Source organism: Parambassis ranga, chromosome 18 (genome assembly GCF_900634625.1).
Source record: "Parambassis ranga chromosome 18, fParRan2.1, whole genome shotgun sequence".
Lineage (NCBI taxonomy): Eukaryota > Metazoa > Chordata > Actinopteri > Ambassidae > Parambassis > Parambassis ranga.
The window spans coordinates 9,364,572-9,471,895 of record NC_041038.1 but is presented as its reverse complement, the minus strand read 5'-3'; the positions used below and the strand labels follow the sequence as shown (position 1 = coordinate 9,471,895).

The window sequence follows — 107,324 nt, the reverse complement described above, 5'->3', positions numbered from 1 at the left end:
ATGGTCAAATCTTTCCTGATTGCAGTCTCGAACAGATTGAAAGTCAAGTGCTTGTACAGCAGTGACTCAGTTCATATCAACGTCCACAGGCATGTGTGTTGACTGACTGCTGAAGCCTAACGCTGAGTTTATATTGAGCAGTGTTCGACTGTTGGTATGAAAAGACTTCAAAAACGGACAAAAAGTGATTTGTAGGTAACAGAAAATCGGTTAAAAAGCACAAAGTGTAAAACGATTCCTGACCCAGAAAACAGCAGCACCACTGCATCCTCTACTTCTGTGAGCACAAAGTTAGCATAAAGACTGCGAAACTACAACTAGCGACTTCATAGTCGTTAGCCACACACACCTGGCCCAGTCAGCCAGATCATCACAGGTAATTGGATGAGCTTGGATGAGCAGCGAAATGTCTTCAAGAAAACTCTACAAGTCCAGACGCCTTGCTTCAATCTTCTCTACGTATGATGACCTGGATGACTGAGAATCTTCATCAACATACAACTAGCATGTCTATGTTTGGAAGCTACAAAGACTTTAAACCATTGACAGTAAAAACTATGGACAGAACTTCTGTGACGTCATCCGTTTGTTTCTGAAGAGCTGTTTCAAGGCTCGGAGGGATGCTCCGACCACCGCCATGTTGGCAGCGTCATGCCAAAACTCCAAATATGGACAAAGAGGGGGAGCACGAGCAGGGTTTAGGGGGGTGAACGATCGTGGAAGCAGGAAACTTGCACTGTGATACGGCAACCGTCTGTCACTCAAGTGGCAACGACCATAATTATGCATAATTTTAAGTCCAAATATGATTAAAATGAAACAAAAAATTCACCCCCTACAGTTGACACTAGAAGAAAACTAATCATCTGAGACCAGAGTGGTTTTTTGTACCAGGCTGTAAACATGTTCATTTCTGCTGTGAAGTCGGCCATTTTAACATGGAAGTCTATGGGAAATGACTCACTTCTGGAGCCAGCCCCCAGTGGTTGCGGCGTGAACTACAAGTTTCGACACTTCCACATGCGCTTCAAGTCTGAGCCCTGGAGGTTGCCGCTTGCTTTAAACATAACAAATCGCCAGATTCCTTATGAACTTTGGTTGGTAACTTAGCTTAGCATAAAGTCTGAAACATCATTTCACACTTTATGCTAAGCTAAGTTACCAACCAAAGGTATAAAACTACCTGACAGCAAGCCACATGTTAACACACCATTTTGTGCTTTGTTGCAAAAAAGGGAGAACAAAAAAAATAAATGGTGGAATCAGTGGAGTGAAAACAGATGGAAAGCGTCCGTGTGGCACCACTGGCCACATCTTTGAGAAAAATGTCTAAGAGGGCTGTTCCTCTGCATCAGACGTGTCACACTGGTGTCAAGTTTTATGTCTTCAACAGAATGTTAACCGCCATCCTGTCAACCATGGCGGCAGCAGAACAAAAATAAAAAACAACACATCTCCAGTGCAGCTTAAATCATATTCCCAGTATTTTCCTTTGCAAAAGCACCGTTTCTAGAAACTCTGTCACCTTCAAACTCACACACACCTCACACACACACACATTCTGAGAAACACACACACCTTTTTTTAACCAGAGAAACACAGCGGGTCTGTGTTTAGATTAAATAATAAGAATAAATTTCAACTGCAGGATATGATCAGGGATGAAGCGCGTCTGTAAACATTTAAAACCGGTTTGGTGTTATGATCGGGGGAAGTCATCTGTCTGTCTAGTCACAAAAAACTTTCCCTGTCTGCGCTGCAAAAAACTGATGCATTTGTTTTTTTAATAAATTATTCCTGGAAATCAAATAAATTTGACACTTCATCACTGCTGTAGATGATGTTGAACACAGGATAGGAGGTCAGGACTGGGATGAGATCATCAAAGAAAAAAAACCCTCAAATCCCTGTCGTGTATCTGTTTTGTTTGTGATCTTGTTTTTATTTTACTCATATTATAATTATAATATATCATTGTTTATTTATTCAAATTTAGCGATATGTAAATGACAGAAACCTAGATATTTTTTAGTTAGGCCTACTTACATTATAGTGATACAATATTTGATGGTTTATTAAAAAAAATAAAATAAAAACATGAATATATATTTAAAAAAACAAGCTAGATTAGAGTAAGTTATATGAAACATAACTCTTTTAATTGAAAATAATTATAAGTTGCAGCTGTATTATTCAGAAGAGTGGATCTTTTAGGATAGATAAAAACAGGTTTTGGTTATAAAAGAAAGATTAGTTATTATTAAAATCCTTAACGAAGAGCAAAACTCAATGTGTACATTATCATCATTATTATTATTATCATCATTAATAATTATGTATAATAATAATAATAACAATAATAATAATAATAATAATAATAATAATAATAATAATAATAATAATAATAATAATAATAATAATACACATTGAGTTTTGCTCTTTGTTAAGGTATTTTCGGGGCCAATAAATAAAATAAATATGAATAATTACTGACAGTACTAAATGACGTAGACCGAGTAGTAGAACAGGTGAGTTTTATTGTGAAAGGTCGTAAACAGGAAGTAGCTCCGTGCCTCTGAGCGCAGCAGCTCCGCTCCGCAGTTTAGTTTAACTAACTACCCATCAGCAGGCTGCCGTTCACACAGAAGACATGGGACCGTGGACTCACCGAGGGGGGGACACTCTTCTCATTCTTCACCGCGACAACTCGAACCAGAGGACAGGACGACACTTGTAGCTCAACATGTCCACCACTACTTTTTTCACCTGTATTTCTATTTTTCGCTCAGTGAGAGGACCGGAAGAGACACAAGGTTAAATGACATCCGTGTATTTTTGATACCTGCGGCTAAAGAGCCACACCTTCACCTAGCGCGACAGGTAGGCTGAAACAATATTTAATATTGATGAATATTACTATTATTGATACTTTTAAATGTTAAAGTGTCTCATCTCATGAAAAACTCCCCTCAAAGTGAAGTTAAGGTGTAGTTAAGGTGTAGTTAACAGTAACAGGTGGGTAGTGTCTGCCATATGGCGACTGTCCGTTTCACTACACAAAAGAAATGTTACAAAACATCAACATTAGCATGTTAATGTGAAACAAATACATTAAATGTAAGATAAAACCAGGCTAATAACGGTAAGCTAATATTTTGAGTAGCCTAGCTTAAATTTAAGCTAGTTTCACTGTGCACAAAAACACTCAACTTCAACACAAAATGTATATTTTGCGTAATAATAACATCATAATCTGCATTCACTTAAACTATAAAGTAGAAATCTTGTTTATAATTAGATATTGATTCACAATTACCGCACATTCGGCTGTTTTAAGTGTTTTTACACCAAACTAAAAAATGTCCATAAGACACTGAACCCACAGGTGAAGTTAATGAGTGAGTGGAGTTATCATTATTGGGGACGTTTGCTGTCTTTGAGGTGGAGGTGGAGGTGGAGGTGGAGCGGGCTCACATACACGGCCTTGGGCTGTGTTTGCACATCTAACATGAAGCCTGGCTGAACCCTCAGGTCCTGGGACAAACCTGTTATATGTGTGGTTCGTCACACACAGCCCTGTAATACATGATGTTGAAAGCATGATTCTTTTTTTTTTGTAGCTCAGGTGATTTACACTCCAAACCAGTCTGTGGTTTACTAAAATCCATTTTTCTCGCATTTAGTGAGGGAGGCTCTACCCATCGGCAGCTTATTAGACAAAACAAGTCATTATAAGTGTATGCAAATACTATTTGCCCGAGGTTTAGTTTGCTAAACGGCTGCTGCTGGAGGACTTCACCTGAAGCAGGATGTAAACATGGGAACAAAGCTCTGTGCTTGTGTTTGCTTTATGGCTGAGAACATTGATTGTATAGATAGTGTAAGTCTTTTAATAGTACAGTGGGATGTGTTGTTGTGTAACCAGTTACCACTGTATGTAAAATTTAGGTAGAACACAGCAGGAGTGTTGGAGTAAAGTGACACATACATGTTTTAAACCCTGTGTGTGGCTCCAAAGAGAAGAAATAATTAAAATCCAATTCAAAAGTAAAAAAGCAAAAGTTAGATTAACTAACGGACATTAAGGGATAATTAAGGGACAATTTATTGTCAGAATTGTCAAGGTCAACAATAGTTAAAAACACCAATTCATCCTTTGTTAAGGAAAAATACCAGCTTCAGCTTTTCAGATGTAAAAATGCCACCTTACATATAAGTGTGTAAATAAAAACTATTACACTGAAATCTGAATTTACTAAAGCTGAAACGATTTAATGTACCTAGCTAGTTACCGCGTTCTGTTTCTGTGCATTAGCGTCATATAATGTGAGTAAGAGAACCGTATTATCATAATACGTCTGCTTCTTTTAATGTGAATTCTAAATTCTCGTAATAATACGATCCGTGAAGATGCCAGCAAATGTATTTTCCACCTATTTTTATTCATCTCTGCATCACCAGCTCTGCATCATTTAAAGCTGCGCTCAATCCCGGCACTAGTGTTGGCTTGTTTACTCGCTAAAATACAATTCAGGGCTCGTGGGTCAGGAGGATCCACAGGAAGAAAACAGCAGCAGGTCTGTTTGCAGTGTGAGAGGGAGAGAGAGAGAGAGAGGCGAGGGCAGAGCTATTGATGAGTGTGGGCTGCTGGGTAATAGAGAGGAGACGGGACTTGTTTTTTATCAGACTGCTGCTCAAGGCCATGTAGGAGGGGGGTGTTTGGACACATCATATTACACACAGAAACACACTTCATGCTATCTGAACTCAGATGAGGTGTTTAAATATTTTATAAGATGACTGAATGATTGATAATATTTCATTTCATTGTGCGTCTGCTGACGAGGGATGACTTCAGCATAAAATGGTTGTTGTGACAACTCACCATGGATACCTAATCACACCTGGTTCATTCAAATCAGCCACCACAAGGTCAGCAGGTGTCAGACACTCCAATCAAAAGTCTGCACTTTGGAGGAGAGACGTATTGAACAGTTTTTCTGGGCTCTTCGAGCGCAGAAAGTCACACAGTGACGTCATGTAGCTGACTAGCCGGAGCTCTTTTGATGGGAAGCATTATCAGGTGTGGGAAGGTTATCTCATCTTCTGTATGTGCAAGTTATGAAAAGCAGTGTGAAGCCCGACAGCGTCATTATTTCCCTTGTCACTACACCAGACTTTTAAAATGGTGTATTGACATTTCAGCTGGATTTTAAAAGCTTCGGAGCTGATAAGAAGCCTAAATTGACCAGCTTATCGAACGCTGCAGTTCTCTCTCAGCAGAGGAACGCGGAGGGTCACACCGGTCGCTGGTGACGACAAGAAAGGTCTGTCAATAATTGCTTTGTTGTCATTATTACTTTTGGAGAGTTTGATATGGAACAGCTTGATAAAACTGGTTATAGATAAGGTTTCAATTAAGAGTAAAGGTAGATCACATATACTGAACTATTAGTATTATTTGTCCTCTGGATGATTTTTGATTCTTTAAAGTGGAGTGTTTAAAGGTTGTGTGGAGGCACAGTGAGGCCTTTAAGAGCTGGTGGCGATCACTGATTTAAAGCCTTTAGATATGATACCGATCATTGCATTAAAATATGTTTACAGTCAGGTCACAGAGAGGTCATTTTTCGTAGCTAGGCTTACATAAAAATGCCACATGTTTCTTGTATATGTTCCTCTGTGGCCTGAAAAGTCGAGGCGTTAAAACGGCCATTTTTATCTCACTTTCACACACCTGCCAACCCGGAGATGACACCGCAGTCACAGTTGTCACTACCAGTCCATCTTATGACAGTCAGGCAGCAACACTCTCCTCTCTCCAGTCTCCGCTGAGACCTCGCGCTTTCGTGTTTGGGGACAAGAAACTGTGCAACAACAAAAATGGCTGCTCATGTCGGTGGTTCTGACAGTGAAAGCAGCACGACAGCAGGGGAGCAGCCTCAGAGCTCCATCTGTGACAGCAAAAGATGCATTCAGGGACAGTTTTGACAGCACTCAGAGGCCTTAGTACATCTAAAAAAAAAACGCATTCAGCCAAGCTCTTAAAGCAAGTCAGTCCCCATAGACTTCCATGTTTTAATGTCCAACTCTACAGCATGGTGTAAGTCACGTTTATATACACATAATAAAGGACTTTGAATGACAGGTGGGTGTTAAACGTGATGCAAAACAGAGGGCATAACAGGGTTTTGTCCAAATTTAAAGTCAGACAAGTTTAGAATAGACAGTATATAATCACGGTGTACTGATTTTACATTTTTTATATTTATACTCCTCCTCTGGGATTAATACACTTTGTTCTTATTAGTAAAAACACCCTCGCTGGTTTCCCCGAGCACAAGATTACATCCTCAAATAGTTTTTTTTTGGTCTGAAATTGAATTTATGTTAATTAACAAGTAGAAAAATTGCAAATTTCTCACATTCGAGGAGCTGAAAAATGGAAGTAAAACAAACTAAGTAGTTGTAAAACACTAAAATTTGGGGCAGACTTCACAATGTGACGAAATCCACTGTAGACAGAGAAAAAAAGATAAAAAAAATAAAAACAACAGACGCTGAGCTGGATGTCAGACCAGTTAGCCCACTTTTCCATCACCACACCCACTTGAACATGATCTCCCTTCTCACTGTCCCCTTACACACACACACTTTGTCTAGCCTTAGTAGGTGTCAGGATATATACTTAATAATATGACACACACACACAGCTTACATAAGCCAGATTTATCCATCAGGTGACAGAGCTGTGGAGACACAGCTGCTTTGTTGGGATCCTTGTTAGAAATATTCACATCTACACCTTCAGGCAACAGCTCCACCAGTGTTTACTCAATTACTGCCGCAGTGAAAAAACCAGGGTCCTCAGTGATCTGTAAGCAGACCTCTTCTGTTATCTAAGCTTTCTGTTTTCGTGTCTCCAAACCTCACCTGCCTGTATTTTGTTGTATACTGCTGGCATGTGTAATGTTTAGAGCAGCAACTCAAACCCACAGGTATACAGAAAAAGGCCGTGGATGGATTTCAGTCTTGCAAGGGCACAACAAAAACAAGTGGTATCAGATACACAAGACTGAGGGAAGACTAGCTTCAGGAGGTGGAGTTTTTGAAGTGGTGTTAGAGGGTAGAAAATCTTTCTATTTAGGAGTGGACAGTACAAACACAAATACTATAGATGGTTTAAACGGCTAGCTGTTCATTAGTACTAAGACATAGGTATACCGTAAAACATCAAATAATAGCCTGGGCCTTTATTTGGCTAAATCCCAAAATTGTCCCTGCTTATATCTGGGACAGGCAGCTATTTGGGCCAGGCCCCTTACCTTATAAGAAAATCAAACCCGGCTTATAATTGAGGCCGGCCTTTTATGTCCAAATCCATAATCGGACCGGGCCTGTAAACGGGACAGCATCAGTTCGGCACTCGGCTGTTATTTGAAGTTTTACGGTAAGTAGCTTTCAAAAGTTTGGGGTCACTTAGAAATGACTACCGTAGCTCTGGTTATGTTCGCACTATTGAAAAAATCTTCTGCGAAAGCTGAGAAACGGCTCTTCTGATCGCTATTACATTCATTACGGTAATGACCACATTGCATGTGTGCCAGGGGCGGGAGTTCTGTGGAGCGTAGGAGAGTCAATGTAAAACAGTTTGAGTGTAATTTTTGTAATCTCTTGTTGTCTTGTCTAGTCTTGTTGCTGCACATTTATAGTTGTTCATAAAGAGAAATTTGATGAAAATTCAAATAAAAAAAAAATAATAGCAAATACGTGGCAGCTTTTGAAAGTTATATTTCATCTGTCAAGAAAAAACAGGTAAAATAATTCATACAAAGAACATTTTCTGACAGAATCATTAAAAAAAGAAGGCGAACTGTTCTAATTATAGTAGTGAAAGGGTTCAAGTAATCAGACACACGTGTAGATGTGCTAAATGACTATTCTAGCTGAAAACAGCTGTTTTTTAACACACCTTCTACATAGTTGTACAGAGGCCTATTTCTAGCAGCCATCACTTGTGTTCTAATGGTACATTGTGTTAGCTAATCACGTTAAAAGGCAAATTGATGATTAGAAAACCCCTGTGCAACTATGTTAGCACAGCTAATAACTGTGTGTAGCATTCACATGTTCTCATATTTCCCCAGAAGTAATACTTTGTAATTTTGTTGAGTAATTGCCTTGTACAACAAAATGTTAACCATAGCAACAGATTGTCATTATTTATTTAGAACTTTAAACATTGGACATTTAACAAGTACGTGATTGAGGTTTGAAAAAGCTTTTGATGCGACCAAACCACGTTCAGAATTCTTCAATCATGCAGAGATTTATCTCAAACTTTATGGCGTGATACTAAAATACGGGTTGTTACTGCTGCCATCATTTTAATGAATAGTCTCTCATTGTGTCTTCCATACTCATAATGAAATAACCACAACAATCACCACTCCACACACAATAAACAAAACCTGTAACAGGTAAAAGCTGGACTCTCTCTAGAAGGAGAATTATTTGAAGTCTCATCTTTCCGGATGAAATTTTCCAACCACAGCAATTGCTCAGGAATGACCCTGTTTGCCCGTTCTGCAGGTATCCCCTGGATTTCAATCCATTCCACATTTAGGGGGACACTCTACAGCAATCTCACTTTTATTGCACCTGTTTCTCCGAGATGAAATGTTTCAATTTCCTCTGGAGAAAACTCAGAAAGTGGAAAAATGGGAGCTGGGCCAAGCTGCCAGCAGTGAAATATCTCTCCCCTTCAGTAATCATCCTACAATCTTCCCTATCATAAAAAAACAGGAGCAATATATAATATATTGAATGGCAGAGGGAGCAGATAAAGCTCTATTATTGCCAGCCAACAATGCCCAGTATCTGAATGAATGATAGCCATTCGATGCACAGATTGAATCCTTGATCTCATTATGAGTTCGGAAAGCCTCCAGGGAAACAACATGATTGGTCATTTGGCTGTTCTGATGTGAGTCCCAGTCGGCTGCTGTTGGTTACTATAAAGCCTGTGGGTGGGCTTCAGAGTCTGACAGAAACTGCTCATCATCATCTCGCTTTTGACTTTTCCACCCTTTATTAACTTCAGGAATTTTTGTTACTCATATAAAAGCAGAAAAAAATCATTATTTTGCTTTTTACTTAAATAAAATACCACATACTTAAGCTATAATGCATGCACTCATGCAAAATATATAAATGCTGCAGAAGTATTTCTTTTTAAATGATTGTTAAAGAGATAGTAGCTTACATACATTAACATAACAGCAATATTAGCATTTATTCAACATGTAGATCTAGAGAAATTTCATATTTTAGAGCCTTTTTGGTCTCCACCAGAATAAAAAGAAATAAAAAAGAAACTTTTCTTTACTTTTACGGACATAATTAATCTTGAGGTTGTCTCGTTTTTCCACGTCTCCCTGTGTATCTATGACTATTTACTCTGCAAATACAACACGACAAGATGACAGCTGCAAGTAGACACACTGGAGCCAGGAGCATACATCAACGTTCCTTGTTAGTCGTGTTTGACTTCACTTCTTGGGAGTTGTCTTTGACTTTTAACACTAATGTCACCTAGTTATCAGAACTCTGACGTAATCAGCTGGTTACTCATCGACTCCTCCTGCTTGGAGGAGCATTGTTAGCTTCTTGGCCTAAGATGGCCGTGCGTCATTTTATCGCCAGCGGGACTAGTTCTGACTGCCAGTCTTTTTCCTGCTGACCAGCAGCAGAATAGTTAGCCCGAGGTAACACTACAATCACATTGTCAGCACTCAAACGACCCACAGACAGTTTTTTGCCTTGCAAATTTGCAACCTTACTCCATTCCAAGCCAAACCAGCTTTTTCCGATTCAGTCAGCCAGCCATTAATTAGCCTGTCTGTGTCCTCTGTGCACGTTAGATGTTAGAAATGATTGTGTGGCCTCCGAATAACAATACAGTCAATTTTCAAATTGATAAAAATGCATGTAATTATGGAAAAAGCAATGTTTACAGAATTATATCAGAGACTGAAAATGTCAGGTGATGCATTGCAGCCATTGTATATCTAGTTGTATCGAACACCAACTTGTTTTCCAGCTCTCGATAAACTCCCATGATTTGACACATGAGAGGGAAAAGTCATGAGACAGACTTCAGGGCACTGAAGGCCACTTTAGGCCATGTTCTCTTTGATGTACTCACATATCATTTCTTAGTAGCAGTGTAATGCTGTGATCTTTGTTTGCTTCTAAGTCCTCAAATGAAGTAGGCAAGGACTTGATTTCTGTCAGTGTAATGCTACCCAGTTAGCTCAAACTCCTTAGTGTGTGCGCAAACAACTATAGTAAGCAAGACGCATGACAGGCTGCAAACAGTACTGAAAAATTATATTAAGACACACAGTCCGCCACACCCACCACAGCACTTTATAGTCCGTGTAGAGAGAAGAAAACTAAATTGATTCAATTAAGTCAGTCGTGCATTTATTAAAACACATAGAACTGTGTTTGGCTCTGAGTTTGAGGATGCTCCCCAACAAATCCAAGCACATTAAAACACAGAACTGACACAGACACTGCCACAGACACATACATATCGTTGAAATATGGAATATAAAAGGAAAGACATGCCAGTGCACAACAAAGGAAACAAGGAGGAGAGAGGAGTGTGCAGCAGCAGCAGCAGTGATCTGAGGACTGAAAGCTTTTCAGACGATTATTGACCTGCTTGAACGTGACTCGTAATTGTAAAAGTCGTCTCACTGTGACTCCAGCTCTCATCCAGGACTAATACAACGCTCCATTAATGCGATAGTTCCTGAATTCTGCTGGGATATTACCTCCCCCCATGGAAGATAAGGGACACTTCAGCTTGGGTGGGTGCTCACCAGAGCAACGGTGTGTGAAACAGGGTCCTCTATTTCAACCGGTGGGTCCCTCTCTGCTTGAAGTGCACTTGGCATGGTGCACCCACTTGGCTTTTCCATAAGTATCTGTGAAAGTGTCAGGAGGTCCCTGTGAAAATGTAGACGGACGTGTTGTGAGGATTGGTCTCGGCCAGATTACAGCCGAGCCCAATCACATGAGGGTATTTCTGTGAAGAGAATGGAGAGCACTCAGAAACAAGAGGATGCTGCACTGAGATTATTGCTCTGTGCATGTGTGTGTGTGTACATGCTGATTTTTTTTCCCTGCATCCTCAGTGACGACGCCCACCTCTGGCTCTGGACTCTTTTTATGTCTCTGCACAGCAGCAGACCTGTAGGAGGATAATTAGCCGTCTTGGGAGAGCTAAGTCATGCTTTGCTGCTTTTTCCACAAATTCCAGCATTGATGGCCGTGTTCACAGAGCTAAACTGATGGCCTTGTTTGTACTATGATACAAATGGCCAGAACCTCTTTGATCTTTTTTAATCGATGCTAACATGAGGAACAGGACCCACATGCATTTTTCAAAACAAAATCCTCCAAGCAGAGCCCACCTGGACCTCTTTGCTTATTCCCTCCAGGACTCTGCACAAAGATGTATGGAGTCCTATGGCAACTAAAACCTCTTACATCACACCAGCCTGGTCTTAACAGCAGTTTGAAAACAGCAGTCACAGATACAAATGGCCAGAGCTGTGCCTCATTCTCACGTTCTATAAATCATCAGAGGGCTTTAACAGGTATGAGGCTGTATTTTTCTAATGGTCAACAATAAATTGATCCCACAGCACAACAGAGCTCCATTGCTCAAAAACACATCACAGGGCTGCTGCTCTGTTGCACTGGCTCCAGTGCAAAGGAGCACTTTTGTTACTATTACTATGTTGGTCCCGAAAGTAGGGTTTGAATACAGGGTTGCCTCAGAGACACACAACACATTTAAACTGCTATTACAGTATCAGAACTGGATCAAGCCCCTCCACTCAACACCCCCCGGCTACCAACCGTTGCCTCCTCATAAACCAAACAAGTGTTTAAAGCTACAGAATCACAGCAAGAGCCTTTGTTTTGTAGTCTGTTATTAATGTGCCTGATGTTTCATCGGGGTGGTGGGATGACTGACTTTTTCATACCCAGAGGACACAGTTGTATGTGTTGTTGTATGATTTTGATGCCTCTGCATCGTCAAAGGTCTTTAGACTTGGTCCAGATGTTTAGTGGTATGAACAGAAAACAATGGAGACCTGGACCTCACGTTTTTTTGCCTTTCAGTAATGAGCAGGACTACACTACTCTGTCAGGACTGTAGTTTATCATCTGTCCACATATTGGAATTTTTTAAAGCGTATCCCCTTCAGATCAAAGATTCAGCTGGAGTTACAATAAAGCAGTGTAGGTCAGAGAGTTAAGGTTCTGTTTTGTCTGGTGGGCACACATCCTTCCTTTTATTCCACAAAAGAGACACAGTGCCCTCTACCTCTGTCGATCCGTCTTTCTCCTCTGCTTTCAGACGAACCCATTCAAGACTCACTGATTAATTATTTACCCAGGCAATGAAATGCCAAAGCCTAGAGAAGCACACCACCAGGGGAGAAAAGGTCATCCTGCACATAGATAGATGCACACACACACACACACACACACTCGTACACACCGCAGTGATGGATGGCAATAACATCTTTATCGGCGCTACAGGCAGACAGAGTTTTCATCCTTATGTCCAAACACCGTTGGGACCAAGGGCAAAAGCAAAAAAACTTGACTGATGAGGTGAAATCTTCAGAAGAAGTGCAGAAAAAGTGCTCATTTAAAAACCGTTCACATGTCAGAGGTGCTGAACTATCCGATCGATAGCGGTCTGTGGACTCCTGGATGAGCAAGAGCGAAGCGTTCTTAAAAAAAAAAAAAGTGAATGTTTTGTGTCTGTGGATATTGTGTGTGGAAAAGGTTATTTTTGTGTGATTAAAGTTTAATTAGTTTGTGTTTTTGTCCCTCCACAGCTCCTCCACACAGACGGCCAAATGGGTTGCAGATGCTGCCGGATGATAAAAAGGTGAGAAGTGTGTCCATTCCCCCTGTTTGTTTGTTTGTTGTTTGTTTGATAAATGCCAATTTTCCCCTTTGTATATTGTCACAACACTAATACTCACTTTTCTGGTTCTGAAGACAGCTATAACAAAAACACTCCCTCAAAGTTATATATAGTCAGAGGAGTCGCCCCCTGCTGGCTTTAGTAACGACAGCCGTTTCAGATCGTCTGTTCTTGTTCTGCCTGTTTGAATCTTGAGTGTGTTACAGTGTTTGTTTACATTACGTCTGGGCATTGTGTCTTTATTAACAGCCTCTCTGTGTTGATTTCCTTATCTGCAGCTGCTCTGTGCTAATTCAAACGTCTCCTCAGCCAACATAATGATTTCTTGTCTTACTTCATGCAGATAGTAAGAGGCCCATTTATAATATGTCTGCACTGTGAGCCTCACGTGGACTCTCAGAACAGACTCTGAGTCAATATGCCAATAGCCATCACCCTTGGTTACTGTATTTCTTAGCTGGACTGTCGAGCCATTAAAGGCCTAAGAGGCATCGCTGTCAGGGACTCGAGCTCGATGAGGAGACGGGGAAGCGAGATTTTGATTGCGGATTAAAGAAAAGGGCACGCTGTGATTCACATACCAGGATCACAATCCCCCCATCGCACTCTGTGTGTGTGTGTGTGTGTGTGTGTTTTCTTCTTCCCATGTCAGAGGCACACACGTGTGAATGCTTGTGACACGTACACATACCTCCCTAATTGTCTGGAGTGTCACATTTCTGGGATTAGCGGCGGTTTGAGGTTCTCGCAGGGTGGGCCTTTAGGTTACTGGGTCACAACCGCATGGGCTCAGAATCACACACACACACACACTCCCGACAGATCCTGCGGGGAACTTATTACACTAGGTGTAGCGAGAGACAGATCCAGTGCCAAAATGGTCGCGATGTGTCCCTTTAATGAATATAAACAGATTTCCTCAGAAGGGGAATCCCTTCAGCACGTTTAAAGAATGAACTCCCTAGATTTGAGTTTTATGCAAAAATAGTCTTTTGCCATTAAAATCTAAGCTGCTGCTGCTGCTGCTCTATATGGTCACTGTGTTTGGTTTACCTTCTCCAGATTTGCGTTTACCACATAAACACAAACCGCACTGCAGTAAAACTCTTATGTCAAAAACATTGGAGCAACAAGTTGTTTATGTGGCTTTTTGAAAACAGCTTGGCGATGGAGCGAGTGGCCTCCTGTCGCTGATGAAAATACAGTTTCATCCTCATCCTCTCCCCAAAAGCGTCGGTCCCGCTGCTTTATGAATTATTGTCTTTTCTGGTAAAACACCTCGTGTGTCTCTCACTTTTCTCCGAGAGAAAGTGTGCCTCAGATTTCACCTTGGCAGCCGGGACACAGCAGCAGTGCTGCCCAGGAGCCAGAGAAACGGGAAAACATTCATTTTCTCAGCCTTCCACTGTGAAGGGAGACAGAAGGAGAGGATGCAGGGTGATAGAGAGGTGCCGGAGTTGTGTGTTGTGTGTGTGTAACTGTGTGGGCTGGAGACTTTTTGTGTGTCTGGAGGCGAGAAAAGAAAACTGTTCAATCAATACACTCTTAATTCTCAGGACTTGCGTTCTTGTTAAGTTCATGAATACTAGGGGAGGAGGCGGCAGACGGAAAACGCCCGGGGGAAGTGATAAAAATCAAGGAGAAGTCAAGTACAGAGGGACGGAAGACAAGCTGCATTACTGAGACTCTGAAGGAGACGCAAATAGAGGAGGTTTTTTTTAAAATTTTTTTTAGGGGGAGCACCTGGAGAGGTGCAAGATGGAGCGAGGGAGGGAGCACTGCTGGGGACGCCAGGCTGCAGAGGTGGAGGAGAAAACAAATGAAAGGAAGGAAAGATGGGCGTGAAAAACATGAGGCGCTCACAGCGGGAGACGTCTGACAGCCTGTTACACCTTCCACAAAAATAAAGCCCCCCCCCCCCCGCCAACACCTCAAATACCCATCCGGGTGCGAGACAAGACAGCGAGGCGGTGATTTTGTACTTATGTCCTTGTAAGAACATATCAGTCTTATTACAGCCAGCAAGGGGCTAACAGTTAGCATCATACACTGACACTGACTTTAGCCCTGCTAGGCTAGTTTGTTACCAAACATACAAACCTAAAAACCATCTATCATCTTTGCTAACGCTCAAACAACGTAAATATTCCGTCTCCATCTTTGACCTACATGTCTCTGTCTTGTTGTCAGCTCGTGCTTGTTGCCTTCTTACAGCCGTCTAAATAATATATCTGACGTTCACATGAGCGGAGCACGCTCCCCGTGTAAACACAAAGTACTCGCACACTTTTAAGCATCACAGTGGCATTTAGAGAGGCTGCACAGTCAAACATCCTTGTTGCTGTCAGCGTGTTGTTGTAGCTTCTGTAGAAATACAATAGAGAGGTGTATTGGAAGAAACACAGCACGAGTCTCTCTCTCTCTCTCTCTCTCTCGGCCTTCATTTGCTTGTGCTGACCACTACCTGCTCATCATTTGAATACCAGCATTTATTTAAGATTAATGACTTGTTTCTTTCACAGCTACATCTATGACCCCTCTGTGGCGGTGGAGGGGAGGAAGACGGACTCAGGCAGCTCCCTGTATCAACCCCACCTCCACCCAGGCGGGGTCCCCGGCAGCAACCCGCTCAGCAGTCACAACAAGCAGAAGGAGGGCTTCCACAACCTAGGCTACAGCAGGTCCAATGACAGCACGCTAAAACTAGAAGTCGACAACAACCACGTCAACCACAGGCTGCACGCCGCGCCGTCTACCACCAAAGAGTTGCACCAGCAAGGGAGCGCGCCGCTCGCAGAAGGGGGGCTGTACATAATCCAGCCTGAGGTGGTGGGGCCGCGATGGGTGGAAAGAGGGCCGAGCCAGGTGCCCGTTTACCCGAACATACAGGAGTACGACAGCCGGAGGAGCTACGGCGACCGGGGACAGAGGTGGGACAGCTCCTCCACAGGGTGCGAGAGCGGCAGCAAAAGCCTGCCAGCGGACGACATAGACGAGGGCGTGGGGGGGACGCCGGACTACCCGTGCGACACGGGGGACGAGGGTAGCGTCCTGTCGGTGGACATCCACACCAGCACCACTAGCTTGTCCTCAGCTGACACAAGGGACGAGCTCACACTGCCAAAGACTCCGGACGTTTCCACCATGGAGAGCGGGATCTGTGTGGCGAAGAGCGAGGACGAGGACGAGGAGGAGGAGGTGCAGAGCGTCACAGACTCCATGGTGGCAGAGGCTCTCGCTGCCTTGGAGGCCGCCACAGCCGGAGAGGACTGTGAATGACAAGACGTTTCTGTGTCTCCATAGATACATAAAAACTCTAAAGAGCGCCTTAAACTGCCATGAAGCCACAACACTGTTTTTATTTGGGAATGAAGGAAAACTTTGTTTACAAAAAAAAAAATATTTTTTGAACTCTTATTTTTGAAGGAGGCTACATTTCCATCGCTGCATGAAGCCGCAGCTGAAGAGACGTCAGACTGAAGCTCGCCTGCGGCGTGTCATACAGGATGGTTAACACTCCACAGTCTGTGTGGGCTCACTCTTCGCTTCGCCACGTCCGTACTGCCTGTGAAGTCATAACAAACCACTGTCAGAGCGTAGCGCCGCTAACTGTTAGCAGCAGTCGGTTAACTCGCAACAGCTTCCTGTGATATAAAGGTCAGCACATCACATTTTTATACACTACTCCTGTTATTGTTTTGTTATTTATGAAATCTTCACTCATGTTTTTGTTGATTTTGGAGAGCACACAGCCAATCCAGTTAATTTTATTATCTAAGAATTACACTAATAGCTACATCAGACACATGTACACTGTCGATTTTTATTACTGTGTGAATCAGTGCTGACTGAAGCCACAGAGAGGCCATCGCTTCGTCGCTTTGTTGCTTCTTGTCCGGCCGGTGACATTAGTTCAGCTCATGTGCCTAAAAATGAACTAACTCGAGGCTAGACGGTGAATTCACTTTAATGCTAAATAAGCTGTTTTCTCGATCTCTTTGCAGTCATTGTTTGCCTGCCAAATCATTTCTACTTATGCTACCTGTAATGTAAAAATAAAGAAAACTTTAAAAATGTGCGAGCAATGATTTATTCTACTCTGCAGGCTACAAAAGCTAAACCACAAGAGACATTTTAACTAAAAATGTGTTGACCCCTTTGCCCTCAGTTGGCAGCGTTGCTATGCTAGCAGAGTCAATTAGCAGTTAGCCAAATGCTAATCTTGATTTATCTCTACTATGATGATATGACAGCACCACAACCGTGTTTTCTGCGATGCTGTTTGTTTACGCTCCCCTCTTCATAAATAAGTGCGATCACTGTGGGACTTTGGTGTTTTAAACCACGCCACTGCAGCAGTTAGAGCCTCAGCGGGCTGCGTCACTGCCCCTAACCCCTGGGGTCTCAGCTAATGAACACCTCTGGGTTTTATTATTTTTTTTTGTTGCCTGATCCACAACACACAGCAGACACACACACAAACACACCTTGGAAACTTCCAGAACAGCTGACAGGCTCTTGGAGGAAGAGGCTGCGAGTGTGTGTGTGTGTCTCGGTGGAACAGATCCCTGATGATACTAAAATAGCCCTTTTCTTTGGACACGTATCTATTCATCTCACCCACCCTCTTCTATCTTCATCTCTCTTCGCTGGTAATTACTCTCCTCTCAATTACAGTGTGCTCCTTTTAAGCCTTTTCTTATTCTTTTCGGTGTCACAACTTTTATGTCTTTTTAGCTTTGTTTATCTGTAGCGTCTCCCTTCCTTCACGTGTACTGTTGAGTGTTTGCAACATCACAAACACAACCACATGAAACCAGAGGCGGTGTCAGGTTCGTCAAGCTGTCACACGGTGGGATGGACTACAGGCCTCAATGTGTGTGTGTGTGTGTGTGTCATGTCTCGGAGCGAGTGAACAAGTCCGTGTCTGTGTGTCTTTCTAAAGGAGCCGTTGTGTTTTTATGTTTATTTCTCCCACCCCCATGATGGACACACAACTTGTGGAGAACTTGTGGTTTAGTCAGCAGCTCTCAGGGCGGCAAAGTCACAAGCTGTGCACAAACCACAACCACTTAACAAGTAACTCATTCACATCAGTTGAGCATAGATGGATCTATGCAGTTCTGACTGTACGTCCTTACACCTGCAACTGTGTGTGTGTGTGATTATCTAATGAAATGAGAGAATTAGATTTCCATAAATCAACAGGATCTGCCTGATCAAACCTGTGACTCATCTTCTCATCAATGCACAGTTCAGCTGCCGAGCGCTCCGTGTGCGTCACCACATTACTTTGATCCTTTCAACACGTCCACAGAAAGGTGAGAGTGCACGGAAAGACAGACGCAACAGACGGAGCTTACATTTACAACAACAAACTCGAGTTTAAAGTTGAAATTATTGACTGTACAAAGGAACCAAAGTCAAAGTCACTACTAGAACTCTGAAGTCCCGCCCTTTTTTGGTGGACGCCCACGACAACATATTTTGGAGAAAGTGACATTCGGGCCGTATCTGGATATATCCGGATAGTTTTTTTTCTGAGTCTGAACAATGTGAATCTGGATATATCCGGATCTCTTAATGCAAAGGTGGAAAGTGAATCCGGTTAGCGACATGATGCTTCCGGTTCACAGGGACAGTGTCTGGGTCGCGTATAAAAGCCGTATGTAAACAACCGTCGAACTACGACAGCTTTGCCCCGAGTTTATTTTCCACAGGGCTACAAAGGAATAAACTGCTTTTTGAACCAACTTTCCCCAGTGTGAACGGGGCCTTAGTGATGTGAGGAACATGACATTCAGCGTTTGTTCAGCAGTTCAAACAGTAAAAGCCTGCAGGCATGCGTGTCCTTAAAAACAAAGCAAAATCAAGCCGTCAGTCGACCCTCATTCTGGCAAATGTTTGACAAAACGCTGAGTTTAAATAATGACACCAGATGGAGCACAGCTGTGAGGTTTACCTGCAAATAGACATGGGAAAGGTAGTTCAACCACAATCACAGCAGCTCCATACAAATGAATGCACAAAAGTAAGGGTTAATAAGGGATATAGAGCAGGTTTGTGCAGCTTTAAAAGCAGCAGGAAGGACTTCATCACACAGAATGCGCCTATGATCTTAGCATCTCAGTGTTTCTATAAGCGTCGCACAAACATGTTGGTTCGACGCAACCGTTTTCTATTTAAAAGCTGCATTAAGGGTCATTAATGAGTCACCCAAACCCACCTCCAGATAACAGTCATTTTCCAACGAGCTAATTTGTGTCGCGACCTGCTGTGTGTTGACGGAGCGCGTGCAGCCAAATAAAGAAGCTGCTGTGTCAGATTCCTTCACGTTGTTGTTTTCATTAGGTCCATTAGGCAGCTGCCTGTAAAAGAGTCCCCAAGGTGTGTGTGTGTGTGTGTGTGTGTGTGTGCACGGTTACCATGTTTGTTTTTCTCAAGGCTTTGTTGGGAGCTAATGATGTCGAGCTTAATTGTGGCACACAAGCACACTTCCTTGTCTCGGGAGGGAGAGACAGGACGGTATATTGAGAGGGAAAATATCCGCCTAGCACCTGACTGCTGTTTAACATGGAACCTGAAAGGGTTAAACACACACACACACACACACACACACACACACACACCAATGAACCCACAGGGATTGTCTCTGTTCTGCTTTTCAAGGCCAGCCACCTGTTTCTAGCTGTCCTAACAACAACAAATACAATCTTTTTAACCCTTTCAGCATCGGAGGACAGAGCTCCTTTTGTTGGAGTTCACCCGACCTGCTAATGTTTCACTCGGGTTAAATATTAAATCCTTATCCTGGGAACTGAGCGAAGGTCTTAGTGTGAATGTCAACACTGTGTTGATGTGTATGCTGCCAGAATATTAACACAATGACAATAAAACTGAATTACAGCTAGCTAGCTAATGTAACCCGTTGTTTAAATGGTCACATTTGTTTGTTTCATTACATCATTTGTTTATTGTTTGCATCTTGGTGTTAGCTTTGGAAGCTGACATGCTAGCCAGGTATCAGTTTTAGTGGTGTTTTGCTTCTCACATGATTAGCATGCGAGCTAACTAGCTGTAAATTAGCTCAATTTACTCAATTTACATGACTTTAGCATTAGCAAGAACAAAAGTCCTAGAACACAAAGTAAGGCAGTAGAGCTATTTAGTACAGTAATGCTTTTTTTTTTTTACTGATAATATTCTGAAGATAGCGTTGTTAGTTTAAGAAGCCATTTATCCTCGCTAATGGAGTTAAAGGAAGTTGGGCAGTGAGCCATTTCAGAAAAGCCAGGATTCAGTTCACAGGTGTTAAACATTGACTAGACTTCCCTCCCTGCGGTCCCAAATGATTCCCCAGGAAAAAAAGTCCCCCCGAGCCAGCGCTCCGTCCTCATGGCTGATAGCCAGAGACGAAGATAAGACGTAGGGCACTTAGCCTGGCGACGGCATGGGAACTCTGTCGCCTGGAGGCCTGAATAATTCAACGCTGGAGATAAATTTACTACTTATAAAGTCATGCAGGGGAGAGAGAGAGAGAGAGAGAGAGAGCAGAGCGGGATTATCATCTGCACTTTTATTTTTTAATGTTTTTTTTTTTTTTTGGTGGCGACACCCCAAACACAAACACACAACATCAGGAGTCAATATTTGCAGCTCGGCCTGCGCTCCATCTTGGTGACAGGCTAAAGCCTCCTCCTGTGTGTTTGTAGGGTGGGGTAGCATCACCCCGACCCACCCCCCTTTCCTCCCCTCCTCCATGTCTACATCAACACATTGAAAGTCGATCCTCCCGCCGGCGCTGTCAAGTGACACCGGCGGCGACGGCGTTGACGCGTCACTCAGAGGCCCCCTGCTTTAATCACATCCCGACTGTTGTTGGGAGCAGTTAGGCATCTGTTAATAATGGAGTGGAGTAATAACCTGAATTAACAGATTTTTATCTCCCCTCCCGCGGGCTCTTTAAGGTCACGCAGGCTTGTGTATCCAAAGTGTCTCTTGCACAAGTCAACCTGATAAGACTCAGAAGGTCAAGAGGAAACAAAAAAAGAGTCAAGATGTGTTAATCCTCAAAAACACCCCTCCATCTCCATCTCATCTCCATTATCTGGAAATAATATGATAGGAGACGAGGCGGGGGTCGTCGGACTCTACCTGCTCCAGATGAATATAACAAATCATCTTTTCATTACGGGGACGAGAGAGAGAGACCGAGGAAGAGGGGCGGAAATGAGGAAGAGTAGAATACGAAGACGGATGGTTTCAGAGGAGGCGAGGAGGCGTCCGGTCAGCGGTGTGTGGTTTTGATGTGTTAGATCTTTTTATTTGTTTCACCAATACAACAACAAAACTGTTTTCACACAATGACACAAAAACAAATACACAGAAACATGATACATTTGATCCCAGGGACACAGAACAAGGCTGGTTCGAGCTCTTAACGGCTGACGGTTCATATAAAGAGGGGGGTTTCCCTATGACATCACTGTTACATCATCTGGTCGTGATTGACCGCCACACCACTGTCACATGATGGCTGATCATAAAACAGCCAATCACAGCAGCGTCCTTTAAAGAGTGGGAATGGACTGATTAAAGTGTTTGTCTTCTCAATACTGTGACGTAACTGTGTGCTCAGGGTGGGGTTGGTACACTGTGACATAACAGTGATGACGAGTGGAAAGGTTTCGACAGAACACGGCCATTTCCTTGTAGCGTTTCACTTGTATTTTAGGCATGATTCTGTTTTTTTAAATTGTTCTGGTGGCGTCTTTGGTTCATGATAAATCCTCTGCCTCCGCTGTCCAGCAAAACAAGAACACAAGAAAAACAAGAAAACAACTTTCTGCGTATTATTTGAAATCTCAACAATGAAGTTTGTTTGACCCCACGATCCCTCTGAACCCCTGAACGCCCCCCCCCCCCACACTGTAAACACGTGACAGCCCCCCCTTTCCTCGATGATGATGATGAATAGAAAAGGCAGCTGGCATTAACAGATACATCCAGACTGAATGAGAAGAAGTAGCTTCATGTTGAAAAGGTGAACATTCATGTCACCCGTGCTGCTGTGGAAGGACACAAAAAGCCCCTCGTACAGTATTAGTAAAAACAAGTCCGGCCTTTGATTTCATATTTCCGAAAGACGCTGAACCCAAACAGTGTTTTCAGATGTCCTATGTCTAAGCTAACTTAACTAAACAGCGTATTAAAAAGTGTTCAGAGGTCTGAAGCTGACCCATGCAACAGTCTACAGTCAAAAAAAAAACAGTGAAGAATCACTTAACCTGTGTGTACGGCACTTTAAAACATCTATATGGCCTTTAATTCCTAAAGTCCTATTTAAGGCATTGCAAGTGGATTTATTTAAAAAAAAATGTTAAAAAAGCAGCTCTCCTCAGAGATTAAAACAAAGCTAAAAGGAGGATGAATACTGGTTTATCAGGAAGTCCTAATGAGTGCTAACATCGTCTTTCTTTGGTGATTGGAGAAACGTCTCTGCTGATTAAAAGGTGTTTCTCCACTGCAGGAACTAACAGGCTTGTTTTAAAAGCTGGAACTTGACTATAGGAGCTCTATCAGAGTCGAGGTGGTAGATACATGAACAGCCCAGTTCAACCAACAAGCTAAGAGAAGCAAAAACAAAAGGCACCTTATTAATTGAGTTCCTGCCCTGAGTTCCTGCAGTGGGAAAACACCTAATAATAAGTTCACAGCTCACTGTGCTGCCTCAAAGTGGCCCAGAACAATCTCTAAGTTAAAGTGCCAGTTTGAGCTGTGTTGTTAATGTGACCTTTACGCTGAGCGTCTGAGTATTCAGGCTGAGTTGTTTGTTCGAGCCAGAATACTGCACGTTCTTTATTAGAGGTCAAACTGTGAAAAAAAAAGATGATCAGATTAAAAAAAACAAGAGCTGTGAGGATTAATCATCCTGACAAAAAGGCACACTTTGACACCTTGTTCACACAATGACGGGATGTGATAGCCTTTTATCACATCTGAAAATGCTCCAGTCTACTTCCTGGTTGGTGTGAGTGACCGCTGTGTCAGCTAGTTCCTGCTTCCTGTTTGGAAATGACAACCTTGGGCAGCTTGTACCTGATGACAGCACTTCCACATGTATAAAAATTAGACGTACATACGTCATGGACGACGTTGGCGTGTGAGTTATAAGACCGTATTATTTGGGAAGGCGTTAGTTCCAGTTTGTAACCACAGAGCTGTGAATCTCCTACAGGAAGACACAGAGTGACACGTTTTACCATCTCCTACGTCATCAGCAGCGGCGGTGGCGGCGGCACGTCTCACTCCCATGTGGAGGTCGACTCCTGGATCTGATGGCTTAATGTTCTCATTTGGGTTTAATAAGTGTCCAGATGTCTCTCCTCTCTATGCTGGAAGAATCAGAGACAGTTTGATTTTTCCAGCAAAAAAAAAAAAAATGCCACGACAACCTGAGACGCACGTGCAACTGGTGAAAAGGTGTTACCTGGATTTCTATCGTTTCTCTTTGTCCACGTTGTCTCTCTGCTCCTGGCAAGAAGAAAATTCGGACTTTAATAAACAATCATTGATCAGCAGAGCCGTCAGATAATGAGCGCAATGTGATCGCTTTTCAATGCTGCGGGTTTGTTGATCGTCACAGTCGGTATGAGAAAGCTTAAAGTCAACACAGTGAGAAATGAGACAAACACAGATGTTATAAAGCCCCATTCTTCTGCACTGAAGCACAACTCTCTCTCCACCCTTAAACATATTTGGTTAGGACATGGATAAGGTCAAGGCGGATGAGTCTGAACAGACTGGTACTAACTCCTGAAACAAACAGAGTCCTGTTACCAAACCTTATGTTCAGGATCTGCAGTCTGGATCTGAACTTACTTGAGTCATTTAACATAATTCCATGAAACACAATTCTTAAAATGCTGATACTCTCATCCTTCAAATGTTTATTTATATGCTACAAAACTGGGATCTACAGAGAAAATGTCACAGAATACGTCATGAACATAAATGTGATTATCAGGCATGCACCGCTGATGACTAATATTTAGGCTGAATTAGCTCCTAGTCCCACAGGAGGCACATTAAAGCAGCACTGAGCCTTCTTTGAGCGTTTGCTCGGGTGCCGCTGGGAGTTTTTTTTTTGTTTGTGTGTTTTTTTGTTCAAAAAAAGATTTTAAAAAAATTATACTATAACGAAATGTCATCAAATGTCAACAGCAGCAAAAAGAGGACCGGTTGGCGGAGCTTATGTAATCGACACTGGAATGAACCGCCCGAAAAAAGCGAAGGACCATGTTTTACGAAGTGTACGTCGGTTGTATGTTAAAACATGCTACCAAAACTAATTTTAAAAAGTATCAAATCCCAAAGTTCAGAAAGTCAGGAGGCAAGAGCAGATGACAATGAAATGTGTCACTGCAGCACCGCCGTAACATCTTAATGCGTTGTGGAGTTTCCGCACACTGTACCATATTTCAGCGTAGTCGCACAACATTTTTAAAGTGGCCGTGTCTCTCCAAGGAGTCGATGGGATGACTGCAGTACTGCAGCGGGGAAGAGTCAAGGAGTGTTGATTATTGGATGGATGGTTGTTGCAGGTTAGACCAGTCCTTGAAGTCACAAGAGGACCGGGTTGTACTTTACCCAGGTCTGGTCTACAGGGATGTGACATGGACAACTGACAGGGAAACCGGGCTTTAGAAACTCTTTTGAAAGAAAAGGATTATATCGTCGACATATCATCAACCAGTCAGACTAGTTCTCACAGTTCTCACCTCTAAAACTACCTTTAGTTCCTCTCAGGATGCCGATTATGTGACATAACTCCTTGGTCACTTTTTATTATGCGCTATCACTTAGCTAAATTTTAGCCTTACAGAAAAGTCACTAGCATGAGAGCTAGTGATCCAAAAAGGAGGTCACATTCAAACAAGCTGCAAAAACAGAGCATGAACCATCTACGGAGTTTCACACAAATATTTTTACATATATAAAATAACACTAAAACATACACAGAGACGAGTGGGACAGAGACTGTTTCCCAACACACATACCTGCTGGGACTCGGACGTCGTTCGGCTCTTGGGTTCCACCTCTGTGGGTGATGTGGCGACGCTCCCGTTAGTGTCCGTTATTAACAGAGTGCGCCGCTCTCTGGTTGGTTTTTCAAACTTTGTCACACGGAATCTGAATAAATAAATAAATACATACATACATACATAAGAAAATGTCTGAGTTGGCTGATTAAAAACAAAGTCCTTTTCACTCCACTGGGTGAAAGTTTGGTTCCTTTAGAAGAAATATTTTTCTAGGTCAAAATAAATCCATGCTGTTGATTTTTCACTTTGTAAACAGCACATTTATATTAGAAAGCATTTAAATAAAAAAAGAAAAACAGCCCTTTAATGAATGATGCTCAGTAGGTATTAGCTATTCTTATTGGTGCTGCGGCTGGCATCTGCTGCTGCCTCATTCATAATAACACACACACACACACACTCCCTCTCACCTCAACATGACACCTCTCTCATCCACCAACACACACACACACACACCAAAGCTTTAATTAAATCAGCAAATGAATATTCGGATCCAGGTCATGCTGACCCTCTGAGTACACGGCCATTCATCTGGGAGTGCAAATGAAAAGCGAGCTCTCTGCATCCCAATCAGCTCTCAGCAGGACATTAGGGCCGAGGAGCGCGCTCAGTGTGTGACGGGGACGAGGCCGCACACTTTTCTAGCATGATACTAAACAGGCAGGGTTTATGTTAAGTTGGATTTGTTAAGTTTCCTGGAGCTTCTGTTTTGGCAGGCCTCGCCCTGACCCTCCGCCTTTTCCAGGTCACTGGTCTGGTGTCTGAGTGCACTCCTGTGTAAGTTATTAAGTGTGGATTCTTCATTGACGATTATGTGCAGGTAATGTTTGACTGTGTGCTAATTAAACCACCCTGTGTGGTATGGTTCTCAGAAATATAAAGCACACACACAGACACACACACACCTGCCCACAGCCAGGACTGTGATCTCTCCGTGCTGGCTGCGCCGATGCTCCGCCTTGCGAGCTGACGGCCTCCTCATCAGAGGCCACTTCTTCTGGCTGCAGCGGGTGCAGATGTTTTTGTGGCCGCCCAGGCCACTGATGGTGTGAAGGTGGTTGCAAGTGTGCTTGGCGGCTCCTGGGGGCGCCAACGGGGATAAGGGAGTCATGGGAGGACTGGGAGTACCAGGGGAGGTGGGTGTCTGTGGTAGACTGAAAGACAACAGAAATAACCCTTTAAAGGCTGGATGTTTTAACCCCCCCTCTGACACAATTATGATGAATTAATTGATACAAGTGTGTAATCAAGGTTGCTACTGAAGAGAAAATAATGCAAATGAACAATAATTATGCAACAAAGAGGGAAATTAACCAAGAAATCTTTTATAGGTCAAAGCACAAAGCAAACATTAAAGAGAAGGGAAGGACTCATTCGGTTGTGCAGTGCTGGCTTTATCACAGCCCACCGCTGCAGAAATGACACATAAATATTTCATACTTCAACAAGGCAAAAACAATTACCCATCTATCTTTAAAGCATTTTTCTGCAGGGAGCAGGTGAGGACTCAGACACCTACAGTATTACAAGAGATTATTAAGTGTATAAAACAATCTGACACAACACACACACAGTGTGTATCTCGGAGGTGTGTAAGAGGGAATAACTGAGTGTGTGTGAGGCGGTGTGTGTGCATACTCTATGACCCTGGAGAGCTGCTCCTGTTTACACTCAAAAGGTAGAACAAGCAGTGTCTCTATACACCAGCATAAGAATACATTATATATGTGTGTGTCCAGAGGAAAAAACATGGGAAAGAAGGAAATACTAGATCGAAAATTAAAGCTGTGTGGAATTGGTTGATAGTGACAAAGTGATGCATTATAGTAAAATGTCATCTTTTGACATCAATGTGGAGGAAGAAGAAAAATGTGAGCGTTTGAACTAAAATTGAAGAAATTCCATCAAAGCCAATGCTTTGATGGAATTTCTTCAAACTGCCAGGCACAGCCCTGGTTATTTAATATATCCAGCAATCAAAGCAATGTATTGATTTTATTTTTTAGCCCTTTGCAATCATCTGAAAAAATCTTGTTGATATGAAATCACTAGCAATCATTGGGCAAGGTGGCATCATCTGACAGACAACCAGTGGGGTTAGAAGAAAATCACCGGTGTAACAACATGTATCCATGAGAAAGGTGAGATTCCTTCTTTTTTTATGGCAGTTATGTATTATGCATGTGTACATTTTGGACCCCTGATGAGCAGAGGAAAGAAACATGGTCCACAGGAGGAGGCACAGACCTGATGTAGGGAAGATAAGCCTGTTGGAAAGGGGCTGAGGGATGGGTGGTGGAGAGGTGGAGGGGAAGGTAAAGTACAGAATCTGGAGAGGCTGATAGCGAAGCCTGGCTACACTACAGTCCCTCTCTCTTCCTCTTCATCCCTCTATTCCTGCTTGCTTGTCTGTCTGAATCCCCCCCTAAGTATACCATAAATTACCCCCACCGATACCCCTCTCCCCCCCCCCATTCCACCAACTCTAAGTGATCCACTGGCAGCCTGCCCATGCTGGCTGAGAGAGAGAAAGGATATGGAATGTAACAAAGAGGAAGCAATACAGAGAGAAATTTGAACAAAAGGAAAATATGTGTAGAAAGAAAACTGAAGGAGCGGGACACATGAAAGTGACGCTGGAGAAATGTGTATGATTGCAGATTTCTACTGATTTTCCTCCAGCGCAACAAAAGTGACTAAGCAGAATACCTCAGCACAGAATCCCTGGCAGAGGCAGCGCACCAACCATTTATCCACACTGTTCTCTCCCAACAAAAGAGAGCATCTCTCCTCTCTTTATCTCCTTTCCTCCCAGAACAATATGTGATGTGGAGAAAGAAAGATGACAGGAGGAGAGAGAGGGGGGAAAACATACTCCACTAACTCGATTGACTCCTCTGCTGTCACAGGCATCTCCTCCACCGATCTGTCTATCGGCCAAACTCCCCTTCTTCTCTTATCTCACAGGCAACAGCGCTACACTTGCACATTTACTCTGCTGTAAAGACGACGAACAGCCCGATGACGAGTGCAGACGTGTAATCTGAGTTGGCTTGCAGCTTCTGCTCTTGTGATGCAGGGTCGTTTTAAAAGTGACAAGCCTTAATGGCCCACTGAAGTCCAAATCAGGGCCTTCAGCTATATGATGTAAGCTAAAGAACTGGCGTTCTGCTAAGCCCTGCCCCATGTTAGTAACTCTGCTGCTGCTATCAAATATCACTTGTGGAAGAAAAAACAAAACATCCATCCATTTTCATAACCCACTTTGTCCTGTACTACAGAGTCAGAGAGGGCTGGAGCCTATCCCTGCTGTCAGCGGGTTAGAAGCAGAGTACACCCTGGCCAATCCATCGCAGGGCTAACATAGAGAGACTAGACCTACAGCCAATTTAGAATCCCCAATAAACATCATCTGCAGGTGTACCTGGAGAAAACCCACCCAAGCTTCACACAGAAAGGTTCACAACCAGATCTGAACCAGGGAAGCAGTGCTAACCACAGCAACAATGTGGTGTCTTTTTAATTTTGTATCCAATGAGCATTTGTGTTATATCATGCTAAAAGCTAAAGTTGCTAAAGGCTTGGTTTAGGTTACATACTTTTGGATCAGTGTAAGCTAAACTCTCCACTAATGAGACTCTTCCCACTGTAAATGCTTCTTAGCTCCGGAAATGCATCTTGATTGCCACTGTAATTTGTAAGGTTGTTAAGAAACATGCTAAAATTATGCAGGTTATGATACTTAAAATATATTATCCTATTGTTTTTAACAGGCCAACACAAGAGCCAAAAGCATTTAGTGACCAAAAGGTACATTTAAAACATTCTCTTTATCCATCCATTTATGAAAAAAAATGTTCATGTAGTCTTTGGATTGAAAAGCTTCTTCCAAAGTCTTTTTTTTCCTGACCAGGCATCCAAACACTCCACACAAAAGCAGCAAATCCTCCTATTAGAGAAACCAATATTTCATATTGAGGGATAAAAAGCCCTCAATCAATTTCTATGATTGCTGCCGTTTCATCTTTTAACGGTCAGCTAACTGATTATTATATATATAATATAACTGATTATTATTTTTTTCCCTTTTATGTAGTATACTGGCAAACAAGCCAAGAACTGTGCCTGATATGCTTCAATAATTCCTCAATACAGTGACATGGGGCATGGTGGCTTTTTGAAAACGGTCTCCAGCTGCTCGTCCTCAATCAAACTTTGCCAATCAGAAGAGAAATGTGGCCTGATTGCATTGACTGTATTTATCAGTATTTGCTCTCAGCTCAGGCTATAAAGGAGGCTTAAAGTGCCACCTGGTGGGCAAGATGGTAACTGCAGGTGCTCAGACCGACAGACAAGATCATTTCTATCACAGATGGATGTGTTCTTTAGAGCAGCGGTCCCCAACCTTTTTTGCACCACGGACCGGTATCATGTAAAACAATACTTTCACGGACCGGCACAGAAAAAAAAAGTGCATAAAGAGACAACTTACTCTTATGCTTAATTAGTGGGAGCCTTTGAGCTTTCTCAGCAATGAGGCGGTCCCATCTAGGGACAATGGGAGACATGACACCCGAAGTGTGTTTCTTATGTCCAGTCCACTCCGTAATTTTGTTTTGGCCGTCATTAATTGCTTCAGTCGTTCTTGTTCATGTTTTCTTCCATGGCTTGTCTTTTAATGCAGGGTGCTCGGTCTCGCAGTTTTGAAGGCTTCGTTGCCTCATTTGCGAGTCTGTCGCCACATATCACTCAGAGCGGACTTGGTGTGTGAGAATCACCTGTTGCAATAAATCAGTATTTTAAATAGGACTCCTGATATAGTCTTTTAAATGCGGGTTTCTTTTTCTTTGAAGGGGTAGGCTCCTCTTCTTCTGTCCCCTCGTTAGGCCTTTTCCCCTTTCCGAAGAAGCTCTCCAAAGACGTTTGTTTTTTATTCATTTTTGCTGCTTGTGGGCTTAATTTTGGGGCCGTATCCCGTGACCGAGACAAGCGTCTGGGCAGGTGCTTAAAGGCACAGGCGGATGAATCTGATCGATTTATAAATGAAACAGCTTTCAGACTCAGATAATGAATAATATATGTTTTGCTCAGTCTTTCTGTGCGGCCCGGTACCAAATGACCCACGGACCGGTACCGGTCCCCGGCCCGGTGGTTGGGGACCACTGCTTTAGAGCAACATGAGATGATGCTTACCCATCAGAGTCAATGCTGTTTTCATGAACCATGGCTTTCAGGGCGTCCGAGTTTGCTGAAGATGAGAAAGACAGAGAGACAATTAGACCTTTATTAAGAAAGGAGGAGAGAAAGAGGAAGATCGGAGTTGTGTTGTGCTAAAACATATCAGCTTTTTATCACACATGAATGAATGGTGATGGCACATCACATGCAGTCACACCATAACTGTAGTCAGCAGGATAAAGGAAAGGGTTCGGGAATTTGACCATACGAGATCACATTTTGACTTTTTCCAGCAAACAATAACAACCTAACAGACAAAGTAGCATCTATACAGCTCAGATTCACATTTACATAATGTTCTCCCAGACACATGTTTCCCTAGGCCAGGCTGTGATGCATTCACTGACATAAGAACACAGGGTACGCAGATGAAAGAATCTGTGCGGAGTTAAGGAAAATTGTTCCGAGACATTCAGATGACTCATGAAGGTGAATTCAGGACTGACTCAAACCACTGGCCTCTATCAGTGTGTATCATCCTTTTATCATGAAGAAACTGCAGAGTGTTTTACAACAATGTCCCCTTTACTCCATTTTATCAACAGAAGGTGTGGACATTTCTAAAATGGGGTGACAAAAAGGTGCCTTTTTGCAGTAATATGTATTAAAAAAAACTTGACTATAGAAAGACCTCAATTCCTTCTCACAGCTCAGATTAATTCACAAAATATAATTACTTGATTGACACCCACACAGTTATGAAGCATTTTTTAAGGGTATGAATATTAGAGCAAGTATCAACCGTTTATTTTATTCTAAAAAAATGTTGTAGAGGAACAACATTTTCAAAAACTTTAAAAAACAAATTACAGTGTATTATTCGTGTATTTCTATTATTACAACAGATATCTGGTCAAAATGTCAGATATTCTCTGTCTAAACTTTTGCAATTTGAGTCTCTATGTGCTTAGCAAACTGATCTGTGGCGTCTTATTAGTGGATCACCAGTAGAGGGGAGTGTTTCCTGGCTAGCTACATGCTACGTGCTCCATTCTTCCTGTGTTTATTTTAACACTAACTGCTCCTGGTGGAAATGCCAACTGGAAACAATCATTTCCTTTGTATCAGATGACCGTTTCAAGTAACCCTTAACTGACCAAGTTTCCACTGCGCGTTCAAAGTGTTCGAACGTGCTACAATCCTCTAATAGTTACTGTTTTCATAGTAGCGTGTCAGGGTGTCAGCCGATGGACACGGTGAGGGTGAGTCACAGCTTTTGGACGTTACTATGAAAACAGTGATGAGTCAGCCCAGAGGAGCTCCCGTCTCAAGGAAGGACAGACAGAAAAATCAGCTAAAGACGATGATGGCCACTCACACTGGACAGGACAGCACTGCCTGCATGTGTCATAGTATGTGAGTCAGCCACATGGTTTAAAGTGCAACAGTGATAACAGCTTTAGGATACTGAAAGACAGGATGAATCTATAAATATCAGTAAACTATAGAAGGAGCAGCTGTATGGACATTGCCTAGGAAATACAGCACATAGAGTAACAATCACTGTTTAGGGTACTTTTAAATGAAATTTGGCAAGCTGGATTATCATGTGATGTTGTGATACAGCAGTTAAATGAGAAGGTAACAATGCCTTGTGATGGTGGTATAAAAACTACTTTCCCTCATAAACTGCCACCAGAATATCAATTCTTATGCACTCATTCATTTTGTAGAAACCCGTCCTAGCTTCAGTCACACACAGTTGTTAGCCTGTTTTTAATATCACTGTGCTGCTGTGGGAGGTTTATTAGTATTGTGGAAAATAATCTTCTCCACTGACACAAAAGACATTTGACAAAACTGCAGCATGGATGCTCATCTCTCTCTCTCTCTCTCTCTCGCTGCCGCTTATAAACACCACTGAACAAAGAAAAGCAATTATGCGGTACAAAGAGAAGTGCTACGATTTATTATGAATTTAACTACATGTTCCAGCGCAGGGAAATGATTTCTTAGTAGCTTCAATTGAAGACTATTGAATAACTGAAACACTAAATGGTGAACAGTAATAGTACACCACTGTCATAGCAAAATGGGCTCTTTAAATTCCTCCACAGCTATGCTCAAAAACCTGTAACTGCTAGGAAAGCTACACCGACTTCCTTCCTTGGGAGTGTGTGTGACAATGTACCTGTCCAAACAATAGTGCTACGTAACGTGAAGGAATGAGGCTTCACAGAGGTCAGCAAGATTTTCACACTTCTCTGGTTACAGATTCAGAAAACAAGCTGCTTGAGTGTGGACACATACCTTCATTTTTCATGATGCAGTGGACAATCTGTCCAAGTGTGTCGTTGTTGTCACTGATGGTGTCATTCATCTCTGAAAAAAAACAAACACAAATGTTTTAGTAAGAGTCTCATTAGCAATATGTCCCCAAGCTGCTTTGACAGGTAACAACAACGCAACATTTAAGTCATCATTATTTCAGCCTGAAGTGATAAGAAAGCTGCTGCTTGTAAAGCTTGTAAAACTCTCCTCCGGCATGGCCTAGGGGCCCCAAAAAAAAAAACAGCTTCCCCATAAATCATCGTTTTAAGAGCATCTGTTGATACTACAACCTAATGACATCACTCCCCGAGGCTTTACTGTTTAACTGGAATGAAATCAACGAGCATCTGGTCACCTATTACCTGAGACATGAGCTTGTCATTGTACTGATATGTGAGTTGAGTACAAGAAACAAGATGTAAACAGGACATAAAAAGAATGGACCACAACTGTGAGTCTGTGTGACATAGATTCCACCAGCTGTGCAGCTCTAATATTGTGACTTATTATTGGGTTAGCAAGCGTTCGCTTAATGTCGATAATGTCGCTGCTGATATGTGGAAACATATCTTAGCTTGGATGCTAACATTTTTCTCTGAATCGCAGCAGAGCAGCACCACCGAGACATTTCAGTTCACCTTTGCCGTCACAAACAGGACAACACAGCGAGGTCCTCGGCTCAACACAGGGACATTTAAATTGCAAATATATGTTGTTAGGGCTGAACGATTTTAAGAATAAATTGAATTGCGATCTTTCTGGCAAATGTTGCGATTTCGGTTTCATCCACGATTTTTTTCAAATCAAGTTTTAGTACACATGAGCATTTGCAAAGATCACAGAAACTTACATCATACCTACGGGTGGGCGATATGGCAAAAATTTTATATCACGATTCTTTAATCATAAAATCACGATCACGATTTTATCACAATTTGTTTGTACATTGACACTAATTTGCATGTTTCTGTGTAAATTACTTCAGGTAGCCTACTCTGTCACTTCTCAAAGTGATCTAAAGTAGATCTAAAAGTAAACTCTGATAACGTGCACTCAGTATTAGTTTTCAATAAACATGAACATTTAAATAACAATTACAGAACAAAATAAAGTTTTATTTCAAATAGGTTAAAAAGAAGACTAATGTAATTCTGTAAAGTATTATTCAACAGTCATTTAAACAGACTGAAGTGTGCCTCCTAAGGTTAAACAATAAATACAGTATTGAGACTTAAGTAACTCCTAAAGTTCAATGTGATTTAGAACAAATGATCAAACTTTAATGGGAATCATATCTAAGGAAAAACAGAGCTGCTGCTGTCACCTCTGTCCACCGTTTACTAGAGTCCTCATTTGATACAAAACCTGATTCAGTTAGGAGCAGTGTAAAAAACCGTGGCTTTGACGATCTCAAAATCGCGTTGTCTGAGATCGCAATTTTCGGTCTAAAACGATAGATCGTTCAGCCCTATATGTTGTACAAATACACAGTTTGAAGCTGGTCTGCCATGACAGCATAACACAAAGGACAGCAACACACAGCAATGATGTGAATCCATATCCAATATCACAACACAAAGTCCACAAAGCAGCGCTGTGCTGGAAAAGGAAAGTAGCCTGTTTTGTGTGAGAAGATTTACAAATAAAAGTAAAGGGCCCTCTACAGCAAGCCGACATGTCCCCCTTAATTGCAGCATGAATAAACTGCTATCAGCTGCTATGTGCTCCTCTACAGTAAACAGCTTGTATCTGTCTTTATCTGTTTGCTGTTCAGAGCTGGGCAGATAGCAAAGAGAGGGTGTATCAGTCATCTTTCCCTGGAAACAGCTACTTATTGTAGCAATAACTAATGCTGATAAAATCAGTGAGATTGAATCAATACAATATAAAGTTAGTGATAATTCCCTGTGGATGTGACACCAAGAGCAAATCCTTTCACACCACACAGTGACTTCAGATACAACAACAACAATCTGGACCAGAACTTCCACTTAGCACACACCCCTGTTAAGGCACTTCCTGGAGTTTGCTGTTGATTTCTGTCCTCACCTCTGATAATCATATTAAATGGTATCCATGTAAATATTCTCCGGGGGCCTGCACTGTTTGAAGGTAAAAGCGCACAGGGAAAGAGAGCACATGCAAAAAGGAAACCTGACTGCTGTGAAAGAAGGGATGAGGGAGTCGACTGAATAAATGACCGCAGAGCACAAAGGCGATGTTTAGCTTTTGTTTCGACGACTGACAGAGAAAGGGTTGGGCTCTTTGAGCAAAGACACATACAGATGGTGGGGAAAACCTAAACTAGTTTTACTCCTCTTATGCACCGACTGTTCAGGAGTCTGTTGCAAGATAACTCGGACTCAGACAAACTCTTGGCAGCACAATGTAAATAGTTATTTAAACATGCCTGTGGCATAAACTCTACTTACTACACAGGAGAGGCAGTTTTACTGAGCAAAGCACAGTGCCACATGTCTCACTGGTTTCTTTTGGCCTCCACATGGGCTTCTCTACAGCTGACACAGAACTATAACCTTTCTATTCTTTGAATAAGCTCTGTAGCTTCATAGTGTGTTTTTACCCTTGGTCACATCAGACAGAAATGGTGTGTTACCATGTTTAAATGTCATCCTTGCTCGAAGAGTACCTGGCACACAGCAGCTCATTAGATTCAGGAATGTAGTACAAGGCTGTGACTACAAGAGGCCCTGTGAGCACAGCTATTGCATGATTTCTGACCTTGAGTCTCCCCCACATGACAGGAAAATGAAAAACCTCATGCAGAGCATTGAGTCATTTGGAGAAGTAACGAGGAGGAGCACAATGGAAAAAGGCTAGGATAGAACTGATAAGTGTTAAACATGTATACACATACTATGAACTCTTTGAGTGATTACACAGAAAGTCAACAGCCTTTGGAATAGGTATGATTAAGCCCTTCAAAATAAAAGCTTCTATTATGCCAAATAATTCTCCCTCCTCTTTTATACATACTTGGATTAATCGGAACCTTGTGAAGTAATAATCTTGGGTGTGTGTGCTGTATATGGATGATGGATGACTTTAGCACAATGCAATCAGTATAATAATATAATGACAGTGTTGTCAAGTGCTTCATTACAGACAAATATTTCCACGTCTGTGATCTCACACTTTATTTTTTACCAAATCTTCTTACCTTCACCCAGCTCTGAATCCTTGTCCTCCTCCTCACACTGCTCCTCATCATCCTGTGCAGTGGTGCACCGATAGCCTTTCCTCTTCAACACATGGCATATCACCACCCCCAGCAGGCCCAGAAGGAAGAAAACCGGCACCAACACAAAGGCGATGTAGTCTGGGTTGCCAGTGTCTGCTCCACCTTTTTTGTCAACTGTAGTCTGATTCACTGGAGGAAGAGAGAGAATTTAAAAATTTGAAAAGTGTAAATAACTTAAACACACCAGGATACTGTAAAGTATGGCCTGCCATTACAGTGCCCTTGATAGCAACCTGATCTCCATAGTGGGTCTGAGGGTGCACAGGAGGCCAAAGCAGAGCAGCTGAGGGGATTTAAATGCTATGACATAGCTTACATGTTCCTTTTCCTGGACTCTGACACACACGGTCTCCTTTCCACACAACTGGCAACCAGGTGGTATAAGAGGTGTTTGCCAAGTTTTTAATTTCAAGTCTCACTCAGTTTTCCATTCGCAAAACACAAAGAAGAGACTTGAGTCTGCAAGTCTGAGACACTCAGCATAAAGCAGGGTTGTTTATATGTTTAAGTCTTTATGTATAAGGAACACATGAAAAAAACTGCAGCAGAAGAAACACTGGATCATAAAGTTTTACCACTGTAGCACAACCTTGACTCCCACACCTATTTGCCCACCCAGGGGTACAAGGTGCAGGTCTCACAAAGCTGCAGGGACAGGTGGGAACTGCTTCTCCTTGATTCCACATACTGTACTTTCATCCAAACAGCTCGGGACACAGTTTTATTGGTTTGGTTCACACTAATGTTTTTGTCAGTAGCTCCATCCCTGTAGCTTTTGGGATGTAAACATTTAACCTGGGTGGATATACGAATGTCTTTTCCTTTGTCATCTTTGTCTTATTCAAGCAGTGCTCACACATTATTCAAACCTGCCTTAAGAAAAACACATCAAAAAGCAACTGGTGTGACACTGGCCTCAAAGCTGCTTTGTTTACTAGCATCAAGGATGCACTGACTGACTGCATGAGGATGATTTCCCTCTCCAAACAAAACCCTGCATGCACATGCTAATTTAAGTATAAAAGGCTACAACAGAAAGATAAAATCATAGTTTTGATAAAGGTATCACATTTTTCCAATGGTCCCTGAAGATTTTTGATTAAAATCAATTTATACATCTTATCTCATTTTAAAGGTCGGGTAGGAGATTTCATTCTGATGCACTTTTTGTTAAATTAGTGTAACTTCTCTTTACAATCCAACCAATTAGTTCGGCAGTTTCGCTTTAAAACGAAGAATATTAATCATCTGTGAAAGCTATAAAACGCTAAAAACATCAGCCAATCCTACGAGGCGCACCTGTATTGGCTGGTTGTCATTCTCTTCCTGCTCTGTGCGCACCAGAGAGGTAGGTGCATGATGGCCGAAGTCACAGACTGGTTGGGAGGCGTGGCTTCGGGGCGAGCTCCGAGAGAAAGGGGCGTGTGTTTTCTTTCAAAATCTGGCTGACTCTCACTGAGTTTTCAAAATCTCCTACCCTACCTTTATTGCATTGAACGGCTTCTGTAAGAAACAAAAAAAAAATCTGTTTTCCTCAGCAAAAACTGAGAAGCAATGATCTCCTGTGACCAACAAGTCAGAGGCCAAAATTCTGCTGATCTGAATTTGCATACCATGTTTACAAAGAGAACATGAGAGATTAAGAGGACAATAAAACATAGATGAGCTAAATGCAGCATGGCTCAGAAGCAGTATGTAAAAAGCGTTGTGTAGTGCTGTGCCTTGATTTTAGATGGGAGCCATTCTGCAGACTGGCACAAATATTAGGGATGTCCCGATCCGATCACGTGATCGGAAATCGGGCCCGATTACGTGATTTCAGACTCGATCGGAATCGGATGTTGCCTCCCGATCAGGACTCGGATATATTTATTAGGGCTCTCAAAGTTAATGCCTTCTGTGCAGGGTGGTTCTGTGTCCTGTAGTGTAGGGGTATGACAGTCGCTTTTGGTGCGACAGGTCCTGGGTTCGAGACCTCGATGTGCTGCGTGTGTGAAATCTCCCAGTGCGGCGACACACACACACGTACACACGTTTTGCCGTAATGAAAGTATCGGATCGGGACTCGGTATTGGCAGATACTCAAAATCAAATGACTCAGACTCAGACTCGAGGGCAAAAAAACCTGATCGGGACATCCCTAACAAATATAGCATACCTACATGGTGAAATATCTTGGTAAAATGTAAATAGTTGAATACTCAATATTGGAAACATCTGCAGGCACTTGGAAAATGTGGTTCATGCAGCAAAACATAAACTTTTTTTTATGATTTATGGCATTACAACTTTATTACAATGCACAAAAGACATGTCTGAATAGTTGATGTGCAGGAGTTTATACTGCAGCCCTCACCAAGTATAATGTGAGTGAAACAAAAACAAATCAATTTTCTGAGAGTTAAAGAACTGAATGTTCTCATATTGAATGACACATTTTTGACCTAACGTCTCACTCAGGTCAAAGATCGGAGAGCAGACCGTGACTCGTGGCCAGCTACAGGCAAACACTCCCTCCTGCTGTGGAAACACCACGTGAGGCATTCCAGCACAACACACAACAGGGCTTTTGTCTGCTCTCCTGTTCACATCTGTGTGTATGTGTGACAGAGGAAGACAGACAAAGACAGTTAAAGGGGACATATTGACTTTTTTTCAAATTTATCGTATTAGTCTTTCAAACCTTAATGCTACAGCTCCGTGTGTATGTATCCAAGTACCATGAGCCCCATGATGCATTCAGGCGCTCATCTATTTTCCCAGTTGTCTGGTGCATCAAACTGAACACACTGATCATTGTCTGCACGCTGACCGCCCGGTGACCAAATGCTGTGTCCATGTGTTTATATGAAGAGATGACGACCACACTAGCCTGGTCCCACGCCCCTCCAACTGACTCGCATGTAATCACTGACAATTTACAGCACTGCATTAAAAGCACTGGCAAAATGGGTAGAGCAGAGTCCTTGAGGAGGATTTAGAGCTAAGCCAGGAATCTCTTAGCAACACACACAGTTGGTGCCATAATGGATGTCCTATGAGAGAGTGCCAAAAAGTACACACACATGTGTGTGTCGCAGGTGCAACACTACAGCAATTATGTGGAATTATACAGTGATGGTGTATGACTTAAAAGAGAAAGATGACAAATGAGTAGTTGTCACTGCGGACAGCAGCACTAAACTCCCAGAACATCTGACCAGAAATTACTTCTGTCCGAAAAGGCTCCAAAAACTCTAGTATTACAACTGGAGACTGGCTTAAAAACTGATCACCATCATCATGGGTGTCTTCACAGATAGCTAGCCTATCCAACACATCTTCACTCATGCTTTACAAACTTTCACTTAATCTGTAGTCAACTGTGGCAAAGATAGTGATGATGAGAGGGCACTCTCTAAGCTCCTCAGAAACCTGCAGTCACAACGGGGTTGGGCTCCCTACTGGACACCTAAGTGCTTTAAAACTATGTTAATGACTCTAAATATTTATTCTTAGCTCCATTTCCTGTCATACTGCCTCTCTGACTGTAACAGGTACATCACAGATTCATCTGAGCATGTTAACCGTTTCAGAGCAGAGTGAGAACTTTTGATAACAGTTCCCTGCTAATGTCACAGAATCGGCCAATAACAGGTATGCTGATGACGCAATGGTGAAATTTCAAGTAATTTAAACATTCCTTGGAGCTGAGAGCAGCCTCACTGGGTCAGCTTTACTGCTCATTTCCTTACATTTTTAGCCAGGGATGTCTGCAAAAACATGCTGGAATTATCTAACAAAAATACCCTTAAACATCTTATCTACTGGTGTTGCAAAGCATCTATTAACCACAATGCCAAAGGGCAACTCAGAAAAGAGGATGTCCAGATTCCTTCTAGCTGACATCAGCAGAAAACCTCCTGAAACCAGGAAGCAGGTATTTAAAATGATTTTACACTCCGCCAGTCACTTTTTGGCACACAGAGAATTAAATAAAAACATCGGTTCTTTGAGCGGGGAATCCAATATAGCTGTGAGACTGTAAGTTCTCAGCTACATTCAGTCAAGTAATTGGATCCTTGAAAACATATTACTCCAGTCTGCCTTCCTAATAGTGTCTGATGTATCATTGACCACTGTTCGGCTACAGTCTTACCACAGCTTCCTCTCTGGACATCTGCACAGAGATTGCAAAACATGTTTTGCTATCACAGTAGCTCTAAAACACAAATTAAAAGCCCATTAAAATGACTAAGGAAAAAAAGTGCAACAAAATATTAGGAAGAGATTTTGTGGCTTTCACCAAACCAATGAGATAAAAGGCTCCGTGACTTCGAATACCCTCCTTACTCAAGAAAAAAAATTCATAATACAAGAAAAAACATGCCTGAGCAGATAAACATAGGGAGAATATTCTAACCTGTAGTAACACTGCAGCTTTAGCACATTCTAGCCTTATCACTCAATATTCAATACTAGAGACAAAAGCTGTGTTTGTCCTTCGACTGAGCCACAATGTGGAAAGGTTACAGTCTAGGCTGGGGATGATTTTCCACCTGATGTGCAATATTCAGTATTTTGCACAGATTCAATCTGATGACAGCATCAGCCAGCAAAATGCACTGTGAAACTGCTTTTTGGGCAAAATGTTGATGATGTCATGAGCAGATTTGTTGAAATGTCTGACCAAAATAATTAGATCTCTCATTTTAAATGGGAAAAAACCACAACCAAAGTGAAATGTAGTTGGAAACTGTTACTTCAACCAGAGGCGTTCAGTCCAGATATTATCAGAACTGATAGTGAGGATCATATGAAGACAGCTGTAACTATCTCAAGACAAACATTCTGCTTGCACTAAAACACACAGAGCACTGGATGGCTGGGTCTAATTAAATAAGTGTGCGGATTCAGCCTTAGCCTTTTTTTTTTTTTTTTTTTTTTTAAGCCACAGACTCCTGTAGACTCATGGAAAATGGAAACAGACACAGCGTTTTAAAGGTTAGGAAGAACTGGCTTGATGCAGAAACATCTACTGTACTCAAATCTAATTTTCAACAGACCACGGAGAATCATTCACAGTTGCTTGTGAGGCATTAAAATCAATAAGACTTATTATTAACAGGCAAAATATACAGACATCATTTTGTATTGACAAAGACAATGCAGACATGCTTGTGGTTTTTCAAAACTATGAATAAATATGCAAACTTCCTGTATTTAAAGCAGCATTTATTTATTTATTTCAATGTTTTTATTATATTACAAGCACTAGAAATTGTTAAGAGTCATTAAATTATCTGAGAATTCGAAATTATTTAATGTCTTTTAGCTAAAAGATTGATGAACTATTATTTAGCACCAAATGACAACAACAACGTAATGTAATGGGAGATGTCAAAACAAACAGCTGCTCAACACGTTAACTTATAAAACAGCTGTCATTCACTATATTTGCCGTTAAATACAATGTTTATCTTTCTGCAGGAGCTTTTATAACTATCTCCTGGTATGCAGCGCAGTATCCTGCTGAAACTTTTACTGCGTGCTAGCTAGCAAACTTTTCCGAAAAGAAGACTTAACTTGAAAAAAAATATTAGCACGGTTTCTTTCACACACACAAGAGTAAAAAAAAATACGCCGAAAACGTACGTGTGACGGCTGTTGGATCCTCCATGGACGGACAGGACCGCAGCCGGACAGCGGGCTGGCGGTGCTGCTAATAATGTTTCTGCCGTTAGCCGTCTGTCCGCCACCTACACTGGTCCAAACTAAACCACAGGCGGGACTTCTCACTAACACTGCAGCCGTTTCCTGGTTCCTAACAAGCGGATACGCCCTTCGCTTAAAGTGGGACTGTCTCCAACAGAGAGCAGCACACCGGAAGTGCAGTAAGAGGACTCACTCAGTGCTACTTCCGGCTTCGTTAGCTAAGTCCCGCCTTCAAGATTACACAAAAATCAATACAATTATTTACAAATAAATAAAAACTTTAATAATGACGGTGTTTCTACACAATACGTTTTTTTTCAAATATTGTATATATGTTATATAGAAAATAAAAAGGCAGAACAGAAGACACACTGTAGACACATATGTCAACTCATAAAACAAAATGTTAACAAACTAAGGATGTGTTTTCTTAATTAGAAAAAGGGGGGTGGTTATGGTATTTCCTGTGGTATTTATGTCTGGTTCTCTGTGTTTGTGCATTAAAAACATTAAAAATTACAAGGTCTGCACTCAAATCAATCAATCAGTTTGACCAGTTGTGTTCAGTTGATTCATTTTTTTTGTGATTTCAGCCATGCTTGATGAACCACAGCAGCCGAGGGATCATTCTGCTGGAGCAGGATGATGAAAATATCTAAATAGGTGAGTCCACCACTTGAATTCACCTAAACTGTCTTCACAGATGCTTCTGCATTACATGATGATGTTACATCACTGTTGTTCTCGTTTCTTCAATAGTTTTATCAATTTTAGGACATAGTATATATTATTTTATAGAATAGAGAATAGAAAGAAAAATGTTCTGCTGCTTCATAAACAATCTTTTATGAAAAGCAGTCAGCACGTGTCCACTACATTTACTTACATTTGTTTTTGATGTTTTTTAAACAGAACAACCATCCTGTGTACATTTCCACATGAAAGGTAAAAGATTGTCTTGTGGCTTTATACTTTAAAAAAACGTATGTAAAGCCTCTTTTTTTCTCTAATGATGGTTAAATGTTGATATTTTTAAATATAAAGCTTCCTTCTGTGAAACTCCTCACCAGGATTATGTAAAGTCCAATGCTAATACATGTTAAGGGGCATTTTTCCTGCATTACAAAGCTGAATAATCACCTGTGTTTTCTTTATGACCAGCAGCAGTGAACAGAATCATCCTCCAGAGGCCATCACCACCCCAACAGTGGCTTCTGAGAGGAAGTCATAGAAAACCGCTGCCGGTACGACCTTTTTGGAAAAAGGGAATGTTTCACAGAGATTGATATTCTCAATAATAACCACAGAACAGTCAGTGGAGCTAATTGTCCTCTTCAGCTGTGTCTCACTGTATTTATATGTTTGTAGCCTATACTTTATCAAAGACAACACAGCAGACTTCAGCTACAGCAGAGATGTAAGAAACGTTTTTACTTGAACATATTAATCGTATATGAAGCCTCCTCTCATTATGCATTATGAAGCAGAATGTTCACCCAGGTTTTCTCTTCATCAACAGCCACACCGAAGAACAGGAGACTCACAAAAAGAAGAAGTTATGGCACAAGCTGATTGGAGAGAAGGTATGTTTATCAGCCCTGAATGTTATCAGTAAATAACCAGAGACGATCAGTGTAGCAGACTGATGTGTATGTGTAACTGTGTTTATGTGTTCTAACCCAACAGAAATACAAGAAGACAAACCAGGCAGGCACAGAGGAAAGGTCTGTCACACCTGACCTGACACACCTGAGGATTGGCCGTCACAGATCCCCACAGCCACCTTGTTCCAGTTTGGCATCTCCTTCAGCATGGAGGTCCACATCCAGAACTGCGCCGCCAGCATCTCGGACACGGACCTCAATTTTGACAACATCAAAACACGCAGAGAACCTCAACCAGAGCACGGTTTCCCAAGTCAAGAAGAAACAACCAGTCTACAGGAGAACAACGTGCAGGACAGCACGCAGAACAACAACGCTGCAACTTACCAAGACACCCCCCCCCCCCTGATTTTGAAGCTGGCTTGCCTTGGGTAAGTACCAAGAAAGAGTCATACTGTATACACACACTGAGTACATCACAGTATATAATGGTTTTATGGACCTGAGTTGTCATGTGTGAAATGCTGAGGTCGTGCCTGACTTTTGCCCTTTTGTGTGTTTTAGATTGCCCAACCTGGCACAGACGTGCTACATGAACTCCTCCCTGCAGGCCCTCCCGACACTCCGTCGCTTCACACAGAAAATCACAAATCAAGTATTGACATGTGACCCACAATGTGAAGATGTCTCTGTGTACTTCTCTCTATCAAGATTGTGTGGACATCAACAATGTTCGCCGAACAGAGACCCACGGAGAGAAGAAAGCCATCCTCAGGGACTTCAAGGAGACCATGTCACAAGGACGACAGACAGAAGATTCATACTCTGTGTGAATTACAGCACATTAACACTCTCAAATGTATGGTTTGTGTAACATCTCCATCGTTTCTCTGTGCAGGACACCCATGAGTTTCTCAGCTGCTTGCTCTGCATGATATAAGCCCTGTCCTCAGACGTGCAGACTGCAGACCCTAAATACATCTGCACAGTCAGCGAACACATCGGCTTCCAGATGCTGAGTGCCGAGACCTGCCAGGGGTACGGATACATCGTTACTATCATAATGTGTAGATGTTGGTTCTCCATGAGGAGGTGTGTGAGTGTGATTCATTTAAATGATGACTTTATTTTGCAGATGTGGACGAACATCGACAAGAGAAGAAGATTTTCGTCATCTTTCTGTTGACTAACTTGTTCACGGAGACACCATCACCACATGCCTGCAGCGGTGTTTCAAAGTAAGTGCTAGTTTCCAGTCTCACATTTCCACCATACAATGAACAACTTAAGAGATTCACCTTTACAAAGTATATACGTATATATGTATATATATATATATATATATATATATATATATATATATATATATATATGTATGTATATATATATATATATATATATATATATATATATATATATATATATATATATATATACACACACACACACACACATACATATAAAAAATGAGCTGCTGCCCTCTACAGGACACAGAGTGTCACACTGTTACACATATTGATGCCATTCAAATGCACTTTGTTTGTAAAACATCTCAATATTGTTCCAATTATATTATCTGACACAAAATGTTCATCATCGTCACTGAGTGGTAGCATAAACTGATGATATTCATACAACAAAATCGACAGTGCAACATGTGTTACTGTATATATTTTAAGACTTTAAATGAAACAGTTACATTCCCAGAAATAGAAACAGATATATAGATATGGTCCACATTAATGCCTCAGATTGAAAACACATGGTTTTATTTCTTGAAAAATATCATTTGCATTTGATCAGATTTGCTGCATAAATGCGTCAAGGGTGAGATTCGCAGCTCCACTGCCATTTCCAGCAAAGCAGCTCAGACAAGCCAAGTGCAAGCTCCCCTCTCCCAAACAGCAGAGAGGCCAAGTAAACCACTGACTGCTGAAGGAAATGGAGCATCCAATGCAAGGGCGTGTTGAAGAATAAGGTCACAATAAATGGCCTTTATTGCATTTTAATTACATCCACATTCACCTTACTGTGTGTGCATACATGTATATATGCGTGTAAGCGTATAGTGCACATGTGTGCACATACACCCCCTACACACACACACATATATGTATATATTCACATGTAGCACACATCTATGCTTCTCATGCACTTCTATTGTTAAAACATGGTATATTATAGTTGTGATGGTCATTTAATGCAGCGGCATGTGCCCTACATCTGCTGTGTTTACAGCGCTTCGAAAACCACTCCGTAGCCTCGTGCCTTCAATGCAGGAGATCGGGGCCAATGACGTCAGCATGTTGGGAGCACGTTGAAATGTGCATGCCGAGGCTCTGGTGCAGCCGTAAATACGAGGCAAACGCGCAGTGGAAACTTTATTATTACCGTCGTCACTAACGTTGTTGTCGTTGTAAAAAGGCTGTTGCATGGATGCTTTTAAAGCAGTGAAGGCCCTGCAAGCTGTCATTTTTAGATGTCAGTAGAGAACAGCAGAGAGGAGTGATTGGAAAAAATGACCTGATCATTAATGGCTGATGCAACTTGAAATTAGATTTTTGTTTCTTGTGATGTGACTCAGATCTGTTTTTTTTTTTTTTTTTCATCTGATCCTGATTTTTTTTTTTAGTTAGACTTGAGTCAGACATAAATCAGTTTCTGGGCCATGCAATCCACGCCCATCCAAAGATGGGCACATCTGATGCACGTTAAAAAAACTTATTAATTAATTAAACTTATTAATAACTAAACTACAAGCCATTAGACTCCTTAAAAACTCCAAAATCATTGTTATTACAGCTTTTTTGTCAGTATGTGAAACAGGCACTGTGCACTTTATTTTAGTCTTAGTCTATTTTAATACATTTCTACCCTAAAGATGAATTTATTTTAATATTATTTTTATAATGTGAATATTATAACTGTATTATAACTTCTTCTTCTTCTTCTACTCAAACAACACACAATCTTTCAATAATAACTATACACAACTGCATATTCTCTGTCTCTATCTTTAGTGTAACAGTATTGAACAATCTCATCGCGCTGCTTTTACATTACTTACGGCCAGCTAAAGTAGGCTGAAGTGGGCCTGGGCCACGCCCTCTCATGTTCCAGTATGTCTGCAAAGTGAACTCAGGACCAGTCACTCTGCAACGTGACAACAGAGCCCCGTGCCGGTAACCACGCCTCTCACGACCAATCAGAACACGCCGAGGCGGGGTTATGGGCGGAGACTCGCCCTCTTGTCGTCCAATCAACGGCCTCGGACTCAACGTTACTTGCCAGACCATGCACAGGCACGTGTGTCCCTGCGTGTAAACTAGTGTTGGGAGGGTCGAACAATAACCACTGAAGGGACACTACACACACCGCTAAGCGAAGACAGCAGTCGGTACCGGGATTTATCCAGTTTGTTCTCTGACTTTTGAGTAACTCACCGTGGAGTATCACATTCGTTGTGGTTGTTTTGAAGCATATCAAAGAGGTAAGATATCTGGTTGGTGTTTTTGTTGCGTCTGCAATTGTTGCTTTGTAGCTAGCATGCTAGCTATCACTTGGAATGTGCAATCTTTTTATTGAACTCATAAAGATAGCAGATACATACCAGTATAAAGTATAATGTTCGCTGTTTACAGATGTGCTTTATTAAGCAGTAACCCTCGTGTTTAATGTACACCGCTGCCTTAACTATAGGAAGAGTATTCTAGAGAATACTCTAGAAAAAAATGCTAACTAAGCAAGGAGAGTATCCAAAATAATGGCAGCCGTTCATATTTTTTCTTGGACTCCAAGTGGCTGTTTTAGTTTTAGTGTGGGGTGGACTTGCATGTGGACGTTGCACAATGTAGTATCAGGGCTGGAAAATGCGTGACTGTGATAGGTTGACACTCAGCAGTATTTACTACGCTTGATTTGGTTTTATAGATTGTTGTAACAACAGTTAAAAAAAAACCTTTGTCTTTGTATAAGCGTGTTATTAATCCTTAATTTTAATGTTCATCTATGGCAGACATCAATCACATTATCTAAATGTGTGAGCAGCCACAAATGCATAAATTAATGCCGGATTGCTACAGCAGCAAATGTTTACATGCTTTGTCATTAAATTGGTTTTTAAGTGTACATGGTACATTGTTGCAGAACTTCTGGTTTTGATCTAGTAGAGTTAATGTTCTCATAATGCACTTGTCATTGGGGAGATGATGGTGGTTGCATCCACGGTGGGTATGCAACTTGCTTCTTACTGCACAAATTGAATGCTTTTAGTCTATTAAACTGTGCCCTGTGGTTGCCAGCTGTTTTAACCCACTCTTCCCTGTGAATTTCATTTTCTGCAACCACATCTGAGCATCCCTCTGCTATTTGAGCCATACAAACCAATGCATCACCCTGCTGGGTGCAAAACATAAAAAATGGCCCTTGCAGGATTAATAACACACACACACACACACACACACACACACACACACACACACACACACATATATATATATCTAAAATAATAACATGAAGGAAACAGAAGTTTAAAAAAGTTTAGTGTTTTAGTCTAAATGAAGACTGTGGGTGTGCTCCATAATGATGATGACTCCTAGTTTATGCATAAACAAAGTTCTGACACCACTGAGCAAGTTGCCAGTGACAGAGGAGGTGAGATTGCAGATGGTGTTTGGTCACATGTATGTGGGGTCAACACATGAGACACAAGTGAATGATCCTAAGTTTTCCTCAGAGACAGTGATAGAGTCAGAAGCAGAGAAATATACATATTTTCCTGTTTAATTTACTGTAACTTGAGGTAAAATGGTTAAAGGACCAAGGCAGACAAACGGGGCTAAGGGAGTAGTCTGTCCTGTCATGTTCTCAGACAATAAACAATGAAGACTTTCAAAGTTATCACAGGCTGCGAGGGAATAGCCTACTGATGTCTGAGGTTGTAGGATTTTGTTAATGACCAGCTGTCAATGCTGCCACATCCTCATCTGATGGGGACTGTGCTCCTATTACACATTTATTACCTGGAGGAGTATGTGTATAACTCCATGTTTATCATTACTCAGAGTGCTATGGCTTTTTAGGCAGGCTAACGTGACTTTATTCAGCTGTATTTATGCACAGGGACTTTTTTTAGTGAACATATTCCAGAAATCCTCAGGTTACTGTAATTTACACCAGAAACTTGATACTTGACTTTGACACGGCGATCAATATTAGTAAGGCTGTTTTGAGAATTAGGGATTGTCTTCATCGCATTATATGAAAAACTTAAAAAATGCCTTATAGTTAAGTGTATATACATGTGAATGAGTGCACAGGAATGCTCCTGTGGCTGCACTAAAATGCTTCAGTTTACCAAAATACTTAGTAAGTATGATGTAAACCGCCACATTGGAACATAAATAATTTTATTCAACATAATCACGCTGTCTTTACAACTGCTTTGGCATCCTTCCCAAGAAACCTGTGTTTCTTCCCTGAGGGACTCGCTGCTCGACAGACAGTAAAAGTATTACATAATCTCAACATTTAAGTGGTTGGGTACTAAATCAGACATCTGCTATCTATTGACAATAGGCTGACAACATCTTGGATTATTATAGGGTACAGCTGTGTGGCCTGTGTACCCAATTGTATATTCATTACATTTTTAAAATAAAAGCCTTAAACATGTTTTAAGATATATATATATATATATATACAATCGGGCATACCTTTAGATAGAATCTTGATTTCAAGTGTAAACAACTCCTAAGGATGTGGACTTTATCATATTGGGTCAGCATGTTCATTAAATTAACTTGACCTGTCCGCAGCTGCATCCCGGTCTTCTCCCTTTAAAATGAATAGAGAAGCTCGGGGGCCTATTTAAACCTTACATACAATCAATCAGAAACACTGTAAAACCATGAACTGGCGTCAGTGGCGTCACTAAGAGATGATGGTGTTCACACTATGACACTTGGTCTATGGTGGTGCCAGCAGTAGAGTCCTGGTGAGAGCGCATTGGCCCACTCAAAAATTCTTGTAAAATTTTGTAGTTGCAAAAAAAACAAAAAATACAAATAAAAAAAAAAAAGAAAACATGTAAAAAATACACTTGCATTGTTAATTATGCTGCTGCAGCTATAGTGTGAAGAGGTGGACTCATAGCGCGTGTCACACCAGACATGTACATTATGTACAGCGCACCGTACATCACACACACACACACACACACACACACACACACACACACACACACACAGGGGGGAGGCGGGGGGAGAGAGAGCGAGATCCTGAATCAGCCGGTACATCTGCTCATTGTATCTCCTATTGAAGAGACAAACCGCCGGGCGGAGCTGAGACCAGCGTCTGGCGGCGCAGTCTTGATAGCCGGACCTCCCCCGACGCGTCAACCCCGCCCAGCCCCCGCTCTGTCATTGGCCTAGAGAGGCGACCAATCATCGGCCGGGGAAGCTTGCGGAAAACACCGCCGCGTACACGTGCAGTATGTACACAGGAAAAAAAAAAGCAAACGGGGGGCAGAGAGCTGCTGTGCAAGCGCCACTGTTTCATTGCATTGGACAATGACAAGCTGTGCAGCGTGCAGCCCTGCAGGAAGACCGGAGAGGAGACCGGAACGGTTCTACTGTTTTAATGTCGCGTCGTGATGGTTTGAGCCGAGTGGGAGAAGTTCACATGTTCACGCACGGAGCCACGCCACACCTTCCTGCAGGCTCCGTCGCTACAGTGCAGCGGAGAAGTGTCTCATGTTACTCTGAGTTTACTTCAGGTGATTAGCACTAACTGTGTCTTTATCTTTTCCTGTGGCATTGTAAAGATGTGGTGTGGTGCAGTGACATTATAGCTGCTGCTGTTTTTATATGACAGCCCAGGACACTGTGATTAACACAATAATAACAAAGCAGTACTTACAGCTGATGTATTAATCAAAGGTTTTTGTGGCCTGTTATCTCATATTGTGCAACAATATGTGACATTTTAGCTAGCCAGGGCTGCAATAATAAGTATTTTCTAGATTAAAAAGAAATTATTAGTCTAATATAAGATATCAGTACAAGCTAGCCACTGCAGTTTCACATAAATCTAATTGTTTTTTCTAGCCAGCTGTCACACACACACAAACACTGAGTTTACATCTGGGGATGTGCCAGTGTTTGCCCATACTTTTTCTGTTAAAATGATTTCACATGTTTTAGTCCTGCGACCCCCCCCCCCAGGTTCATCCAGGGCATGTCATGAACCAGATACAGTTGATTGTGGTGTAGCTAAAAGAAGAGGGTAGTTCATGCTTGCATTAGCGCCACAGCATGAGCGAGCACCGTCTCCTCTTTTGGTGCCGTTTCTCTCAGAAAGGCTTGATTGCTCTAAAAACAGCTTTTTACTGTGAATCACAACTTCACATTTGCAGAATACATGTTTTGTGGCTGAGTCACAGTATTTTTACAATATAACAGACTATGTTTGTCTTGTTTTTGCACTGATTAATACACTGTAAACGACAGACAGTGTTTTTTAGCTAGCATCGCAGTGAGCAGATTTTTGCTGTTGGATTTGAGCCCAGACAAAGTCAAGTGGAGAGGTGTTGTTTACCTGGCAGTGATGCTGCAGGGTTTTGTTTCACTCATTGACATCTTCCGTGTCTTGTTTACCACTGTGATGATGCTTTTTGTTGATTTATTCAGCGCCTTTTGCTTCGAAAACAAAGTCGCAGTGTAGTCTAATTTCTCTATTTATACTGCATACGCAATGGAAGCAATACTTTGCATTGGATAAATATGGACAGAGCATTTCTGATACTGGTATCAACATTGAAACTGCATAGTGTAATTATGGTTAGGTGACAGTCCAACTGAGCTGTTGATGTGTCAGAGATCCAGGCCTTTGCAGTGGTGGGTGGACATGATGACATGAATCACTTGGCCTTTTTTTAAATCTGTGCAACATATGGCAATTTTAGTACACCGCAAATAAGGTAGAGACACATGAAATTAAATTTACAGCATGAACCCATCACATAGCATATGAGATGTTCTTTGTCCACATCATGAGAGACACCCGCTTGCATAATCGGAGTGCATTTCCTGTGAATAATTAGGGAGGGTGGGTGGCAGAGCGGTTCAGGGTTCCGCTGTGTTACCTAACAGTCATTGGGTGCAGACCTGACAGGACTGGATAGGGGTGATGCAGAATGGAGTTTGCATGATATCGTCATGTTAGTGTAAGCTTCCTCCCACTGACTCACTGCTCACTTACTCCAGATCTTTAACTGGCCTTGAGCGTTAGCATGTTTTATTGCCGTCTCTCACCTCTAAGGGTTTTTGCTACAGTTGGTTTAGCAGGTAGGTGGGTGGACTGGGGCGGTGGCATCCGGGTATTCTAGGAGTTCACCACCACCAGCTTCTTTGTGTGGGTCTTGCCATCACCCATGTAAGTATGCATGGATGGCAGCCTGCTTCAACACCCACTCACACCCTGCTTACATTTTTCCAGATCGTAATCACCCCCCCCCCCCCCCCCCCAGTTCAGCTGTAGCGCACACAGTTTGTCATGTGCAAGAGTGCATCATCCATCTGACCAAACATAATGCTCATTAGCATTCCATGGCCTACCAGCATGGCAGCTTAGCACATGAATTTGCTGAATACCTGCAGTCGGTCACCTCTTTCCATTCACAGTGTATTTATGAATGATCCATCATTAGCTGTCCGCACCTGTCAGATCTAATGAGCAGTCCAGCTGGTGGCTGTTCTGAGCCCATCCACTCAGCCATATCTGGTTGTTGCGTCAGGTTTGTCTATTCAGAATTTAAGTCTGTCCTGAACTAATTCTGCATCAAAAGCACCACTGCACACCTGTCGAGTGGCAGGTAAAGAGGGCTGTGGGCCAGCTGGGGGTATAAAATTGACAGGATTGACGACTTAGTACTTACCTGTGTCGTCTTCCAGTTGCGTCTGTGGGCATTAAAGGATTATGGGGTGTCTCCTGCCAAAAGGAATAAATAGCACTAGACTTTTACCTGCGTAGGTGGTGGCCATATATATACCCAAAGATACTATTCACAAGCAAACCCTAATTCATCAGAGCTGTGTGATGTTGAGATTTGCTACATCCTCCTTGTTTTGACTGTCCTCTAGATAAATGGGTACTTAGCTCTGACGACTAACAAATGTTCTTTGTAATTTTGGGATTTGCACCTGTTCTATATTCAGAGGCATGCATACGCACTTACAGGCATGCAAATAGGAGTGGGAGATTTCTGTACTCAAGTTGAGGTGTTTCTGGATAATCTGGGTAAAGTGCTGTGCCCTGAACCACTCACTCTTCTGACAAAACAAATACAGTCTGTACAGCACGGCAGAGGAAAACATTCATGGCCAGTCTTTCCTTGGAGGCATGTGACATGAAACTGCTGCCTTTTTTTTGCCTTTTTAAAGCGGCAGTCCTTGGGAGATATGGGTGAGACCATGACAAGTGCTTAACTGAATCATCCTAATGTTGCCGTTTTTCCCCTGTCCCTTCTCTGTCTCATTGCAGGTGGCCTTTAGCACCTAGAGCAACACATCTTCGAAGAGGCGAGAGGACTAGATATAGTGTGAAAGGAATGTTTTTTGCTCTCACCAAGAGCTGTTTTTCTCACTCTCCATCTCTCAGCCCGTCTGTTGGAGCACTTCTGCCAAGGCTGGTTTCATAATCAGAAATTCATCTCTTGTCTGCAGTACTTTGACACTTTTTCCTCAAAATAATCCAAGATCAACCTCTGTGGGATTTTTTACAGTGTTAACTTAAACATCACCAGAGGGGCTCACACCCCCAAACACTTTAAACAGCTTCGCAGGAGAAATAATGAATTTCTCTCCTTAGTTTTTTTAAACTCATAACCAGCAACTATGATTCACTTGTATGTACATAGTAGTCCCACTTAAATTAGAATCGCTCCATTTTTTCCACTTGGCTGACCCCTTAAAGCTGTGACCAGCCTCATCCTACATTAGTATGAGTTATGACAACTCTAAATCAACGCCCAGCAGCAGCACTCGGGGAAGAGTGACTGGGGCTGATGAGAAAGACCAGGAACCAGAGTCACAGGGGTTAAACAACCAGGATGCCAACAGCAGCAGTCAGCCCAGTGCCAATGTCACCACTCTGGAGCAGGGAGCCGGAGGAGGAGGAGGAGGATCTGGGTCCGGAGGAGACCAACGGGGCCCCAACTCGGATGACATGGACGGAGTGTCCAGCGGGAATGATTCTGGAGAGCGGGAAAGTGTGGTCGGGAGGGAGAGGGTGAACAGGTCCCGTGGAGACCAGTCCAGCCGCAGCTCCCACAGTCACAGCTCATCAAATGGCAAGGACTCTGGCATGATGCTGGAGACAACGGAGAGCAACAAGAGGTAACAGAAGGAGAAACCAACCCACTATTCACTATTCACTGGCTTCTTACATCAGATTCTGCTATGTATATTTTGCATCTTGCAAATCAAAACTGTCAATACAAATATTTTATGTATTTGTATTTAATCAATACAAGAGTTTGTTTGGATAATAACCGATTAACCCTGCACATGCCTACATATAGAAACCATATGGATGTGCACATTATAACTGTCATTTTTTACTTCTTCCCAGCTCCAACTCCCAGAGTCTGTCACCTCCCAGCGGCTCCCTGGCCTACAGCTTGCTGTCGACGAGCTCGGAGCATGACCCCCCCTCCACCTCTGGGTGCAGCAGCGACCAATCCGCTCGGGTCCAGACGCAGAAGGAGCTGATGAAGGCCATCAAGGAGCTGAAGCTCCGCCTTCCAGCCGAGCGCAAGGCCAAAGGCCACACCAGCACTCTGAATGCGCTCAAGTACGCACTGCAGTGTGTCCGACAGGTCCGAGGTGAGGTTCTTCTGTTTTTGTCATTTTATTTAGACGTACCCTCTCAGATACGCAACACCGCCTCATCTTATATCCACACTCTCTGACTGAGATTTTTGTAAAATCTTTCCAGCCAACAAGGAGTACTATCACCAGTGGAGTGTGGAGGAGTGTCATGGCTGCAGTCTGGACTTATCTACCTTCACGATTGAGGAGCTTGACAATATCACGTCAGAGTACACTCTCAAAAACACAGTAAGTTTACCCAGTTATTCTGCATCCTTAAATCTTTAAACTACTGGCACAGACTTACACCACCAGAAATAAATGTGGGAGGGTTATTATTTGCTTTTAACAGTCTCATCTTCACAGTTTTGTTTGACTTGTGTCCAGAAACCTCCCTTTTCACACTTCTCCTAATCCTGCCAAATACTGTGAAGAAGAGCTGCACCCCAACTAAGATCTCACTGACAGTTGGAAAGGTCTTAACATGTTTTCTTGACTTCCTGTTCTGCTTCTTCCAGGACACGTTCTCCATGGCAGTGTCATTCCTGTCAGGAAAGGTTGTGTACGTATCACCTCAAGGCTCGTCCCTGCTGCGCTGCAAGCCTGAGTGTCTCCAGGGAACCATGTTTTCTGAGCTCTTGGCCCCCCAGGATGTCAGCACCTTCTACAGCAGCACGGCACCCTGCCGCCTGCCTCCCTGGGCCTCCTGCATTGGCTCTGGTAAGCATGCACTGACGGCAATTAGGGAAGAATTTATAGGGCGTAGTCTTAGCTGAATATGACTGATGGACTCGTGTCTTCCTCTTAGCTTCTCCTCCAGTCGACTGCACTCAGGAAAAGTCCATGTTCTGTCGGTTAAGTGCTGACCGGACGCAGGGCGGCGAGATGCGATACTACCCGTTTCGCCTCACACCCTACCAGCTTACCATCAGAGACTCAGATGCTGCAGAGCCACAGCCATGCTGCCTGCTCATTGCAGAGAAAGTTCACTCTGGATATGAAGGTATTTGATACAACTGGAGCATATATTTAGTGAGAGATTGCAGAGAGAGAGCTTGTCTTGAAATGTGGCCTCCACTGTCTTGGATTACAGGCAAATGAAAGAGACAGACAGACGGCATATCGCTGATTTATTCCTCTGAATATGGATCATATAGAGACCAAATGCCTGCCTGCCTTTTAGAATTGCAAATTGAAGAATCATAATATATACAGCGCAAAATGTCTGTTTTCATCCGCTCCTTCTTCTAACATGCTGCTCATCTGTTGTATTTTTATGCCGGCAGCTCCTCGTATCCCTCCAGACAAGAGAATCTTCACCACCAGCCACACTCCCAGCTGTCTCTTCCAGGAGGTTGACGAGAGGTCAGTCATCTGATTTTTGACACTGTGGTTACTGCTGTGTCGCCTTCTGGCCATAGTGGTGCTGTGAGGATGTTCAGTATGGATTATTGATGATTTATTCCAGAACTTCCAGAAAAGGATTAAACACCAGCATGGGTACACATGGGTGTTAGCATGTTAGCATGTATGTCTAGTCCAATATTATCAGATTTGAGTTGCTGTCTGCTGTGTTGCAGGGCAGTGCCACTGTTGGGATACCAGCCTCAGGACTTGGTGGGGACCCCTATTCTGCTTTACATCCACCCTGAGGACAGACCTACGATGGTGGCTATCCATGAGAAAAGTGAGTTTATTTGACCGTTTCCTTACATCATACAGTATAATCCTCTTCTGTTTATTCCATCTAATACGCTGTCTGCTCTGCTGTCTTTCTCCAGTCTTTCAGTTTGCAGGACAGCCGTTTGACTACACTCCTCTGCGGATGTGCGCCCGCAATGGGGAATATCTGACCATCGACACCAGCTGGTCTTCCTTCGTCAACCCCTGGAGCAGGAAGGTGGCGTTCATCGTGGGTCGCCACAAAGTCAGAACGTAAGCTCTTTTTTTTTTTTCTCCTTTTGTTCGTGTATTGTAACACATACTCACAAGCACACTTTAGCATAATTCAAACAGATCTTGGTGCTCAGATTTTTTTGTGAAATGGAATTTGAAATGTGGGAGGGAGGGAATATGTGCGTGAGTCAGAAGCACACTGCACGTGTGCATGCACATTCAACACAGGGGTGGAAGAGGGATGTTTGTGACCATCTGCAAAAGTGGTAGCCACAACGTGTAGGCATAAAATGGCAGACAATCTGTCTGTTATATAATATGCAGTCAGCCACAACATAAAAAAACAACTGACAGCTCTTGAAGTTGGCGGTGGAAGCAGGAAGAATACAGACAAGAATCATGGGCCCTCATTGATACCCATGTGATCGCACAAAAGATTTCATATTAGCTGTGATAGAACAGTGACAGAACACACACACACAGTGGTGTGGTCTGATGCATCTTTTGGGCAACAAGATGTGTTAAACCTAGGAAAGACTGGCTTAAAGATGGAGGTAGTGTGATGCTCTGGGCATTCATGTGGCCGTTACTTTGACATGTGCCATCTACCTAAACTGATCTCAAAATGACCTCCTATCTTCAGGAGTCCTCTGAACGAAGACGTATTCACCACACCCCAGGGCTGTGAGAGCCGAATCACCACACCAGATGTGGTCCAGCTGAGCGAGCAGATCCATCGGATACTGGTGCAGCCGGTGCACAGCGGCAGCTCGCAAGGCTACAGCTCGCTTGGGTCTAGCGGCTCGCGGGGCTCCCGCCGCTCAAACCAACAGCACCTCAGTGCCTCAGCCACCTCATCCAGCGACAGCAACGGCCCTGCCATGGATAAAGCTGCCGCTGCAGTTGCTTTGCACAAACCTGTGAGTCTAAGGAGCGAACAGACGAGGTCTTATAGACTGTTTTTTTATAAGGTCAGCCATTTACAATGCTGTGATTTTTTTTTTTTTTCAGATGACGTTCCAACAGATCTGCAAAGACGTCCACATGGTCAAGACTAATGGCCAGCAGGTTTTCATTGAGTCTCGCAACCGTCCACCACCCAGAAAAAACACCTTCACAAGTAAACTGAAGAGAAAATGAATATTTACAATGATGGAACAAAAACTGCTTGTTACTGGAAAGAAAAGTATGATATTGGAGTACTCAAATGTCACTTCCTGTCCCCCACTTGTTCCTCAGGTACGCAAAGTATCAGAGCGATCCATAGTGATCCGATCAGAGGTTTGATAGCGGACATGACCAAACCGCCCAAAGCTTTGGTCTCTGCACCGCTTATACAGAAGGACCCCCCTACAAGCTACTCCTACCAGCAGATCAACTGTCTAGACAGCATTATAAGGTTTGTTTAGTGCATGCCCAACATCAGTTTTATATTTGTACTTATCTGTCTGTCATTGTTTTCATTCATCCACTTATTTTCTGCACAGATACTTGGAGAGCTGTAACATCCCTAACACAGTCAAAAGAAAGTGTGGCTCCTCCTCCTACACTGCATCCTCAACATCTGATGATGACAAACAGGAAGCTAGCGGCAACAACAACGGTACTTTAACTTTGATTCTTAAGATTCATAGTATTGATGTAGGTGGTTACACGTGTCTCCACTTGTACAGTTCAGAACTGTGAGCTTATTCTGTCTCATGACTCAGCATATTTTATAGCTGAACCTGTTTGATTATGTTCTCTCTGCAGGTGGTTCAGTTAACCTTGTAGGTGAACCACCTTCTCTGCCTCCTTTGACCATGGCCACAAAGGCGGAGAGTGTAGCCTCAGTCACATCTCAGTGTAGCTTCAGCAGCACCATCGTCCATGTAGGAGACAAGAAGCCTCCAGAGTCAGGTGGGAATCGTCAACAAGCACATGTCACGTCACAACAGATGGTGGAGTAAGACACCTCTGATTCAGTACAAATTCAGCAAATATCTCCTTATGGTTTTTTCTGTTTGTGCTGAAAAAGAGGTGAAAAAGGTTTTTGTGCACAGCCCTCGCTTTGTACCATTGTTCAAAAGCTGGTTCACTGACGACTCTGGGAAAGCATTTGGTCCTCTCTCTTTGTATGTTAGCAGTTTGCTCGCCCACTAGCTTCTAGCCAACATTGACATAGAGGGCTCTTAAGGAATATTTTCTAGCCCAGACATGCCTGATGGTTCTAGGACGTTGCCATTGCCACTGTGGATCTATGAAAGTTTGTAAATAATATGTCAATGTGTTGGCTATGTCTACTAATATTGAACTACTAATATTGTAAGGGCTGCAGATGAGAAGGGAGTTGACAGCACAAAGACACTGTACGTCATATGTTCAGAATTGTCTGTAAAAGTGCTATTAAACATTCTCAGAGATTTCGATTTACAAACGAATACAAATTTTTTAACTTCTGTCTTAACATTTTTCTACTGTTTTACCTTTGTTTCCATTTCCCTTAAAAACCAGGAAGACTTTTTTCTTGGATGCTTAAAAATGTATTGTATACACTTGTGAAGAAAAGTCGCCAACTTAAGCCACCATTAGCTACAGGTCATCACAGACTATGCTACGGTTGTATTGACTGTATTGAATTATGAACCTAACAATTATTTTCTTCCACTTTTTAACACTGCTCCTCTGCTTTTGTCTCAGACATTGTCATGGAGGAGGCTCCTACAACCCCTACTCTGGCTCCTCCCACCCCCACGCCTATCGCTAGTATAGCCATCGCCCCTCCTTCTCTTCCTCCTCCCCTGCCTCCTCCCCCTCCGCCACCGTCCTCTCTCGCTCAAGCCAGTCAGCCCGCCGAGAGGGACAGCCGGAGGAGTGGAAGTGTAGATGGTGGAGCAGCAGGAGGTGGAGGAGGCCGTCTGGGTCTGACCAAAGAGGTACTGTCCGCCCACACCCAGCAGGAGGAGCAGGCGTTCCTCGACCGCTTCAAGGACCTCAGCAAGCTGAGAGTTTTCGATCAGACGGCATCCTCGAACATGCACTGTAACACCCCAGCTGCCAACCCTCTGTCAAGAGGTAGGAGCAGGCAACGTGTTTATACTTCTGTGCATGAATATAGAATATTTACACCAACATTTTATTCTTATTCAGCTGACCAACAGACAAATAAAAACACGAATAAGAATGAATTGATGTAAAGTGACAAAACTGATTCTGTTCTTTTCTCAGGAGTGCGTTGTTCCCGTGACTACCCAGCTGCTGGAGGCAGCACCGGTCACAGACGAGGCCGTGGGGGCAAGAGACTCAAGCACCAGGAGTCCTCTGACCAGCACAGCTCTCTCGGCCTGAGTGGGACTCGTCAAGACCCCAGGACCAGCACAGCTCCCATGCACCTCAACATGCCTCTCGGACCTCCCACCACCTCCTCATCCTGGCCTTCAGTAGGCTCCCAGGCTAGCATTCCTACTGCTCCCTTTGGCCCCAGCATGCTCCCCATCTACCCCGTCTACCCACCACTCGCACAACCGATACCCGTCCAGGACCCATCACGTTTTCCCCCGACTCAGATAGTACCTCCCATGATGGCCCTCGTTCTGCCCAACTACATGTTCCCCCAGATGGCAGCACCAATCCCTCAGCCGGGCATAGCCCCCGGACACTTCTACAATTCTAACATCGGTTTCCCTGGGGCCATCCCACCCGCTGTCCCCACTGTTGTTTCTAACCCTGTGCCGGTCCAAGGCACTGGCGCCCCATCTCGCAGCAGCACCCCACAGTCCTACAGTCAGACACCCGCTGACCGTGATGGCGCAGAGTCCCCCCTCTTTCAGTCTCGGTGTTCCTCTCCGCTCAACCTGCTGCAGCTGGAGGAGTCTCCAAGCTACCGGTTAGAGGTTGCCACGGCACTGGCAGCCTCACAGCAAGCCACACCTTCCGTACAGGGTGGTGCAGCAGGAGGGCAGAGCTCAGCCAATCAGAGGAGCTCTGAAGACACCTCCAAGGAGAATGAGAATGTAAGGGCACACAGGATAAGGACTTTATGTCCCTATTTTATGCAAGAACCAAATAGTTGATGTGTGTTGTTTCACTTTTCCCATCTAGGGTGAAGCTAATGAGTCAAACCATGATGCCATGTCTACATCCAGTGACTTGCTGGATCTGCTGCTGCAGGAAGACTCCCGCTCAGGCACTGGCTCAGCTGCATCTGGTTCAGGCTCCTCGGCCACAAGATCCTCAGGTTCGGGCTCCGGTTCTAATGGCTGCAGCTCTTCTGGGACCAGCGGCACAAGTGAGTAGATTCGAAACATTTTGATAGCAGTCTGTAGTGTTACGTGATTATTTGTATCCCAGTAAGCAGCAGGATGACAAGGTCTGGGTCACCGTGACCATGATTCAAATTTTCAGATTATAAAAGCAGGAGGTGAAAAAAAGGAGCTAAAAATGTTCTTAGTAAAAAAAAACAAAAAAAAAACACGATGTAAAATTAAAGTCCCAAAGCATCCATTTTCCTATTTAGGTGAATTGTAAAAAAATTACTAAATGTCTAAATGGCCCTCTCGTCCATGCAGGCAGCAGCCAGGGCAGCCACACCAGCAAGTACTTTGGCAGCGTCGACTCATCAGAGAACGACCACTCTCGCAAACAGCCAGCAGGGGGCAGCAGCAGCACAGGAGGGGACGGCGGCGAGGAGCAGTTTATCAAGTGTGTCCTGCAGGACCCTATTTGGCTGCTGATGGCCAACACAGATGACAAGGTCATGATGACCTACCAGCTGCCTGTCAGGTACAACACAGGGCAGATATCAGCTTTTATAGATCTAATTAAGATTAAGATCTTAATCTTTTTTAAACTTTGAAGAAGTTCTGTGTAACATATTTAAAAAAAAAAACATTTTACAACAAACCAGTTAATAATCAAGAAGCTGCTTGACACTTTCCATGTGTCTGAACAACAGAGATGTGGAGACAGTGCTGCGGGAGGATCGTGAGGCCTTGAGGAGCATGCAGAAACACCAGCCACGCTTCACAGAGGAGCAAAAGAGGGAGCTGAGCCAGGTCCATCCCTGGATCCGCACTGGACGCCTGCCGCGAGCCATCAACATCTCCGTAAGTACTGCACGTCGACTCACTTCGTTAGTGGTTGTGCATCAAATACGTAACAAAACAGATAAATGAAAAGAACTGGTGTCTTTCTGTGGTTTCAGGGGTGCACAGGCTGCAAGTCTCCCCCCTCTGTGCCTCCCGCCGCCCCATACGACGTGGAGATCCATGAGATGGAGCTGTGCAGTGTGCTGAAGGCTCAGCAGGAGGGCGCCAGTGGCACAGCCAAAAAAGCTCTCGCAGAGACAGCCATGGAGGCTCGCGATGAAGATGAAGATGAGGAGGAAGAGGTAGACGTCAAAGGAACCAAAACACAGGACAGCAACCAAGACATGGCAGCAAAGGATCCGAGGACGAGCTCCGAAGGTGGCGAAGAAAAAACCAAGACTTAAGAGTCCATAAAGACAAACCTTTCCGTTTGCAGAAAACGTTCACCTTCCAGAACAAAAGTGTGGGACAATACGGTGCAGACAGCACAGCTGCCATCTATTGTTCGGGTCAGGCAGGACACCTGGCCACGTTCTTCACATTGGCGAGCACACCAGGCACGTTGTATGACTATACACGAAACACGCCTGGGACCCACATAACACGCACACTCAGTTTCAGAGAGTGAATTAGTGCTTTGTGTCCCTTCAGCTGGTGTAGTTCAATGTATGGGATATTTATTTAAGTTGTAAAATAATCAGAGGGGATAAGGTGAATGTGTTACGAGAAAAAAAAACGTAAAGATGGATGTGCTTCAACTGCAGTGTCCTCCCTGATGGAGAGAAGGGAGTTTATCTGTGACTTCTTCTCACTGAATGTCTGGGATCCTGCGTCCCACATCTCTCAATTCAAACCAGTCACTTTGACCCATAGTTAAAATGTACAGTGAGAACCAAGTTATTTTGTAAACATTCTGTATATTTTTATACTTTTGCCCAAATGAGTGTCTGTAAAAAAAAAAAAAAAAAGTTTATGTGAAAACACAGAATTTCAACCTCGTTTGCGGCTGAAGTCTATCACAGTGTCAGAAAATGGAGACGACGTTTGTGACGCAGCAGTGCGGCTGTGCTGCTTGATGTACAGGAAATCACGGGACAGAGCAGCAGCCGCCTGGACTTTCCTCTTAGGATTCTTTCACGCACATCACAGACACCCCACGGAGCTGTAGAAGCCTTCAGGCGAGGGTTGTGTCGCCAGTGCTTGCTCATGGTGTAGATTTTCAGAAGAGGTGGATTTTAACTCTATATAAAAAGTCTTGGGAGTTCAGAGAGTGTTTACTATCCTCTCTTAGCCTCTCTGTCCCTTTCTCTCTATCTGTGGCACAGTTCTGGTCATGTGATATCCTATGATTTATGGCGTCAGTGGTGTCTGCGACAGTTTCTTAATATTTTTGTGAAACTCTTTGTACAATAAAATGACAGAAAACCCTTTAAATGTGAAGTCCAGTTTGTTTTTTGTTTCCTGCACGGTTAGTTTTTATGATTACATCTCTTTGCAGTCTATTTTTGTCGGTGGGTGTTTTTGCAGCAGTTGGCGTGGATACACAGAAGTGTCCGGAATGAACTAGAAGCATGGAGCAGGATCAGGGCAGCTGCCTTCCAAGCCCGACCGCAGTCTCCTTCTATTCAACTGTGGTTTCCACCCAAAGTGGTCACCGCAGCTTAAAAAAGACAAAGGCACGTCCTCCTTTAGACAAACAACAAAGCGGCAAAGCTGACTTCATCACAAATTCCCATTATAACAATAATTGAAATGCATGTTATATGTGAAGAACCTGATGTTAATATACAGGCAGGTCATTTAAAAACATAAAATCTTTCATTTTGCAGTAATGAGGAGTCTTTCTGAGCCAAACGTCAACATTTTTCTGCATAATCCAGCATATTTTAATCCATCCAAAATTACTTCCAAGAGTCCAGTCTGATCTCTATTTCGGTTGCTGTAGTTTTCATACTTTCCTGCACTTAAAATTATTTCAGCAGCTGGCTGTGTGAATGCTGTGTCAAGGAATTTAATCTCCGTAATTAGCCGTCACATGAATTGAGCGTATGTGCCCAGGCATGGTTTCAACCACAAGAGTCTACAGCTGTTGCTCGGCACAAGCACAGCAGTGCTTTGAGCTAAATGCTAACATGATGATGATGATGATGGGTGGGAACTAATTAGCTTCAGACAAAACAACTGATACAAACTGGATATTTTTTTGCAATTTTTTTTTGCAATCTTAGACCTCACCACTAGGTGCCAGTAAATCCAACACACTGGTCCTTTAATTTGAAGAATCCAGATCTCAATGTCTGAAGGTAGCCAACAACGAACATACCAAAAAATACGCCATTAGTCACCAAATAATTCACCAAAAGAGGCAAGTCAATTCTGCACAGATGCTAGCTAGCTAATTATTTTCCACATAGAGCCTTATTACCTAGGACATTTAGCACAAGGTTGCTACTTAAGCTAGCTAAATAGCTGGTTATTTTAGTACAGAGGTTAGTTAATCACTAGTCACTTGAGCTCAGAGGGTAACTAGCTAGCATTTCTTCATTATGACATTATTTAGACCAATAAAAGGGTAAAACACGAACCCGTTTCTGAGATCTTTATGAACATATATGCACCAACAGAGGGCGCCCTTGAGCCAATTTAAATTTATGAACATGTTAAAGGTTTTATCGTGGACCAGACTTGTGGACAAAAACCCAGCTTTTGCAGTCAAACGGTCATTTACACACACACACACGCAACACAGGTACTCTGTCAGCAGCCACCTGCAGAAACATGTTCTCCATATTGCATTACTCCACCTTCTAATCAACAACATAACAAGCACACTGTACACTCGTTATGTTTGGCCCTGAGTCAGCGTAATGAATGTTGTTTTCCCTCTTCGCCTGCGTCAAACAACCCTCTGTCCTTCATTCATCCACCTTTTCCTTTCTTCTCCTTCATCACTTCCACCTCCCTCCTCCTCCTCTTCATCCTCCTCTCTTCCCTCCCCTTTCGACCCTTACATTTCCCCACGCCTTCCTCCTCCTGCTTCTTCTCCTCCTCCTCCTCCTCTAACGTCTTTGAGGACAGCAGGGATGGAGGACAGGGTGTGGACTGTGTGCCTTCTTGTCATTTTGACATGTGGATGGACGGACGCTCAGAACCAGACTGACCTCACTAACTTAAGGTAAGGTGTGATTTATTTTTTTTATATTAAGCTGTCTTCTTTTGTGGGTCTGCTTTGTTTTTTGCATGTGCATATGTGGCATTTTCCACCCCACATTTCTGTGTGTGTCTGTGTGCGTGTCCTCTCCTGGTTGCAGTATTATGATTAAAGCAGAAATAGAAGGTTGCACTGTTAGGAAGATGTGGTTGGCATCCCATAAACACGCAGACAGGCAGGCGGACATGAAATAACAGCATGCTGCCATCGATGTAGTGATTAAAGTGGGCAAAGGTGCAAGAGTGGCTCGTGTTTTTGTGGAAAAACGGATCATATATGAACTGCTGCTTGCACAGACTTCCACACACACACACACACACACAGGGTGTAAATTGAACATGAGACAAACAAATGCCTGTGGGCTGCTTTAAGCTCCAGAGGGGTCAGAAAGGGAGGGGACTCCAAATGTGGCCCTTTACAGTACCGCAATAGACACAGCAACATAATGATAAAGATGATTCATTGTGCCACACAGAGGCAAAATCCAGCTCGATCCAGATGCCAAATGAACCTAATTAAAAGTTGAAGCTGACGCTGCTTTGAAGTGTGTTTTTGTGTAAAAGGGTGTCACCAAACTCCCATGTGTGAGCAGCGGTTGTACGCCAAATTAAAGCACTGACAGCTTTCTTGTGGAGAGCGCTCCACAGCAGCACATACTGTACATCGACAGCTTTGACCAGGTTTCTATGAAAGAGCGAGAACCTCCCCGGCCTCGGAGAACAGAGGCAGACTGTGCCGCTGTGGTTTGCAGCGTGTATGTAAACTTGTGTGTGTGTGTGCGCAGGGTGTTTGCTTCAATACTCTCAGTATGGCTGCATAGGCAAACTACATTCTACAGGGTTTCTTTTTCCCCTTTCTCTTTCAGGCCAGTTTTTCCCTGTGGAGGCCACTTGGTCGTTGACTCCGGAATCGTGGCCAGTGAAGGTTTCCCTAGTCCGTATAAACCCAACAGTAAATGCATCTGGTACATCACAGTGAGTCCTACCAATCATTTGTGGTGCTTAAAATTTAAAGTCCTGTCATATAGATTTAGAGTCAAAATGCACTCATTGGCCCCAAAACTGCAGTTCATCAGGCAGCCACTTGAGGGTGGCTCCAAAAGTGAGTCAATCCCCATAGAAGCCCATATCAAAAATGTTACAAAATGAACATATTTACAGTCGGTTAGAAATAATATAAATAATAATTTGGCCTCTGAGAATTCGGCCATCTTTATGTATTGTCTGTTGTCATAAAGGGTTAAATAATTAGCTCTAGATGCCACATAGTGTTGCCTTTTTAAACCAGAAAAGAACATGAAAAAAAACATTTATATCATTTACATCCATGTAAACACAGCTAAGGTAACCTAATCATGAATAATGAGATTTTCCAAAAACATCAGGTTCTCAAGAATGGACAATGAGATGTAAACAAACCCGCAGGCTTTGGCTAATAAGCACAGACCAAAGTTAAAGTCTCCATTTTGGAGAAATTGTCGAGTCCAGCAGAGGAACCTTCGTTTATTGCCATTTAAAATGCCCCCAGAGCTTCAAAATTAGGCAAACAAAGCAAAGTTTAGTTTTGTCAGTTCTATCTTTGGGGTTTTGAAGTGACTTTGTTTCAATTTTACCGAACAGAATATCATTTTCCTTAAAACTTCCCCACATACAGGTCACCCTTTGAACAAGGAAAACATCTCGTCTAGAGGAAGTATATAAAAAAAACCCACCCCAAACAACAATAACATCAAAAAACCAAACAACCACAAACCAAACTGCCATCAAACCTACTCCTGCTTTGAAACAGGCTTTTATCTCTTCAGCCTGAATTGGAACGTACCATCTCCTCAGGTAACCACAGGGGGAGGAGGGCTGTTACAAAGTGTTCAAGGAACACACAAAATGAGTACAAAACATTTTATCTACATCTTTTTTACTTTATGCCAGCAAAAGTAACTTTATGTTTGGCCACACATGAATTTAACCTAACTCTATGTGACTGACTGCAGAGCGGGTTTACCTTCTCCTCCACAGAGTGGCAGCGCCCGGTCGCAGCCGCTCAGTTGATGATGCTCACCTGTTTTCACTCCCACTGATGAGGCAGACCAGAAAGATGACATAACTAAAACATCATTTATTTACAATGGAAGATAAAATATTAAAAAAAATACATAAACAGAAACACTGGACTGATATTATTGGTTTTATACGCATAATATGTCATTTGTCAGTGTAGAACAGCAGGTAAATAGTAAAAGTTAGAGATTACTTTTTAATGACAAAAATCAGCTGTTATACAAAAATGAGATTTTTTTTTATGGCTCAATATATACATATATAATATGTTTGTGTATCATTTTATTGACACAAAGCATGATTTTTACCCCCAGGTCCCAGAGAGTCATGTGGTCATGCTCTCTTTCCGCCTCTTCGACATGGAGGCGGACCCCACCTGTCGCTTTGACTACCTCGACGTCTACAACGGTCACTCCCGTCTGGTGCAGAAGCTGGGTCGTTTCTGTGGGACATTCAGGCCGGGCGCTCTCATCTCCACCTCCAACACCATGATGCTGGAGATGATCTCGGACGATGCCACCGGAGGAAGAGGCTTCTTGGCCTCCTTCCATGCAGGGAAGCCGCATGTAGAAGGTGCGGACATGTAATCCTGTAGACACGAAGCTAAACAAGCTGGTGTAGGAGGATGTCAAGAATTCACTCAAATGCTGTTTTGGTTTTGTTTTTCTTCCGACAGAGAACCAGTTCTGTGGAGGGAGGATGACTAAAGCACAGGGTTCGGTCAAGACGCCCAATTGGCCAAACTCTAATTACCCAGCAGGCATCAGCTGCTCCTGGCACATCTCTGTAGAGCCGAGCAACGTAAACTTCATCGTTTTCTACCTTAAATAAGCAGACGAAAACTAAAGTAATTCACAAAATTAGCACTAATGAGCTAATTAACACAGGTGAAGGTGGTAGAAGTTGAGGATGAACATGCCTGAGTAAGCATGCTCTCAGGGGACAACTGGACTTCCCTTTACAGAGAAAAATTATCCAGCTAGGCTAATTAGCATCAATTTTCCAAGTGCCATGTTCACAGACATCCATCAGGTGTGGCAAAAAAAACCTTAAAAAATGTTTTGCATGGAAACAAACGTGTCAAAAATGTTACATAAAGTGTGTTGGGAATGAAGGAGGAATGAAACTAGTGGTGAAGGGGCCCATCACAAGGAAATGTTCACTAATGCAGGGTGTATGTGTGTGTGTGTGTGTGTGTGTGTGTGTGTGGTGACGGCGGCCTTATGACAAGTTCAAATGAAAGACTTCATTGAGCACCCGCAGGCGTGTTCATGTGTGCCAAGAGATCAGACTTAAGGAAGCAAGGGCAAGAGAGGGAGTAAATGCCCCTCTGTATTTTAGAACTCCACCAGCAGCGCCTCCACATGGCTGACCCTGCCAGCTTCATTCTCTGTCATGAACCTTCATTTCAGGTGATAGAGGTGAAGTTTGAGAAGCTGGATTTGGAGCCTGATACGTACTGTCGCTACGACTATGTGGCGTTGTTCAATGGTGGAGAGACAGATGACTCAAGGAGGATTGGTAAATTCTGCGGAGATAGACCACCAGGGTGAGACTACTGTTAACTTTTGTTGAACTTCAATAAAGATTCTCTACTCGCTCACATGTCCAATTCCTCCACAGAACCATAGTGACAAACGGGAACGAGCTCCTTGTTCAGTTTGTGTCCGACCTCAGCGTGACCTCAGATGGATTTATGGCGCACTACAACAGTGTGCCCCGTGGCTCCCGTACACCCACTGCCGGAGGCGACTTTATCTTTGGACCACAGCCCACCACCTCGCCACGGTTAACAGTTGTGAGACCCACCAAACCCACCAAACCAACATCCAAACCCACTCCCAAACCAACATCCAAACCCACTCCCAAACCAACATCAAAGCCCACTCCCAAACCAACGACCAAGCCCACTCCCAAACCAACGTCTAAACCAACCCGCAAACCAGCATCCAAACCAACTCCCAAACCGCCTCTCAGACCTAGGCCAGGTCTTGTTTCTAAACCCACTCCGAAACCACCCAGAAAGCCATCTGGAAGGACACCACTAGTAAAGAAACCTCCTCTACTTAAGCCCACTGCCAAACCTGCAGTCAAGCCTACATCTACACCCAAACAAGCAAAGCCCACACCTAAGCTACCTGTGAAAAAGCCCACAACTAAACCTGGCGTGAAACCTACACCCAAACCAAAGATCATTAAACCAATACTTAAACCGAGCATCAAGCCAAAACCCACACGTAAACCTACACTAAAGACCAAGCCCACCATAAAACCAAGCATCAAACCTGTGAAGCCGACCACAAAGACTGGAGTCAAACCAACAGCCAAACCTAAGTTGAAGCCAAAACCATCTCCCAAACCAGGACCAAGAAACACAGTGACTAAGAAGCCCACTGTGATCAAGAAACGTGAGTGGAATTAAATGGGTTGCATGTATTTTGGTAAGGACCTGTATGAGGAAGTTGTTTTCTGTGTGTGTTTTCTGCAGCTTTACTGCTGAACCCGCTATGTACACAACCCTGTAAGAGGACAGGAACTCTCCAAACCAGCTTCTGCCCTCATGACTTTGGTAAGCCACAATGAAGGTCTGAACTTAGTTGTCCTAGCATGAATTTCAACTTAAACACAATAGTGAATTTTACTCCTCTTACATATATTTTGTCTGCTTTTTCAGTGATCACTGGTAGGGTCACAGATCTGAGCCCCGGACCAAGGGGCTCAGCCATAATTGAGCTGTCCCTGATTAAGGCCTACAAGCCAGGACACCTCAACATCACCAAATCAGGACCCATTATGACAGTCGCGCTAACCTCCACCTGCAAGAGATGCCCCGGGCTAAGCAAAGGTACTTTGACCTGGTCTACATCTCATACACATACAGAGCAACTACATCTCTTGAGAGAGAGAGCATAGTTATATGGCTTTTATGAGAACCAGAGAGTTTCAATCACATTGCTAGAGAAAGAATGGGATTGAAGATTGTCCTTTCACGTTTAACCGAAGCTGTTTCTCAAGAACTCCTTCTGTACAAATGAAACAGATTTTCTATTTGACATATTCTGATATTCTTTCCTGATTATTCCAGGCCAGAACTATGTGTTGATGGGAAAAGTGGACGCCCAGGGCATTGGCCAGCTCAGCCCCTCCAGCTTCACTCTCCTCTACAAACCCATTCACGCCAAAGCACTGGCCGCCCTTGCTCGCAAGTCCTGCTGACATCACAGCCAAATCAAATTCAAAGTGTGAAAATATTATCAGCAATATCCATCAAGTTTTTTCTTAACGTCATAGAATAAGGTTGTGAAAATCAGTTATAACATTTTAAATATACACAACATTAAGTATTCCATTTTGTATTTTGTATGTAAATTATATTGTTGATTATGTAATATTTCTGTGTTTAATGCTGCATAATAAACACAGTTTTGGGGTAAATGTAGCATCTCCTATCCATTATTCTACAGAGGAGGTTTTAAAAACCTACAACTAGACTCACATAGCGGTCAACAAGTAAAATAAACAGGAATCAGAGACAGGTGTGGCAATCAGGTAACACTCACACCTCAGAAAACACTGAGAACTCTGCTATACCTACAGGTGAACAGTCCCCAAAGCCTGTATGAAGAATTAGGGGGACATCTAGTGACCTGTTGACATTACTGCATTGTTTATGTGCACAAGAATTATTTGATTTAACACATCGATTTAGTGAGAGTTTCCTGGTAGCAGTAAACTACATACATACTATAAGAACTGATACAGGGCGTCTACACGTTGACATCTGGTTCAACGCGGGCTCTGACTCTTCCACGCAGGAAGAGGTAGAGGAGGGCCACGCAGCTGATTACCAGGGACAAACCGAGCAGGATGTAGACCAGCGTGGTGGTCCAGAAGGCAAACAGGTAGAGCGTCTTGTTGCAGTAGGCACTCACATCTGTAGTGTTCTTGTTGTAGTTGGGCTCATAAATGGAGTAGATCCACCAGTTTCCTGAAATAAACATGTATTGAAGGCTGTGTATTTAATTATAAACTGCCACAGGTGGACATCTAGTACCTCATACATGGCACTACAGTCTGTGATCCAGAGGGAACACCTTAAACATCCAATGTTTACATTGCATTATATGTCCAAAAAAGCCTAAGCTCCTTAAATTTGTATTCTTTTAATGGCCAGGAGGGGGCGACTCTTGCAGTTGTATTATATCCAAGGCCTGAGGGACTCTCATCTGCCTGCGACTCATTGCCGCCAACTTTAATCGCTTCAGCCTTCCCAAGCTAGGACATTTCACACAAGCGGCAGCTCATCAAGGTCTCGACCCCCAGGACCTCTCGTACCAAAGGCAACTGTCATACTCCTACACTACAAGACGCAGAGCTACCCTGCACAGAAGGCGGTAACTTAGACAGCCCTAATAAATATATATCCGCCTCCTGTTCAGGAGGTAACGTCCAATTCCGATCGAGTCTGAAATCACATAATCGCGATTTCCGATCACATGATCGGATCGGGAGATCCCTAGTAATTAGTGAACATTTTGGTGACTGACTGACTTTTTGGAGCCACCCTCTAGTGGCCATATGAGCATCTGTAGGTTTATGCACTTCCACAATAACTCAGCACAGGGAGGTTGGTGCTTTACAGCAGTGGTCCCCAACCACCGGGCCGGGGACCGGTACCGGTCCGTGGGTCATTTGGTACCGGGCCGCACAGAAAGACTGAGCAAAACATATATTATTCATTATCTGAGTCTGAAAGCTGTTTCATTTATAAATCGATCAGATTCATCTGCCTGTGCCTTTAAGCACCTGCCCAGACGCTTGTCTCGGTCACGGGATACGGCACCCCAAAATTAAGCCCACAAGCAGCAAAAATAAACAAAAAACAAACGTCTTTGGAGAGCTTCTTCGGAAAGGGGAAAAGGCCTAACGAGGAGACAGAAGAAGAGGAGCCTACCCCTTCAAAGAAAAAGAAACCCGCATTTAAAAGACTATATCAGGAGTCCTATTTAAAATACGGATTTATTGCAACAGGTGATTCTCACACACCAAGTCCGCTCTGAGTGATATGTGGCGACAGACTCGCAAATGAGGCAACGAAGCCTTCAAAACTGCGAGACCGAGCACCCTGCATTAAAAGACAAGCCATGGAAGAAAACATGAACAAGAACGACTGAAGCAATTAATGACGGCCAAAACAAAATTACGGAGTGGACTGGACATAAGAAACACACTTCGGGTGTCATGTCTCCCATTATCCCTAGATGGGACCGCCTCATTGCTGAGAAAGCTCAAAGGCTCCCACTAATTAAGCATAAGAGTAAGTTGTCTCTTTATGCACTTTTTTTTCTGTGCCGGTCCGTGAAAGTATTGTTTTACATGATACCGGTCCGTGGTGCAAAAAAGGTTGGGGACCGCTGCTTTACAGTAAACAACACATGAACCCACTCAAAGGGCTGAAACTCAACAGAGAACCTCTAATAAAAGCTAATTACAAAATGTCAGACATCATATATAATGAATGTAATGGCCAACATGGAGGACGAGGAGCACTTCTTATTTTAGCAGGATGCCATGTCGTACATTAGCATCACTTGTCCTGATGTCCAAGCTTTGTTGTTTTTTGTAGAGTATCATACTCTGTTTATTTGGACAACTAATTTAACTGTGTGTGTGACACCTTGGTGTTAATATTTAAACACACTGGACCTGTGGTTTGCCTGTGAACCACAACTGTGTTTGCAAAGTTGCTACAATTGGACTCTCACCTGTGATAAACCAACAGAAGAAGAAAGTTGACGTCAGGGAAGTGCAGAATTGGCTTAGAGGGGTGCTGCCATCACTGGGCTCACGGAAAGGTGGCCAGCAAATAAGCACTGCTAGCACCAGTCCAAAAACTCCCGCCACAATCAGGTAGATGGGGATATAGTGCTGCCGTGGACATTCATCCAGGTATGATGCCCCTGGTGGGAGACAAGGCAATGACAATGTGTGACTTTATAAAGTTCACAATGCACATACATTGATTAAAGTGTGACTTACCCATTGCAAATTGAATGATGGGCATGGCACAGATAAGTATCTTGAAATATGCTGCAAAAAAGATAATAAAAAAATATAATAAGTGCAGAATTTCACAGATACACTACTGTAAATGACCCTGAGGTCACTGGACCTCACCTAGGATTGGTCGTGAAGGTGGAGAAGTGATGTGGAGGTTTTGGTTAGATCCATTGTTTGACATGATGACTGGACTTTAACCTGCAGGTGAAGACACATATTTTTATCAGACAGAAATCATTTTTCTCTCTCAAATCCATGTTAATAATTTAATTTCTTTGGGTTTTTCTTTAACATTAATGCTATGAAATACTTCTATCACTAAGATATTTACAACATCTAGCTGCTGTATTTAGTGTCACAAAAGCAACTTGACAAAACCTGCAAGAATCTGATGTGGAGATGCAGACATCCAGAAATGACAGAAGCTGCCACCACTCTGGAGTTAGGCTTCAAACTGACAGATATATTACCATGATCTGCACCCTAACCTGTTGTTTTTAATGCTTAATCCCAACAGTGGGCGCCAGGTTGGAGACACCACCCCTCTTCTACAGCCTCCTAATTCAAGATTCAAAGCGTTTACTGTCATATGTACTGAAGGAAACACCTTCCCATTTACAATGAAAGTCTTTTTTACTAGTCTCAATGAAAGCTGCCTCAGTAAATACAAAAATAAGAAAAAAGAATAAGAACAGAAATTATCTCTATGTACATATTGTGCAAAAAATGGCAAAACAGCCATTTGTGCAAACAGGTGCAACTGCATGAGCTAGTTCAAGTGTTGCCAGCATTAGCATATAAATTGGTCACATGGTCAGGATGATGCCAGTCAAATGGCTCTCAGGGTAACCGGCAAAAAAATGCTAAGCTAATCTTGATGACAGCTAGCTCACTGGTCTGATGTAAACCTGTTATCTCCAAACTCTGGAGCACTTTAATGATCAATCCTCAGCTTCAGTTAAATCTACATCACCTGAATTAAAGCCGGCCTCTCCTTTTATTTTGAAAGTTTGACCAATGTACCAGCTGCTCTGCGCGCCCCCGCTGTCCAATAATACGTCCTGTTTTAAAACTCACTTACCTTAAAGTGTGAGTCCTGGGGCCGTATTCACAAAAGATTCTTAGAATCCACTCTTATCTTAGCCTAAAAAATCTTCGTAAGGACTCCTAGCTTAAAGTGATTTAAGAAAATTCTCAGAGTGATTCTGAGGAAGGAGCAGACTACAACTTTGATCTTAGTGAAGAGGTGTGTTTGACCCCGTTGCTAAGGGTGACACATTGTTTTCTGAGATGTGATTGGTTGACAGAACCATAGACATATATACATACACATGGACAGAACAACATGAGAATACGTTCCTAATATATAAGCAGCTTTGAGGACAGTGACAGAGGCCGTATGCACAAAGATTGTTTCCATTAAGAGTGAAACAGCATTCTTAGAACTAGATAAGGGCATTTCCTGAAGAAAATGCAAGTTTGATTGCTGCAGCTGAAGCATTGCTTTGATGTGAAGGATTGCTCTGAATTGCTGGATTAGCAATCAGAGCAATTCAGAGCTTTGTATGCCTCTGTGTGTCAGCCTGTCACCATGGTAACAGCAGAGAAGACCTCAAAAACCACCCAGAATGTCCTCTGTGAAATGAACATTTTGATAGTTGAATGGCTGAAATCGGTCAATATATGCTGAAGATACGCTGCACCAAAAAATGTACGGAAGAATAAAAAGGAAAAAGAAGAAAAACAGTATGAAGTCACTGACCTTAAAGAACAGCCTGTGAATATACCATCTGAAAGGTCTGAGGCTGGAATAATACCATAAGATTATAAGAAGCACAGGCTGTGTGAAAAGTACTATACAGCCGAAGGATGATCAATATGACAGATACAATGCTTAAAGTCTGATAAAGACTACAAATATGGCTGCTTTGTATGCTTCTTGTGTGTCAGCCTGTCACCACGGTAACAGCCCTGGCTGCCTGCCTGTATCCATGACAACCTGAATGTTTACCAACTCTCTATCAACTCTCTCTGTCCCCCTCCTAATGTATTTTCAATGTAATTGAAACAAACTTCTGGTTTTGTCTAAACCGAAGCCTTCAGACAAAAAATATGGACACCATGAGAATCACAAGAAGTTGCTCTACAACACAGTATTTTTATGTCTATGATGTCAAAGATGTGGAGATGGCGGCGAATTAGAAAATATGGCTGCTCTGCTTCTCTGTTTTTGGTTTTACATAATGTCTTAATGGAAGAATGACCGGCACTCTCCCCGAACAGCTGGCTGTACGGGCAAAACGGTTTGGTGTTCAGTTTAAAGAGTGACACTGTCGGAAAGCTAACGAGTGTTCCTTCAAACTGATGATCCCAGTTAGATGGAAGGTGCAGGCCTGAGTGCAAGTTAGACAGATTTTTTTAGGCATCTCCTCAGCCTCTCTCCACTGAGTGATGACATCATCCACTCTACCTTTGATCATTCCACGCAGTACACACTAATGTTAAACTCAGAGGAGACCTCAAAAACCACTCCAACTTTGAGAGCCTGGCACGCGGAAATGCGGAAAATTCTGAATACAAGTTCGATAGAGCAGCATCTCATGAGCGTTTTAAGACTAAAATAGAGTCTGTAGCTTGAAATTTGTAGGAAGAGGTACATTTGGCAGATTACCCTCATTGAAGGGCTCTCTCATAGACTCCCATGTTAAAAATGACACTGAAATTGCTTAATATTTGAAAAATTATAATTTTTTGAAAAAAACTTGAAGTTGACCCAGAATGTCCTCTGTGAGATGAACGTTTTGCTAGTTGAATGGCTGAAAAAAATCCTGAAAATAATCCATTAGGCTTTAAGGGAATATGTCGTTATGCTTCATGTACACAGCCATCACCTGTGCAAGCAGATCCCTGTGTATGTGCAGCGCTCTACCCTCATCTTACAGTGCAGACGTATCAAGTTACAAGAGAAAGAAAGAAATATAAACTTTTTTATTTCTGTCTTTTTCTCATGAAAAAAGAAAGAAATGTTGCATACATGGGTCTGTGTATAAGTATAATTTTGGTATGGTAAAATGATAAAATAATATTACCCCACACAATGTGATTTTCTATGAGATCAGTCCTAATAAGCAGTCTTAAAGTTGCATACAGCTATTTTTGGGATATGCTCATATGGATCCTCACCTCTCGGTGAAATGATACTGTCCCTACTCGTGTCAACCATGTGACAAAATGAAAATATCCCAGCAAGTGTGTCTGCTTCAAATTCATATAAAGACTCTTTAAGTACATTAACTTTCAAATACACTGCTCAAAAAAATAAAGGGAACACCAAAATAACACCTCCTAGATCTAAATGAATGAAATATTCCAGTTGAAAATCTTCATTCATTACATAGTGGAATACTTTGAGAACAAAACAACATAAAAATGATCAATGTAAATTAGGAAGTTAATCGACTTTAGATTAATTGTCCATAAGAATTTGATCACTGGTGCGAACCAGTGGACAGAGAGCTGTGTGAGGAGCGACAACACATCAGACAGTAATGCATATGTCTCAGGACAGGTAACTGTTCTAAAGGAGGCCTTGTGAATTTACTGTCACCTTTCTCAGATTAAAGGAGATTATACACCCTGCCGATTTTTTTTAACTTGTAAATAGCCCACTAGGTTAATGAAAGATAATATTTTGTTCAGCTTTCTATTCAGGATTTATTTTATGTTCCTTATGTTTAACATGCAACAGCCGAGCCAGTGAACAACTTATTTTCATGTTAAAGGAGCCTAGATATTTTATTTAACTTCTATTCACAATTGATTTTGTTATACTAGCCTACATAAATGTAATTGTCTGTACTGTATCCCCAACGGTGCAGCAAATCACTCATTAAGGAATATGACATGCAATTTTTTACTTAGTAAACAATATTTAGCTTTTAATCTTAGTGAAACTGAGGGAAAAATCGCTGCTTATCAATTAATCATTAATCGATCGATAAGGTCATTCAACTATTGATTAATGGATTAATCGATAATTTGCATCCCTAATTTAAATGAAAATTATTAACCCATGGAGGTCTGGATTTGGAACCTTACTCCTGGATCCTGGATGAGCTGCACTACCTGAGCAACTTGTGTGGGTTGTAGACACAGCCTCATGCTACCTCTAGGGCTGAGAGCACTGACAAAATGCACAAGTGATCAAACATCAGGCAGAAAGGATGAGAGCAGAGAAATGGTCGGTGGTCAGCACCTGCAGAACCACTTCTTTATAGGGCTTGTCTTGATAGCTGCCTCTCATTCCCACCTGTTGTCTGTTCCATTTGCACAACAGCAGCTGAAAATCATCCACAATCAGCGTTGCTTCTTAACTGGACAGCCTGATTTCACAGAAGTGTGATTGACTTGGAGTTACATTGGTGCGGACAAAACCACCTGCAGCTGAATGTCACAAAGACAAAAGAGCTGGTGGTGGACTTCAGGATTCAAGATTCAAGATTCAAGAAGTTTATTGTCAAATGCACAGCACTTTACAGTTACACTGAGCAATGAAATTCTTACTTTGCGAGTTCCCTTCATATGACTTTATACACAACTAAATTAAGATAAAAAAAAATAAACAGTAGACTTAGGTATAAGAATAAATAAAAATACGAATAAACAATAGGAAAAATAAAATAAAATAAGCAAAATGTGCAGTTCTATTCACAGAATGTGCAGTTCTATGTACAGAATGTGCAGTTCTATGTACAGAGGTAGGACGTTTAGAATGTGCAAATATTTTAAGAGATTGTACATGCAAAAACATTTTGCATTGTGGAAATGATGTTACAATATAAATAAATGTTCAGTCAGTGGTTCAGTAGCCTGATGGCCTGTGGATAGAAACTGTTTTTTAGTCTGGTTGTCCTTGCTTTCATGCTCCTGAAGCGTCTGCCTGACGGCAGGAGTGTGAACAGTGAGTGCTGTGGGTGAGTGCGGTCTTTGATGATATTGTGGGCCCTCTTTGTGACCCGGGCATTATAGATATCCTGTAGAGGTGGGAAGGCTGCTCCACAGATGAACTGAGCCGTTTTAATGACACGCTGGAGAGCCTTCCTGTCCTGAACGGTGCAGTTCCCATACCAGACTGTGATGGAGTTTGTCAGGACGCTCTCCACTGTACATCTCTAGAAGTTGCTGAGGAGTTTGGAGGGTAATCCAAATTTCCTCAGCTTCCTGAGAAAGAAGAGTCTCTGTTGAGCCTTCTTGATGATCTGCTGTGTGTTGTGAGCCCAGGTGAGATCCTCACTGATGTGGGTGCCGAGGAGTTTGAAGGTTTTCACCCTCTCTACCTGGGCCTTGTTGATGGGTCAACAAGGTCAATAATCATCTCCTTAGTCTTCTCAGAGTTTAAGGAGAGATTATTTTCCTGGCACCAGGACACCAGCTGAGCCACCTCTTGCCTGTAGGCTGCCTCATCTCCTCCAGTGATCAGCCTGATGACTGTTGTGTCGTCAGCAAACTTGATGATGGACGTGTTACTCTGGGAGGGGACGCAGTCGTAGGTGAAGAGGGTGTACAGCAGTGGACTTAGCACGCAGCCTTGGGGGGTTCCTATGCTCACAGTCTTTGTGGCTGATATTCTGGCACCAACTCTGACAGTCTGGGGTCTGTCTGTGAGGAAGTCCTAGACCCAGCGGCAGAGGGGGGATGTCAGTCCAAGAGTGAAGAGCTTTTCAGCCAGTGTGCTGGGAATGACAGTGTTAAATGCTGAGCTGTAATCTATAAACAGCATTCTAACATAGGTGTCTTTGTGTTCGAGGGAAGCACCAGACACTCCCAAACCAGACACTTCCAGACCCGGTCAGCATCAAAGGTACCAACGTGGACATTGTGGACAGCTACAAATACCTGGGTGTCCACATTGACCACAAACTGGACTGGTCCACAAACGCAGAGGCAATATACAAGAAGGACAGACAGTCGCCTGTCTGTCCTAAGGAGACTCAAATCCTTTAACGTCTGCCAGACCATGCTGCAGATGTTTTACCACTCGGTGGTCTCCAGTGTCATCTTCTACGCTGTAGTGTGCTGGGGCAGCAGGATGAAGGCGGCCGACACCAACAGACTCAACAAGCTCATTAGGAAGGCTGGCTCGGTACTGGGAGTGGAGCTAGAGTCTGTGGTGGAGGTGACGGAGAGGAGGATACTGAGGAAACTCCTTAGTATTCGTAACAACACGTCTCACCCCCTGCATGACACACTGCTGTCCTACAGGAGCACATTCAGTGGTAGACTGAGACTACCGAGGAGCAGCACAGAACGCCACAGGAGGTCCTTTCTGCCAGTGGCAATTAGACTGTATAACTCCTCCCCTTTCTGTAGGGAGAAAAGCTAGATAATCATGTCAGGCATCACTGTCATTCCCTCCAGTGGTCTATATTTATGTTTACTTACACCTTATATCTCCATATTTGTATCCATGTATCATATATTGTGCTCATACTGCATACTCTAAATTGGGTTATAGTGACACTTATACTCTTATACTCTGTAATTAACTGCATTTAATGTAACTTACCTCTGGCACAAGAATTTCCTTCGGGATTAATAAAGTTTTATCTAATTTTATCTTAAATTGTGTTCTTTAAGTGTATAACAGCCTCAAGCCTCCCTGATAGACAATTGCTGCCAAACAAAGACAGATAAAAGTTGAATGAGGCTTTGCTGCTTCATCTAAGACCGAGGCCAGAACTACGTGTTGATGGGAAAAGTGGACGCCCAGAGCAACAGCCAGCTTCAGCCACTCCAGCTTCACTCTCCTCTACAAACCCATTCACGCCAAAGCAAAGTCAAAGCACTGGCCGCCCTCGCTCACAAGTCCTGGGAGACTGTATAAGGAATTAGAGGGACATCTAGTGACCTGTTGACGTTACTGCATTGTTTATGTGCACGAGAATAACACATCAATTCAGTGACGGTCTCCTGCTCTGCATGATTATAAGCAATATGGTGACATTTTACAACACTGAACTACTGTGGCAACTCCTCTGTTGACTAATTAAAAAGTCTCCAGAGCACCACACAGTCACAGCTGGGAACCATATTTTCATTCAGTCCACCATTCACCATCCTGATGTTGTAAATATTCAGCAGTGCCCTCCATTCGAATGTATGCACCCCACTCTGTATTTACATTCTTCTACAGTTCTGTAGCATTTTATTTTAAATTTTGGTTCAACAATGGAGTAAAAACATTTTAAGTCTTTTAGTAGCAGAAAAATACATGCATACTATAAGAACTGATACAGCCATGCTAACATGGTTACCATAGCAACTGAAATCTACCAAGCTAATGCTAACTATAGGTTGCTACACTAACCAAATGAAAATACAGTTAGCTTCTGAGAACAATTCAAAAATAACAATCACAAGTCACAAGCCAATTCATGTAAACAAACAAGACAAAATACAGTGTTTAAACTCATCCGACATCAGGAATGAATCTGCTGGGGGCTGCCCAAAAGTGCAACTCATGCTAAAACAGATGTGTTTTAGGGCCTTATTAAAAGCATCAGCAGCACGTTTTAGGGCGTCTACATGTTGTCATCAGGGTCAGCGTGGCCACACAGGCAGATGCAGCCGATTACCAGGGACAAACCGAGCAGGAAGTAGGTCAGCGTGGTGGTCCAGAAGGCAAACAGGTAGAGCGTCATGTTGCAGTAGGTACTTATATCTGTTGTGTTTTTGTTGTAGTTGGGCTCATAAATGGAGTAGATCCACCAGCTTCCTGAAATAAACATGTATTGAAGGCTGTGTATTTAATTATAAACTGCCACAGGTGGACATCTAGTACCTCATACATGGCACTACAGTCTGTGATCCAGAGGGAACACTAATGTTTACATATATTATTTGTCTGAAGTGGTTTTAAATAAAAAAGAGCCACCCTCTAGTGGCCATATGAGCATCTGTAGGTTTATGCACTTCCACAGCAACTCAGCACAGGGAGGTTGGTGCTTTACAGTAAACAACACATGAACCCACTCAAAGGGCTGAAACTCAACAGAGAACCTCTAATAAAAGCTAATTACAAAATGTCAAACAAGAGGCTATCATGTATAATGAATGTAATGGCCAACATGGAGGACGAGGAGCACTTCTTATTTTATCAGGATGCCATGTCGTACATTAGCATCACTTGTCCTGATGTCCAAGCTTTGTTGTTTTTTGTAGAGTATCATACTCTGTTTATTTGGACAACTTATTTAACTGTGTGTGTGACACCTAGGTGTTAATATTTAAACACACTGGACCTGTGGTTTGCCTGTGAACCACAACTGTGTTTGCAAAGTTGCTACAATTGGCCTCTCACCTGCGATAAACCAACAGGAGCAGAAGCCTGACGTCAGGTAAGTACAGACTCGTCTCAGCGTGGTGTTGCCATCAATGGGCTCATGGTCAGGTGAATCGCAGATAAACACTGCTAGCACCAGTCCAAAAACTCCCATCAACATCAGGTAGATGGGGATATAGCGCTGCCCTGGACATTCATCCAGGTATACTGCCCCTGGTGGGTAACAAGGCATTGACAATGTGTGACTTTATAAAGTTCACAATGCACATACATTGATTAAAGTGGGACTTACCCATTGCTAATTGAAAAATGGTCATGATACTGATAACTATCCTGAAAGATGCTGCAAAAAAGATAATAAAAAAAGATAATAAGTGCAGAATTACACAGATACACCACTGTAAATGACCCCGAGGTCACTGGACCTCACCTACGATTGATGGTATGCGTTGAAGAGTGCTGTGGATGCGTTGGATAAATGCATTGTTTGACATGATGACTCAGCTGGACTTTAACCTGCAGATGAAGACACATATTTTTATCACACAGACCAAGATAAAATCAAACTCTTTTCATGATGGATCAACCACAGAGACTTTGTCAAATATTTCTCTCTCTCTCTCAAATGTCCATGTTTGCTGCCTTTTCATGTTAATTTCATGTTAATTTCTTTGGGTTTTTCTTTCGCATTAATGCTATGAAATACTTCTATCACTAAGATATTTACAACATCTAGCTGCTATATTTAGTGTCACAAAAGCAACTTGACAAAACCAAGAATCTGATGTGGAGATGCAGACATCCAGAAATGACAGAAGCTGCCACCACTCTGGAGTTAGGCTTCAAACTGACAGATATATTACCATGATCTGCACCCTAACCTGTTGTTTTTAATGCTTAATGCTTAACAAGTTGGTGCCAGGTTGGAGACACCACCCCTCTTCTACAGCCTCAAAGAAAATCTCTATGTACATTATTGTGCAAATGTGAGTGTGCAAAACAGCTATTTGTGCAAACAGGTTCAACTGCATGAGCTAGTTGAACTTTAAGTGTTGCCAGCATCGGTCACGTGGTCAGGATGACGTCAACCAATCGCCTACGTGTCTCTGGGTAACCGGCAAAAAACATGCTAAGCTAATCTTGATGACAGCTAGCTTACTCATCCGATAAAAACCTGTTATCTCCCAACTCTGGATTTATTAGTTTTGAACACTAAACCTTCCAAAGCTAGCTATTAGCGTGACTCCACAACAATTTTCACTGTTGTCCTTTCTCTTAATGTGTAGAGTTTTTCGTGTTGATGAAGATTCTCAGTCATCCAGGTCATCATACGTAGAGAAGATTGAAGCAAGGCGTCTGGACTTGTAGAGTTTTCTTGAAGACGTTTCGCTGCTCATCCAAGCAGCTTCATCAGTTCTAACTGTTTGGTGGGGAAACATGGTTTATATGTGGTTACAGACCTCAGTGGGTGGGACTGGGTAAAACTTAAAAAACACAATAGCACTAAATGTTTCCATAATTACTGGCTGCCTGTGCCAAGTGTGTCCAACGACTGATTAACGGTCTAACGGAGGTTGACAGCCCTTTGTTCTTGCTGTGAGTATGTGCAAACTTCCTGGGAATGGATGGGATCACTGCATTGTATGTGGTAGAAAGATAATGTCTGAGGCCACCACCTCTGTTAAGGGAAGGTTTTTCCAGCTTAACATAGATGGCTTCCTTGACTCCTCTTTCAAACCACCTTTCCTCCCTGTCTAAAATGTGAACATTGTTGTCCTCAAAGGAGTGTCCTTTGTCTCTGAGGTGGAGGTGAACAGCTGAGTCTTGTCCTGAGGAGGTGGCTCTCCTGTGCTGAGCCATTCTTCTGTGGAGTGGTTGTTTAGTTTCTCCAATGTACAGATCAGAGCATTCCTCACTGCACTGGACTGCATATATCACATTGCTGTGTTTCTACCTGGGAATCTTGTCCTTCGGGTGAACCAGTTTCTGTCTCAGTGTTGTCATTGGTTTGAAATGGACCGGGATGTCATGGTTGTTGAAGATCCTGCAGAGTTTCTCTGATACTCCTGACACATATGGAATGGAGATGTTCTTTCTCCGTCTGGTGTTGTCCTTCTTCTTGTTGTTGGGGGGTCTTGTTTTTGTGGCTTTGGTAAGTGCCCACTTTGGGTAGCCACATGTTTGCAGGGCCTTCCTGATGTGGTGTTGCTCCTTCTTCTTCCCCTCTGAGCTGGTTGGTACAGTTTGTGCTCTGTGCTGCAGGGTCCTGATGACTCCCAGTTTGTGTTCCAGTGGGTGGTGTGAATCAAACAACAGGTACTGGTCCGTGTGTGTGGGTTTCCTGTACACTTCCACATTGAGGCTCCTGTCCTCCTCAATATGTACTGTGCAGTCCAAGAAGGCCAGATTGTAGAGTTTTTCGTTTATCCCTCTCCAGGTGTTGGCAGAGCAGGAATGTCACCACAGTAACAACACTTTAATGATCAATCCTCAGCTTCAGTTAAATCTACATCGCCTGAATTAAAGCCGGCCTCTCCTTTTATTTTGAAAGTTTGACCAATGTACCAGCTGCTCTGCGCGTCCCCGCTGTCCGATAATACGTCCTGTTTTAAAACTCACTTACCTTAAAGTGTGAGTCCTGGGGCCGTATTCACAGAGATTCTTAGAATCCACTCTTATCTTAGCCTAAAGAAATCTTCGTAAGGACTCCTAGCTTAAAGTGATTTAAGAAAATTCTCCGAGTGACTCTGAGGAGGGAGCAGACTAAAAGTTTGATCTTAGTGAAGAGGTGTGTTTGACCCCGTTGCTAAGGGTGACACGTTTTATGACAGAACCATACATATATATACGTACACATGGACAGAACAACATGAGAACACGTTCCTAATGTATCAGCAGCGTTGCTTGGCAACCTGATCTCACAGAAATACGTGACATACACACGGATTGTTAACACTGAATTACGTGGCACCGACACGAAAAGTAGTGAAATTACGTGCAGGCACCACGGAAAACTGTCTCCATACAAAGTCAATGCGGGGCATTTCCGTAGGGTTTTTAATACATGTGGACATGAGCGCCAACAGAAATGAATGAGGGGCGGATTATTACACGAACTATCTGCTGCTTTGAGGCCGCTTCCTCAGCCGGGCTACATGGAAAACATGATTCTTTACGATCGTTAGCTAAAGAGTGCACGTTCTCTGTTTTTAAATGACGATCTAAATGGAAAGACTGCATAAGATAAAAGTTGTTTTTTTCTACGACAACGCATGCATTTTACTAAGCGATTTCACCTAAATAAACGTTTATTTTTCTTCTTGGTTTCCTCCTTTAATGTATACTTCATCTCCAAAATCTTATACATATTTATCCGTGTCAATCTTTTGCCTGGTGCACGTTTGTTCATATTGTTTTCTAAGTAGTTGTGTATTCATATTTGAATGGCACTTCATATTGGTAGTAATCACGACGGTAAACATATTAATATTATGATGTATAGTATTTAGATAATATTAGAATACAATAGTATTTATATCTGCAAAGTTTTGAAGAAGACTACTGGTATAAACCATATGGTTTCCACGGCAACGGACGTCACGTGTCGCCTCATCAAGCTGTCATTCATTTATAGTCTTCAACATTCAACGTTCAACATTATAGGAACGTGTTCTCATGTTGTTCTGTCCATGTGTACGTATATATGTCTATGATTCTGTCAATCACATCTCATAAAACGTGTCACCCTTAGCAACGGGGTCAAAAACACCTCTTCACTAAGATTAGTGAGAGTAAGAGTCACTCGGAGAATTTTCTTAAATCACTTTAAGCTAGGAGTCCTTACGAAGATTTCTTTAGGCTAAGATAAGCGTGGATTCTACGAATCTTTTGTGAATACGGCCCCAGGACTCACACTTTAAGGTAAGTGAGTTTTAAAACAGGACGTATTATTGGACAGCGGGGACGCGCGGAGCAGCTGGTACATTGGTCAAACTTTCAAAATAAAAGGAGAGGCCGGCTTTAATTCAGGTGATGTAGATTTAACTGAAGCTGAGGATTGATCATTAAAGTGTTGTTACTGTGGTGACATTCCTGCTCTGCCAACACCTGGAGAGGGATAAACGAAAAACTCTACACATTAAGAGAAAGGACAACAGTACGGAAGCGCTGAACTGCCACAGTAGAAAAAAAAATTATCACTATCTCGTTATAACGTCAAATGCTATCACATTATAACGACATATTATCTCGTTATAACGACATATTATCTCGTTATAACGTCAAAGCGTATCTCGTTATAACGTGATAAGACGCTATCTCGTTATAACGCGATATTATCTCGTTATAACGAGATACATTTTATTGCTGTAATAAAAAATGAACTGTTTATAAGTAGCCTAACCTAACCGGTTTGCTGCTCACATCGGAAAATGACACATTTACAAGATTTAATTAAGTTCTATTTCATGCTTGGATTAAGCCATGGGGAGATTCTGTCCTTACTGCGCACAGTGGACGATACTGTGATCAGTATGCGGACACTCAGAAGGTTTTTAAAATGCATGGGACTGTTCAGAAGAAAGAATGAGACCGACCCTCTGGAGGTAGCTTCATTTCTCATCGATCAGCTGGAAGGACACAGAAGGCTCGATGGGTACAAACTGCATCACCTTCACCTTCCTTCTCGTTATAACGAGATAATATCACGTTATAACGAGATAAGGTTTTACGATATAACGAGATAATATGTCGTTATAACGTGATAGCATTTGACGTTATAACGAGATAGTGATTACATTTTTTTTTTCTACTGTGGCAGTTCAGCGCTTCCGTACAACAGTGAAAATTGTTGTGGAGTCACGCTAATAGCTAGCTTTGGAACGTTTAGTGTTCAAAACTAATAAATCCAGAGTTGGGAGATAACAGGTTTTTATCGGATGAGTGAGCTAGCTGTCATCAAGATTAGCTTAGCATGTTTTGCCAGTTACCCCGAGAGCCGTTTGACTGGCGTCATCCTGACCGAGGGACCAATTTATATTATGCTAATGCTGGCAACACTTAAAAGGTGAACTAGCTCATGCAGTTGCACCTGTTTGCACAAATGATTTTGCCATTCTTTGCACAATAATGTAACATTTTTTAATTGTATAGATAATTTCTGTTCTTTTTCTTTTTTCTTATTTTTGTATTTACTGAGACTAGTAAAGAAAGACTTTCTTTGTAACTGGGAAGGTGTTTCCTTCAGTACATATGACAGTAAACGCTTTCAATCTTGAATTAGGAGGCTGTAGAAGAGGGGTGGTGTCTCCAACATGGCGCCTACTTGTTAAGCATTAAGCATTAAAAACAACAGGTTAGGGTGCAGATCATGGTAATATATCTGTCAGTTTGAAGCCTAACTCCAGAGTGGTGGCAGCTTCTGTCATTTCTGGATGTCTGCATCTCCACATCAGATTCTTGCAGGTTTTGTCAAGTTGCTTTTGTGACACTAAATACAGCAGCTAGATGTTGTAAATATCTTAGTGATAGAAGTATTTCATAGCATTAATATGAAAGAAAAACCCAAAGAAATTAACATGAAATTAACATGGAAAAGCAGCAAACATGGACATTTGAGAGAGAGAAATATTCTCTGTGGTTGATCCATCATCAAAAGAGTTTGATTTTATCTTGGTCTGTGTGATAAAAATATGTGTCTTCATCTGCAGGTTAAAGTCCAGCTGAGTCATCATGTCAAACAATGCATTTATCCAACGCATCCACAGCACTCTTCAACTCTCAACATCAAGCCTAGGTGAGGTCCAGTGACCTCGGGGTCATTTACAGTGGTGTATCTGTGTAATTCTGCACTTATTATTATCTTTTTTTATTATCTTTTTTGCAGCATCTTTCAGGATAGTTATCAGTATCATGACCATTTTTCAATTACTAATTGGTAAGTCCCACTTTAATCAATGTATGTGCATTGTGAACTTTATAAAGTCACACATTGTCATTGCCTTGTCACCCACCAGGGGCAGTATACCTGGATGAATGCCCACGGCAGCGCTATATCCCCATCTACCTGATGTTTGTGGGAGTTTTTGAACTGGTGCTAGCAGTGATTATCTGCGATTCACCTGACCATGAACCCATTGATGGCAACACCACGCTGCGACAAGTCTGCAGTTACCTGACGTCAGCCGCCTTCATCTGTTGGTTTATCACAGGTGAGAGGCCAATTGTAACAACCACAGTTGTGGTTCACAGGCAAACCACAGGTCCAGTGTGTTTAAATATTAACACCTAGGTGTCACACACACAGTTAAATTAGTTGTCCAAAAAAAAGAGTATGATACTCTACAAAAAACAACAAAGCTTGGACATCAGGACAAGTGATGCTAATGTACGACATGGCATCCTGATAAAATAAGAAGTGCTCCTCGTCCTCCATGTTGGCCATTACATTCATTATACATGATAGCCTCTTGTTTGACATTTTGTAATTAGCTTTTATTAGAGGTTCTCTGTTGAGTTTCAGCCCTTTGAGTGGGTTCATGTGTTGTTTACAGTAAAGCACCAACCTCCCTGTGCTGAGTTGTTGTGGAAGTGCACTAACCTACAGATGCTCATATGGCCACTAGAGGGTGGCTCTTTTTTATTTAAAACCACTTCAGACAAATAACATATGTAAACATTAGTGTTCCCTCTGGATCACAGACTGTAGTGCCATGTATGAGGTACTAGATGTCCACCTGTGGCAGTTTATAATTAAATACACAGCCTTCAATACATGTTTATTTCAGGAAGCTGGTGGATCTACTCCATTTATGAGCCCAACTACAACAAAAACACAACAGATATAAGTACCTACTGCAACAAGATGCTCTACCTGTATGCCTTTTGGACCACCACGCTGGTCTACATCCTGCTCGGTTTGTCCCTGGTAATCGGCTGCCTCTGCCTGCGTGGCCGCCCTGACCCCGATGACAACGTGTAGACGCCCTAAAACGTGCTGCTGATGCTGTTAATAAGGCTTTAAAACACATCTGTTTTAGCATGAGTTGCACTTTTGGGCAGCCCCCAGCAGATTCATTCCTAATGTCGGATGAGTTTAAACAATGTATTTTATCTCAGCTGTGCATTTTCTACCTCTGTGGAAACTTTCCAAAAGATGGATGCAATGTTTACATGTTGAGCCATGAATTGGCTCGGCCCCCCTGTTACGTCCCGACCTCTCTGAGTTGAGGAAGGACCTAAACATAAGGATAAAGATAAAAATAAAGCAATGGAAGGCTAAACTCAAATGTCTATTTCTTTACTGCTGCCGTTGGTTCAAACTACAAATGATACCTGCAGGTTTTCAACAAACCTAAATAAAAGAGAACAATAATTAGGAAAAAAATAAAATACAAGCAGGAACCCTGCTGGGGATTAACAAAACAATGTTGTACAAATAGAAATCAAAAGTCACTACTACTACTACAGTAGAATCAGATAAATAACTCAAAATCAAATCTACTCAAACGGAGCGAAACTCTCACACACACGGGAGGAACAGCACACAAAAACTAACAACGACAGAAAAAACTAATTTAAACACACAGTCGTTGAAAGTTTGTTAACACAGAGAAAACTCTCTAACTCAAGGCACACGGACGCTACAATACGAATTGTAACGCGGGGAGAACGGAAGCCACACAGAGTTGTACTTTCTCACAGTCTCCCAATGAATTGCAGTCGGCGCAGGTCTTTCACGCCATCCCGTCCAGGAGAGAAGAATCCTCATTGGTGCGGGCTTTTCAACGAGCCACTCCTGAAGAAGTTCTGGAGTTGTGGCAATCTGCATACCAAGTCCGTCCTATTCATAGAATAAACTCCCACACACACACAGAGACTCAGGGCGAATGTCACTCTCTCTCCCATACGGACCTTGGGGACCGTAACACCCCCCTACACAGTGAAGTAATGATCTGTTTTTAATCTAATGACCTCATCAGCTCTAATAAGAGTGCTGCAATCTGCTTCACTAAACATACTGAAATACAATACTGAGTAAAGTAATCCATTTAACAATAAGATGACATTTTGTAACTTGAGATGTTGCATCTTGTCATCTAAAGAATTAAATTAATTTAAAAGAAAATGCCAACTTGTGATTGTTATTTTTGAATTGTTCAAGAATTTCCCCTCAGGGATAAATCAAATAATTCTGATTCTGATTCTGATTTTATTAACCCTTATGCACTGTTCGGGACATTGTTGTCCTCTGAGAGCAATTTTTCTGTTTAATTTGGCCATAACTTTGACTATATGTGAGCAAATTGACCTTAATTTTACATACATTTTGTTAAAATGGGGGGAAATTATTTTTTTACTACTTTTGAACTGAAGTTAATTAAAAGGTCTATGCCAAAAAAATATGAAAAAAATATTTATCTGATTTATAAAAAGAAAAATATAAGAATTTACAAGAGAAAGACAAAAATAATATAAACTTTTTTATTTCTGTCTTTTTCTCGTAAAATGTTCTTGTACTTTTCTTTTTTGAAATTTTTTACACACAAAAACTGGAAAAAAGAAAGAAATGTTGCATACATGGGTCTGTGTATAAGTATAATTTTGGTGTGGTAAAATGATAAAATAATATTACCCCACACAATGTGATTTTCTATGAGATCAGTCCTAATAAGCAGTCTTAAAGTTGCGTACAGCTGTTTTTGGGATATGCTCATATGGATCCTCACCTCTCGGTGAAATGATACTGTCCCTACTTGTATCAACCATGTGACAAAATGAAAATATCCCAGCAAGTGTGTCTGCTTCAAATTCATATAAAGACTCTTTAAGTACATTAACTGTCAAATACACTGCTCAAAAAAAATACAGGGTACACCAAAATAACACCTCCTAGATCTAAATGAATGAAATATTCCAGTTGAAAATCTTCATTCATTACATAGTGGAATACGTTGAGAACAAACCAACATAAAAATGATCAATGTAAATGAAATATATTAACCCATGGGGGTCTGGATTTGGAACCTTACTTAAAATAAAAGTGGAAAATCACATTACAGGCTGATCCAGCTTGAGTGGAAGTTCCTCAAGACAAGTCAGACTGAGGCTCAGTAGAGTGTGTGGCCTCCACGTGGCTGTATGACCTCCTTACAACGCCTGGACATGTTCCTGATGAGGCGGCAGATGCTCTCCTGAGGGATCTCCTCCCAGACCTGGATTAAAGCATCAGTCAACTCCTGGACAGTCTGTGGTGCAGCGTGGCTTTGGTGGATGGAGACATGATGTCCCAGACGTGCTGGATTGGATTCAGGTCTGGGGAATGGGCAGGCCAGTCCATAGCATCAATGCCTTCATCATGCAGGAACTGCTGACACACTTTAGCCACACGAGGCCTACCATTGTCATGCATCAGAAGGAACCCAGGGCCCACTGCACCAATATATGGTCTCACAATGGGTCTGAGGTCTCATCCTGGTACCTAATGGCAGTCAGGGTACCGCACATGGAGGGCTGCACCCTCATGGAGCCTGTTTGTGTTTGTTTTGAGCAGAATCATGCATATCAGTGGCCTGCTGGAGGTCATGTTGGCGCTGCTCCTCCTTGCACAAAGGAGGAGGTAGCGGTCCTGCTGCTGGGTTGTTGCTTCTCTACGGCCCCCTCCATGTCTCCTGGTGTACTGGTCTGTCTCCTGGTATCTCCTCCATGTTCTGGACACTGTGCTGGCAGACACAGCAAACCTTCTTGCCACAGCTCTCATTGATGTTCTATGCTGGATGAGCTGCACTACCTGAGCAGCTTGTGTGGGTTGTAAACACTGCCTCATGCTCCCTCTAGGGGTGAGAGCACTGACAAAATGCAAAAGTGATCAAGCATCAGGCAGAAAGGATGAGAGCTGAGAAATGGTCTGTGGTCAGCACCTGCAGAACCTCTCCTTTATAGGGCTTGTCTTGATAACTGCCTCTCATTTCCACCTGTTGTCTGTTCCATTTGCACAAGAGCAGCTGAAAATCATCCACAATCAGTGTTGCTTACTAACTGGACAGGCTGATTTCACAGAAGTGTGATTGACTTGGAGTTACATTGTGTTCTTTAAGTGTATAACAGCCTCAAGCCTCCCCGATAGACAAATGCTGCCAAATGAAGACAGATAAAAGTTAAATGAGGCTTCACTGCTTCATCTAAGACCGAGGCCAGAACTACGTGTTGATGGGAAAAGTGGACGCCCAGGGCAACGGCCAGCTCAGCCCCTCCAGCTTCACTCTCCTCTACAAACCCATTCACGCCAAAGCACTGGCCGCCCTCGCTCGCAAGTCCTGCTGACATCACGGCCTAATCCACCAATGAGATTAAGAGTGTCAAAGTGTGAAAATATTATCAGCAATATCCATCAAGTTTTTTCTTAACATCATAGAATAAGGTTGTGAAAATCAGTTATAACATTTTAAATATACACAACATTAAGTATTCCATTTTGTATTTTGTATGTAAATTATATTGTTGATTATGTAATATTTCTGTGTTTAATGTGGCATAATAAACACAGTTTTGGGGTAAATGTAGCATCTCCTATCCATTATTCTACAGATGAGGCTTTAAAAACTCGACTCACATAGCGGTCAACAAGTAAAATAAACAGGAATCAGAGGTTGCACTTGTCAGTTTGTCTGGTGGAAGGTGAAGGTCAAGAGGTTGGGAGACTAATGAGGGACGGAGGGACAGGTGTGGCAATCAGGTAACACTCACACCTCAGAAAACACTGAGGACTCTGCTATACCTAGGACAGTACACAAAGACTGTATGAAGAATTAGGGGGACATCTAGTGACCTGGTGACATTACTGCATTGTTTATGTGCACAAGAACTATTTGATTTAACACATCAATTCATTGACAGTCTCCTGCTCTGCATCGTTATAAGCTTTAGACACTGATCAACAACACACTGATCACAGTGTGCAATATGGTGACATTTGTATAACACTGACATTCTGTGGCACCTCCTCTGTTGACTAAGCCACTAGTCAGTGGACTAGTGGCTCCAGAGTGACTCCAGAGTGCCACACAGTCACAGCTGGGAACCATATTTTGATTCAGTCCACCATTCACCATCCTGATGTTGTAAATAACCATCAGTGCCCTTAATTTGATTTTATGCACTTCACTCTGTATTTACATTCCTCTACAGTTCTGTAGCATTTTATTTTTACATTTTGTATCATCAATGGAGTAAAAACGTTTTAAGTCTTTTAAGTAGCAGAAAAATACATGCATACTATAAGAACTGATACAGCTAACAGCATATGCTAACATGGTTACCATAGCAACTGATATCTACCAAGCTAATGCTAACTAGCTGCTACACTAATCAAATAAAAATACAGTTAGCTTCTGAGAACAATTCAAAAATAACAACTCGGTCACAACAAAGTCTTTTGGTAGCAGTGCATGCATACTATAAAACACTCTACACTCGTCTACACTTTGTCATCTAGTTCAACGCAGGCTGTGCCTCTTTCACACCGAAGGAGGCAGAGATGGATGCAGCAGCGGATTAGTGGGGACAAAATGAACATGGTGTAGACCCGCATGATGCTAAAGAAGGAAAACTGGTAGAGCATCTTGTTGCAGTAGGTACTCACATCTGTTGTGTTGTTGTTGTAGTCAGGCTCATAAATGGAAATGATCCACCAGCTTCCTGAAATAAACATGTATTGAAGGCTGTGTGTTTAATTATAAACTGCCACGTGGACATCTAGTACCTCATACATGGAACTACAGTCTGTGATCCAGAGGGAACACCTTAAACATCCAATGTTTACATTGCATTATATGTCTGAAGCGGTTTTAAATCCCCAAAAAAGCCTAAGCCCCTTAAATTTGTATTCTTTTTAATGGCCAGGAGGGGGCAACTCTTGCAGTTGTCCAAGAGTCATGATGGCTGAGGTAGTTACCCCAAAAACAGGTAATTAGTAATTAGTGAACATTTTGGTGACTGACTGACTTTTTGGAGCCACCCTCTAGTGGCCATCTGAGCATCTGTAGGTTTATGCACTTCCACAATAACTCAGCACAGGGAGGTTGGTGCTTTACTGTAAACAACACATGAACCCACTCAAAGGGCTGAAACTCAACAGAGAACCTCTAATAAAAGCTAATTACAAAATGTCAAACAAGAGGCTATCATGTATAATGAATGTAATGGCCAATATGGAGGACGAGGAGCACTTCTTATTTTAACAGGATGCCATGTCGTACATTAGCATCACTTGTCCTGATGTCCAAGCTTTGTTGTTTTTTGTAGAGTATCATACTCTGTTTATTTGGCCAACTAATTTAACTGTGTGTGTGACACCTAGGTGTTAATATTTAGCCTACAAAATTTATTTAAAATCAGAGATGGGCATTATAATTTAAGAGGTTTATTTATTTTTGAGAGACTTAAAGTAAGAACTAATGTCAAGAGTAGATGAATTTCTTTTTTAGGCACGAAACTGTGGAATGAGCTTGATGATCATTTTAAAACAAGCAGTTCTTTATTAAAGTCCAAAAAAATCTTTAAAATATAAGTTAATTTATAACTACACGGAAATGTAAAAGGAAAACCGAAAGGATGTATGTAATTTAATTTAGTAAAATCTATGTTTGGCTGACTTTTGGGGGTGATTGGGGATAGGCAAACATAAGCTAGATGCTTCAACCTATTCCCTTTTTTTGGTTTTGAGATGAATCGTGTAATCGTATTTTGTAATTGTACAAAAATAAAAATTATTCATTCATTATTTAAACACACTGACCTGACCTGTGGTTTGTCTGTGAACCACAACTGTGTTTGCAAAGTTGCTACAATTGGCCTCTCACCTGCGATAACCCAACAGAAGAAGAAGGCTGACGTCAGGTAAGTGCAGACTCGTCTCAGCAGGGTTTTGCCATCACTGGGCTCACGGGCAGGTGGGTAGACGGAGAGCAATTGTAGCACCAGTTCACAATATCCCGCCACAATCAGGTAGATGGGTATATAGTGCTGCCGTGGACATTCATCCAGGGTTGCTGCCCCTGGTGGGAGACAAGGCAATGACAGTGTGTGACTTTATAAAGTTCACAATGCACATACATTGATTAAAGTGTGACTTACCCATTACTATTTGAATGATGGCCATGGCGCACACAACTACATCTAAACATACTGCAAAAAGATAAAAAGATAAAAAGATAATAATAAGTGCAGAATTACACAGATACACCACTGTAAATGACCCCGAAGTCACTGGACCTCACCTGGGCTTGATGGTGAGAGTTGAAGAGTGTTGCAGTGGCGCTGGATAAATGCATTGATTGACATGATGACTCAGCTGGACTTTAACCTGCAGATGAAGACAGACTGACAGATATATTACCATGATCTGCACCCTAACCTGTTGTTTTTAATGCTTAACCCCAACAGTGGGTGCCAGGTTGGAGACACCACCCCTCTTCTACAGCCTCAAAGACGTATGAAGTTTCAAGGAAAATCTCTATGTACATTATTGTGTAAATGTTAGTGTGCAAAACAGCTATTTGTGCAAATAGGTGCAACTGCATGAGCTAGTTGTTCCTCACCCTCTTTCTTCTTCTTCTTTTTTATTCTTCCGTAAGTTTTTTGGCGCAGCGTATCTTCGGCATACATTGACCGATTTCAGCCATTCAACTATCAAAATGTTCATCTCACAGGATATTCCGGGTCAAGTTTTTTTTTCTATAAATTCTGGTTTTTCAAACATTAAGCAATTTCGGTGTCATCTGCCAAATGTATCTCCTCCTACAAATTTCAAGCTACAGACTCCATTTTAGTCTTGAAACGCTCATTAGATGCTGCTCTATCAAACTTGTATTCAGAATTTTCTAATTCCAAATCGTTCTCCGACTTTTCGGAAGCGCGCATGCGCTAAAAAAACGTGCGTTCACGCAGTCAACTGATCACAACACATCAGGGCTAAACACACACACACCACACACACACACTTCATGATACGTTGAGAACAAAACAACATAAAAATGATCAATGTAAATGAAAATTATTAACCCATGGAGGTCTGGATTTGGAACCTTACTCAAAATAAAAGTGAAAAATCACATTATGAGGTTGCAGATGCTCTCCTGAGGGATCTCCTCCCAGACCTGGATTAAAGCATCAGTCAACTCCTGGACAGTCTGTGGTGCAGCGTGGCATTGGTGGATGGAACGAGACATGATGTCCCAGATGTGCTGGATTGGATTCAGGTCTGGGGAACGGGCAGGCCAGTCCATAGCATCAATGCCTTCATCATGCAGGAACTGCTGACACACTTCAGCCACATAAGGCCTATCATTGTCATGCATCAGCAGGAACCCAGGGCCCACTGCACCAATATATGGTCTCACAATGGGTCTGAGGATCTCATCCTGGTACCTAATGGCAGTCAGGGTACCTCTGGCTAGCACATGGAGGTCTGTGCCTCCAAAGAAATGCCTCCCCACACCATTACTGACCCACCACCAAACCGGTCATGCTGGAGGATGTTGCAGGCAGCAGAACGTTCCCCACAGCGTCTCCAGACTCTGTCACATGTGCTCAGTGTGAACCTGCTCTCATCCATGAAGAGCACAGGGAGGTAATGGTGAATCTGCCAATCTTGGTGTTCTCTGGCAAAGGCCAATCGCCCTGCACGGTCTTGGGCTGTAAGCACAAGCCTGGATGAGCTGCACTACCTGAGCAACTTGTGTGGGTTGTAGACACCGACTCATTGATGGGAAAAGTGGACGCCCAGGGCAACGGCCAGCTCAGCCCCTCCAGCTTCACTTTCCTCTACAAACCCATTCACCCCAAAGCACTGGGCGCCCTTGCTCGCAGCATCTCATTTTGAATACTTTTGCTAGCATACGTCCACATAGCATGCCACTGTGTAGTGATGGAACTTTGTGATTTGTGTTGCAACTGAAATCTACCAAGCTAATGCTAACTATAGGCTGCTACACTAACCAAATGAGAATACAGTCAGCTTCTATCTGAGAACAATTCAAAAATAACAATCACAAATTGGCACTTTCTTTTAAATTAATTTACTTCTTTAGATGACAAGATGCAACATCTCAAGTTACAAAATGTCATCTTATTGTTCAATGGATTACTTTACTCAGTATTGTATTTCAGTATGTTCAGTGAAGCAGACTACAGCAAAGATAATTATTATAGACTCCTCTTAGAGCTGATAAGGTCATTAGATTAAAAACAGATTATTACTTTACTGTGTAGGGGGGACCGAGCCAATTCATGGCTCAATGTGTAAACATTGCATCCATCTTTTGGAAAGTTTCCACAGAGGTAGAAAATGCACAGCTGAGATAAAATACAGTGTTTAAACTCATCCCACATCAGGAATGAATCTGCTGGGGGGCTGCCCAAAAGTAAACCAAAAAGTGCAACTCGTGCTAAAACAGATGTGTTTTAGGGCCTTATTAACAGCATCAGCAGCATGTTTTAGGGCGTCTACACGTTGTCATCGGGGTCAGCGCGGCCACACAGGCAGAGGCAGAAGAGGACGCAGCAGCCGATTACCAGGAACAAACCGAACAGGATGTAGACCAGCGTGGTGGTCCAGAAGGCAAACAGGTAGAGCGTCTTGTTGCAGTAGGTACTTATATCTGTAGTGTTCTTGTGGTAGTTGGGCTCATAAATGGAGTAGATCCACACATTTCCTGAAATAACAAACATGCATTGAAGGCTGTGTATTTAATTATAAACTGCCACAGGTGGACATCTAGTACCTCATACATGGCACTACAGTCTGTGATCCAGAGGGAACACCTTAAACATCCAATGTTTACATTGCATTATATGTCCGAAGTGGTTTTTAAATCCCCCAAAAAGCTTAAGCCCCTTAAATTTGTATTCTTTTTAATGGCCAGGAGGGGGCGACTCTTGCAGTTGTATTATGTCCAAGAGTCATGATTAGTTTGTTTGGCCAACTAATGTGTGTGTGACACCTATGTGTTAATATCTAGATCTGTGGTTCGCCTGTGAACCACAACTGTGTTTGCATAGTTGCTACAATTGGCCTGCCAATCTTTAACTTCACCTGTGATAAACCAACAGAAGAAGAAGGCTGACGTCAGGGAATTCCAGACAGTGCAGACTTGGCTCAGCGGGTTGGTGCTGCCATCACTGGGCTCACGGGCACATGGCAGGCAGGAGAGCACTCCTAGCACCAGTCCAAAAACTCCCGCCACTATCAGGTAGATAGGGATATAGTGCTGCCGTGGACATTCATCCAGGTATACTGCCCCTGGTGGGAGACAAGGCAATGACAATGTGTGACTTTATAGTGTTTACAATGCACATACATTGATTCAAGTGTGACTTACCCATTGCAATCTGAGCGATGGGCATGACACAGATAAGTACCTTGGAAGATGCTGCAAAAAAAAGACAATAAAAAAAAGATAATAAGTGCATAATTACACAGATACACTACTCTAAGCTAAAATAAGATAAAACTTTATTAATCCCAAAGGAAATTATTTTTTCCAGAGGTATCAAGGTACATTAAATACAAGAGTAAGTGTCAATAAAAATCCAAGAAGTTCAGTAAGCAGTATGACTGAGCACAACACATGTTGCATGGCTGTAATATAGAGATATAAGGTGCTAAGTAAATACAAATAGAGACCAGTGGAGGGAATGACATTGGTACATGACATGATGACATGATCATCTAGCCCTTCTAACTATAGAAAGGGGAGGAGTTATACAGTCTAATTGCCACTGGCAGGAAGGACCTCCTGTGGCGTTCTGTGCTGCTCCTCGGTAAATGACCCCGAGGTCACTGGACCTCACCTAGGCTTGATGTTGAGGGTTGAGGAGTGCTGCGGATGCGTTGGATGAATGCATTGTTCGACATGATGACTCAGCTGAACTTTAAGCTGCAGATGAAGACACATATTTTTATCACACAGACCAAGATAAAATCAAACACTTTTGATGATGGATCAACCACAGAGACTTTGTCAAATATTTCTCTCTCTCAAATGTCCATGTTTGCTGCCTTTCCATGTACATAACTTAATTTCTTTGGGTTTTTCTTTCACATTAATCCTATGAAATGCTTCTAACACAAGATATTTACAACATCTAGCTGCTATATTTAGTGTCACAAAAACAACTTGACAAAACCTGCAAGAATCTGATCTGGAGATGCAGACATCCAGAAATGACCAAAGCTGCCACCACTCTGGAGTTAGGCTTCAAACTGACAGATATATTACCATGATCTGCACCCTAACCTGTTGTTTTTAATGCTTAACCCCAACAGTGGGTGCCAGGTTGGAGACACCACCCCTCTTCTACAGCCTCAAAGAAAATCTCTATGTACATTATTGTGCAAATGTGAGTGTGCAAAACAGCTATTTGTGCAAACAGGTGCAACTGCACGAGCTAGTTCAACTTTAAGTGTTGCAACTATTAGCATGTAAATTGGTCACGTGGTCAGGATGACGCCAGCCAATCACCTACCTCTCTCAGCAAAAACATGCTAAGCTAATCTTGATGACAGCTAGCTTACTCATCTGATAAAAACCTCCCAACTCTGGATTTATTTGTTTTGAACACTAAATCTTCAAAGTACAAGCCCATGTTGTAGCTTGAATTCAACAATGTTTGTGAGATAAAAGGACGTTAAATGATGCGGTGAGCAGAGATTTAGTATCTAAATGAAGTCAAGCTTAAAGGTCTGACTGCATTCCCTAGAAAGCCAGTTTAACTGGAACAGCAGTAACCAGACATTATCTAGTGCAGACTGCAAAAAATGAACACAACACACACACACACACACACGACGTCAAAGTGATATTCACTTTAACAAACAAACCTCAGCTTCAGTTAAATCTAGATCACGTGCAGTCAACCCTGAATAAAAGCCCGGCCTCTCCTTTTATTCTGAAAGTTTGACAAACGTACCAGCTGCTCCGCGCGTCCCCGCTGTCCGATAATACGTCTCGTTTCCAAAACTCAACAGCACTCAAGTCTCCCGTAAGAAGGAACAGAAGACGCGTTCTGCCTGAAAACGTCCTCTTTTAAAACTCACTTACCTTAAAGTGTGTGAGTCCAGGTTTACTCCCTGTGTGTGTCTGCTGCTGCGCCTGACAGCCAGCCGCGCCTTGCTTGGGATGCCAAGCCTATAACTTTTCGCGCATGCGCGGAAAAAGGCGCGTTCATGCAGTGAACCGATAAAGGGGCACACATCAGGGCTAAACAAAAACACACACACAGACACACAAACACTTCATGATATGTTTCAAAATGTCGCGTGTGTCCTGGTGATTTGTATTCAAAGGCACATTTAAAATAAAACAGTTAACCGTTAGAATAAACATAAAAACAATCATTGCACCTTTTAAACCAAATGTTGTAAATGTATTAACTATAAATATATTAAAATGAGAATGAGAAAAAAGAAAAATACAAGAAATTTTATGAAACACATAAAAACAATTAAAGGGTTAAATTAGGAAAATGGTAACATGATAAAAAAATATTTCCCCCACACAATGTGATTTTCTATGAGATCCGCCCTAATAAGCAGTCATAAAGTTGCATAAATCTGCACAGCTATCTCTCTTTGGAAGTATTCATGGATTGTAGTGTCCTCAAACAAATCACACGTTTTTCAAAATATTTCAAATCATCCTTTCATATCTAATACAACGCTATTTGTGGGATATGCTCAAATGGATCCTCAGTGAAATTATACGGTCCCTACTCGAGTCAACCATGTGACAAAATGAAAATAAAACACCTATCACAGCAAGTGTGTGAAACGTTGTCTGCTTCAAATTCATATAAAGGTACTTAACTTTCAAATATGACAGACTAGGGCTCCCTGATAGACAAATGCTGGCAAATGAAGACAGATAAAAGTTGAATGAGGCCTTGCTATTTTATCTGAGACCGACGAGGAGGAGGAGCTTTGAAGATATGAAGATATGGATCAGTCTGACGTCTGCAGACACATGCAGAAATGAGAAGCATGAAGAAAAATATGTTGCATGAAGATGACAGGAAAGATGAAGAGTTTACAGTTTTTATTATTTAATTATAAGAAAATTTAAAATGTAACAACACCCAAAAAAAAAAGCACTGGCAATAACACAAATACACACAAAAGGCTAATTTTGGCAGCAGCTGAACTGCTGAGGTCATAAAGGAGGCCTTTAAATCTGACCAGCAGATCAACACAGAACCTCTCGGTAAATGGTGTCAAAGCAACATCAGCACCTTTGTTTTGTTTCATCATTCCCCCTAAACCAGTGATGCTGTCACAAGTCTGTGAGGCAGCCGCTCGAGGACGTCTCAACATAGATGCAGCTTCTGAATCCTGACCGTGACTGTTCTGTTCTCACATCGATCATGTGACTCCGGCTCCTCTCAGACTCCGCCGTCTGGAGTCGAGCTTCACCAAGCAGCGAGTCCCACAGCAGACCTCTGCTCCATAACTGCAGCCAACCCCACAGATACACAAAGGAGTCACTTAAAAAATGTGTGTGTGTGGTCATCTGTGTGTGAACGTGTCAAACCTCGACAGAGATGTGTGTGTTTGGGTATCTCCTGTAGAAGATGGTTCGGAGGTTGAATTCAGGGTTTCCTTCCTCTTTGAAAACTCGCGTTCTGATGGTGTCGCTCTCACATCGCACAACAGCGTAAACATCTGGAGCTGTGGATCATAAAAACAAACAGTGTGTGAAGACAATGAGATGCAATCATAACGAACACACACATGGACTATAAGAGTTAAAGATGCATCGGTTTGGACAGGATCACCGGTTTGTTTGGGAGGGTTGAGTCCAGACGCCCTGCGCAGATGGACTGTGGTCACCACTGTGGGCTGAGGTAGAAAACACTGGAACACAGAGCCTGCCGGCAAGTCCTCCCTCAATTCCCTGCACACACAAAAGAAAAAACGACGACACAAAGGAACAAATGTCAAGGAATGAAAAGGAAAACTATTTTAGAGAAAGAAAATATATGATGGAAAGCTGAAGTGATCCATGCATTCAATGAGCATCAATCTGTGACACAGAAACACCACCATCACACACCTGAGTCTGATGTGAGAGTGGGAGAAGAGGCGTATCAGGAAGCGTCCGGTGGAGCCCGGCAGAAACGTGGTGGGCAGCACAACGTACCGGCCCGGAGCCAGAGTTGCCCTCAATGTCACGCTACGGGAGTCCATGTAGATGGAGCTGGCCGCCTGCTCCACCACACTCTGCACCCGGCTGCAGCGATTCACCTCCACCTGAAGATCACAAAACTTTTAGAGGACTAGAAAGATGTGTGTTCACACTTCGGTTCATGGCCCGCTCACCTTCAGCACCTCAAAGCCGATAGGCAAGTTTTCACCTCCTCCATTTTTCCTCCATATCCTTCTGTCCTCCTGCTGCAGACAGATCAGCACCTCCTCCTCTTTGCCCCGCACCTCAAACATGAACTGAAAAAAAAATCTGGCTCATTTTCAGAATTCTTGTGCTGATTGCGAAGACGTTTTTGCCTGCTCTACCTGTGGATTGTGCAGAAACGTGTCCCTGTGGTTGATGCATCCTCCACACCGACTCCTCTTATCTTTCTGCGCCTCCCAAACTCCATCCACTTCTCCAAAATATTCTTCCTTTATAGCTGTTCTCCCAGGATTGCACCTTCCACTTTTCCCTCCATCCTGCTGACTCTCACCAAGTCGGGCTTCTTTCCGGTTCCCCTGCGGCTGCTTGGTCCCTGCAGTTTTGTTGATTTTGTTGCTCTTACCCAGCGTCAGTGTGTAGTTGGTCTGTTGCACAGTGGGCGGAGGTGAATCAGGGGTTGTTGGAGCTGGAGCCCACTCTCCATAGCAGCACACCTCCCTCCAGTTGGAGTTTGGCCACAGCAGGGTCCTCTCTACCAGTCGGCACACCACCACATCAGTGAAGTAGTGACAGAAGTCCTCAAAATCCATCCTGTGAGTGAGGAGAAAAAATTTAACATTGTCATCTGCATAGAAACAGATATTTAAAACATTACTCATATTTTCATTCAAATAATAAATTCTGATCTACCAGAACTCCCCAACGTCTCGAACAATGAGTCCCATCTTCTCTCTGTCTACACGACTCAGCTGCTGCCACTGCTGTGACCTGCAGGGGGCGCACACGGACAAAAAGTAGACCCGAGAGGGTTCAACTTCTGAGAACATTTATTGGTCCATTGCAGAAGTCCTGCAAACTACAGACATAAGGTAAAAAGTGCCCTCACCCTTGACTCCAGGTGCCCGTCCAGTCCGTTTTCCCCCACGGGTTCCTCATGCGCACCATAAAGAGCCGGGACATCCCGCCTGTCTTCATCAGCTTCTCAGTCAGCCTTACCTTCCTCACTGCTGTGATCCCGTAGGCGTGTCCTCGCACGAGCCCGCAGTCCAACACCGACTCCACCGTCTCCCCCTCTGCAGGCTGAGAAGAATCATCTCATCTTTGTTGACTGAAATACTGAAAACAATCATGATTAAAAAGGCCTACCCTTATGGAGCAAGTGATGAGGGATTTGCACTCATGAACTTTGGCTAGCGTCTGAAATAATGCCCTCCTCCGGTCACTGTGCATGCTGAGAGTTTCACGATCTAGACCGAGAGGCTCAGAGACCCCTCCGGTGAAGTCGATCAGGGCCTCAGCAGTGTTTCCTCCCTCCAAGGCCTCATAGCAGCCATTTAGTCTAAAACGGGAGAGTCATTAAAGGTCTTTGCTTCCATTTACAGGCCGTTATTTACATTGTGTAAATATATTTCTGCTAGTGGCCAAGGTGACACTATGTTGCTAGGCAGTAGCTTATCGCTTGCTGGTGTGTTGTGTGCAGCTAGTGGCTAAAATGGTGACTGTGTGTATTATAGTTTAACCTTTGTCCATCTTCTACTGCAACTCACTTGGCGTAGGCCTTCTCCAGAAGAGCACTCCAAAACTCCCGAGGTGTAGCCGAGCGGCAGAAGAGCAGCACTCCATCCTCGCTGACAGGCAGGCGGTCGTCCACGACAACATCCACCCACCGACCAAAGCGCCAGAAGCGGAAATGGAAGATCCCTGCATACAGGTCAGGATGCTTCGGGTTCCACTCCTGATCCATGTGGTCAGGGATGACCTGAGGAACAGGAGGAGGAGGATGAGAGAGAAGATGAAGTGTGGATTGGGGAGGGGGTGGATGAATGGAAATAGAGTGAAACCTTCTTCCACAGTGATGGCTCAGATGCTAGGCAGGAAATGGCAGCCACCATCCAGCAGTTACCCAGACTACCTTGGTGCAAATCACGGGTGCTGATGCCGTCAACAAACAGGCGTGGGTCCTTACATATATCCTGGAGACATAAAGGATTGACAGAGAACCAAAACAATTAGCTGAAAGTCCCCAAGTTCATCTATATAATATTGATTATATTGTAAAGCAGTTAAAGGACCAAACATATTAATTAAGAGCAGCAGCTAAAATCATCAGAGGGTTTTATGAGGCCTGATCATCAGAGCTGAGGAGACAGATCCTGTGTGGACCTGCTGATCTCTGTTTGGACAGGGTCAGGTAACTGTAGAGGTGCTGATGGAGACACTCTCTCTCTCTCACACACACACACACATACACACTTTCAGTGTACTCATAACTTCTCCGTTGTAACTCTGCGCCGCATATCAACCCTAAGATGATATCATGTTCATAACAAGAGCAGATGAGGCCAACAAGACTGCGAACTCTTTGGTTATGATAAGTTTTGTGTGTCAGCAGTAGAGCGAGGCGACAGATGTCACGCTATCATCATTCACAGCTAAAATTCCTGAAAGGGGCATTAGGAACACAGTACCATGAAACCTTAACTTGAACCTTGAACCTTGAACCTTTGCTGAATCAGCAAATAAGCAGCATTTCACTTTAGGAGCACTAAAGAGTCCATCCTGGGGGGGATTAGGCAGGTTTCTGAGCTCCGTGGGCTCATTGTTTCCTGCAATATAAAGTTCAGCACCTCTATACAAACAGCACAATTAAATATTTGCATTTTTAAGGTCTCTAAAAAATAGTTTTTTATTTTTATTTTATGAGGCATAAATGTGAGGGTTTTAATAATGGGGTTTGGGGATTTAATGGTTAATACAGATAAAATTATATTATATGTCATTCCTCCATCTGCACCACACAATAAATAACTATAACCTTGAATGTAACCTCGCTCAAATTCACTGTTCTTATTTATGTGTGTTATGTGTATCACACCACTATTAAAGTCTGCTTGGTGTGGTGTATCCACAATAAACACCCACACTTACAGACAGATACACCCCTTCACAACACTGAGCTAAAAACACCTGGCTGATGCTTTCTTACACACACACACACACACAGACGTACAGCGGTCCATCAGCAGCCTGCTCCCTGAAGGCTAAAGTTTCACTGCCTGACGCCCGTCTTATAATAGAAAGCTTTAATTACCCCAATCTGTTGAAATGTAGCAGCTACTTCATTTAGAACAGAAGCAGGAGGTATTTTTACAAAAGAACTCTCTGCAGTTGTTTCTACATTTTTAGACTACTCACCCTCGGCCTCTTCCAGGTCAGCCCCGGCGGGGGCTCCCTCTTGTAAAATAAAGACTGCTCGATGGCGGGGAACAGAGGATCCTTGAAGAGTGTGCCTCGACGGCGGCAGGCCCGCCTCAGCTTGTAAAAGCTCTGACCCTGGAAGTCATTTACTCGCTCCGCCATCGTCGTGGAGCCTTCAGGTAAAATGAAAAAGAAGAGGAGAACCAGCACAGATGAATGAGGCACATGGAGAAAAGCTAAATAATCAGATGGGTCAAAGCACATGCTGTGAGAAACTAGAGCCATGCTGTGGTGATGTGGTGTATAGTTACACACCCCACAGTGTGTTCAGTGGAAAATAATTCATATTAATATTTTTTTAAACAAATTTACGGCTGAATTTTGTTTTCTCGGAGTTAGTAACAGGAAGTGTTTTTAATGAATCTCCTCAGATATTATTAAAATTAAACCTCACTTATTTTTAAGTTTAAGCTGCATTAATTAAAGCAAACACATTTTGTTTTTTAAACTGTCACACACAGCTCCTGGCAGACAGAGCTGGGAGTCCTGCTGGGTCACAGTGTGTGTGTGTGTGTGTGTGTGTGTGTTGGAGAGCAGTAAGGTAATGGTATCGTTTTAGTCATCAGTGATATGACCTGCTGGGTTCCCTGAGTCAGCTGTGTGTGTGCGTATGAGAACTGACGTGTGTTTCTGTGTCAGTGAAGTGCAGCCTGTGTGTGTGTGTGTGTACTATCTTTATGAGGACCATGTGAATGAGGATATTTTCTCTTGATTTTAAGGGTTAATGTTATAAATATGTTTAGTAACAGGCTGTATTTACATGAATTGAGTGATGAGTATGGACATTTTTTCAAAACACAAAAAATTACAATAAAATAAACAATAAGTTAAGCTTTAAAAAGTTACACATTGATTTTATGAAATTTGTGTTGCATTTGTAATATAATTACAGACAATTTGAACTGTGCTCTTTTAAAAATAACACACTTTTGGAGAAAAATAGGCCCACATGTTCAGAACCCTTTCTACTGGATGCGAAGGTCATTAATTGGACAGAATTTGAGGCAGAGGTGTAAATAAAGTGAGAGTTACCTTTCAGCGGACGTCCATCGAGTTGCTTCCCTCAGTTGAATCTATGGGCTGGGCGGTGGATTCAAGATCCTGTTAGTCATTTAGGAAAATCCTTCTTTGGGGACCTCTATTCATGTCCTGTCATCAAAATAGGCAGAATGTGTCAGCTGGATATTCTTCTTTGTCCCACAGTCAGCTGTTAAGCCCCTTACTGGCTGTGTCTTCTTCTCTCTTCTGATTGGTCAGTGCATCTTTAAACAACATTTGATTCACTGGTCCTAGATGACAAAAAAAAAGCAGACGTGTGAAAGCTTGGTGTGAGCGCTGCAACCTCTCCTATGACTGGTGTTTCATCCGTGGATACACTTGATGCTTGAATGTGTGTGAGCCTGTGAAACTGTATCTCCTTCTGCACAGACAATGGACAGACCGTAACCACAACACAAGTGACACAACACACAATTACAGCCACGCAACGTCTGGAAGAAGTAAAAAAACTTTTAGTTACTGCAGTTAATCTTGAGTTTAGGACACTTACGATGAACACTTTATCCTCTGACACCATGTGAGCACACTGCTGTACAACATAAACAAATGTGTCTGTAGGAGTGAGCGAGTGTGTGTGTGTGTGTGTGTGTGTGTGTGTGTGTATCACTTACAGCCACATCAGCTCTTCTGTTTGGTGAGTGTGCACGGTCCACCTTCACCTCCTTGTGTCTCATCTCTTGTGCTTTCTGTCCTCATTTTAACATGCCCTATGACTTCTTCTCTTCTTCTTTTCTGTCTTATCTTCTCAGTCCCTTCTCCTCTTCTCTCCTTCTTCTCACTCACAGCCTCCTTCAGTATCTGTTGCTGTCAACTGTGCAGCTCATGACACCTGAGAAACCAAGAGGCCAGCACCTTCTATTTTAACTGCTTCACTGCCAGATATCTTGCCATCTCACACTACTATATATTCAGCCTTAATGGCAAAGAACTATGGCTAAAAGTGACCATTTACACCTGGGTGAGAACAGTCACAGAATAGAATAATAGAGTGTAGCCTACCTGGGTGAGAATAGTCCCATAAAAACAATTCAGCCAGTTATAAACTAATATAAAATAATGTTGTCTATTTGCACCTGAGTGAGAATAGGCATTCAGAATCAATTCAGCAATTTAGTGAGTATGTAACATAACAGCTTGGTGAGAATAGTCTCAATCTTCTGTGTGTCTTCCAAAGACATATCTTCTCGATGTAAATAACAATGACGATGTAAACAGTACAATGCTGCCTTGTCACACACCCAAGTGTAAAAGATCCACATTAGCTATTCTATCCAGGGTGTAAATAGCATTCTTGGCTACTGACACCTGGGTGTTGTTTATGCCATGCTACACACTCAGGTGTAAATAGCAACACTGAGTATTTCCCCCTGGTTGCAAATAGCATTTTGGTAACTAGAACCTAAATGCAAATAGCAAATAGCAAATGCCTTTATTATTTTTTTTTTTTATTTCAAATAGAGCAGCCTCCTATTTTTAACATAAATCCGCTTGCTTCACAAATTATAATGAAAATAAAATTAGAAAATAAAATACTTCAGTATGGGTTTTCTGGCTGTAATTTATATTCTACTATAAGTAGTTTTGTTTCTTTTTTTTATGCCACTACGTAGATAGTGAGTATTTAGTAGACACTACAAATGTCAGAAATGTGTTATTGTTATAAATGTTAGCACGAAAATACACTAAATATTGCGAAAGACCCGGTATTAGCGTTCCCTGCGAGCGTAAATCGTTAAATACAACAGAAATGACCAGAGTTCTGTTAAAACTAAAGAATAATTAAGATGACAAAATATCAAACCTAAACAGAATGAATATATTTACCGATAACTTTAAAGAAAAGTCGTGCATCGCTAAAACTCTTGAAGTAGTTTTCCTCCATCACCTATGTTACCTGGCATCGAAGCAT

The 107,324-nt window shown here is 42.5% G+C and overlaps 5 protein-coding genes across 7 annotated transcripts; 3 read left to right on the top strand and 2 right to left on the bottom strand.

Moving 5' to 3' along the window:
- Positions 1 to 2,593: 2,593 nt before the first annotated feature.
- Positions 2,594 to 17,102, top strand: LOC114450849 (uncharacterized protein C4orf19 homolog). Its single transcript, XM_028429264.1, has 3 exons — positions 2,594 to 2,880; positions 12,933 to 12,985; positions 15,547 to 17,102. Exons 2-3 carry the CDS (start codon positions 12,954 to 12,956, stop codon positions 16,301 to 16,303), a joined length of 789 nt encoding a protein of 262 aa, XP_028285065.1. The 5' UTR covers positions 2,594 to 2,880; positions 12,933 to 12,953; the 3' UTR covers positions 16,304 to 17,102.
- A 4,218-nt stretch (positions 17,103 to 21,320) lies between these two features.
- Positions 21,321 to 41,685, bottom strand: rell1 (RELT like 1). Its single transcript, XM_028429665.1, has 8 exons — positions 41,534 to 41,685; positions 35,819 to 36,028; positions 32,617 to 32,688; positions 30,322 to 30,376; positions 26,034 to 26,282; positions 25,084 to 25,216; positions 23,514 to 23,557; positions 21,321 to 23,418 (listed from the first exon to the last, which is right to left on the bottom strand). The coding sequence occupies exons 1-7, from the start codon at positions 41,556 to 41,558 to the stop codon at positions 23,522 to 23,524; spliced, it is 780 nt and encodes a 259-aa protein (XP_028285466.1). The 5' UTR covers positions 41,559 to 41,685; the 3' UTR covers positions 21,321 to 23,418; positions 23,514 to 23,521.
- Positions 41,686 to 46,499: 4,814 nt separating this feature from the next.
- Positions 46,500 to 62,461, top strand: per1b (period circadian clock 1b). Its single transcript, XM_028429136.1, has 20 exons — positions 46,500 to 46,687; positions 52,738 to 53,591; positions 53,827 to 54,080; positions 54,193 to 54,314; positions 54,584 to 54,785; positions 54,874 to 55,068; positions 55,352 to 55,430; positions 55,646 to 55,752; positions 55,847 to 56,000; positions 56,605 to 56,881; positions 56,973 to 57,081; positions 57,201 to 57,360; positions 57,449 to 57,564; positions 57,714 to 57,860; positions 58,641 to 59,015; positions 59,169 to 59,953; positions 60,042 to 60,228; positions 60,509 to 60,722; positions 60,895 to 61,045; positions 61,144 to 62,461. Exons 2-20 carry the CDS (start codon positions 53,197 to 53,199, stop codon positions 61,429 to 61,431), a joined length of 4,317 nt encoding a protein of 1,438 aa, XP_028284937.1. The 5' UTR covers positions 46,500 to 46,687; positions 52,738 to 53,196; the 3' UTR covers positions 61,432 to 62,461.
- Positions 62,462 to 64,104: 1,643 nt separating this feature from the next.
- On the top strand, positions 64,105 to 91,029 carry pcolceb (procollagen C-endopeptidase enhancer b). Of its 2 annotated transcripts, none has more exons than XM_028429162.1 (9): positions 64,105 to 64,202; positions 65,104 to 65,212; positions 66,610 to 66,868; positions 66,972 to 67,096; positions 67,708 to 67,844; positions 67,919 to 68,703; positions 68,784 to 68,864; positions 68,970 to 69,140; positions 90,886 to 91,029. In XM_028429162.1, exons 1-9 carry the CDS (start codon positions 64,111 to 64,113, stop codon positions 91,014 to 91,016), a joined length of 1,890 nt encoding a protein of 629 aa, XP_028284963.1. In that variant the 5' UTR covers positions 64,105 to 64,110; the 3' UTR covers positions 91,017 to 91,029. The 2 variants fall into 2 exon arrangements, with proteins under 2 accessions (XP_028284963.1, XP_028284962.1); XM_028429161.1 differs by lacking the exon at positions 90,886 to 91,029 and adding an exon at positions 69,381 to 69,548.
- Positions 91,030 to 99,846: 8,817 nt separating this feature from the next.
- Positions 99,847 to 106,380, bottom strand: LOC114450776 (calpain-5). Of its 2 annotated transcripts, none has more exons than XM_028429155.1 (14): positions 106,027 to 106,380; positions 105,389 to 105,645; positions 104,294 to 104,469; positions 102,940 to 103,071; positions 102,646 to 102,857; positions 102,245 to 102,437; positions 101,985 to 102,178; positions 101,789 to 101,866; positions 101,260 to 101,689; positions 101,077 to 101,190; positions 100,802 to 100,998; positions 100,524 to 100,642; positions 100,280 to 100,416; positions 99,847 to 100,198 (listed from the first exon to the last, which is right to left on the bottom strand). In XM_028429155.1, the coding sequence occupies exons 3-14, from the start codon at positions 104,456 to 104,458 to the stop codon at positions 100,022 to 100,024; spliced, it is 2,148 nt and encodes a 715-aa protein (XP_028284956.1). In that variant the 5' UTR covers positions 104,459 to 104,469; positions 105,389 to 105,645; positions 106,027 to 106,380; the 3' UTR covers positions 99,847 to 100,021. The 2 variants fall into 2 exon arrangements, with proteins under 2 accessions (XP_028284956.1, XP_028284954.1); XM_028429153.1 differs by having other exon boundaries at positions 101,068 to 101,190; positions 106,027 to 106,379.
- Positions 106,381 to 107,324: the final 944 nt, after the last annotated feature.

Excerpts from the sequence above, each read along its gene's own strand:
- LOC114450849 (XM_028429264.1), top strand. The coding sequence starts at position 12,954 with ATGGGTTGCAGATGCTGCCGGATGATAAAAAG. Across the intron at positions 12,986-15,546 it reads TGCTGCCGGATGATAAAAAG|CTACATCTATGACCCCTCTG; the intron begins GTGAGAAGTGTG and ends TTTCTTTCACAG.
- rell1 (XM_028429665.1), bottom strand. The coding sequence starts at position 41,558 with ATGGAGGATCCAACAGCCGTCACAC. Across the intron at positions 32,689-35,818 it reads GGATTCAGAGCTGGGTGAAG|AGATGAATGACACCATCAGT; the intron begins GTAAGAAGATTT and ends GTTTTTTTTCAG. Across the intron at positions 23,558-25,083 it reads CGACGTCCGAGTCCCAGCAG|GAGCAGAGAGACAACGTGGA; the intron begins GTATGTGTGTTG and ends TCTTCTTGCCAG.
- per1b (XM_028429136.1), top strand. The coding sequence starts at position 53,197 with ATGAGTTATGACAACTCTAAATCAACGCCCAGCAGCAGCACTCGGGGA. Across the intron at positions 53,592-53,826 it reads ACAACGGAGAGCAACAAGAG|CTCCAACTCCCAGAGTCTGT; the intron begins GTAACAGAAGGA and ends ACTTCTTCCCAG. Across the intron at positions 55,431-55,645 it reads TTCCAGGAGGTTGACGAGAG|GGCAGTGCCACTGTTGGGAT; the intron begins GTCAGTCATCTG and ends GCTGTGTTGCAG.
- pcolceb (XM_028429162.1), top strand. The coding sequence starts at position 64,111 with ATGGAGGACAGGGTGTGGACTGTGTGCCTTCTTGTCATTTTGACATGT. Across the intron at positions 67,097-67,707 it reads TCTCTGTAGAGCCGAGCAAC|GTGATAGAGGTGAAGTTTGA; the intron begins GTAAACTTCATC and ends CCTTCATTTCAG. Across the intron at positions 67,845-67,918 it reads TGCGGAGATAGACCACCAGG|AACCATAGTGACAAACGGGA; the intron begins GTGAGACTACTG and ends ATTCCTCCACAG.
- LOC114450776 (XM_028429153.1), bottom strand. The coding sequence starts at position 104,458 with ATGGCGGAGCGAGTAAATGACTTCCAGGGTCAGAGCTTTTACAAGCTG. Across the intron at positions 102,179-102,244 it reads TCATCACTTGCTCCATAAGG|CCTGCAGAGGGGGAGACGGT; the intron begins GTAGGCCTTTTT and ends GATTCTTCTCAG. Across the intron at positions 100,199-100,279 it reads ACACACACATCTCTGTCGAG|TTATGGAGCAGAGGTCTGCT; the intron begins GTTTGACACGTT and ends GGTTGGCTGCAG.